General features: G+C 48.2%; 2 protein-coding genes across 2 annotated transcripts; both read right to left on the bottom strand.

Moving 5' to 3' along the window:
- Positions 1 to 6,548: 6,548 nt before the first annotated feature.
- LOC135898717 (uncharacterized) lies at positions 6,549 to 13,239 on the bottom strand. The gene is made up of 4 exons (XM_065427822.1): positions 12,441 to 13,239; positions 9,022 to 9,268; positions 7,689 to 7,849; positions 6,549 to 6,974 (listed from the first exon to the last, which is right to left on the bottom strand). Exons 1-4 carry the CDS (start codon positions 12,508 to 12,510, stop codon positions 6,694 to 6,696), a joined length of 759 nt encoding a protein of 252 aa, XP_065283894.1. The 5' UTR covers positions 12,511 to 13,239; the 3' UTR covers positions 6,549 to 6,693.
- Positions 13,240 to 14,467: 1,228 nt separating this feature from the next.
- On the bottom strand, positions 14,468 to 84,954 carry LOC135898791 (ras association domain-containing protein 10). Its single transcript, XM_065427955.1, has 2 exons — positions 83,930 to 84,954; positions 14,468 to 16,315 (listed from the first exon to the last, which is right to left on the bottom strand). The coding sequence occupies exon 2, from the start codon at positions 16,254 to 16,256 to the stop codon at positions 14,958 to 14,960; it is 1,299 nt and encodes a 432-aa protein (XP_065284027.1). The 5' UTR covers positions 16,257 to 16,315; positions 83,930 to 84,954; the 3' UTR covers positions 14,468 to 14,957.
- Positions 84,955 to 103,949: the final 18,995 nt, after the last annotated feature.

Below are 103,949 nucleotides of genomic sequence, written 5' to 3' on the forward strand. Positions count from 1 at the left end.
TGCATTGACGGCCACGAAATAGCCGCTCTGGTTGACACTGGCTCCCATTTTTCAATCCTAAGCTTACAGGTCGCTGACAAACTAAGGAAGGTGAAGGCACCATGGCACGGGTCCAACATAAGAACCGCCGGAGGTCAGTTGATGACACCTGTCGGGAAATGCACGGCCCGACTCTTAATCGCCGGTTCAACCTTCGTCGTCACCCTCGTCATCCTTGCTGAGTGTTGTAAAGAACTTATATTGGGCATGGATTTCCTACGGGAGTACGGCGCCGTGATTAACATCCGTGACAGAAGCGTCACATTTGCCACGAGTTCGGATAATGTCACCCATGAGAAGCCACAACAACCTCGCTTACGTATTGCCGCGGACGACGTCATACTTTTGGCGCGGAGTTGCTCTCTCGTACAGGTGCGCTGTGACAGCCTGCAAAATGGGACTGGAGTAGCTGAAGACATCAGTGCGCTAGCACTGAATTGCGGTGTCTCCATTGCCAGAGCACTTATCAATGTAATCGATGGAAGCGCCGAACTCTTGCTGACGAATTTTAGTAAGGAGCGCCGACACATCGTTAGAGGCACTGCTGTCGCCTATTTCGACGAATTGACAGAAATACAAGACTGCCACTTAGCGCAGGAGTCGACCTCTACAATCCACACAGCTGCGCCTATTGTAGACGTTAATCCGACGTTAACGGCCGTTGAGCGGAACCGTCTTCTTGAGCTCATCAATCAGTACCAGGGCTGTTTCTCCTCGGCGTCAAGAGTTGGTCAAACGCCACTTACGAAACACCGCATCATTACTGATGTCGACGCCAGACCCATCCGACAAAACCCTTATCGTGTGGCCCCAAAGGAACGCGAAGCAATACAAAAACAAGTGAAGACGATGCTGGAAGATGGCGTTATTCGACCATCTAATAGTCCTTGGGCATCACCTGTAGTTTTAGTGAAGAAGAAGGACGGTAGCCTGCACTTCTGCGTCGACTATCGGAAGCTCAATCAGGTCACAAAGAAGGACGTTTATCCACTGCCACGTATTGATGATTCCTTGGATAGGTTACGAAACGCGTGCTACTTTTCCTCAATGGACTTGAAAAGCTGTTATTGGCAGATCGAAGTGGATGAGCGAAACCGTGAGAAAACAGCCTTTGTGACGCATGACGGACTTTATGAATTTCAGGTACTTCCTTTCGGTTTGTGTTCGGCGCCAGCAACATTTCAGCGTCTAATGGACACTGTGCTCTCCGGACTCAAATGGCAAACATGCCTGGTGTACTTGGATGACGTGATTGTCTTTTCCGCAACGTTCGACGAACACTTACGAAGGCTGAAAACTGTTTTTGAAGCGATACGCTCTGCCAGTCTCACTTTGAAGCCTAAGAAGTGCCATTTTGGTTTTCATGAGCTCCAGTTCCTCGGTCACGTCGTCAGTAGCCAAGGAGTCCGACCTGATCCGGATAAAATTGCCGCCGTCGCTTATTTTCCGATTCCGTCAGACAAAAAAGCCGTGCGACGTTTTCTGGGACTCTGCATATTACCGGTGATTTATTGCGAATTTCTCGCGTATCGCATGGCCGTTAACACAGCTGACCCGAGAAGATGTGCCTTTTACTTGGGGCGAAGACCAGCAGCGGGCATTCCACGAGTGCCGGCAACGCATGCAATCGCCTCCCGTATTAGCACACTTCGATGAGGAAGCCCCGACGATATTGCATACAGACGCTAGTAATGTCGGTCTAGGGGCGGTGCTAGTACAATGTCAGGGCAACAGCGAAAAAGTGATTGCTTACGCCAGTAGGACACTATCCCGAGCCGAAGCTAACTACTCCACTACTGAAAAAGAATGCCTCGCAATGGTATGGGTAGTTCTGAAATTTCGTCCGTATTTGTATGGTCGGTCTTTCACCGTTGTTAGTGATCACCATTCCCTCTGCTGGCTCATTAATTTGAAAGGTCCTTCCGGCCGGCTTGCACGCTGGAGTCTTCGACTCCAATAGTTCGACTTTGTTGTTACATACAAGTCGGGAAAACGGCACGCAGACGCCGACTGCCTTTCTCGGTCTACTGTTGAACCGGCAGCACAAGACGATGACGACACGGCTTTTCTGGGACTCGTGGATGCTGCCGATCTTTCGTTCCAGCAACGGGATGACATTGAATTGCTGCCGCTTATTGATTACCTCGAAGGGCGAACCAACAGCGTGCCGAGGCTCTTTGCAACAGGGGTGGCATCATACTGCTTGCATCGCGACGTCCTCTACAAGAAGAACTTCTCACCTAGCGGCAGCAACTACTTACTTGTTGTTCCATCACCGCTTCGACGTGAAATCTTACACGCCTTCCACAACGAGCCGACTGCTGGGCACTTGGGCTACACTCGCACATTGGCACGGATTCGGCAGAATTACTACTGGCCGAGACTTACTGCGGTCGTTAAACGTTACGTTCAGACATGCCTGGATTGCCAACGTCGTAAACCGCCATCTGTCAAACCAGCCGGCTTACTGCACCCTGTTGACGTACCGGCCACACCATTTGCACAAGTAGGCATGGACTTTCTGGGCCCCTTCCCAACGTCTACTACTAGTAATAGGTGGATAATCGTCGCCACGGGTTATCTCACTAGATATGCTGAGACAAGTGCTCTGCAACGGGCAACAGCAGATGAAGCGGCACGATTTTTTTTTTGGAATCCATCGTTTTAAGGCATGGCGCTCCCGCAGTAGTCGTCACGGACAGAGGTACTGCGTTCATGGCCCAGTTTTTAGATATCGTTCTACGTCTAAGTGGTACCGCCCACCGGAAGACAACAGCGTATCACCCTCAAACAAACGGACTGACATAACGACTCAATAGGACATTGGCTGATATGATAAGCATGTACGTAGATGTAGAGCATAGGAACTGGGACGAGGTTTTACCTTATGTCACCTTCCGGTACGGCTCGTCAAGAGACCACTCGCATGACGCCCTTCAGTCTCGTATACGGCCGTGAGGTTACAACAACATTAGACGCAATGCTCCCTCATGAATTTGACGACAACGAGACGGGTGCTGAAGAGATAACACACCGAGCAGAGGCCGCTAGGCAGCTTGCGCGTCTGCGAACCCACGAACAACAGGACTGTGACGTCAGACGCTACAATCTTCGGCACAAAGCCGTAACATACAACATCGGCGACAAAGTATGGATCTGGACACCTATTCGACAGCGTGGGCTCTCTGAAAAGCTCCTACGCAAATACTTCGGGCCCTACATAGTTCTCCGACGCATCAGTGACGTCAACTACGAAGTCGTTCCAGGCAGCTCGCACTGTCCAAAGCGCCGACGGCATTTACCCGAGGTCGTTCACGTGCTTCGTATGAAGCCGTACTATGAGGACTGACAAGACTGCGCAGTTCCTTACCGCTGCTTTCCAAGCCTCTATCATCGGGACGATGATCTCTTCTAAAGGGGGAGCAAATGACACAACTGTATTTGGCAGAACCATAATGCAGCGGGTATGCGCCAGTGGGGACGACGCTGAAGTAGCGCGGGTTTTTAGGTGAAGCGGGAAAAACGAAGAAGACATTGTTGTTTTTCCCTTGGACGACTGATAAAGTGAGTTTCTTGGCGGTGCTGCTACGCATAGTCGTCGATCCCACGTCGTTACAATATATATATATATATATATATATATATATATATATATATATATATATATATATATATATATATATATACAATGATCAAAATGACATCATCATGCTGATAGGCCATCCAAAATCGCCGCCGTCACAATCTTGCGTCCAGAAATTGCAACTCACCATCAGCAAGCACAATAGAAGGATCGCCAACGCATGCACGCGCGTTCTGCTTTATAACATAGGCCATAGCCCTTTTGTTTGCCATGTAAGCCACAAGTCACAGTTTGTTCCTTGCGCGTGCGGTGTGGTTTACGACTACCCTTTCTCCTGCGGCTGTGTTTATGTCGGTCAGACCGGACGCTGTATTAATATCCGTTTAAAAGATCTTTTAACGCGATATTAATACAGCGTCCGAGTCTGACCCGACTTAGCAAAACATGCAGGCAGGAGAAAAGGAGTAGTCGTAAACCACACCGCACGCGCAAGGAAACAAACTGTCGACTTGTGGCTTACATGGCAAACAAAGGGGCTATCGAGCCTATGTTATAAAGCAGAAAGCGCAGTGCTATGCGTTGGCGATCCTTCCATTGTAGCTTGCATGATTGTGAGGTGCAATTTCTGGACGCAAGAGTGTGACGGCAACTATTTTGGATGGCCTATCATCATGATGACGTCATTTCGATCATTGCCTATATATGTCATCTTTCAACCAATAAAATTCAGTTGCGAGTATGCGTGTGTCCTGTCCATTTCTACTTCTGTTTTCCGTGTGCTTATGCAGTAACCCCCGTATTACAAGATTAATGCTGTGCTCTGACTTTTTTTACTCATGCGTGGTGGCCACTCACAAAATGAAATAATTTTTCTTTGAGTGCAACATAAGAGTAATTTTGCTTCCATGGCAGGTTGACATGGTCTCGCTTCATCGTGGCGCGAGCTGCATATATTGAGCCATACAGAGAGTTAAGTCTTCTAGGCACGATAGCAGTTTGCTATAAGACTCAGCGTCGTAATATCAAAACACACGTGTGTTCTGATCTGGCAACCCCGCCAGTGTAGGATAACTCTCCGCTGGCACTTGTAATGTAGGTGCCAAGTCGGGCACGATGAGCTCACCCCCATTCCACTTGATCAGTGTGCTGATGTATCGTACACGATTGCAAAGAACGCTCTCTGCGAAATAAGCAAGCTAGAGAAAGCTCGCTGTGGTCAAGAATGCCGCGATCCAATTGTGCATATGTAGTGCACAGACGAAGGCCACGAAAGGCCTCGGGGTAACACATTTTCTTCATCACTTGCACACCTTATTCAAACAAAGAGAGCGCTTGCAACTCATTTGGTGAGTGAAATAGCCTGCACTGTATTATGGCGATAGCACTTGCATACATATATATATCATTGTAGATGCAGTTGCACTCTTTGGGGTGTTTTATTTTTCATTGATTCTTTTTTTTTGTCACACAACAATAATAGTAATCTATCTTGCGTGCCTTTCATTTCTCCACCGTTGCGCGTCCGGTACTTCCCTGTCACGAACGGTACGTGCGTTACCAGTGTCGCATAGCGTTCTTGGCGAGAAAGCAACACACGCAGAGTTTTCAAGAAAAAGGGAACGAAAGGAAGACAGGTAACGAGTATTTTGCGACAAAAGCACGTTCCAAAGGGCGCAGACTTTTTTTTTTTGTGTATGCTTACACTGCTTAAACTCGAGGCGCGTTCGCACCGCTCCTGATCATATGGGTCTCGAGGGGAATGAGGCAGCCGATGCCGCCGCCCGCGCGCTCTCTCTTCGGGCTTCCTTTCACGACTGCCTAGATCAGGATCTAGAATTCAATTCCGCGTATTCTTTTAAGGACATTGTCCTGCATTATCAATCTGGCCATAGCCTTTACCCTCGCCCGAGTAAATGACTATCTAAGACGGAGGAGCGACTTCTACTCCGTCTCTATGCGAACACTCTGCTGTGCCCGGCAGCAATAAAGCGTTTTGATCCTTCCTTCACGGGCAGTTGTCCGCACTGTTCGAAGAGATCTTCGGACATCTACCACATGGTGTGGGTCTGCCCATTTGACCCAGCTATTGCCCCTCACCCCAACCCCAGTCGGGGGGACTGGGAGGCGACCCTGCTCGGCTGCTATGACCTGCAGGCCCAAATGGCCTTGGTCGAGCGCGCCCGGGCAGCGGCCGAAGCCACTGGGGTCCCGTACTAGGGATCCCACCTAGTATATTAAGGGCCGGGCCCTTAAGGACCGGCTCATGCATACCTCCATGTGCTTGTCTTCTGAGAGCAATAAAAGTTTTTTACCACCACCACCGTCAACGCCGCCGGGATGTCGCTTTTCGATGACGAATGCGCAGCCCATGCGTGGATGGTTAGAAGGCTTCCAGAGACGCGCAGTGCGCTTGGCTGAAAAAAAAAAAAAGGACGAAAACCAGTGGACGCATCGCCACACTCCGCCCGACCGACTCTGCGGTGGAGCCAGGGGGGCGTTCTGATTTGGTGTTAAGTTCTGCTGTTCTGCTGCTGACACGAGCATTGTGCGTGCACGTTCTGACCCAGCTGTGTGTATGCCACGTCGCGGTGCATACAGTGGTCTGAGCTGTGGGGGCATTCTGTAAGTGTTTACCTTGTGGACATGCTCATTTCGTCTGGGCTGGGTTACGCGTCAGAAGGAGGCAGGCACTCCAGCCAATCAGCGCTTCAGCAGCAGACGAACTGGACATGTGCACTAGGTGAACTCGTCAAGGCATCGAAAAAAATTGTCAAGGCATCGTAGTAAAGGTAACTTTTTTTTTTATTCACGCTGATTCGAAGCGGCTCTCGCCGCCTCTTGACGAACGTAGCAAAACAGATGCTTACGCCTTTTGAAGGCTCGTGTTTTTTTTTTTTCATCATCTCCAACTGCTTCTCTCTCGCTCTTTTCCTTCCTTCGATTTTTACTTTGGTTCACGCCAACAGCATGGCTAGCGTATGTCGGAGCCGTTTTAGAGACGGAGCTCCTCTTCGTGGACGTGCCATTGCAGGGCGGAAGCAAGAGAACAGGCGTGCTTCGAGGTTCGCCGTTCAAACGGCGTTGCCCTGAACACCGGATGATGAGGACGACGAACGAAGCGTTGGCTTGTCGTCGCCCACGGCGTCCGAGTTCTTGTCCTGGCTACCCGTGGAGCGGCCTATGCGCGGTGTGAACGGTGTCCTGCCAATCCTGGGAGTGAAGGCGCCTCGCCCGATGCGCGGCGTGAAAGAGCCGCGCTTGGGGTCGTCCATGAACGAGGCCACCTCGAGGCTGGTGTCCCAGCCAGAGTCGACTTCCTCGCCGTAACCGGAGCCTATGGACCTCCTCTTGCCTGCGTGGAAAGAAAGGCCGATAGCTCAGCGCAGCATGACGATGCTTCTTCTCCGATCGCACACAGCCTATAGAAAAGACGTTAGTGCCAGCTCCTTCGTCGCTGGAGCGTGCCAGCTCTTGCACGAAGGCCGTTGACCGTTGCTCCCATATACAGGAACTGGTAAACCAAAAGCGGTGGCTTTTGCAGTTTTGTGGTAGACTGTACAAGTGAGTCGTTTTGCCTCATTTTAATGGTGGAGATTAGCTTCACCTGTATCTGAAGAGCTAATTATCAGTCAATTTCGTAGGGGGTTGCACCGGGCAGAAAGACCATGCGTCTTTCTTCCCATGACTCTCTTTACAGCTAACTCTCAGATCAATTGCAGATCCCTCGAAGTCGTTCAAACAGCCGCACTATAGTCATACTGTTGTACGGCTTCGCGTTCCTTTTACCGACTCACAAAGCCTGTCTGATGCATTACCGGAATAGCAGAGCTTCAACAGCGGCCCTGCTATTTGGGTCGGATTCGCCAACCTTATTTATTTCTTTGCTTGTACACAGAGGTACAGGTGAGAACTTCTTAGTTATATATAGTACAACATTTGAAGCACTAATATCCATGGCAATGTTACGGTCCAGTACTCCTGGAAATCATTAAATCATTATTGTCACTTCGAGCACGAGAGCTGCTTTAGTAGGCAGGTTACTCGACGGCAGAGTTCCCTAACTTACCTAGCCTGGGCACGAATGTTCCCCTTCCATTGCGGATAACGGGTACCAGCTGCCGGGAGTAGGGTGAGTAGGACCAGTCGAGGTCGGCCCAGGCCGCCTGATGGGAACGCGATGATCCACTGTCCTCCTTGTGCACGCCGTCATCGGGCCGGCCAACCGACCTGCGAGGCCAGTCGAGCATGTTATCGACTCACGTTCAATTGGTACTGTTGTGGCGGAATTATCGAATTATTTTACCTCTTAAACATTTAAATCATATCGGTTCTTTTTTGTAATTTTGTTTCTGAACCGTCCACAGTGACAAAATTAACCTCATCAATTTAAATGTATACGTATACGTATTATACTATACGTATACCTATTATACTATACGTATACGTAGTATACGTATTATACTTGGTTCAGAACAACATTCATTTGGGCTAGATGGTGCATGCTTGAAGTAGGAACAGCGCCAACTAAAACGACCATGAGAGGGAGAACGACGCTTGTACTGTGTCTTTCTCCCTCTCGTGGTCGTCTTAGTTGGCGCTGTTCCTTCTTAATTCACGTATTATACTCTTATCGGAATGCTGCTGCCATGCTGATACCAACTTGTCACTGCCATGAATCTGGAAACTGTAACCTTTTGATAAGCAGCTGAACGGCATAGCCGCTGAATAACCAGAGCATACGATCTGAAATGATCGGTGGGTATTTTAATTCAAATCGTTAGGGGTTTATTTGCCTTGTGGTATAGAAGTGAGCAGCCAGACTGCAGAAACAACCGCACGTCTTTAGGGTTCGAATACTGCTTACGGGCATTTTTCCGCAAGCACTTGTTATGAATCTGGTGGGCACGTCTTCGCGTATATGTATGTAGAAGACGGGGATTAATCTCTCTCAACGCTACTCTAATCGCAGGAACAGCCACTGGTAGCAATGCGCTCATGTGATTTGGAAGCGCTCAGTGAACTGCTAAGCGTATCTGTCTGGACAAATCTGGAAACCATACGGCAGGTCCGCTTTCGGAAAGCTATTTTTGCCCCATCAGGAATAAATAGTAGAAGGAATTTATTTACACAAAGGCAGAGGGTTATGCCTAAGCTTTAGCTTCACCTGGCATGCTACTATTTACCGAAAAAAGGGGATGGTGAATAAAATAAGTGGTGAGCGATGGCGATGAAGATGAGATGCGTATATACGAGTCAACTGCGTTGTTTTGAGGCAACAACAGCAAATGCGTTGCGACATCTGTAAGGCAGTGTGTCTAATCCAGTGGCTTGAAAAAAAAATACTTGAGTAGGGTTTACAATCACGGCTGCGTGGTGTAATAGAGAAATTTCATCATTACCTGCGCTTACGGCCAATGCGAGGCGTGAAGGTGTTGCTGCGACGCTTGTAGGGCAACAGGAGGAAGGCCCAGTTACCAGACGTTGCGGAGTCCGTGTCCAGCGTGATCAGATCATCCGGATTGAGCTCGTGGGCCGCTGCCGACCTTCCGACCCTAGGGAAGGGTATGAGGCCTTGCCGCTTCTGCAGCTCACCCCAACGACCACCTGCCAGGGACCACGAGTCTTCGTCGTAGAAGGACTCGTGACCTGAGGACCAAGACCACGCACAGTCGAAGTACTGCTAAGAGCAAGCGAGAGATGCTGACTTAAATAAATAAATAAAAAGAAAGCTGGTACAAGCTTGAAGTGATGCGCAGAGTCTCGTCAATACCCGGAGCTATCAAGAACACTAGAAGTGCCGTGGTGTTGTGCAGCGCGCAGTCTTTACAGGCTTAAAATATCACGCCAGCTTGCAGAACGGGTGGCTCGATCGGCGTGTGAATTTCGCGCGATGTCTGTCAGGTCCAGGAATTTAGGACATTGCCCTCTTCGGCTATCTGTTGAACCGCAACGCTATGCACAAGAGTAACTCAACGGGCAGCACTAAAGATATTATATTTCAGAAGACCGCTGCAATCTCAATAACATCGAGTTAGCAACGTCGAGAACACACGCACTTTCATTAACACGCGTGCTTACGGCACGGAGTCGTAACGCTTTTGCTGCGTCATAGCAGAATTTTGGTCAGGATTCAAACACTGCTAAAATGCAGCAGGAAAGTTAGGAATATGTGCCGCAAATACGTACGTTGTTGGAAGAGTGTGCCCTCAAGACGTTGATAACATAAAATTGATCAAATTTGGACGCCGTTCTGAAATATTGTTTTTTAAAGAAGCAATTCATTGAGTTACGCTGATTCATTCCGGTGAAGTTTGACAGATGGTAGCCGGCGCAATGTCCAAATTGTCTGGGCTTGATTTTGTGCTACAACGGTCTTCCGTAAGCAAGCACTATACGACCTAGAAACCTAAAGGTATATTTTTCGCGACTGGAACGGTGAACTGAGCTGTGGCTACGAAGAAACCTCGAATGCGACTCGCCTTGCTAAGGGTTCTTTAGAGACTAGAATTTCTCTCCGAGCCTGACATACCCGATTGTGTAAAAAGCCGCAAGATCATTTTGTAAGCTTCAGCAACCGATGAACATGACTGGCCACCTTATATTGAGTCATGAAGCACTCGAAAACTGCATCTTCATACTGTGGTCTATGTGACCCCTGTCATTCCTTCCCTTCATCTGGTGTGTGGTAGCCTACAGTACGCAATCATGGGTGGTTCCTCGTGTCAACCTTCTTTCTGTCGCTGAACCTCCTGAAGCACACGCGATGTGAAAACCAAGATTTCTGTTTTGTCCCCTAGTAGCCTTCATCAAACCTTCGCCTTGGAGGCACTGTACGGACATTGGACCCTAAGTTACGCTAAAACGGATAGTGCCTCGTTCGTGAAACGCAGGTGTCGTTTCAAGTAGGTTTAGACGTTTTTTCACGCGCTTTGAGCACCTGGTACGCTAATACGAGTGTTAACCGAAGTCGTGGTTCATATGGCTAAGGTATATGAAACCCTGTTCATGAAGCGACTGAACTACGAGTTTTACCGTAAAGCAAACCTTCTTTCTACATTTTACTGAAACATTTCTCGATAATCGGCGAACACAGTAAAGAGCTAGGAAGCAACAAAAACTGAGTAATTGTTTGTCATACTTTACTGGCTTTGCTTCGTGTAAGCTGGAAACTGTTCACCAGGATATCTACAAATGCTTAAAAACAACAAACACGTTTTCCTGGAATTATGGTGAACGAAATGAGTTCAGACGATGGTTGTGTTGCAATAGGCGATCCTATAGCATGTCGTGCTTGTTCGGTAGTCGTTGCCCCTCAATCTTTCTGAAGAAGGTAACAGTAGGTTTCACTTAACGCTAGTCAAACTGGTGTCTAGTAAGAAGGCAATTAGTAAGCGTAGAACTTTTTTTTTCTGATTACTTCGGGCCCTCCAGAAAACGCTGTCTTCTAGGCTGCCAAGTAGATTCTTTCCTCGTCGGCAGGCATCCACTAGGCGAAGCAAGAGTTTTAAAAGAAAATATTGTCATCCACCAACTCCTGTGCGTGGCACCTTTTCCTCCCGTTACTTCATGCCCCTCACTATGAAGTCCATCCCGTTATGCCACCTCGCTTGAAACAGAGGTGCAATAGACATTAAGATGCGTTCGTTCATAGTCGTTCTTCATATGCTGCTAACAGTGTACAGATATCATAAAAATTTGGAGGACGCTTAAGCTTCGCCTTTAAGAGCGGAACGCGATAGCATTCAAAGACCCCTGACTGCTATTCATTCTTCACGGCAACTGCAGCTTATGTAACCGTAACATTTACCGGGAAACGCTGGTAGAGAACGCTTTGCACACAGGCAAGTTTTCTGGTAGAAACGCGGCCTCTTGCGTGGGTTGATCTCCTGTTATTGTTTCGCACTTTTAATATTTCAATCTGAGAGGAGCTAGCATAAAAGATATGCGCTGTCGGTGCTTTTTTTCATTACATTTGTTTGTAGGCTGCCGTACTCAATATTCTGAGGAACAACTTTGTAAAGAATGAAAGGCAAGGTACGAGCAACTTTGGTGGTAGAAGAGCCGTTGGGTATGCGTGGTTCACCAAACAAATTTACCGAAGCGACGTCGGATGCCGACGACGGATTTTTGCGACACGGGGCCCTTAACGCTATTGCGTTAAAACAGAGTCGTACCGCGCGGACAATGCATCGATGAACGTTGCTTTCAATGCAGGAAGTTGATCTCTGAGCGCTCGTGGCATACCAGCGCCGTCTGCAGAGGTAATTTTTAGCCTTCGCGATCGGGCGGAAGCCATGGTCGCAAGACAATTCTCTTGCTCAAGAGGAAAAGACCGTGCACCTTTGATTTCTCTTTGGGGGAAGGAAAGAAAAACTTTCGCTTTGAAGCTTTAAATTTGTCTGTTTTGCTTATATTCGTTTACTGACACAGTTACGACCTTTCGGAGCCGAAACAGCACTCACTTTTCACCATTTCGCAGGGTAGCCAATCAGACTCGATTAGTGCTGTGTAACCTCACCACCTTTTATGTACTTTGGAGCCTATTCAATGACTTCGAATTGAAACAAAATATGTACTCTTGAAGACTAGCGACGCTTACCTCTCTTGCCACGGATTTCCGTGCCACCAAATCTTTTAAACACAAAAAAGGTCCCATTACAACGACACCTACCCGTTTGTAATTCGCACTTTTGAGAATACCCTATATCTCAAGAGTAGGTGCATATGAGGTACCACTAACGACATCACATGACAGCAAGCAACGGTACACAGAATGCATCTCGCAAATGCAATGTCAGCTGTCAGCACGCTCGCTTACCGGCTGCAGCGAAGATGACATAGGCCAGTAGCAGCTGGACGCAGGATGCCCAGACTATCGTAAGCCGCATCTCTGCCGTTAGAACTGGTTGACGCAGTCAGTGATACAGCAGTGGTTACCCTTCGAGCTTCTGCCCTTTCACGCGCCCTGTCTGCACAGACCTCCGTGCTTCCGTCGACCTGCGACTGTCTTCGTATCCTACACCCACAGCGTTATGAAGACGTGACCACAGAGCGGGTACGACACAACGTTTCTGGGTGCGCTGTCGTGCTCAGCAGCGGACAGCGTACGAGGCCTTGCCACCACGACCATCGCGCCTTTATATACGCACCGAACAGCACCGGAGAAGTGGTACGCCAAAGACCGTTAGGCCGCCCCCTTGCCCCCGCTATACAGCAGCGACGGGCAACTTGTGTGATCCCATTTAGGCCTCGGCGCCTCTGCAGATCACGCAGCCGGGGCCTGATGCGTGGATGGCCCGCGGAGCCAAATGAAAATCAATTTTCGGGGTTGCGAGAGAGCCATGCGACATACGGGAGACCGGTCCGCGGATGGGATCTATGCTTCATTCCTGATATTGTGTCGCCGGCTTCACCGTCGGCGCGGGGACGACGGCCACTGCCAAGACGCTCGCAGCGTGTGGGAAGGGATTAGCCGGACCTGGCCAGCGATCATCGCCAAAGTGGATCAACGGCGGGCTTGCTTTTTGTCTACTCACTATACTACACCCCCTTCGCACTTCGCGAGGGGCGTGCTGCCCCTGCTGCTACTCCTAAGGTTTGTCTTTGTCGCTTGCTTGTTCGTTTTTCTCCGACTCGGCGCTGTTGCAGCGTCCTCTTTCGGAGCGTCTGTAACGTCTGCGACGAGAGGCAGGCGCCCTCCCATTGGGCTGTGCGGCACTGTGACGTCACTGAGAAGAGAGAGGAGTGCGTCCAATAGCGTCGTTATCTGAAGGAGCTTAGGAGTAAATCCTGCGTGGCCGCTTTTCTGATTCAGATGACCTTTTGGAAGCTAACGGCGGAGCGAGAAACGTTAGAGATGCGTGGGAGCCTGGGCCTGCGAGACGTAGACTGTTTCACGGAGCTGGTCACTATGACACCAGTAGAATGCAATGAACCCTACGCAGCTATTTTCTAAAAGGATTAACAGCTAAAGGATTGGAATTCTGTGCAATTGAATAAGGTGTACACTTGACACTCGGCACCTCACATAAGCTTTCTTTTTCTTTCTTGACGCTGAGTGCTCTCAGCAATATAAAAGCGTTCATATCCAAAGTGACAAAGATGGGAAAAACAGTAAGTGCGGTGTGCAACCATCACCGGTACGCGGCCTTAGTTTGCTTTCGCAGATTAGCTTCTATTCTATACATTTACACTTAAATAGTATTTCCATCTTATTCATTATGAAATTTGATGCTTTGCACAAGTCCTTTTGCGTCACGTCCTCATACATACCCGATCGCTGCGGCCATGGGTTGAACCGGTGACATTGTGCTCGGCATGCGGCAAAGCACCATCGTCACTGTCCTGCGCGTTGAAGAAAGGCTGGCTGCCTAATAGACGGAGTATTTGGCTAGATTGTTGCGCGGGCACAAAGCGACTGACGTACCAAACATGTATACGTTGAATTCCTCGTGGTTGCCGAAATCGAACGTACTTGCGAGGCCGGGCTGGCTGTTGGGAGGGAACGAAAGCAAAAGCATGCCGAGCCCTCATCCAATTGGCAGAGAGAAGAAACAGGACAACTTCTTATGGCGTGTCATTAAATATGTCAACATATCGCTTTATTTTAATGCAAATAAATGTTTAATAGAGTTACAGTCACTATTATTTTGTTCTTCTCATAGACATAAATACACTTTCCATAGGTACATGGTATTACACCAGGCTGTCGGGAACTTTGTTTCGTCGGGCACTTGAATCACTCTTCTCGCTCTTTGTCCGTAACTGTACACAAGCTTCCGTCGGTTTGTGAACGTGAGTGGACACTTTTGCAGCCGTAGTCACGAACATTTGATAAGAGTTGTCAGTGATAACTCAAACGACAGCGGTCACGTGTGAGCACAAAGTGACGCGAGAACAAATTTCATGTTATTCTATGGGTCCAACAGGTACAGGCATTGAGCATTGATTTGGTGAATAAACTAGACTTTTTCTTAGGAGACGACAGCCCTTACAAACATACATATTATGAGTATACAGGCCACTTCCTATGTTCCTGATCATTACCTATTAGCTAGCTTTACAGAAGTGGCCACGGATAAACTAAGCAAGGTAGTAAAAAGGACGCACAAAAATACCTCGAAATGAATCGCTTATATGCTGCTGCTGAACAGATTAGATTAATGACTAAGTGAAACAGTAGGTAGGGGCTAACAGCTTACGGGTTTCACTGAGAAGTCCGCTTTTAAAGACAAACTAACGACCCTAAAGAATAACATGAACGCCTTGTTTCCGTTGCAGTGCAGAAAAAAAAGAAAGGAAACTATAAGCACAGTTGTTGCACACTGCCTTCATGTCACACCAGTGTGTCCAAGACGTGGCTGACCTCCTCGAAACTGTACATGGAGCTGACGCCTGTGTCTGAGCTCGAGTCCTGCGCATCAAGACAGCAGCGAGCGGAGGACGTCACTGAAGACGACGCAGCGGCTGCGACAGGCACCGGCGCAGTCACCGACAGCATGACACCCGGCCTCGGCGGCGCCGGGGGCTCGACGGGTCGGCACCTTCTGACCAGTATCTCTCCCTCCTCCCGCTCCACGACCCTCAGCTGTTCTTCCAGCTGCACCGCCATATTTCTCTTGTCTTCCAGCACGTGATCCAAGTCCCTCAGCGCGCGCTCATTTCGTTCAAGCGCTTCCTCCTGCGATCGTGACAGCTCCTCCATCCTCTCCTGCTCTTCTCTGGCCGCATTCAGTTGCTCCTGGGACCGCCTCCTCTCCTCTTCCTGCTGCCAGGTGCACTGACGCAGCTCGGCGCTGAGCCTCTGTACCTTCTCCTCTTCGGCGGTGATGCGGCGGCACAGCTGGAGGACGCGGTCGTACGCCTCGAGCGTGGCCTGGTACGTCTGCAGGGACTCCTCTTCGCAGGCCTCCGGTCGGTAACCGTCCAGCATGTAGTCGGGCCCCATCTGTCTCACTCGCATCGCGTGCATCTTGGCCTCGTGGTGCTCGATCTCGGCGTCTCGGCTCGCCAGCAGCGCCGCCTGGCGCTCCAGGGTCTCGCTCTGGCAGATCACCCGCTTCACCAGCTCGGCAAGCTCTTCGCTCTGCAGGACGGCGTGCTCCTGTTGGCCCCCGCGCTGATTCTGGGACGAGGAGAGCAACCCGGCGCTGGCTGAAAGCTTCCGCGGGTGCACCGTGCGAAGCAGGCGCGGGGAGGCGCTCGACGACGTCGTGGTCGTCGAACTCGAGCCGCCGGATGCCTGACCTCTCCGATGGTGGCCGTGGTGGTGATGGCGGCGCCTGTGATGGTGCCGCGGCGGCTCGGCGACGCACGAGTCCGATGTGGGCGAAGACGTGGTCGAGGACCAGCAGCGGATGCGTCGTAGGCTCAGCCTGACGTCGTCCTCGCTGTTCCACAGCTTGAGAATGCGCGAGTCGCCCTCGAGTCGGCGCTCGATGCCCCTCGGGCAGACCTCGACCAGCGCGTACTGCAGCGGGTCACCGCCGTGGTAGACCGCCTGGATTCCGGACTTTCGGGACGATCGGCTCGAGGCGAGCAGAGCGCGCACCACTTCTTCGCACGTGGTCCTGCGGCCGACGCCGGTGACCCACTTCTGGACACCGCCCACCCAGACGGGGATCTCGGCTCCCATGACGGCGGCGCATAGGGCTACCCGCTCCTCCTGCTTCGTCGCACAGCCACCGGGGGGTCCTGGAAAGAGCATTGAAAGAGATCCATGAGCTTGCGCGTATTTCACGTGCTACAGCAGTAACGTGATAAAATTTCTGATGCATTCGCAAGCAATAGTCAAAACATTTTTTTGCAAAGTGGAGCGCAGAAGCGTTGCGAAAAAAGGAGACGTGGACAGGTAAGACGCTCACTTGCAACAAAACATATTTTCAGTGACAAACCACCTGGAAAGGTTATTGCGCATGCGCTGTCATCGATACTTGTCAAAAATGTTAACATCTTTACATATATATATATATATATATATATATATATATATATATATATATATATATATGTGTGTGTGTGTGTCAGGCCACGTGCAGGTGGCCTGACAGAAGTAATTAAAAAAAAACACCTTCGGGTGGAAAGCGACAGAGGAGGGGGCGTAAACTTCAGCCAAGGGCGAGGAACGTAAATTCTTTATCCATCAGATGCACTGACGGGGCACTAATACAAAGAAACGTGAATGCGACCAGCGTCGAGGATTTCCCTTTTGTATCTGCATTTAGACCTGCTTATAATCTAGGTTTTATCGAAAAGGAGTTTACAGCCATAATCCCTGCAGTGCGCAGGAAAGTGCGCGGAGCTGCTCAGGGCCTTCAAAGAAGAAGAGTGTTCTTTTAGCCTGTCATTTAGACAGCGCCCGGTCTGCCCAATGTAATCTTTCCCACAGTCGAGCGGTATCTCATATACCACTCGATAGCGCGATTCGACCAGACACCTCTGACAGAGAAACATTTTAGAATGCCGAAATCACAAACCATCGCAGCGGAGGGCGACGAGGGCACTGTTGCACTTTTTAAGGGCAACAGAATTGGACAAGCGGCTGTAGCCCGAACAGATGTTTATAGTGCTGCAAGTGCTACTGTGCCGTGTGGTGACGGTATACGGTGACAGTATTTGACTGTGATTGCGTGTCTATGCTTCTTTCTTTCTTTATCTTTATTTTTCTATCACTTTACGTCCCCCTCCCCTCTCTCCCCAGCGTAGGGCAGCAAACCGGATCTACCCATCTGGTTAACCTCCATGCCTTTCCCCTTTCTTTTGTCTCTCTCTCGGTGGCACAGGAGGCAAGGGGTTTTGTGTGTTTCTTTTCACAGGTCTTGTTCTTATGGCCATCTGTAAGGGCGCACAACCGAGAAAGCTTGAGAGGAGCTGTGAAAACGAGTTGAACGCCGTGCTTCTGCCCGATCCTTTTTTATGTTGAGTGAAATCGTGTGGACATATGGCATCACGACAAGCTTATTTGGCCTCTGGCGTGGCATAGCATTGGGTGGAGCCTGGAGCTTCTTTAAAGGAGTTGAACCCGCTGCGACTAGCACACTCGAAGGGAATCTCGAGGCTTTCAGACGAGACACTCGTAGGTCAAAATTATGACCAACCCGGTGCGCGCAAGACTCAGTCAGGGATGAATCGAGGCACGACAGAGCTATACCCCATTTTAGCAGTTTGGTGTGAGCGGAGTCAAAAGATAAAATGGCCTTCTAAGAACGCGGTAAATATTCCCAACAAAGGTGTTCGTCATAGTTAAAATAGACCGCTAAATCTAAAAACCGGAGTGTGCCATTGTCACGAAGTTCCATTGTGAAAGCTAACGACAGCGAGCATTGTTTGAAACAAAGCAACACTCGCTCAGCCACTGCAGTACTAATGTCATTATGTGGGACAGATAAAAAGACAAGAAAATCGTCCACATATCTATGAACTTAAAGAACAACGCCCTAGTTCAATTGTTGCTGAAGCAAACAGTCAAATTTGGCTAAGAAAATTTCACACAATATGGATGCCACACGCAATCCAGTGCATATACCCTTTTTCTGTGTGTGAATCTTACTGTCAAAGTTAACAATGGTAGAGGGGAGGTAGCAGTCCGAAAGCTCAAGAAAACCCTCTGCCGGGATAAGGCAGTCGTCCTGAAAAGCAAGACCACGTATGAATCAATTGCTTCCCGGACAGCTACAAAAAGTTCGTCATGCAGTACAGAATAAAATAACTGTTGATGTCCACAGACACTGCAAAGTTCACCCCCAGTGACTCCCATCCTCAAAGTCTGCACGAGGCTGTCCGAATTCTTGAGCACAAATGGGTCCTCTGGTGCGAGTGCTTTGAGGTGACGCAGAAGAAAAACACTGGCGTTGCGCTGCCAACTGTCTCTTTTTGTTACTATGGCTCGGAAGGGACATAGCGGTTTGTGGGTTTTTGCAGCAAAGAATACCCTGAGGCCATAGCCTTTGCAAGATTTTACCAGCTTGCATAGTGTGTCCAGTCTCGAGCCATTCAGACGAGTGATTGCCCTGGCCTTGACTTTCACAGATGTGGCGTCCACTTCTTTGAAGTTCTTTCTTACAGCAGCAGTAACCTTCTCCTTGAACATGGATGTCGGGAGAACAACGAAGGGTTATTTCTTGTCACTAAGCACTGTGTCGAGGTCAGATTTTCTGAAAAAATCTGCGGTGCCACGAAGGATGGAAAGCCCTACCGAAGCACATTTCCTGTCCACGTCTCCATTTACAGCAACGCTTCGGCGCTCCCCTTTGCAAAAATCCCGTCAAACCAACTAGCCTTACAGCTTACTATTCTATAGTCAAAATAATGTTTGCATTGTAAATCGTGCTCATAACACGCCCTTTCTGTGCATTGTGTATGCACAGTCGATGGGCTGTCTATAAGAGGCGCATGCAACAGGCAATTCCAGAAACATGGCCACTGTGACTTGTTTATGGCTCCTGTTCCAGTGCTTGAGGTCCGCGGAGGCTACGTTTACCTGCAACGGGCTCCGCACACCGGAAATTAAAAATGACGTGACGTCAGGTCCGCGCACCTGAAAAGGACGGCAGCCCTTTCTCTGGCGGAAGCAGGAGCAGACGTCCTGCCACCTCGTATTCGACTGACATTATAGTTTGTTCAACTTGCTCAAAAAACGAAAACAATAAAAATACTATTGCTGGCTGCCGAGCGACAGCCGATGCCAACACTAGATATCGAAAATTTTTCGTTGATCTGTACGCAATGATATGACGTTTCGGTGTTCCGTCGCAACGTAAAAATGGAGACGACGGGTGCAAGGAGCACGCAGCCTCAATTAAAAGAAACAAGTGCAGTAAAGACGACATTAAAGGATTGCAGAGAGCACCTACGACTACAGTGAAGCGGTCTCATTTGAGGAGTCAGATAGTGACTCTTGCGGCGCGTCGAACCACCAGAAAAAGTCAAGATCACCAGGAAGAAAGCCGAAGATCCACGACGTTCGCAGATGCGCTATCCCGTCCTCATTGGAGCACTGTTAAATCAATTTGAATGATATATACCGCATTTATATTAAATAAAGAAAGGTAAATTTGTCAAAAGTTGGGAGTAGATATTTCACTTTGTCCCTGAGTTTCCCTTTCGCGAAAATTGGCTAAGATTAGGAAATTTCAAAAAGTAAATGAAGCGCCAAGTTTACAATTTTTTTAAGCTACGTAATGGAAATAGCGTGCGTTTATGTATACCGCATCTACTAAAACTTGTATGAGATTGTCATATTTTGCGCTGCCCTCAAGTGTGCACGAATAATTTGTGAACAAGGCTTTTCTCAAAAGGAGTGTACGCGAAGTGACTACTTCTCGTAAGCGGTAAACCGAAACTTTAAACTTATTCCCTGTAAGCACTCTAGTAGAGGCCGTTTATATGAGTGCGATATTTGGTTTTGGCACGGTAACCACAAAATTGTACACAGTGTCACAGCTTATTTATTCACCTATTTCCAGAACCTTTTGCGATAACTTGAGGGTTTCAATAAAATGAATCCTGTACCGGCGCTCACCAAAATTTACCTAGCATTTCTGTTAAACATAATAATTATACTTCCAATCTGTTCAGCAGTTGCCTAATGAATGTGTTGTGGTATTTGGCTTATATTTGAACAGGAAAATCACAGTTGTTGGGTCCCAAAGCTGTCTCTCTAGAGCAGCAATCCTACGACGTATTTTCATACCATCAGGGCGCAGGGTAGCCAACCGGAACTACCTCTGGTTAACCTCCCTGCCTTTCTCTACATTATTTTTTCTCTCTCTCTCATACCATCAAGCTACAAAACAAAGAAAATAAAACGAGTACAGGGAAATAGTTTCTAATGTAATGAATTTACACTTCACGCTCGCGCCCACTTCCGCGTGTGATACAGGTCGTAATTTATATTTATTTGTTCCCGTGCAACTCGTGACACCGGCATGCCGAAGCCATAAACTTGAACGATAGCCACATAAAGAAGCCCGTTAAGCTGGCAGTCGAAAAAACGCGCCATTTGCTTCCTGATTCCTGGTAAACACTCGTTTAGAGTATACGAGGCTGTACGCTGGCTTCGGAACATCTCAGCAAAACCGACACGCCCGAAACTGGTTTAAAATCTTGCGGGACACGTGCGGAGAAGTTGTATCTACAGATGCGGTGTACCTAACGCGGAAGGTAAGATTGTTAAACTAAAATGCCGTAAATCTTACCCCGCGTAATCTTAACGTGGCACTCTCTCGCCTTTTCTTTTATACTTTTTTTTTAAACAGAAGGTGAGAATGTGAGAAATTTGGCAAGGATCTGACTGTGGGCTGGCATAGAAAATGCGAAACAGCGCGCTCGAAGACTTTCTTTTTTTTTTTTGCCACGTCCTGTTATACAGCAGACAAAATCTACCAGTGTGTTGAGGAAGCGACATACACCTGAAGGCCGTGTTAACGCACCAGTTTTTTTTTAATTATTATTCTTTCGCATTTCACCAATTAATGGTCCCAGTGGCGCATACCGTCTTCGTTAGCGCCGCGATTGGCCGGTCGTGAGCAAAGGATGCCAAGAAAGGGACAGAATCGGGTGAAAGAAACCCTTGCTTCGTACCGGCTTAAGATAATGCCTACTTAAAGAGACTTACAACCAGAGTGCAGATTTACGACGTTTAGGTGGCTGCAATGGGAATGGCTTGATTGTCAGTCGTAAATGCGCTCACCAGCCGTAAGACGACAAATGTTGTGGCTTTGATAAATGACATCCTGGGCAAACTCCGCACACCTGCTACTCCAGCACAAGTCAGAATCCCTTACAGGTTCCAAGAGGTCAGTTCGTTTTTTAAATGAGCGAAATGCCTTCTCCTCTTAAATGCTCTGCGTGGCCAGGCGAGATTTCGTAATATTCTTAAATTCTGACGCATATATGTACACGTAGTAAGCAGGATCAGCATTAACAAACCTTTTCATTCATAAGTTCATCCACAAATTTCATAGATAGATAGATAGATAGATAGATAGATAGATAGATAGATAGATAGATAGATAGATAGATAGATAGATAGATAGATAGATAGATAGATAGATAGATAGATAGATAGATAGATAGATAGATAGATAGATAGATAGATAGATAGATAGATAGATAGATAGATAGATAGATAGATAGATAGATAGATAGATAGATAGATAGATAGATAGATAGATAGATAGATAGATAGATAGATAGATAGATAGATAGATAGATAGATAGATAGATAGATAGATAGATAGATAGATAGATAGATAGATAGATAGATAGATAGATAGATAGATAGATAGATAGATAGATAGATAGATAGATAGATAGATAGATAGATAGATAGATAGATAGATAGATAGATAGATAGATAGATAGATAGATAGATAGATAGATAGATAGATAGATAGATAGATAGATAGATAGATAGATAGATAGATAGATAGATAGATAGATAGATAGATAGATAGATAGATAGATAGATAGATAGATAGATAGATAGATAGATAGATAGATAGATAGATAGATAGATAGATAGATAGATAGATAGATAGATAGATAGATAGATAGATAGATAGATCACAGCTACAAGTCATGCTGTAGTCTACGACTTCTTCCAGAAACATAAAAGGCACCTCTGGTGTCCACAGCAATGGTTTGCAAGTGAAATTCAGCGGACGCTTCCTTGCACAGATATAACACGCGGAGCAGCGACCAAAGCAGCTTTATCCTCGTTCGCTATACTGTAGTGAGGGACCCAAGAAACAGACTTGCGCTGTATTTTTCACCGAAGCGCGGGTTTGCGTCACAGCGTGTCACACATTTTCCACTGATGACGAAAAGCCATTTTCCGTGCTTTACTTCTTTGGGCCGATGTTTGCGCAGCGAACGTCTTTGCAGTTGTGGGATCCGCTACAAATGCTTTCGCCACCACGCATACATTGCTCGTGATTCACGTCGCGCCGTGAGTCCTTCGTCCGTCCCTCTAGCGTTGCGCGGTCTGCACCCTTCCGTTCGCTGATCTCTGTTGTCCGGCTTGCGTCGTGCGCGCACTGTTTCGGCAGCAGGCAGCCTTTGTTCTCGGCTTTTGTTCTTCGGTCTGCCGCGCTCATCGGGAAATGCACGCTGAGCGCCGCGCATCCGTTTAGCAGGCACTCTTTCTCTGGCATGCGCACCGGACCCTTTCGCAACTCGTAACGGCGCAGGCTTGATCGGAACGAGCGGCATCCTCACACGGCTGCTCTGTAGCTGAGACTCCGTACTTTGTTTCGCAATAATGTGGCACTGGAGCGGAGGGTGCGCACGCTGCCGTCCGCCAATCAACACAGCGATTACGCGAATGCACGTGACCTCCGTTGTGTGTCCCTCCGCGTCGTCGCGTCGTCTGCTCAGTCTCGAGAGCTTAGGGCAGTGTCGAGTACAAGAGTAGCCTTACACACTAGCGTCATTTTCGTAACTAGCACGAATTCTTCTTTAGCAGTCAGCATGGTTTCCTTCGTGGTCGTTCCAGTGAAACTCAACTGTTCGATGGGTAACTGATCTCCACGAAACCGTTCATGGTCCTCTAAAAATCGATGCTGTATTCATTGATTTTGCAAGAACATCTGACAAGGTGCAGCACATCTGCTTAACAATGAAGCTAACAAAGAAGAAGAAGAAGAAGAAGTGTATCTGTTCGGTCGCTGTTTTTGTGCGGTGCTCTGAGTTTTCTGGTTTTTGGACATTTACGGCTACCATTGACGGCGATTGACCAGCAAGACGTCGGGCGAAGGTTCAACGAGCCAGGCGCCTTACAGGTACGACATTTCTTTTTTGAGAACCTGGTTATTACCCTGCCGCTACGGTGGTCGGAAGCCGAGAACATCGTCACGAGCCTTATGCTCGTCCAAACGTAACAAGCCATATGAATGATGCTACGGGCCGTAATGAAAAGCCTGGGGCCTTGCAAGCGTCTCAAAGCTTCATAAAGCCGGCACGTTTGGTTCTCCACAACTCGGAATCAACTTCAGGGAATTCAGGAATAATGGCTGACGGTGAATTCGAGAGCAAGAAGCCTCGCCTAGAAGACAAGTACGATGACACAACATCGAATTATGAGTTAAGTGATGAAGAAGAAATGGGTGAAGACGCACCATTTACTTTGGTCACGTACAAGAAAAAGCGAGCCGAAGGCATTCCGGTTGTCTTTCGTCCAAGTGAAGGTACTACCTTTTGGCAAGTAAATCCAAACCGAGTGTCTGCCGAAATAGTTTCCGCTGCCAAAGAAAAAGTGCAGTCTTTCAGGACGAACAGAGATGGAAGTTTCAGCGTCAGCGTTGCTTCCTTAGCGTCGGCGAAACGCCTTTTGACGCTCTCAAGTGTAGGCGGCCTGGAAGTCAAGCCCTTCATCCCAGAGTCATACACGCGAAACGTTGGCAAAGTAAAGCATGTGCCTCTGCAGTATACAGACGAACAACTCCTAGACTTCTTGAAAGACGCAGGAGTTATATCGGCACGCAGACAGATAAGGTATTCCCGCCAAGAAGATGGAGCAGTACAGTCACATCCGCTTCACACGGTAATTCTTACTTTCAGAGACGATCGCCCTATTCCAGGAAGAATTTACTTGGGTTTCACCAGTCACCCTGTCGAAGAATACCTGGGACCAGCACTTCGCTGCTATAATTGCCAAAGATTTGGGCACATGGCGAAAACCTGCCGTAGCACACGTCGATGTAAAATCTGCTCAGAGGATCATGACCACAAGGAGTGCAAATCAGTTCTTCAACCTAAATGTGCAAACTGTGCGGGGAACCATGCCGCCTCCTTCTCAGGCTGTCCTCAGAAAAAAGCAGCGGCACAAATGCGTCGACATGAGCTCATCCATGGAAGACAACCGCGACGCAATGAACCCGCCCCAAACCTTGAGATTGTTCATCCAGTGCCAGATCACCCACCTCAGCGGGCACCGGAACCACCACATCCAAGAGCACCAACAAGCTATTCCTCCTCTAGAGAACAACCAACAGGGCAATCAAGAGACCAATCAAGAGGATCACAGTCAAGTTCCCAGTCTTATGCATCAGTGCTACGGAAACCCAGACGACAACAGGCAGAAAGTAATACACAAGAAAGCTCCAGTACTCGCACACATTCCTCTCAGCGACCTTACTCATCTACTGCAGAAGTAACACCAGCTAATAGCGAGCATACCACAGCATCGGTGACACAACTGATTTTGCCAATGCTTTTCGCAGCTCTTAAGGCAATCCTATCTGCTCTGCCGGAAGCAAACAACCTACCAGAAGTGAAAGCCTTGTTACCTCTAGAAGCACTATTGTGTCAACAATCCGGGCCCAAACTGCGGCAGGCACTACATGAATAACCACTACAAAAATGTCTCCATATTTCAGTGGAATGCCAACAGTCTTCGAAGGAAGTGTGCTGACTTTCGTAAACTACTTGTGCAATACAACTTCCCAATACTTTGTATTCAAGAGGCGGGAATCAATGACGACTTTCGCCTCTCAAATTATGTGATATACAAGACTTCTCGTCAAGGTGCTGTGAGCAGAGTGCTCCTGTGTGTCAGAAAGGACCTACCATCTTATCAAATTCAGTCCAGTGATTCAGACTTCCCGGAATTCATCGCATGTAAAGTATCCTTTGGCAAGCTCTGTATAACAGTGATTAATCTATATCTACAACCTTCAAACCGGATTTCAGTAGAAGCGCTAGTGGATATCTTCAAGATAGCTCATTCTAATGTATTTATATGTGGCGACTTCAATGCACACAACATCATCTGGGGCAGTGATCATTGTGATGCACGGGGTAACGTTATAGAGTGCGCCATAGATAAATGCAACTTGACTGTTTTAAACGATGGGTCGCCAACATTCCTTCGTGGATATAATTACTCAAGCTGCATAGATGTTACCCTGTGTTCACATGATCTAGTGAATGGTGTGGGATGGACAACAGATATGGAAACGCGCGGAAGTGATCATTTTCCCATCCTTGTTAACCACCCTAGCATGTACTGTGATATCAGGCATTACAGCAGACTAACCAACTGGCAAGCTTTTCGGTACCACCTAACGGATCAAATTAATCAACATGCAACAGTGGAAAAATTTACAGAATTTTTGCAGGACAATATGAACATATGCACAAGGAAGGTCCCAATTCCAAAAGATTATGCTGCAGTTGACGGAGAATATGAACACCTAAGAGCCATCCGACGCCGATCCGAAAGAGCTTACCGACGGAGCGGAAGTTTAGAAGCATACAGAAATGCTCAGAAAATACACAATGTAATGCGCAGACGAATGGAAAATCTAGGCAAACGGCGCTGGCGTGACTTCTGCGGCACGCTGTCTCCTCACACGGCTGTCCCACGAATTTTTCTAGTAATTCGTTCTTTAAGCGGACCTGTAACACAGAGCTTCCCATTTCGTGCTCTCGCTGTAGCACGGGACACGTGTGAAATAATAGTTGCAGATGAATTTTGTGAGCTTATTTCCAGACCTGCTTTCTCATCGCAATGTGCAGAGTTTGATATTTCAGTAGTGTTGGCTAAGCGCAAAATTACTGCTTGCTACTGGGCCCAACATCCTCAATTAGATCATATTTTCACATTAAGTGAGCTTCAATGTGCAATTGCATCATGTCGCCAAAAGTCCGCTGCTGGGCCGGACGGCATTACGTACAATATGCTAAGAAACCTCGGACCGACAGGTACAAATGCTCTCTTAGACATCTATAATAACTTATGGATAGAGGAAACTGTACCTGACTCTTGGAAAGTCGCTCGAATCATACCAATTTTAAAACCTGGTAAGACGCCCTTGTGCCTTGAATCCTTCCGCCCTGTTAGTTTGACAAGTTGTTTATGCAAAGTAATGGAGAAAATGATTGACGCGCGACTTCAATGGTGGTGTAATGAAACGAATGTTCTGTCCAACTACTTAGTAGGTTTTAGAAAACATAGATGCACAATGGATGCAATATTAGATATAGTAACCTGTGTGGAGCACGAGCGTGCACGTGGGAACATGACTATAGCGGTATTCCTAGACATCAAGAGGGCATTTGACACTGTTAGTCACGTTCATGTTTTGCGAAGCATGTTGGAACTTGGACTGTCTGGCAGGTCCTTGCGATGGATTTCTGAATTTCTATCAGGTCGCAAAATCTTTGTTCAGACGGGTGAAGGAAAGAGTGCTGAACATGTTGTCAAACAGGGAGTACCACAGGGAAGCGTACTCAGCCCCTTCCTTTTTAACTGCGTCATGGCTGATTTACCAAGAAAGCTGCCATCACAATTAAAATTTTCACTGTATGCAGATGATGTGTGTATTTGGACATCTGGCTCTAATGCTCAACTACTTCAAATGGCATTGCAAGACGGCATAAATATAATCAACAAATTTTTGAGAGAGAGAGGAATGGTACTATCACACGCAAAGACAGCTGTATTGCCCTTCACTCGAAGGCAGTTAAAAAATTTCACTCTTAATCTGGAAGGACACCCTCTAATGATTGTCAAACAGCATCGATTTCTAGGCATAATACTTGATAGGCAGCTATCCTGGGCACCCCATATAAAGAAACTCGAAAACGAGGTCAATGCCGTAGTGACTGTACTTCGCAGACTTGCAGGCACATCATGGGGCGGATCAGTATCGTCCATGCTGACTGTTTACAATGCATTAATACGACAAAAAGTTGCGTATTCCGCGCCCATCTTACACGGACTTTCCCACACTTCAGAAGAGCGACTTCAAAGACTTTTAGCTAGAGGACTACGACTATGTCTAGGAGTTCCACGAGCGACTTCTAGTTCTCTTGTAATAGCTGAGGCTCGCCAATCACCATTTCCAGTTATGCGAACTACAGAAACATGCCGGCATTATTTCCGTCTTCAAACCCAGCATAAAAACCACCCATTGGCTCTAGACATAATGAAACGAGATAGAAGTTATGTTCATATAGAAATTCAAGAAAATCTTCACATATTGCCAAGAAATGAATTTTGGAACTCAGACATCGAATATCCTCCATGGCTGCTTACAGTTCCAAAAATCGAATTGTCAGTAGATGGGATATTCAGCAAAAGAGACATGTTCATTCGAGCTGCTCAACAGCTAGCGCTGTACCAGATATATATGCGGTATTCAGGATACACACACGTCTATACAGATGGCTCCAGTACAGCAACCTCTTCAACTTCATCATTCATTATACCACACCTCAACAAACAAGAATCATTTAAGTTAACTCGTGCGACTTCGTCTACAACGGCTGAACTGTTCGCAATCCTAGGTGCGATAAAATTTATATTGTCAGTAAGAGATGCGCAAAAGTGGGTAATTTTCAGTGATTCACAGGCGGCTCTAACATCACTCTGCAACACAAAGGGGAAAACATTCAGTGACAGTATAATATATGAAACACTTAAAAACCTCACAAAGGCAAACGAAGCGAAACATGCAATAGCATTCCAGTGGATACCAGGGCATTGTGACATTCCTGGCAACACAGCAGCCGATGAAGCAGCACGACAAGCACACCTCAAAGATGATACATCTCCGCTCCCAATATCAAAGGATGAATTGCGCTGCATTATAAGGACAACGTCTCTCAAAATGTCTAGAAACACTTGGTTTGACCAGAATTCTAAGAGCTCGGACTTATACCATATTGATCCATTTATTGAATTCAAATTTTCATTGTCATTAGATAGAACTATGGAAACCCTTATTCATCGATTAAGGCTAGGCACTGCCTACACAAAGCATTTCTTACACAGAATTGGCCGTGCGGAAACCCCCGAATGTGATTGTGGATTTGTAGACGAAGATATATATCACCTCCTTCTAGATTGCCCACATCACGACACACCAAGAAGCCGACTTAAATCAGCGCTAATTAAATTAGACCGCAGACCTTTCAGTTTAAGGAAAATTTTGGGCCCTTGGCCAACAACGGCCTTGCAGAAGAGTGCTTTAAAAGCACTAAAGAGTTTTCTTGAAGACAGCGGCATTGCTGGAAGTTATTAGCGCTTTCATTGTTCTCTTCATTTCATTGTCACTGTGTATATCCATCTGTTTGTGAATTATGTTATGTTGACTGTTCTGTTGTGACTGTATGTGATAATGCATTTACATGATGTATGTACCACCCGCTGACTAGACAATGTGTTATTAGGCGGAAATATCTTTTGTACTTTTGAGACTTTCATCTACATAAGTGTGGAGACATATACATTGTATTTTGTATGTACCATGTGTTCCTTACGTCATAGTGTTCCTGTGGAAACGCTGCGTGATAAGTCATGGTGCTTGTGTGAAAAGACTATTTGATATGTAACCTTGAACCTTGTACGATGTGTGACGGAACCACTCAAGAGATGAGGAGTAGCCGGCGCCTTAAATTGTGCGCCAACATCTCCTTATATCATATCAATAAAAAAAAAAAAAAAAAAGCTAACAAATCTTAACATAAACAGTGGGATTATAAAATGGATAGCTAATTTTTTAACCAACCGAAGCCAATCAGTGTATGTGAACGGGCACTTATTCTCACTTTCGCGTGTAAAATCCGGCGTACTGCAGGGTCCGGTCTTGGGTCCAATCTTGTTTCTGATTTATATCAATGACATAGAAAACACCTTCTGCTATCAGGTTATTCGCAGACAACTGTATTATTTACACACTAATTATTAACACCGAAGGCAAGAACTCATTACAGTTATACCTCGATAAACTGTGTGTCGATAAACTGTGTCGCCAATAGCAAATGGAAATTAACATTTTTTTAAGCTAAGGTCATAAGGTTCACGAGAGCACATGACTCGGAACTGATCTACTATGCATTTCAGGAAATTTTTGTTGGAAAAGTACCCACATTATGTAATTAGGAGTTCATTTACCACCTTGTTTATCTACGAAAGAGCACATTAATACCATAACCATGTATAAGGCATCCAAAAAACTCGGCTTCATTAAATGTAACTTATACTTGGTGGACTCTGCTACTAAACTATTAGCATACACTACGCTAGTTCGTTCGAAGGTAGAATACGCACCCATTATTTGGAATCCGCATCATACGTACAGGATCGATCAACTTGAAGCAATACAGAATAAAGCAGTAAGATTTATCAAAAATAAATACTCGAGCAACCACTGCGTTACAGATATCAAGGAATCACTTTCATTGCCCTCTCTTCAAAAGCGTAGACTAAAAACATTGTTATCACATTTTCACGTACTTTATCATAGTAAATCTCTGTTTGGAGAATCACATCAATGCAGCTCATAGCATTTTTCAGCCTTTAGATGACCCATTTAAAGTGCAACCACTTTTTGTACGCGCTAACCTGTATCATCATTGACCACTATACTTTTGGCAATATATCATTGGAATAAACTACCGAGGGACATTGTATCTGTCATTTTGCACGATGTTTTTTTATATAAGGTAGTGGAAGATTTTGCTAAATGTGTGATTAATTATGTGTTCAGTGCTTACTCGATTATGTTTTTTTTTTCGCATATAAATATATAGCTGTATCTTACGAATGTTCTTTTTTGCATGTTTGTTATTGTAACTGACTTTTAATGTTTAATATTTTAAAATGTAATGTTTCCTTATTACTTTCAGATTGTTCACGCCTTGTTTCAGTCCTTCACAGCAGCTTCGGAAGCGGTCATCGGTAGTTTATTAATGTTGCGCGTCGCTGAATGATACGATAACTGCACACGTTTGGGCTTAGAGCTTACTAATAACAAATCACGAAATGCAAGGCCTAATGCGAAAGTTCACCGTTGACTACATTTTGTCAAAGCTTGTGCTTTGCCCGCTTCGTTAAAGGCTCATTTCTTAGATATGAAACCGACAGGTTGGCACGACTGACGTTAGGAACAAATTTGTCAATGTGTTAGTGAGCCAGTTGGGAATCGGAAAATTCGCTTAGTATAAAATAAATTTGCAAACGAACCCGTATCATTTTTGTGCAAAGCTCGATTGACAGCGTTTACGCCGATAGATTGAGGAAGTACGAACTTTGTCAGTTCCAATGGGAACTGCATACTGCGAACACGTGTAGAAAGGAACGTGTCGGCCAAGGGAGAGAGAACGACGAGCGGCACATCCATAAGTACTCTGACTTTCACGTATCGCCGAACAAAAGTGCAAAAAAAAAAGAAACAACAACCACAAAACGGCGCAAGTTTACGACCCCTTCTTCGCAATCGTAACGGGAGCCGTTATGAATTCATAACCAATTACGTCACTTCCAGCAAGCACCGCCAAATACGCGGAGCGTTCCCCTGGACGTTTCATCTACACCCCCTCTTTCTGATACTGCCGCATACCCTGCTTACGATCGCCCTCTAAAAAAAAAAATGCAAGCAGGACAATGGTGTCATTGCGATTCTTTTTACGACCCTGCAGCGACGGCCGCTAGCTCGCGGCGGCATTCGGAAGAGAGCAAGGGGACGGGCGGTTCGCTTCACGTGGGCCGTGGCGGTGCACCACCGTTGAGCCACGAAGTGGACGCCTCGTATGGGACTGCTTACGATGAGACCGGGTGTGTGTGCGTATGCGCGTATGCAGCGGAGGCATGAAGAGCGAAACAATGATAGCGCGGCCGAATAAAAGAACGAAACCAAGAAGGCGAAGGAGGAGAGGGAAGGGGCCATATCTCTCTAAAGAAAACCCACAATGACCCGAGGATCCCCGCGGAGCCTCGCTCGAGCCGCAAGAAACGCCCTGGAAACAAAGCACACTTTGGGGTGGCGGCGCGGACAATGAACGGGGTCGGTGGCACGAGGAAGTGTCTCGTGCCAGTGTTGCGCGCGGTCGCGGCGTGCATGCCTGCTTACCTGCTTGCGTGCGTGCGTGCGTGCGTGTGTGTGTGTTTGGTCCGGTATACGCAAACGGGACCCTGCGATGTACGCGACCTCCTCGAGGTCCCGTGTTTTTTGTTTTATTTTGTTTTTTTTTTTAGTCCGCGGTGCATATATGCATGTATGCGTAATCGCAACCACCTGTAGCGCCAGTGCAACTGTTGTCTTTATTGAAATGAGCCCAGCCGCTAAGAGCCTGCATGGAGCGAGTGATGCGAATTTCTGATACTTTGTTTCAAGGCGTGCTAAGGCGTAACAAGCACGTGGCCAGATTTCCCGCGTTTTCATTTCCCGCCTGTTCTCTCCCCCATCCCCCTTCCCCTTGTTTTTTTTCTCCTTCCTAGACAGTAGTGCAGTGATGTAAGGTTTTCATCGACGCTTACCTATGGGCAAGCGAAAGTGGTTAAAACCAGCAGCCGTAAATGAACAAACGCTCAATCGACGGATAGACCAATTAAAGATCTGGCCAACCACGATGGCATTGTGACTGTTATGTTTCCGATGCGTTCTGCTGCAGTGAGTAGTGTCGCGAGTTCCGGCCACAGTGGCATGCGGAAACGCTAGAGTTCTGAATTTTCTGATAAAAAAATTAAACCGTAGTCCTTCAAACCACATACCTACCGCACTATAGGAGTCACTTCGGTACATTCATCGTCCATTCATCGTACATTCATCATCGGTACATTCACACCCGCTTATAAAAAGCTTCGCACAAGTTGCTGCTTTGTAAGTTGTCGAGTGAGAGATAAAAAAGCTTCGTACCCGCTCGGTGTCAGCCCGTTGTAATTCTGCAACTTTGCAGCAACTTATCGTGACATACGCCAAGCTTTACACTCGGCTGTAAGCTTATTCAAAGTAAAAATTATGTTACAAGAGGTTAGAGGTGTTCTCAGTTGCGAAATTATGTCAGCCCTATGCCCACTCTTTCCCTTCTTTCTTTATGTTTTTGTTTTGTTGTTCTTGTTCAAGCGATAGTGCTCGCACAGAGCATCTATTGACGTTTACGTTTTGAGGGGCAAAAACATGGACGTTCATTTAGTACACCAACTAGTCTAGCAGGAAGCTCTTCAAAGATTTCTCAAATATTGTTGGAGTAAAAAGAGCGCATTGGCGCCCCTCGACCAGGTTTTCAAGTGGGCCATCCGTGTCATTCTCACATCTTCTCAAGCCGGCTCTTCCATACGCCCATCAGCATCGGCATGTTCCAGGCGTAATTAAAAACGATGGACTGTCGCACGACTTACGCGTGTTATCTAGGATACGGGATGATCATATTTATGATTTGCGGTTTTTTTTTTAATCGCCTGTGGCAGATAGCATAATTCTAGTCCTTGAGTTGGATTATTCAGAGAGGCGTACATAATTTGCACGAGAAATCGAGACACATATTTAATAGACAAGAAAATCCCTAATTTCTTTCTTAATTACTTACGCTACGGCAGATATTGCAATTTACGAATCGTAGCCGAAGAGCTCGCAAGGCGTGTCCACTTGAAGTGCAATTCCAGAACGACACCATTTTGGAGATATGCGCCATCAAGTTCGCCGTAAAAATGCGCTCTTGTTCCACGTATGCTTTTTTTTAACAAATCGCTGTTTCATGGATTGAAGCGCAAAAGTTACTGGAGCGTTTTTTCGTCGCAGAATTTGGGAATGCACATCTCGAGGCTGGTGTCATCAACAAGGTGGCTTGTTACGATTACAGCATTGCTTTTTGACATCTTATAACTATACATATATATAGGTCGCGGGTTTGACCCCGGCCGTGGCAGCCACAATTACATGGAGACGACATGCAAAAAACGCTCGTGGGCTTAGATTTTGGTGCACGTTAAAACACACACACACAAACACACACACACAAACACACACACACAAACACACACACACACAAACACACAAACACACACACACACACACACACACACACACACACTCAGGTGGTCCAAATTATTCCGTAGTTCTCCCACTACAGCGTGCCTCATAATCATATATTTTTATATTTCCTTTCCTTGGGGGGAGGGGGGCGTAAAATATCAGTATTTCATCTTTTTTTACACCTATATATGTGTACATTGCTGCATTTCCACCCTCATCCAAAACGGGGCGTTCGCAGGCTGCCGTGTTTATATAGCTACTCCGACCATGTATTTGTCACGAAGGTCCTTTCAGTGCGCCAGCCTCTGAATAAGAGGATGCTGCGAGTGCTCGGCGCGAAACGAGGTCTCTGCTTACCCTCCGCCGCTGTATCGTTCACCCGAGGCTCCTTCCGATTTGCTGCTTGAAATAAAGCGTAAATCCATACGACGCTAGTACGTACAATGCTATTTCCCGCATGCGTATATAGATCCCGACAGCTGCTTTTGGTCACGTTCCTTCCGTCTTGTTTCTTCACAGTACATTCTCTCGCGCTGTGGCACGGAGCAGCTATCGGGCTTGACACCAAGCCGCCGTACGACGCCCAGCCACTTTACCCTTTTAAATTAACTCGCTTGGTTGCGTGGAACTGCGGCCCACATATCGCTGCACGGTGGGCTCGTTGGTATACCATGATGGAGGCAAAAGGCGTAGTGGAATCTTACTTTTGCCGAATTATTTGACCACGACGGAGCCGAGTTTAGCCACGATGGAGCCGAGTTCTAGTCTCCACTAGAACTCGGCTAAAGCTGCAGGTAACATTTAGGCACCTGAGGCCTATAAACTGACAATCAGAAATGGTATAACGTATGACTATAGCAAGCTTTGACGTATCAAGGGCACTTCTCCCGCTATGCGGTTCAAGGAGACGGGCAAAAGAGCTTTAAAAAAAAAGAAGAAAAATCCAACAAGGCTGTTCCGCTACAGCGCCTCACCGATGGGTTGAGCGGCCAGTTTTAATGATGTGTAATCTTTCACGCTTCACGGGCTGTGCGTCACACATCGGCTGCGGCGCAAATAGAAGATGGCGCAAAGCGGAACGTTCTTCTTTCTTTTTTTTTTATCGCCCGTAAGACGAGGCGATGCGAAAGGAAAGAAGCAGCAAACGAAACACGACACCGACACAGAGCACTGCTGAAATTACCGTTCTCCTCAGCTCCGTATAGTACAGCCCCGCGCGCGCATATACCTTGTCACGCGTCCCCAAATGCGCTAATCACCTCCTTTCTGACAGCAGCGGCTCTAAATCTGGCGCTTAAACGTCCCGTTCCGGCTTTGTTCCGCGAGCGCAGTGCGCTGCCATACATGGACCGCGCAGCGGACAAAACGGTGCATCGTCGCAAACGCACGCGCACTCACTGACACACACACATGCACACACAGAGGACACGTATATACGCACGGACCACGCGCTTATGTAGCAAAAAACGCGGTTAACTGAACAGGAGAACACGGCAAGGATGCATCCACGGGACGGGCGCGCAACGTGCTGCACGGGAGCCGGCCGGGAGAGGGAAGCCGTGAAGCGACCAGTTTCTCAGAGACACTTCGGAAACAAAAGAGCGCTTTAGCAGCTCGCCGCGCAGGACAATGGGCTGCGAGTGTATAACTCAGGCACACAAACACAGGCAGGCGTGGGCAAAGGAACCAAGCCGGAGAGAAAGAACGCGTCGTTCTAATGGACCCTTTCGGGGACGCTCCAGAACGGCTTCTCCTCTCGCCGCGACTTCAAGAAGCCGGGGGGCCGGAAGCCAGAACGAGGCCAGGCCTCGTCGTCGTCGGCAGTGCGCGCGCACGTGCACGCCGGCGTATACGCATGTGCCGTATCGCACACTGTCGTGCTTCGTTTTTTTTTTTCCTCGGAGTTTTATTTTTCGACGTCGTTGTTGTTTCTCCTCGGCGTCACCAAAACGCCGGTCGCATTGCGCACGCCGGACCCGCGCCGGATAGCCGCAACGAGGTCATAGCGCCACCGTTGGGCCCGACGACGCCGGCGTTTAGCCTTCCGGCGCATGTGTTCATTGTCTTGGTGATCGGTTCGCGTTCGCCACGACGACGTGCGGGCGCTACCGATCACGGCACGCGCCTTGCACGACTTGTCGTGTTTGCGCGAAGACGTTGTGGTGGCGTCGTCCTCGAAGTCGATAGCGATCTGTACCCCCGTACCTCGTTTAAATATGGAACAGGAAAGGAACAAGAGAGAAGTAGGGAATGTTTCTTTAGAGATGCAGTCACTGCGTGGCACACATTCTGGCTTGCTATTCTCCTGACGCGTGCGATCCTTCGATTCCCGCTAAAAGCAGTTCCGACGGTGGAGACTGCGCGCGTGATACGCAACTTAGATACGAAAGTCCACGTGTCCGCCAGCAACCGGCCTTTACCTGCATGTGTCTCAATTCATTTTCGACTGTGAAACTAAAAGAACGATCGCTCCCGTGGCGGTAACGTTCGGGATGTGGTTACATGGTTAGAGTGTACGTTTTTCAAGAAAACGAGAAAGCGAGCTAACCGCTTTACCTTGGGGAAGGAAGTGCGAAGTCGCCGGACTGTCCTAAAAAAAAATATTTGCCACTGATGAAAGGTACACTAGTTGTCACAATAAGGCCGTTTTGTAACGGATAGATTTCCGTATAGAGTGCTTGGTATTTACCCGCCTTCTACTGAGAGGCAACTTTTGGGATAGGGTGCGTGAAGGCGACAGCGTGATTTGGTTCCGTTTAGGGACGGTGCGCACCCGCTCTAAGGAAATTGGCCAAGAGCCGACTGCAACGAAAACACGTTTATTTCTGCCTAGAAATCAACGGACACATTTGAGGAAGAACCAAATTAATAAAAGACAACAAGGTACTAAGAATATAGCGAGAACCTCGAAACAAGCAACAAGTTCCTCAATGACTGGGCAAGCATCCCTACATGCTTGCTCAGGCGGTGATAATCCTCACTTCAGTGGTGGACACTGCAGTGCATTAGTAAGGCTAAAGGCAGGTCAAGAAAAGGCTGCAGTAAATTGGTACAAAATTAAGAACTTGAGATACCACAGTCTTGACGCATTGTGCAGAGAGAGAGAGAGGAAGGGGAAAGGCAGGGAGGTTAACCAAAGAAAAAGATCCGGTTTGCTACCCTATGCTGGGGAGAGAGGGGAGCGGGAGGTAAAGCGGTAGCAAGTAGAGATAAGGAAAGATAAGGATTGTGATTGTGTGACGCATTGTGGAGAGTGCTTAATAACGCCCGACGTGGAAACATCCTATAGTATGTTTTCACGCAATACATGTAACGGTTGCAGGCACGACATGGCCACAATTAGTACATGACCGGGGTTGTTGGAGAAGTATGGGAGAAGCCTTTGCCCTGCAGTGGGCGTAACCAGGCTAATGATGATGATGATGATGACATGTAACGTTCCACACCTTAGCGCGAATAAATGGAAAGGAGAAATAGAGAAACCATATGCCCTTCCAGAGAAGTGGCGCTCGACGGCATATCTTTCTCCATCTACACGTGAGGACGCGAATGCATTGTTACGTGTCGCTCTCGGCGCTGCCTGAAACGCCACCTCTGTTCTTGCAGGCCCTTCACTTAACAATGAAAAATATCAGAGGTGCGCCGTTCGCTCCATCTTCGCCGAAAGCCTGGCGAAGTCCCGGAGATCCACGACCCGCTGGCCACGGTCTCGCACAAGGCGCGCGCGGGGCTTCTCCGACGCATTCGACACGCCGGCTGTTGCCTCCGCGCGCGAGCTCTCGTGCGTGTTCTGCACACGGCAGTCGTGCCATGCACGCAGCCTCGCGGAAGGCGAGGCGTTATCGCGTCTCACAAGAACAAGAAGAAGAAACCCGGGGCCCCGGCAGGTGCGCGCCCCCACGGCGTACGTGACTCAGCTGGTCCCGCTGGGCACTCGCCGTCCCCGCTTTGCAACCTCAACGCGCATCGCCGCGTTGCACTCCGCGTGTCGGTGGCGGCTGCCTCCACCGCCTCGCGGTAGCCAGCAGGCGGGCTGCCGGGCCGACGTTAAGTGGCGCGTCGCACGCCGCGTTCGGCCGGCCCTGTTTGTCCATTGCGGTCACGCACCGCTCCCGGCGACGGTAGCGCGGTAGCCGCCGCGCCATGTGCGGGCTTTATAGGCGCATTACCCGAGTCACTGATGCTGCGGCGGTGTCCGGCAGCGGGGAGGGGCCGCGACCAAGAAGAGCTCGCTCGTCGTCGTCAATAGGCGCACATACGTTGCTGCTGGGCTCGCGGACGGTGTAATGGAGACAACGAGCTTATCCGGTTGAGATAACGGCTATACGCCAGACGGATGGCTTTTGCTGCTGCTGCTGCTTCCGTGCGCATTCGTATACATAGGTGGCAGCTTCTGGGCCGGACACTTTCTCTCGGTTACTTTCTCTCTCTCTCTTCTGTAAAGATGACCAGAAGATCGGCTTTAAAAGCGCGCGCCTCGGGCACTTCCCACGGAGAGGAGCTATCGGCCGCGCCTTTTAACAGAGCGCGAGATGGACCCGCATCGCATAGGCGGATAAAGTACCTGCTGTTTACGGAGCACAGTGCAGTGGAAAAACGCTTTCGCTGTGTCTCGAGAACATTTTTTTGCGACGTTATTTTTTTTCTTACGACCACCTACGTAGTAAAGCGTTAATAGTTTAAATGCAATGCTCATCATTTCCGTGTCCACGCTATACGGTATTTTCGAACCGAAGTATAGTACCGCATCTCTTACTACATTCCGTTCCGCTCATTCAGTTTATTGTATGTTATTTAGATCATAATGAACTTTCTCTCCTTCCTATGTGGATACAGTTTATGTGAGATTAAAAAATAAAATAACACTAAAACCAGATCAAAGATAATCTATAGCCGTAAATAGATTTACTGATACGGCCTTGATATAAAAGACAGCGTAGTGCGGGTCTTTTAGCGCAAGCATGACAACCTTTGTTCAGTTAGGTGTGTGCATAGGTCGGCATGCTCACTCACGAGTACGCTGACTCACTCGGCTCCGCGCGCGTTGCACAGGCGTGAGATGGGGCGTTCAGTGTGAGTGGACGTGAATACGAACAGGAGTATTCGGGTGGGCGTGAGTACAGAGAGGCGTGAGTGCCTGTAACGCGAACACGAATGATAGTGATTTCGAGTGGACGGGAGTAGTATGATTACTGTCGGCGAGTGTGAGGGGACGCCTAATGTGCGTGAGTGAGTTCCGGTAAGCGGGAGAGGGTGCAAGCACGAGCGTGAGGGAGTGCCAGTGAGTGTGAATAAAAGTGTCTACGAATACGAGCGACTGAGTCCTGTTGAGCGTGAGCGGAAACGCGAGGGAGCGCCGACCAGTTTGAGTGAGTGCATAGCCTGCGAAGAGATTGGTGAGTGATTCTGAGTGAGCATCTGTTCAGATGCGCACGCACGCGGAAGTCCTTTGTTTTCTAGAGGTACAGTGGCAGCAACTAGCTACACTATACAGATTGCAGTCACCGGCTTGCTTGGCGGCATAAAAAATGTTCGTCTACTGTTCTGCTTTGTTATCTCTCTTTATTCCTTCATTTCTTTTTATTTATTTATTTATTTATTTTGTTCTTTTCTTTAAGTTCAAAGTATTGTAGTTTACCTCTAAGTAACAGTTAGCGCTGCTTCAGGGATAAATTCGTGAGTGGTAAAAAAAAAAAAGACCACCAGTATTCATGCTTCGCTTGATTACTGGATCTGTTTAGCTGGACCTGTGAACTCGTACGCTAGAATATCGATATGCATCAGTACTCCTGAACTGCGGGGTCTTGAATTCAATAAAGGGCAACTACAGTTATAATATGTCGCGAGGACAATCTATATATTTGGTGGCCTTTACACTGCATACTTGTCCCCACATGGTTTGTGGCGTAAGGGAGTGCCTACGAGTGGCCTTATAAGTCAATGCTTCTCTTCAAAATATCACAGAAGTGCTTCACTTTGGTGGCTCGACGTGACGCGAGAATGAGAAACATTACGAGAGCGAACGCCTCTTTCTTTCAACGCACTGAACAACATGCGAAGACGGCAAACGCTCAGACTTCCAGTCTGAATGTATTCTGCTTTTAGTAGCCCAGTAACTTCCGACACGAAAAATAGTTGCAGGACAATAAATGGTGCAGTTTGACTACTTACCCTCTAGAAATATTCGATCCCGACAAAATTCGGCTCATTCGTAAGGTGGTACGGCATTGCATTGCTCTTTACACGCTTACGCGCTTTCATTACACGCTTTCACCGAGTACACCGCGGATATATTCGGCAGGAAACGGCGCGAAGTCCGTGGTGACCGCCTCTCCGCATGTGGAGAGAGGGCACGCATGGGACGCGTATCTCATGGGAGCCTCTACGCGAAAAAAAAGAAAGAAAAAAAGATAAAAAACACCTAAAGACAAAACATGCGTCTCGCACGTCGAAGTGATCTGACACCGTATAAGGCGAAGTAATCCCCTCCCTCTCCAACCCAGATACGTGATCAGCCGAAACTATATAGACGGCGAGAGGGGGGAGGTAATGGGTGAACTGTCGCGCGCTTTCGTGAAAGGTACGCCCCCGTGAAAAAGGGAGCAGCACCGGTGTGCTCAGGAATTCCCAGAGCAGTTGAGAAGGCAGCAGTTTGCTACTGCCATGGGAGGCGCGGGCGCAGTGAGAGATGAAGCAGATGAGGGCGAACGGGGTGCAGTCCTGGGCGGCAGCTCGGCTACAGCGTGTGGTGACTCGTCAACCGTGCTTGCTAGGTGGCCGCGTGCATGGACACGAAGACGAGGCGTGATGTAGGGACCGTCTCCTGCATTCCGTCCGCCGCCGGCTCCCAATTCTAGGAATCGGGCCACCTCGCGGTGCCCTCCTTGTGCGGCCGAGCCGGGCTATCAAATTATCTCCTTCTCGAATCGATGGCCGGGTCACTGATAGCGAAGGCCCGGGAGGACTGCCGCCGGGGGGTATAGCTGACCTTCAAACTTTCCTAAGGGTCAGCCAGGCAAATATATGATAATCTCCATTCCTTTCCAAGGCTCGCGCGTGCGCGATAATAAAGGACGCTCGAACTCGTTTCACCCCTCGCTAGCTGTTCGTCTATTAGTAAGGCGTTTTCTTTTACGTTTTCTTTTTAAATTCCTGATGGACGCAATGATACTAGCATGGCTGCATGGTCTTCATTTTGCTTTTATGCAATAAAGAAAATGAATAATTAGGGGGTTTTACGTGCCGAAACCACGATCGATTAGGAGGCACGCCGGATTATTCCGGATTAATTTTGACCGCCTGGGGTTCTTTAACGTGAACCTAAATCTAAGTACACCGGGGTTTTCGCATTTCGCCCTCATCGAAATACGGTCGCCGTAGTCGGGATTCGATCTTGCGACCTCGTGCTTAGCAGCGCATACCAAAGCCACTAAGTAACCACGGCGGGTTGCAATGAAGTAGCAGAACAACAAGCAGCAGCTGTTGTTTAAGAAACCTTTCGCCGTCCTGAAGTTTCACCTTGAATATGCCTTTCTTTCATGAATAGGTTTACGGCAACGCAATTAAAAGACGGGACAAAGACAAACACACAGGCACACACACACCTTGTCCTGTCTTTTAAACGCGCTACCGTACACCTATTCAAGATGCGTTACCAACAAGTCCACATTGCAACCCTCATGAACTTTCTTTCACGGCATCGTACGCTGAATTTATCGTACGCTGTAACGGCGGCGTGGCGGCTCAGGGCATGCATTCGTCGGCCAGTCAATTCATCTTAAGTTGTGCATACAAGTTGCTGCGTGCACGTTTGCACGCAGGCCCCATTTGAATTTTCTCCGAGTTACTGTTTTTGCATAAAACGCGGCATCTTCACAATGACTGGGGTGGCGGCAGGGGATGGAAGTGGAGGGTGGTCATGACGACTAAATCAGCTACACCGTTCCCTCGTAAGGGGATCTCCTGTCCTTGTAAACATTCATCCGCAACATTAGAGTGGCAGCAAAGCAATCGCACATAGCCGACCCATCTCCACGTTCCAAGAAGCATTCCCAATCCTCTGTAATCAATCAATCAATCAATCAATCAATCAATCAGTCAGTCAATCAATCAATCAATCAATCAATCAATCAATCAATCAATCAATCAATCAATCAATCAATCAATCAATCCCATTTCTATGGCATTGACAGATAGTAGCTTCTATCTTCTAGAAAGTTGAATTTGGGACCGCTATAAAAGTTCTATAGTGGCAGAAAATCCTGCAGTGGCGCACCGGCGTAGTGCGGCGGCCGCGTCAGGCACCCTCATCCTCTCGCACAAAATTCTGTTCATGCAGGATCCGTGTGCACCTGCGTATCTGCATGCAACAGCGGGAAGCATACCGATGGGTCACCCGAAACAGGCACTGACAAATGTGGTCACTGCTACGCAACTAAGTTTCACAAAATGTGCGTTCACACGGAGACCGCGGAAATTTAGTCGTATACAGAGGCATGAAAGGAGCTTGCATCGCGACCATAAAGGGCGTGCGTGATGAAGTGAACAAATGCACCGAGGACACGCAGATCGCTTAGGATTGCGGCTGGGAGCAAATCGCGTTATTCGCGTTTAACACCTGAGAAGGCACGATGACGTCAGAAACAATGTTCTTTTCATATCAGAATCCGCATCATAAAGCCTCCATCCTGCATGGTTGTATCGGGCGTGCAAAATTGGCAGCGTCTCGCACGATCTTCTTTTCCTTTCAGCTGTCTCGTGAGCTCATATGGCTGCTCGGAACGATGATGATGATGATGATGATTGACGACGACAGCTAGTGATAATGCCAGCTGGCGCGTACCCACAATGGGGGATGGGACAAGAATTGGGTGGCTGTAGGAAATTCACGAGTAATAACTGCAGGAATGCATTCAATCGGTTTGCAGACATGTATACACTCGAAAGAGAGTAGTATGCTTCACACTTAAAAGAGAATGAAAAGAGAGAGTGAAAAGAGAATATATATATATATATATATATATATATATACATACATATATACATACACACATATATATATATATATATATATATATATATATATATATATATATATATATATATATATATATATATATATATATATATATATATATGCGCACACACACTTTCTTCTACTTTGACGCTCCTAACGCGAACCCATAAAAATATACAACAGAACTAAAGTTTATTGACCAATTTCTCCGGAAAATAATTAGGTAGAAATATAATACGGATACTAAACAAAATAGAAATTAGCACAGGAAACATTTTGTTCCTTGAATGAAATTACACACTGCAGGAAATTAAGGAAGCGGTTGTCCTTCCTTTCCTTTTCTTTCTTTCATGGTCACTTAATATATATATATATATATATATATATATATATATATATATATATATACCGGTACCGTCAACGTACCATAATGTCAAGTCACTGCGGGAACCATTGACTGCAGAAAAGCAGGATGCTAAGCTCATTGACGGTCGGCGACTCGGTTAAGTATCAGTCGAGGCAAACGCAACTTGGCCGCTTCCTGCACGCCACTGCTACGTGCCGACTCGCTACGCCAGCTCGCGCTGCACGCGCCGTTGCCAAGACAGTAAATCTACCTTCTTAACGGCCATCTCGAACGGGAAAACCAGCTGCGCGATCGGCGAGACCTTCGAGAGCTTCGCGAGAATTGAGCTGTCGGCATGCGCTCGACGGAAGACATAGTCGACGAGGCAATCTCGCTGGTGAATCTCCTGCCACCCCAGCGATCGAGGCAGTCGGGAATAGGAAATGCATGCAAGACGCATCTTTACTAAGACCCTAGTAAGACGCAAGGTAAACAAAAAAGGAACGAAAAAAGTGCGGTCGAAGATATACAGAGAAGAGTATAAACAAGCTTCGTCGTTGGCCGCTCAAGCAATTTAAATCCGCTAGGCGGTCCGCGGACAATCGATCACGCGCTCCAATTTCCAATGCACGCGGCGTCCGCGGTGTCGCACAGTCTCGCAACAAACTTTTCTGCGGACTTTATCGGTCTAACTGTTCTGCTACGTTGACAGCCGGGCCCCAGGTAACGTATACAGAACACCTCTGCGTCTTTTGCGCCTGGGCCAACTGAGGCAAGGTATAGTGTGGAAAGAAAGAAAGAAAGAAAGAAAGAAAGAAAGAAAGAAAGAAAGAAAGAAAGAAAGAAAGCGAACAGCGAAAGAGATATGGAAAGCGAGAAAATGGAAATAAATGTGCGGATCTAGTCCGCGTTGAAGAAAAACAAACAAATCCATATACCTGCCCGAGAGGCTTACGCTTTAGCCGGAAGCCCCCAGCATAACAAGGGCGATACTGCGGGCGCTCGCTGCGGAGAACGCGCATTTCAGTTGGAACCGCTAACGAGCGATATAGAGACTCCCTTTTGAATATTTAACGTCAGCGAGAGCGCGCGCGCACTCGTGCCCGTTTAAATCGGATCGGGACGATCAACGAGGGCCGAGATTAATTAACCAGCGCGTGTCTCCAAGAACGAAGCAGCTCCGCAGAGTACGGTTGCTGCTGCTACTGTATCCACAGCGATCGAAGCGGGCACTGAGTGTGTATATGTCCTTGCGACCTATTTTGGTTTTCTTTCACCCGCGCGACATTGTTTTATTCGTTTCTTCGGCTTCTTTTTTTTCTTTCGAATCGAGGTGTTCGGCAGAGAGTTCGTCAGTAGGTCGATTCCACGATATGGTGGACGCGCACATAATCTCTCCCGAAAAGAAAAATGAAAAATTCCAGCGTGTAACGTATAAGCTTTCTCCGGCGTGCCGAAATGCGCGCCGCACAAGGTTCGCGTCTCGTCGTCACCGTTGGGTATGTATGCATGTGGGTACGCGGAGCAAGGAACTATACAACATTTAACGGTGCGCGAAAGATGGCGACGTATTGTAAATTTTTTCTGACGCTTCCAATCCACTGTAAGCAAATCAATCAATCGAACGGAACTAGAGAAGTGTGAGCGTTACGCGCGGTGCTGATAAATCTAATTGGCTCGCTCAGCAAGGCAACCAGGCAGGCGATTTTCCGAGTCATATCACAATAAAGGAAACGCATGCTGTTAATCCACAGAATAAGGACGTTGTTGCATTTTATATGTGTGTCGAAACCGCACACGCACGTTTTGGACAGATTTCTCGACCAATGCGAATTTGGACCTCTCGTTGTTTGGGGACCCAGAAAAGCAGCAAGGGCGGCGGGTTGACCAGCGAATTTTGCCCTGTCGTAGTCTAATGCTGCGCGTTACTCTTGTTGCGTTTCGCATCTTCGAGTTGCTGTTCTGCGTTATATGTTGCAGGAGCTGATGCTCTGCGGACCGTGTTGGATACCATTAGAGACCTGACGGAGCTGACGTTGAGCCTTTTTCGCAGCTGTGTTTCATTACTGCAATTTTTATTGGTAATACATGGATGCAGAATGCGTAAACAGGTTTCTTAAAATTTTTGCCTTTAGGTTGAGTTCTGTGTTATGGATCATGTGATTATGCCGTCTTAAAAGTGATGGTGGATGGTGTCAGCGCGCGCGCTATAGTTACCTTTCTTCGGCGCTTATTAACAGTCCTTATAGGAACCAAATATAGTTCTGGTAAGCCATCGAACCTTACAGAGGTTTATTTCCGTAAAAACTAATGTATTTGCTACTGTATTCAAGCCACCAATACTCCAGCCATCTTTTGCTTGTCCCCGCCTTTCATTACCCTTTCTTTTAGCACGCTCTAATGTATAGTTTCCTCTATTAGTTACCCTGCCGGAAGCTTGAGACTTTCAGGAAGGTAACTCTCCCTCCCGCAGCGTTACTTGTTCCCGTCGCTCGTTTTCCTTCTCCGTTGGCGCTTTTTGTCTTTAATACCCACTAAGATTTACACGGTTTGACATCTTGTCTCTTGCCATATTAAGGAAAAGCCAGACTGTCAAACGCCAGCGCCTCCCCGCTCACACGTGTACATACTTGCACACTGTTACGAACTTCCAACCGGTGCCGCCAGTGTTACGTCTTCCAACCGGTGCCACCAGTGTTACGAACTTCAACCGCTGCACCACGATAACGGCTTTGTGGTCCCGTAGCGCTCGTCACCCGTTTCGTGACAGAGCGTTGGTAGCGAAGACTCCGAGCCTGGCGTCGATGAGAATAACAAAAGGGACTTTATACATTATACACAGGTTATCATACAGGACATGAACGGGTCGGCACTGGGGCCGAGTGCTCACAACAAACGCGACTGTTCTCGCACGACGACGTCCGGCGAAAACGCGTTTCACATCTCACCCCAGTCGGGAGCGATACTCTCTCCCGGTGGGGTCGGCAGATCCTGTTTTCGAGCGGCGTGTCGCTGCTTTTATAATCCCCGAGGCCCATTGTCACTCAAACGGCCCAATACAAAGTCAGCACACGACGGTCGTCCGAGGGGTCCAACCAGCGACCGCGCTGGCCACTCGGTTCAAAGTTCGCGCGCGCGGTGACCTCCAGGCAAGGGAGGTGCGGCGCCGGGCCGTCGGGCACACGCGGACACGTCAAAACACGCTGCTCCGCCAAGGCTTCTCCCGCACGAAGGCGCAGCATCTTGACTTGTGAAGGGAGAATTATGGCGCTCGCAGGATAGATTCTGCATCTTGCAGATTCGGGATCCGGGCTTGTGGTAATGGCACAACAGCATCCCCGCCCTCAGATAAGGCGCCGGGAAGACGAGCTGCCTCCACATGGCTCGGATGCCAGGCGCGCACGTTCGTCAGGCTCGTCCAAGTTCACGTCCAGTGTCGGGACGCCAGGTAACCTCACGTGCCCAGGTCCGACTCGCCAGGACAGGAGCTCTGCTCACCACGTCGTCGCCAAGGCACCTTGACCAGCTCCGCTCGGGTCGTTCCTAAGACCTTGCTTCTCGCCACTGGTCCCGCTTGGTCGTTCTGCAGCTTGCAAAATCGACCGGCAAAAGGCAACACCCAACACGAACAAGTGCCCTCTGTCTCCCGTCAAACACCAGACAAAGCCATAATTCAAATCAACCTAATTAATCGCTATCCCCTTTTGCTCCCGCTGCAACAAGAGGCAGGTGTACGATCTAGCACACAAGGCTCAAACAATCAGTTTTCAAATCAACAACACACCAAAATAGAAACAATTATTAATCAGCAATAATAATTACAAATAGAATGGTCCCCTTGAAATCGCTTTGGACCGAAAACATACTTCTGAGGAAGCAAATGAGGTCATTCATTTTTCCCGGCGATATTTTCGCGGAATCTGAAGCTGCTTATATTTGCGACCCAGCTTATCCGTGTAGCGGCGGTACAATAAGCCAGGTTCCTTGCCAAATGAAACCCCCTTTTTTTCCACTCCCCGTTTGACGCTCTTCCTCAGATCGGCTAATGAACAATCTTCCTGTTGCTCGCGAATCAGACTTTTTCTTTCAACTGCAGCCTGCTCCTGCCGGCTGGCGGAAACAGGAGCGAGTGCGGAGCCCGCGTCGCCTAATTGCGGCGTCGAGTCTATATCGCGGCTAGCACTGCACGCGTCACTCCCACTCACTTCCAGGACCCGCTCGTCTAGGCCAGCCTCCGAGCTCTGCCTCTCCCGTGACTGCTCGCCACTCAAGTTACCGTGATCGGTCCGTGTGCCGCACCGCTGTTCGCTCACCGACGCTAAGTCAAGTTCCCTCGACAGCGGGCGCGCTTTGGATCGCGTGGGGGCTATGTACGCCACGTCGGCAAAGAATGATTTGCCGTGATCCCTCAGCAACTGCTCCGAGCTATTTGAGAAGAGGTAGGAAAATTGCTCCGGGAGGGCGGCTGACACAGCGGCTTCGGTGTTAAGTTTCCCAAATTCTCCTTCAATGCTAACCGTTGCGATCGGTAAACAGACACTCTCCTTCTCGGCCACTTGCCGTATCCTAACGCACTCTCCCGTAAAATCACTCGAGGAGACGAAAGACGGGTGAACAACGTCCATAGTTGCTGCAGAGTCCCGCAGTGCTCGGCACTTCTTGCCGTTTACCTTAATTTCCTGCACATAGGGCTCCAATAGACGTATGTTTTTGTGAGTTTCCTGTATCGTTGCAAAAGCAATTCTCTCTGGGCAGCTTGCAGCGATGTGCCCTTGCTTTTTGCAATTGTAGCAGGTTAACGGTCTCCGTTTTTCAAAAGAACGCGTCATTTCGTTTCGCTGTTTCGGACCATCGTCATCATTCTGAGATGCATTCTGTCCATCCCTTACAGTTTCTTTGGGAAGGGACTCGTCGTCCCGAAACTCGCGACGCGTGATTTCCTTCCGTTCGTCGGGCTTCCCGTAAAACCCATCTCTTCTATCTGCTTTTTCTATGCGCACTGCCTTGCTGTGCAAGCTGCGGCGTGTGTAATACTCTTCCGCTAACTCTGCTGCCTTGTTTAGCTTAACCTCCTTTAGCCTATCTTGCAGCCAGAGCCGGACATCCTCATCAATGCAACGGTAGAACTGCTCCAACGCGATGCATTCGACGATTTTGTCGCGGTCGTCGTAAACCTCTTCGCCCTTCAGCCATTCCACCAGGTCGGCTTTTAGACGAAACGCGAAGTCAACATTCGACTCCTTACCCTTTTTTGCATACCGGAACCTCTGCCGGAAAGCTTCGGGCGACAATTTGTACTTCCGCAGTAGCGCTTCCTTCACATCACTGTAGCTCTCAAACGCCTCTTTCGATAAGCAAGTTATTACGTCTGATGCCTCCCCAGGAAGCAAGGCTAACAGATTCTGTGCCCAAAGGGATCGCTCAATGCTATTCCGTTCGCAGACGTGCTCAAATTTCACGAGGTATTTGGCCATATCCTCTCCGACGACAAAGGGTGGAAGTTGATCGCGTATTCTTGGAACGTTAGAAGTGAGACTAGGCGCCGGCGAGTTATTTCGGATCTCCAACTCTTTCATTTTAAGCTCGTGCTCACGTCGCTCCCTCTCTCTCCTTTCCTCCTTTTCCTCCTCGTGACGTTGCTGTTCTCTCCTTTCCTCCTTTTCCTCCTCGCGGCGTTCTTTTTCTCTCCTTTCCTCCCTTTCCCGACGTTCATTGATTTCCGCCAAGGCCTCTGCGGCTTCCTCAGTCGTTACGTCCCCAGTCCTCATGACCTCAAGGATCGCATTCTTTCTTTTGGTTGAGCCCAACTCAATGCCCAACTCCTCACAAATTTCGAGAAGTTCCTTCACCTTGTACTTCTCCATCGTTCACACTGTCCTCCTGCTGTTTACCCTTTTTGAATATACCTGCCGTACGCTACTATAACACTACTAGTAAGACATATGCAAGTATTTCACACACTGCCCTGTTTACCCCCTCAGCATCCCCTGGTTTCCAAAACACTCTTACTAGGCTTGAAACACACAAGGTTATCACAATGCAACACCAAATCCTTCCCTAAGCTACTATAACCTGTGTCAGAGAAAGTCTGGTGTTTGAGGTAAACTTCAGGCACTCACCGCGCCGAGGTAGCTGATGCCGGTCAATCCCGTAGCTGCCATCCAGTGTTACGAACTTCCAACCGGTGCCGCCAGTGTTACGTCTTCCAACCGGTGCCACCAGTGTTACGAACTTCAACCGCTGCACCACGATAACGGCTTTGTGGTCCCGTAGCGCTCGTCACCCGTTTCGTGACAGAGCGTTGGTAGCGAAGACTCCGAGCCTGGCGTCGATGAGAATAACAAAAGGGACTTTATACATTATACACAGGTTATCATACAGGACATGAACGGGTCGGCACTGGGGCCGAGTGCTCACAACAAACGCGACTGTTCTCGCACGACGACGTCCGGCGAAAACGCGTTTCACATCTCACCCCAGTCGGGAGCGATACTCTCTCCCGGTGGGGTCGGCAGATCCTGTTTTCGAGCGGCGTGTCGCTGCTTTTATAATCCCCGAGGCCCATTGTCACTCAAACGGCCCAATACAAAGTCAGCACACGACGGTCGTCCGAGGGGTCCAACCAGCGACCGCGCTGGCCACTCGGTTCAAAGTTCGCGCGCGCGGTGACCTCCAGGCAAGGGAGGTGCGGCGCCGGGCCGTCGGGCACACGCGGACACGTCAAAACACGCTGCTCCGCCGAGGCTTCTCCCGCACGAAGGCGCAGCATCTTGACTTGTGAAGGGAGAATTATGGCGCTCGCAGGATAGATTCTGCATCTTGCAGATTCGGGATCCGGGCTTGTGGTAATGGCACAACAACACTCGTTGGCTAACTGGTTCAGACTGGCGCGCGCACTCGCACACGGCGCATGCGCGGGCCCACAGCCGTGCGCTGTATATCGCTGCGAGACAAGCAAAATGGCGCCGTCGACGGTGTCTGGGGCAGGAAACTGTCACTCATAACAACGTACCACATAAAAGCGCGCGCGGCGAACACGGACAGGGTCTCTCCATTGTCCTCCGGAATCGAATATGGCATGAAGCACGTACGCGTAGCGGGGAAACACCCTTTACAAGCTCCTGGACGGCGTTCGAAGGCGGACTTCCGCGCACGAGGAAGTCGGCACGTCACAGGCATTTCCTGCCTCAGCTCTCTTCCCGATCAGTCGGTCGGCGCTTTGTGCATGCCTTCTACCGACGTCTCTCTTCGCATCGAACAATGGCTTCGTATCGAGTATTGTGCCCGTTGCGTAACGTATTGCCTCGCGCGCGGGGCAAGCTATGATGCATTGTTTTGGTATAGCGTCTTTCTTATAGCAGACTTAAAGAAAAGAAAAAAAGAAGAAACGGTGTCGCGGTCGAAGGTTGGGAAAGCCTGCACTTCCCGCCTCGAGCATCACCCCACGTTGCCGCCGTGCATCACGGTATACGTTCTGTGGATCTGAAGCGCATGCGCGGTGACGTGTACGTGGCAAGCGTGTAGTTTCACACCGACATTGCTATAGAGCAAGAAATGGCGCGGGGGTCCGTGCGTGCGCGCCATTTAAACGCTTCAGCCCATGCAGAAAAAATTACAGTGCGCGGATTTCGCCAAACTTCATCGTCGTTGCTTCGAATGTCCATGCCACTTCACGAGAAGCTTTCTCGAAGATTATTGGCGGAAGAAAACAGGCATTTCAGTGTGTCATTTTTGTATTACTTTGCACGTGGCCAGATATGATCAAAAATTCGAATTTCAATTGATTGCCAGCAGTTCACCTATAAGGTATAGTTAGGCACAGCAAGCGCAAAAAATGCAGTAAGATAAACGGAATGAGCGACTGAAATCGAGATGATCGGCTCACATGCGGTTCTGACACCAAAGGAACGCCGCCTCCATGCCGACCTGTTTAGCGTAATTGTGGAAGGAAAAAAAAAATGTTTTGCATCGTGGCAGCTGAGATACATGGTGCCATCCAAGTAAATATCCGGGTGTTAGGATGAACACACCACGACGGCCTTCTCCGTTCAGCTTCCTTCGTTACATCGAGCAACCCATTCTCGGAACGAATTCAGACATCAATCATTGCGTCATCTTTCGACACAAGAACCACGTTTATCTAACTGATGTGCGGTATTGGTACGGGTATTCCTGCAGGGACGAGCCTTCTTACGCGTTCCCGCCCTGAACTTCGCGTCGCAATACGGGCACGCCTGAGAAGGGTTCTCACGAAGTTTAGCGCACGGGACGGTTCGCACGGTTTTGTATTGTCAGCAGACGAGCGCGTCTCGTCGCGCGCGTGAGCATTGTGGCGACGAGCAGCGGCTCTGCGCAAAGAGAATGGCATACAGAGCTGCGGCAACAAAAGGTGCGAGATGCACTCGGCAGTCCTGAAAGCCAGACAGCCCCGCCAAGGCACGCAAGCGGCCGACTGCTGCTTCGCGCTCGTTCCCGTCGTCGCGTTAACACAACAGCGCGGAGCGGACCGCTGCCGACGTTTCGCTCGACTCCAAGGCGGCGGCCGCGGGGACGTCGAGACGCCCAGCGCGCTCTCACGGGCCGAGACGGGGTGACTGACTTCGTTTTGCCTCTCGCCGGTGGCTTCTTCTTGCTCCTGTTGCGTCGCATGCGACGCACGACCCGATAAGCGCGTCGCGCAACAAAAGAAACCCCGCGTGCTCTTGGTCGTCCGTAGCGAGGAGAGGAACGAAGAATGTAAAAGGAGCACGGAGAGGGAGAGACCGAGCTTAAAACGCGAGCGAGGGAAAGCACGCAAAGCGGCCTTTCTCTTTTCGAAGCGCGGGCCGTGCTCGCTTCGCTCACGAAAGGCCAGCGGAGCGCGCATACCTTGCGTGCCGGTCCAGGCGCATACACGCCTCTGCTTCGGGCGAGCCTGGAGCGGGCGGTGTGCAGTGTCGCTTCGCCTTTCTCTCACCAGACCGGGCGTGCCGTTGCTTTGTCTCCGCCGAAACATTCCATGCGCGCAGACTCCGAGCTTCTTTTTGTTGTTGTTGTTGTTGCTGCTCTCTTTCTCCCGAGCTGCCTGTGTATACGCACGCCCAGTCACGCAGATTGACGCCCTATACAGTTATTTTTCTTTTTCCTTTCACAACGCTAACAACCGTTGTCAACTCCTTTTCCCGACGCCTAGCCAGCTCTCTTCCAGCGAACGTCGTATGCGCAATCATCAGGAACAGGAACGGCAGCTATACGAGGCGCACTCTGGCGCTCGATAGAGCTTGATATTGATGAGCAGACAGCGCTTTAACGGAGCTACAAGTGACCCAAGGAAACGTTACAGTGTGGCCCACTATTGAAGGGAACCTGCAACTTTTCAAAGCAAAATTTTCCCTCTGGTAATGGCTAGCTTCACAGGAGATGACTTGAGGTTGGTGTCGTTCGCACTTTTCTACACAACTGGGCAGCGCACTGGCATAGCTTGGGTAAGCACTTGCAACCATAGAGCGCCAGCAATTTGAGAGCCGCCAATTACAGCGTCAACAGTGGAAGGCTCTGTACAGTGCCGCCCACTGCTGTGTAGAGCGCGCAAACAGCCGGATTTTCTCTGCGAGGCGATACCATGGTGGCTGTTGCTGGGTCCGAGATAGAGTGCCCACGAGCACGCGTGACCTAATGGAAGCGTGGCCTAACGGAACTCCACGGAAGTGGTTCAATCACATTCTTAGCGTCACTTTTAGAGAAAATTAGCACGAGTTCAATCTAGACCATTCTACATCCACAGACGACGCAAAATAACTGTAATGTGCGTTCCAAATACCGCAATTTAACCTGAAAATCCAGGCCGCAGCATCAACATGACAACCTAGCATGTGACGTTTCGCCGTTTTCTCTTCTCTGCGGTCCAGAAAACATTTGGCGTTTACCAAACGAACATGACGTAATGGTCCCTTTGTCGACGTACATGAAGATACTGCCTTCAACATCTAACCAGTGTATTTGAGCAAAAAACGAGTTTTTCATTTTTTTTTTTTTTAATTTGCCAGTATATGAGGTAAACGTGATTGAGGTTGGTGGCTCTAGCACGTTCGTAGGCACCTGGGTAGTGCGCTGACATAGGTTACGATCACTGCTCAGCTCCTGCCGCGAAACGCAGCACCGGCCGCAACAAGAACAGCGACAAACAGTCAAAATAAAGGAAAAGGAGAGGCAATAGTTGTTGGCATGTTCACAGAAAATCGCTCCCGGTGGTGAGGGAGCCAATGAGCCGGAAAGAGGTTTGTCAGGCCTGTCGGACGCGATTGTCAAGACGGCGATTACGTGGCCGAACAGAACTACGGGACAGGAGACCTATACCTGCATGCGAGCGGCCACATCGCCTTGAGGCGCATTCGAGCCGGTCGTTAACATTCTGTGTCACGTCTTGTAAAGGACGCGCGCTACGCTTCGACTTTCGATACAGCGAAAGCCCTGATGTGTGCGGAGCCATGACAGGCGAAGGTGGCGTAAGTCCAGCGTGTAGAGGAACTGAAGGAATGCGCTCAACGAATAAGCAAAAAAACATGGACGTTTTTGGACTTGCGCGGGTTCGCTGTCAAATGCGCAGCTGCAGCTAGACAGCTGCGAACAAGGTAAGCGAACCGTTAAACTCGTCAAATGTGACCGTGAGCGGTGGGACCGGAGCAGTGAAAGGTGCTGATCGAGTAGCCAGTGCTCGCATCGCGTCTCTTGAATTATTGAACTGTATTACTGAATGGTCAAAACCCGCTCATATTTTCAGCCACACATTATCCATTCCCTTTACCATGCACACATTCGCAGCCATATATCTTACTGCATATCAGCCTGGGGAAACACATACCTCGCTCACCTCAGCCATCTTCAACGCCTGCAGAATCAGGCGATTCGCCTCATGACTTTCAGCCATTACCTATCGAATGCAACGTCCCTTTATTGCAAATTAAACATTCATCCACTTCATCAGCTCTTTCAGTTAAAGTTAACAATCGGGATCTGTAAGTTATTTGGTAATATTGCACACATAGATGGCTTTGTTATTGAAACTTTTGTAAATACTGACATTACTAGGTTCTCTGAACTCGATAATCGTCTTATACCTAAAGTGCGCACAAACAATGGTAAGTTCACTACCACATTTGCGGGAATAAAACTATGGAACTCTATTCTACATACTATTAAATCATCTCCCATAGAGCATATATTCAAGAATCAAGTTAAGCAATACTTTATGCAGCCACTCTCTTCATCCTAACCACTGACTTTTGTGATTGTAATCACAATTGACTTAACTATTATACTACATGTTATATTAGTCCTATTTTGTTGTATTGTAAATTTCCATTGCTTGTTGTCTACAGAAGCTTTCTTCACAATTTTTTGTCTTACTAAACAGTTTTATATTTTCTTGTTTTTTCGCGCTGCTTCTTATTTTATCAAATTGTCTGTAAAGCCACCGTAACCAATGCTTGATCTGTATCTCGTTTTTTTTTTCATTTTGTTCATGTATGGGAGTTCCCCTGACAGTTTTTAACTTTGGTACTCCCTGTGTAGTGCTAATTTTGCCTACAATTCTTTGTAGAACTGACATCGTGAAGTGAAGTGAAGTGAAGTTTATTTTTCTTTTCAAGGAAAAGAGGGGACCGGGACAAAAGGTAGTAAGGCCTGACGAGGCCCCGGCACCCACACAGTTGGCAGTAACAATATAAATGCAAAAAAAAATGTACATAGAAGGCGCGACAAATATGTCAAGACAACGCTACAATGCGCACAGTGAAACTTAATTCGGCAAAAATACAAACATGTGCAAAGTAATATGAAAGCACACAAAGTTATACACGTACAAATACAATGCGTACATGGATGGTGAATTAAGACACGAAAACATGCAACTGCAGCAAACTATTGTTGCTTGTCCACAACAAAAATAGAAAGAAACGTATGTATAAAGAAACGGTAGATACATTTTCTTACATTTGAATTTCGCCTTCGATCAAACGTCGTTTCATGTTTTTCTTGAACACATTTTTAGATAAAAAGAAATCATCTCTAAAGGGAAATTTCGTTGAGGGCGTTGGGTACTTGAAAATTTAGCTTTTGTTTAACATAATTCGTGCGTGTTCGTGGTACACGTAGTTTTACCTCACGAAGGTTGTATGTTATAGTAATGTCAGCAATAGAGTACAAACTGTTTCTATGAATGTATTGCAACAGCCGTAGATAATACACTTGTTCAGCTTGTAGTATGCTATGTTCAACAAACAAGGGTTGTGTACGTAATTTATGTGGTGCGCCGCAATAGCCCTCAATAGCACGCAAGGCTCTTTTTTGTAGCAGTAGTAGTTTATTGTAATTTAAAGACGTAGTCGTACCCCATACAAGATTACAATATGACAGTTTTGAGAAAAACAGTGCGTTATACACGGACACCTTTAACCAAACAGGTAAGAGTTTAGAAATCCTAAAGAGCAGACCAACAATTTTGCTTAGCTCAGAAGCAAGTTTTGAGATATGAACAGACCAAGAGACATTTTCATTAAACCACACACCGAGGAATTTTTTAGAAGAAACCTGACTGATTTGTGTATTATCATAATTAATCTGTCTAGAATAACGTTCCACGGTGTTGATCAGCTTGAAAAGAATATATTTTATTTTATTTATATTTAAACTAAGCTTATTTACGTTTAACCAATCACGGAGCTTCAGTAAATAAGTGTTAACCATAATTTGGAGGGTGAGTAATGAGCGGGAGGAAAAGAAAAGATTTGTGTCGTCAGCGTACATTACCAGATCTGGAGAATTATATATATCGGCTAGGTCATTGATTTATGTAATGAATAATAAAGGCCCTAGTATTGATCCCTGCGGGACACCATGCATTATTGTCTGCGTATCGGAGGAGATGTTATTTGTTCGTACGTTATTGAAGTACTATAGCGCCAAACAGACGTCACAAGAAGAGACACGGACGAGCGCTCGTCTGTGTCTCTTCTTGTGACGTCTGGTTGGCGCTACAGTACTTCAGTAATATGCACCAATTAGCCCAACAAAAAGTTCTGTTGTTCGTACGTATTGGGACCTATTACTCAGGTAACTTTTCAACAGGTTCAGCGCAATACCACGAACCCCGTAGCCACAAAGCATCTTAAGGAGAGTATCATGATGTACGCAATCAAAGGCCTTGCGAAAATCTAAAAATAGACCAAGTGTATATTTTTTACCTTCAATGTTATCTATTATTTTGTCTTTAACAACTAATAGCGCTTCTTCCGTGGACCTATCTTTTATAAACCCATACTGTGAATCAGCAATGACATTGTGTTTATGGAGAAAATTGGCCATCCTTGAATTAATAACGCATTCAAAAATTTTTGATAAAACAGGTAATACCGAAATAGGTTGGTAATTAGGTAGTTTATTTATGTCACCATCTTTATATATTGGAACCACTCGGGCCAATTTTAATTTGTCCGGAAAAACACCTGTTGACAACATAAGGTTTATAATGTGTGACAAGACATCGCATATAACGTCGCATACATACTTCAGGGGAATTACTTTTCTCGTTTTTCTCGTTGATGAATAAATTTGAACTTGAACTATTCGTTTCCCTCCTGTCATGAAATGTTATCAACCTAACCTTCGCTGAATCCTAAACTATGCGACAAACGTGATTTCCTTTCGCCACGCCGAACAAACATATGAGTTCCTTTTGGTTAGGTATATAACTTGTATAGCCGAGTGTTAGCACTGCATTTCACTCTACGACAAAGCTCTCGTTGGAACTGTTAGAAAGACGTCGCACAATGACACAACGATCACGTGTTTCCGACGACGCCTGCACCTGATTCCTTACAATGCTTCCGATCAAAGAAGGTGCCGAATTAGTCTAGTTTGTGCAACTCGAACTCCAACGAAACGAAGAAGACAGCGAAGCGAACAATATGGGCACTGTGGCTCGTTAACTGTACTGTGTCGCACTGCTTGTCTAGTTCAAGTCATCGTTCAAATTTTGCAAATCTCCAGTTCAACGGATTTCTTCAAGAACTATAGTGAACGCACAATCTCCTCATTTTATGAACAATGAAATGAAGTATATATAGTGCTCACACAGCGTCGACCCACCTATGGTCGGTCCATGAATATTGCCCCATATCGTGAGAGTAGACGGGAAATATAAACGTAAGCCGTTTTACTTCTTGACAGCGAGCTACCATATATTCATACGCAACTTACGACCTCGCTTCCTCTTCACGTCTTTCATTTCCTAACCGCTTCCGGAGTCGCCCGCGTCTCGAAAAAAAACCTACGACACGTGTAAACCGAACTTTAACTTTCCGTGCATGCGCTGAAAAAAAAAGGAAGGAAAGCGGAGTTAAATGTTAGCGGGCGGAAGCTTCAATTTCTCTTCTATATTCCACAGAGATGGAGCGTTATTTCGTTCCCGTCTCCCCGCAACACCCGCACGTTCCACTTTCTTCCACAGCCCAATTCGCAATCTGCTGTTGCCGCCGCTGGCCTTAAGCCTAGTCGAGCTTTGCGTTCGCATGAGCGAAAGCGTCTGGCCGTGAAGCACAGCGGCGTCGGTTGTGCCGGTGTGCGTGCGGCATTCGCGGGCACCCACCTACAGCGCGCCGAAAGTCGTGCGTGAGCGTGCGCGAGTGTAAAGCGTGTATAGCGTTTCCACGCAGTCGGCGCGCGTGAATTCACTTTCCACACGCTCTCGTAGGCCGTCGGGAACACGGAGACCGCACTATGCGCGCGGTTTTGCTTGAGAAACCCTCCGCAGAGGCTGCAGGTTGCGGGCGAGTGGTCATCACCAGGGGGTCAGTGCAATGAGTCCGAGCGCGGACGGTGATCGTATGTATGCGCGTGCATTGTTGAACGACGGGGTTGGTTGGGGGCGTGCACCAATCGAGCGATGGAACGCCGATTGGTTCTTTCATTTCTTTCTTTCTTATGCGCGGGCTGGCGCTTGAGATCGTGATCTCCGAACAATGTTCTGGACGCCGGCTGAGAATCCGCGGTATAGTCGCGTTGCAATCGACTTGATCACATCGAGAATTAGTGAGAAATCTACGTGGCGCGGTCGTAGCACGAAATGGAAGAAAAAAAGAATAAGAAAGAGAAAATTCAGGCTGAAGGTATAAAGAACGGGAAAGGAAAGAAAAAAGAAAACAGGAACACGAAATGGAGGAACGTGAATGCGAAGGAAAACCCGAGAAAAGCATTTGTACGCGACCGCGGAACGGGAAACGCGTAGAAAGTCGTGCGTGGTGCAGCGAATGCGTGACCCGAGTTTCCACGGGAGGTGCATGATTTCACTTTCCGCGATTGAACGCGCTATTCTGCATAGAGCTCTGAAAGAAAAGTGCGGCTGGGGAAATCGGCAGCGTGAAAGAATACGTCGTGGCTCCGGAGGAAATGCGATCAAAGCGCCAACCGTGCCGGGGCTGTGTCGCGTCTCTGAACGAATGTCGGTGCACGAGGGGAGCTGCAGCGAAGTCGTGATCACATCTTTCCCTTTAAAGCTATAGCGTTCTCAATCGCGGATCGTCCAGGTTTCGTGGCGCCTGTCACAAGTATTAGTAAATCAATCATCATCAACATCATTACATTTCCTTAACAAAAGAAGGCCGCTAGAAAAGAAACTGTCATGAGAAGAAACGCCCATAACATCAAAAGAAAAAGTTCAGCCATGACAGTCTCAGTCAGTGCCTTTGCCATCCTCCTGCATACCAACGCTATCGTACCCAAGTGAAACCGGGAACGTATGCCCGCCCCTTTACTCTCATAGCCAAGATCATCGCTCTTAACTCGTAACACGCAGACGTTATTGACCACGGGGATGCTACCAAAGAAAGACAAAATAAGCTTAGTCGGACACCAACAAGGCGCAGAGGCACATCGTTGGCGACTTGAAACATCAAAGCTTTCTCTCGGCATATTCGAGAGCCACGAACGTCCTGAAAGTTTGGTTTGAAGCTGTATAATGAGAATGAACGGGCCTATAGTAGCGGTAATATTGTTATCGTAGCCATTGGAGCACGATCATGTTCACAGTAAATTTTAGTCAGTTTCTTACACGACATTTGGTAGCACTGCCGAAGCGATCTCAAATGACCAATGGAATATACCGTCTGCCTCTCACTGTACCATCTATACAACAAGTTTGAGTTTACCAAGCGGTGCCTCCCCCCGCGACGTTCCCGTTGACTACTCCTTGTCGAGGTATATGGAGCACATGACACCTTCTTTCAAGCCTCTGGCACATGCGTATGGACGAAATCAACCTCGGTGCGTTTTCAGCAGTTCCGAGTGACCCATCACGAATCTAAAGAAAGGCGCGCCTCGTCCAACCAACAGGATACACTCCTCGCATGGGATGGTCGGCAGGATACCGTCGCGTCCGTGGAGACTTTCACCAACGAAGTGGAACACGGGAACAAGGCAACATTTCTGTCACTCACGCAGCACGTACTTGTGTTTCGGTTGTCCTCGATATTCTATTTTTTTGTTTTGTTTCGTGAGCGCTGCACAAATAACAAGATGAACACGTAACAACTGGCTGAGTAAGAAAGTGTCCTCGTGAGACAGACGGGTGGATTAACTTCCTCATCGCATGAAAAACTATAAACGCGTTGAGAGCTGACAAATGGAAAAAATGCAGATAAATGACAGCTAAGGAGAAGCAGCAGCGATGCCTGGGAAGGAAATAAAATAAAAAGGAGGTAAAAATGAACCGAGAGACGCGCACTGATTGATGGTGACGACTGCGAATGTTTGAACATGACGTTGCTACAGCCTGCGACGCTGTTTATTGGGCGCGAGAACATACCGTTGCGCGGACGTCACGTGGGTGAGGACATCACGTGCCGTAGCGCCTGCTTCAGCGCCGTCCCATGCTTCGCGTTTCGCCGCACTGCCGAGCAATTTCGATTGGTCGTAGTGAATTTTGGCAAAAGCGCTCGTTCTCTGTTTCGACTTTAAGGTTTTAAACGCTGTACGAAAATATCCCGTGTTTCTCCGTGCCAATATACTCGTAGTCCTAGATGTTGCTCTACGTACTATAGCAGAAATAGAAAGCATTGCAACGGAAGCCCAACTATCGTTAAACCCCGGTGGCAAACTTTAAAGCGCGCCCATATACGCACGAATGAAATAAGTTCTATTCGCGAGAGTGAATAAGTCAAACACATCGAGCCAGATATGCACGACTAATGTGCCCAGTCAAGCGAATGCGCACAGCGACTTATCTCATAGATCTACGGCCTTTAGATGGTTTGAACACGTGAAGCGATCTTGTCGTAGATGCTGGGAATTTATCGGTACGTTCTATTTTATTTTATTTATTTTGTTTTTTGCCTTACTTCTACGTGGACAACGTGTGCCCGCACCTGTATCGCATCGTTCGGTTCAGTGAGATCGTAATCTGTGGGCCGTACACCATAAAATGCGGCTCCATTGTCTGCGTAACTCTATGCTGCAAGCATCTTCTCCACTTCTCTTATCAGCAATATCGTTGGTGGATAAATCTCTGTAACGGCTTTGTTAAGTGTTGTAGCTCACGTACAATGCAAGGCCATGCACTCGGATCAACGCGCGCGCCTTTATTGACCTGCATAAAAGCGCCTTCGTGCCGCGTCGTCGTGTTTTGTTTGCATGCGCAGCGTAAAACAACGCGGGCGATGGAACTTGCTGTAATTTTTCTCTTTTTAGCCTAGCAGACTCTCGAAGGGCGGAAGAAAGAAGAGAAGAAAGCGTGATACTACGAAGTGAGGTGTGTAGCGGTCATAATGTTTGTTTTGTAATGTAAAGCTTATGTAATTTTATTTCCTGTTTACAATGTGTAAACAGCCAAGGCCGTCTTTATTTGCGCCACTGATTAAAAGAAAGTAAATTATTATTCTTCTTTTTTCACTATGGCAAACGTTATTACCAATTGTAACCCAGCCTCGTCTTGAACGCTGACGATCTTTGATAAGTTAACTTACTGAGTACAAAGTTTCTAGTAATTTTTACCGATTCAGTCTGTCGAAAGATTATCGCAGCAGTTTACTTTCACATAGATGAAGTCCACATTAAACCAACAATCCGACAAAACGAGAACAAATTCCGACCTTGGCTGAATATATTCCAAGTATGTTCTACGATGAGCATATCAAAGAGCATCTAGACAGGACCGAGGAAACTTTTTTATATTCTAATAGAGCAGTCAGTACTATAAGACAAAGGGCAATGTTTATAAACAACCAAAATAAAATACAGCTCCTAAATCGCTGGGTGCAATCACCGCGCGCGTTCTCGCCGTGTCAAAGCGACGTGTCACGTGATCCAGCTTTCCACTCAAGAACGACTGCAGCGCCGGCGATTCCAGTGGTGGCCCTCACTCACAATATCTGAGAGCGCATTTTTCATTTCCGCTGTTTCAAGCCGGGAACAAGAGCGACAAGACACCGCACAGCTCGATCATATTCTCGCGTTGTCAGGATTGGGGGCTCAATCCCATCGTCCGTGGTCCTTTGCCAAGATTGGAGTACGGCATGAATTCGAAGGTAGCTGGCCCATGCCGTCGTCCAACTTATTTACGCTGAGATCGTTGATGAAGTGAAGAACTGCTTCTCATCGAGAACGAGGAAAAAGGGTTTATTTACAGAAATTAAATCAGTCTAACATGACTGCTTGAGAAAAAGAGTAACAGTCCAACATGACTGCATGAGAGAAGTGACTCAGTCTAACATGACTGCTCAAGAGAAGTGTCTCAGCATTCGCACAACCACAGTTTTTATACACTCGATCCGTCGGTCATACGACGCGGCGACTGTTCGTTTACTCATCACCAACTTGCCGCTGCACTGCAGATCAGTTTACGTACACAAAGGCAACCGCGCTCTGTACACAGAGGCAACCGCGCGGGGTGCCGTTCCGGGAACTATCGGAGCCGATCGAGGGTCGCTCGTTGTTCTGCGCCACTCCGAAGCGTGAGAAGCACAAAAATACGTAGTTCCCGCGGCAGCTTGTCCATGCGTGTCAAATCAGCTCCGCGTTGGGGAACTCCGGAATCATTGTTCACGCACCGAACTAGTTCCGTCACAATGTCGAAGGGGCTGGAGGAAGGCGGCGGATTCCAGCGCAAAGGCCGCTTCTTCGAACGCCTCCCAGCTGCAGCGACGGAGAGTTAGAGGTGCGCGTCGTGTCGCCCTGTCGTAACTGTGTGGCAATCTTGTTTCGCAGCTCGCCATTCTTAACAGCGTATAGTATACTTCGGCGATAAGTCCCGTGGATTGACCTCCCCAAGGCTCCAGCCCACTTCATAGTACTTCCAACTTTTCGGTTATCATTGACGTACTACGTAGGCGTTAGCGTTCGTCCGCTCGTCTTGTGTACGCTCTACGGTTGGCGATGTCTGAATTCTTGGGGTAGCTGACCGTTGGCTTTCGACTGACCTCTTTGGTTTGTAGGGGCTGCAAATGTATGCAAATGGTGCACTCTATCTTTCCTTTATTCACATGGTCTGGCACGTTTTGGCATGAAAAAACCTGGTGACGCATGTGCCTGCCTCTGAAATAATGTCGCGACGACGCACCGTGCAGATGCGTCGTTCGGACAGAGCCGTTGCGTTGTGACGCACAAAAAAAAAGAAAAGAAAAGGAAGCCGTCCGGACACACAGAGCCGTTGCTTTTATGAGGCTGAAAAGCTAGTGAGCTCACCAATGTGATATGAAACGAGGCTCAGAAAGACGCACACAGGCGAACTTTAACATAATACCGGAGGTGCTCCGCGACATGAGAAAAAAAAATGATAAGATGCCCAACGTTGAATTATGCATACAAAATTGCATGACTCAGACGTTCGCGCTCTGGCCCTGCCTAGCGGCCAGAGATTCTTGGGCGTTGTTTCAAAGAAATTTTATAGACCTGTGTATAGCGCCATTTTACGGTCGCCCCCGGCCGCATTGGTTGCTAAACATACAGCTTCTTCTCGCGCGATGACATAGCAAACCATCGACGCTTTCTCATCATTACGCAAGCATTCTCAGACAGGATATCCGGCCCGCAAGCATCGTCAAGGCGGAACGCCCCGACCGCTGCAGCCACCGTTGGCGACACTCGCGATATTCCTACGAGAAGCGATATTCCGTACGCGAGTCCTTCCCTGCAGTACTCGACGACAACGTAACGAAAACCACGTGCATGCAGGCATCGTTGTCTGGCTTTTCCTCAGTCTGATCTTTTCATTTCAACATGAGTGGCTTGTAGCGTGATGACATCGCTCTCGTAAGACGCCGTTAATAAGAAAAGAAGACTCCTGTATTTTTTTTCCTATCTTGTAAAGTCAGAGACAGAACGCGCGTGGGAATTTTCGCTGCACGCAACCACTTTTGCTTTGAACCGGATGACAAAGCACTCGATCGCCCGCGGAGCGCGCTCTGGGGCGTCGATTCGTTCAGCCGCTGCACCCGATGCGGCAGGTGCAGACAGGCAGGTACTTTGCGTTGCCGATGCCTACGATCCGCAACCGAAACATGCAAACAAAAATAGCGAGCCCGAAACTAAGGCGCAGACGCATTCCAGCAGATGTTTCTTTCTCGTCCGCTTCAGTCCGTCTTCCCGCGCTTATATATATATATATATGGTCTATCTACATGGAGCGCGTTTTAAGAGAGACGAGCACGCGGAACTCGAAAGCACAAACACTCGCGAAATATCTCGCGGGGCTCCCGCCTCAAGCAAAAGAAGCCAGCGATCAGGCGGAACGCAATAGAGCATTGCAGCGAGCAGCGCCGACGGTCTCCGGCTCCCCGAGTAAGAACGAAGCAGAGGATGACGAATTTGCTCTCCTCGCGTCACGCGCGAACAGACCTGGAACGCCCCGGCGCCCGCAATGCACACACACCGATAGAAATATGCGGCTCCGAGCACGCGCGCTTGCGGCATTCTTTTGTAGTACTCATCCGCTGGGCCTTCTCTCTCCCCCGACACACCGCCTCTATACTCTCCCGCTCTTCCCGCTCGACTCCTCTATACGGCCGCTCTCCGATATACCTGCTGTGTTCCCTTTAGTTTCGTCTGTTCCCTCACCTGTTCGTCTGTTCCCTCCTTCGAACGGGCGCTCAAGAGCAACAACAGGCCTTCTTCCTCTGTATTGTATGAGTGGATTACGGGCGCATCAAAGCAAAAATGAATACGGAAGAGCTGGAGAAGCACGCGCAACCACCACAAAAAAAACATATCGGAAAGAGAACTTGAGGTGCGTGGGCGCCGGTGCACCCCCGCACACGCGAGAGTTGAGGGGGGTTTATATGGAGCAGCTAACCACGGCTGTGAGGGAAAAAGAAAGAAAGAAACGAAGCGGGAAAAAGGCGCAAGAATCATTCCGCCCTCGCCCTTGCACGCGCCTTTGCCTCACCTCGCCCTTTCCAGCGCCCTCTCGAATCATCTTCACGCGCGCAGCTCGACGTCGTGACCGAGCCGTTTCCTGTCGAAATCGGTTCCCTATATATATCCGCCCCCCCCCCCCCCCCCCTGTCCCTTGCCCTTTTAAGGAGCAGGCCCCGCGTGCAGGTATATGCGTGTATATATGCTATACACGGCATTACAACTATGCCGCCGCCGCCGCCGCCGCAGCGCCGCTCACGCTCACATTCACGCACACACGCGCCCACTCTTTGATATTGGCCGCCCGCACGCGCGCGCTCACGCCGCCGCGATGAGAGTGGCGGGGCTTGCACTCGACTTCAATTGTCTTACGTAGTACATGCGGCCGTTCGCTTGTTTTTCGTGCGGGACGAAAGTCGGCCTTTCTTTAATGACGGCGAGGACGCGGGGAAGGTGAAAGATCGGCGGGAGAAAGAGCGAGGTAGAGGGGAAAAAATAATAATATGACAAGGAACAAGACTAGTCTGGTGCGGCGAGGCCGTTGAGAGGTTCAGTTAAGCAAGCACAGAATGCAAGCGAGATTCGAGCGGAGCTATAGCTTGTCTTATGCATGTAGTCGCGTATCCGTCCGTTCCTCCTAACCGTGAGCTCTCTCTCTCTCTCTCTTTCCAGATGCGTTCCGCCTTCTATCGGAGTCGCTGTTTTGCCGCCCGCCACTTCGCTTTCGAGCTGGGCACGACAAGCGCGCTGGCCGAGAACACGTCGAAGCTTCGGCGTGAGTCCGGAGAGGAGAGGAGCCGGAACACCCAGGGCGTTTTTGGTGGGAGGGAGGACGAAATCGTGCGGTGGCTTTGGCTATATATGCTGGGGCTGGAGCGATCGCCGCGAATGAAGCGAGGGTACGGGCGAGTTTGTGCGTGTGCTGAAAGGCCCACACGTGGAGCGCGAGCGAGAGATGTCAATAGCAGCCGTCGGGCTGCATGAAACGACGATGATGGCTCTATCACAGCTAGCGGAAAGAGAGCGAAACGAACACTCTGCGATAAAGAGAACAAGAAAGAAAAAGGAAAGAAAGAAAACGTGGTGGAGAACGAGAGTGAACGAGGAAACCGGACAGGCTACTGCAAAAAGAAGAAGAAAGAGCCTGTAATATTTCGTGCGCGAGTTTCCCGGAGCTTCTTTCCTCGGTCATTTTCCTCCATGCAGGAAAGGCCCCTGGCGAGGCACACAGTCAGAAACTTCGCTCTGTGCGCGAAGCGATAGGAACGGGCGGAAGATGGAATGGCTCCGCGATTTCTCCAGGGAAGAGAGCAGATGACTGAGATGCGAGGGAAAGCTATCAAAAGCAGACGATGCTCTGAATGCCGCTGGAATACGCGGCATGCTAGCCCAAAGCGATGAATATACGTGACATTAGAAGTTGCCCACCCACCTCGTTCTATTTTTCTTTCGCCTCCCTTGCCTTAAGTCTGTCACCCCATGTTTGCTGCACAGGGGCTAATGGGGGGATTGCTCGCGGGGAGAATGCATCTCAGGCCAGGGCCAATGTAACTGTCTCGCTCAAGCCGGACATACGAACTATTCCTCGGGAAAAGGGAAGCCGTCAGCACTCGACGATATGAGGTGGTAGCCCATTGAAACATTAACCGTATCCAAAGCTGATTATCTATTAGCTATAGCGATATCTTCGTAAGCTAATACGACAGCACTGCTGCTGCGCTGAAAGTTCGCGCTATAATTAGGTTCGCGTTTCGTGAAACGTATAGCCGCGGAAGCAGTTCTTTTTACCGGTTCTATCATACTCTGAAAAACTACATCGATCAACCAACCTCAACCTCAAAAAAAAAGAAAGAAAAAAAAACTTACGTCGACATTTAACCTCGCTGCACATTCTGAAAGTTATAAGCAAACGGCGCGGTCGTCAAACTCGGTCATCAAGCTCTCAATCTCTCTCTTTCCAGGCTCAGCCTGTCATGTTAATTTATTTCTTCTTTGCTCGAAAAACGAATTGCCACGTCCGCAGTAAATTGTTTCGTCAAACAGCTTTCGCGCAAGACGTGAGCGAGGAGTGCAGATTTCGACGCAACCACGGACGAGCCAACCTACGCGCGCGCGCACGCGCCTCGTTCGAACTGGATTCGTTCGCTCACTGACAGCTCCGTCCACGCCCTAGGTACATACACGTGAACAAAAATAAAGAGAAAACAACAACACGAAAGAAAGAAACACACTCGAGCAGTTCACTCCTGGCTACAACTGCAAACAGCCTCGCCAGCGCCTCTGTCTCGCGAAGAAGCCCCGCCCCGTTCCTCATCCGCTCCAGAGAACCCGCTCCGTCGTATATTCATGAGGCCCCGTGACCGCACCTTCCTCCGACTGCACACGCGTATACACGCGCGCTCCAAACTGCACGTGTTGTGATCGAAGGCCACCCCTATCTACCAGCACCACCGCGCGCCCTTTCAGAACCGTGGCACATCTGCAGACGAGTCGAGCACGAAAGCGGGCAACGACGGTTCTTCGTCACGTGTAGTGATGCAGCGGTCCAGTCCCGTCTCAGTTCTTTGTCTATGGGGCTGCACGAGTGCCGATAGGTTTCTCAACACTGCCCACAACTGGACTGCAGTGCTGGAGACGGAGGCCCGCGCGCGGCGCGTGCTTAAAATCGTGCAGTGTAGTGAAAGCCATGGCAGCGGGCGCCATATCTTATTAAGCAAGGCGAGTACCACAAAGCGCAGGCGGGCGCCCAGCTTTTGACTGTGGCGAGCGCGCCTTGGTTATCGCGATTGTCCGTTGTGCGAGCAGCTGCCAATCACTAATTAGCGCTCGAGCAACCTTATGAAATGGGATTCCATCTCGACGACCGTTGCTACAGCTTAGCCATCACTGCATGGTTTTGTGTAGGCAGACGCTCATCCAACCTAAACAGAACCGGTGGTTTCGCTGCCGCAATTTTTCGTCGCGCGTTGAGAGAGGGGAGGGAAGAGAGACGTTGCGGAGCCACCCGAGAGCCTGCTCCTCCTCCGCGAGGCTGGCTGACCGATCGTTTCATTCATCCCGGCTTACGCGGTAGGGAACGCCGCTATGCAAATGATAAAGTCGTGCCTTTATTTTGCCGCGCCGAACGTGCGCCCGCTCGTGCGCACGCACGCGCGTGCAATCAGGAGAGGCTGCGCCGCACCAGGGCGCCCCCTAACGGCCTCCGAAGGCCCCCCTCACCTGCTCAGCCCACCCACCCGCCGTCTCTCCTGCAGCCACATTCGTCCTAGACGCGCAGGTGATCCATGCTGTGCGCACTGGAGGGACGCTGCTGTGATGAGATTCGCGCGCGCGCGAGGGTGGACGTGTACGCGGCACTCTTAATCTTAGTTCTAATTTGCAGAGAACCCGAGACTTACGACCCGGCCAATTTAGATAGAAGTGTGCGCGTTGCGTCTGGCTCCACGAGGCGCTTCAATTGCATGCACACCATTTTGGCATCGCGTCACGACTTAATCCTCAACTGACAGCCTTTGGATGTCAGTTAAGGATTTTCTTGCTGGCCGCAGCCGCCTCTTATCGATGGCTTTTTTCGTACAGTTAGTCGGTGCGAGCTAGAGGTTCCAAATCCCGTGGAAGAACGCCTGACGAGAAATAAGGTCGCCGTGGCAGAGTGTTATCGGCTGCCTGCGTGTCCCTTTGTGAAGAAAACTGTGAATGATAAGCAAATTAGCGTCAATGACGAAATAATTTACACATACCTGCTCATCCGTATATGCAGGCACCGAGTTGCAATTAACTGTTCTCATGGAGTTCACCAGATGACCGAACTGCTGTGAGCCAGCTCAAGCACACGGTGTATATTATTGTGCTACGCAGTGAAGCAGGTGACTCAAGCAGTGAAGTAGAAGCAGGCGACTCGTAGTAGTGATAGTAAAAAAATAACAATAAAAGCCGAAAGTACCAATCCCGCCTGGCAAATGACATTTTAACTTATAGATTTGTCATATTATGCTTTTATGGCAATTAATCTTTTTTTTTAACGGATCAATCAATAATTCCAACGAGCCAAGCATGCGCACCTAAATTTCTGCGTGGAGTTGTTGGCGCATATGGATAGTGAGTTCAAGTAACCCCATGTGGAACAGTTGGTAAGGTTCTGATAGTAGTAGTAATAAACAATAAATAAAGGACCAGGCGAGAACCTTTGTCCCAGGCGGGCGGCGTCGAGTATTCCAGGCAGCTTGTGGTCAAGATTTATCTTTACTATACTATTAATTTCTCTGTGTTGTTTCCACATTTCCTTTTTCACTTCCCAGTAGTAATTGAATGATATGTGGTATAGTTGTAATGCAGAAAGCGTTTACTTAAAACGACAACTCCTAATCCAAATAATTAATGCAAGGTGTACGTGCTAGTTATATTGTTGTAGGGGTTGCACATAAAAATCGACACATAAGGATTAGTCGAAGACTGGCGATTAAAACCGTGAAAAGGTTTTAGCGATGCAGGTCCACATTGCATGAAATTTTTCTTCCCGTGTACAATGAAGGGAAAATTGGGGATAATAGAAAGGTTGAGGGAAGCATCATGTGGATTTGTGGCTCGAAACAGAAATCGAAAGTGAAACTTGTTCACATTTTTCAATGTGTGAGAAGTTCGGGTTACACCTACCCGGTACGCCTCACACAGGCCTGCATGCCATATGCCACAAGTGAGCGCGGAATTTTAGTGTATCGTCCTTCTTTATCTCTGGAGAGTTACGTAGTGAGAACAATCAAAGGTTACCGGTATAGTTATCTCTTCTCACCTGCGAGCACAAGTACAAGTATGACACGAAACTTCAAGTCACGTACATCGCTTGCAAAATCTTTAGCTGGGCCGCTCACAGGTGCCGAGTTTCCTGCCCTCCACGAATTTACGACGGAGAGAATTTGCGGCACAGTCGATGTTAACCGCGTGCTTTGTGAACGTGCGCTTACCAACCACTGTCTTACCTCCGTCGTACAAATCACAGATTGCCTCCGTCGTAAGGTGCTGCAGAACAGAAGACTCAGTGTTTCCATGGCTTAGCTAAAGATTTGGCAAGGCTGCACGTTTCCTTCACTCACTCTTGCGCATTTTAACCGTCCACGTTTACCAACTCTTGATGATAGTGATCTAAAGAAAGGAAGGACGCGTGATTCTGCAACCCGTGAGGGAGCACGGCGAAGCGTCGTCAACTCTTGTCGGCCTCTTACGGTGGGACCATCGATGACGACAGTTGAGAGGGCGGGGGAATCGTGAAAATGATTACAAATTTGCGACTGCGTGCGTCGGCAGGTTCTCCGAGAATGGCTCTAACGGAAGGCGACGCTTCGCGGTCGGCGCCTTCGCGAAACAGACGGCCTTTCAAGCGCGCCAGCGCTCGAGGCTCGCTGGGGCGCGGAAGATGGACGCGTAAAAAGGCGTCTCCCGACGAACGCACGCGCGGCTTGCCGCCCCCGACCGACAACGGCGCAGAGACCGGAGGGTGAAAGCACTGCCGGCGCGGGGGCCAAGGCGCACGCGGGCAATCCTCCGCTGGTTCGGCGCGGCCGCTCGTCGACGCGCTTGGGCGAACGCGGGCCACATCTGCTCCATCCGCCGCCCTCTCTCCCGCTTCCTTCCCCGCGCCACGCTCAAGACGCCGGAGTACGCGAGCCTTATTAAAGTCGGCCGACGCTGTAAAATAAGAGCGGCAGGCAGCCTTGCAAGAGCGGTCTCGCCTGCCTGCCGCTGTCCACTGTTGTACGATGCGTACGAGGAGGAGGAGGAGGAGGAGGAGGAGGCGAAGACTTCGGAGATAATGGGAGCACAGCGGCGTCACGGGCCGTTTCCGAGCAGACGAACGAGCGCAGCGTTGCGTTGTGCGCACGCCAAGGGGATGCCTGCAGCCGCCCGTAGCACTCTGCGAGGCGTATGCACTACGTGACGCAACACTCCGGTGTTGTACATGACCGTCCTCGCGGGCAGGTAGGCACGGTGCGCCTGCTGTCCGGCGCGTGCGAGCTTTCCGGTGCTGCGTGTACACTTTGATGGCAATGGAGCTCCCTTTCTCCGAGAGCACCCCCAGCGCGGCGTACCGCGAGAAGCAGGGTACAAACTGGACGAGCGCGCGCATCTTTGACTAACAAGCAGGCACGGCGCGTGGCGTAGCTGACGGCTTGCGCAACGCGAGAGGATTCGTGCAGGATGGCGTTGTTCGGCGCCGTCCTATAAGGCTTGCAGAACCAAGATTTACACAACATATAGCGCGCATAACTTTTCCCGCCAAGTAATGAACCGCTTTGAGAGTGAGTGATTGAGTGAGTGAGTGAGTGAGTGAGTGAGTGAGTGAGTGAGTGAGTGAGTGAGTGAGTGAGTGAGTGAGTGAGTGAGTGAGTGAGTGAGTGAGTGAGTGAGTGAGTGAGAGGGGACTTCACCATTTCCCCCATTTTTGAGTGGATCGCCGTGGAGCCTTGCCACTGCAGTCATGCCTCAGGGCATGAATGTTCGGAAGGATTGCGAAAATAATTACTCTGGCAGCTTCTGGGCGTCTTGGTATATGGCCCTATTCATTGTTTCTGTCATCTCTATTTCATCTGCTGCCTAGACGCACGCCAAACTGGGGCTTACCATCCCACGAGAAAAAAAAAAAGGACATGCGCAATTAAAGTAAAGCTGTGATACTGTTCGCACGAGGTGAGCTCGACATCTATTTAGATGCAGCGACATGTTCGTTAGATTACAGAAATCTTTAATAGTAATGACGATAGCTTGTCACTACTGTAGTTTCGGCTATATACTCTAATCTAATGTGCACACCACTTGTTGAGTAAGGTAACACGGAAAAAAAAGTACTCATTAGAATGGAGTAAGCACGGTGATGAGCAATCATCATTAATTGATTGGTTATATAATTCATGATTACCACACATTTAGTGACGTCCGGCCACCGCCACGGGTAATGCCCCGGCGAAAAACGGCGCAGCATTTAAATATTTTAGCTCTGTCCCATTTGGAGCACATGGTGTGCTACACATCACGATGTGCGGGACGCGCGCAACGACAAACACAACACAACACTAACGCGCCGTTGTATCTCATTAAGCGGGGCGCTAACTATACGGTGCGCGGCCTAATCGGTGCCCCTCTGATCTCCACCGAGAATCTAACGAGGCAGCTACGAAAGCGCGCCTAATCGCACCTGCACACACACACACACATACACCCATGTGAAGGGCAGGCAATGCACACGTACGCACTTCTGACAAGACCACGCGTCCTGCACGCCCGCCTAGCCATTCGCATGCCTTCATTTATTTCGCCTGACGCGCCCGGCAGGCACAAATTACCCTTCCGCGCAGCGGCCAATCCGCTGTGTACGTCACCCCACTTTTCAGCACTAAGTTCCGCGCCTGGCTCCACAGGCGAGGCAGGAGACAGGAGGAGCACTGCGCACTCGTAAACGCGCCCGCTGCGGAGACATCTATATGTTCGTGCGCACGATGCACGCGCCTCTTGCATGCTAACGAGCCAGCTCTATCTCGTACGTCTCGATAATACCGTGCAACGTGGTAAACGCCGCGGCCCTGCAGAGTCGGCTAATCGGAGGCCGAAATCAGAACAAGCTGTACGCACGCGACAAGTGCTCGTGACTGGCCGTCGTTCCGCCAGTCTGAGCACATTTATTGATAACATCTAAAGAAGCTAGTGCATAGATGTGTAATGCGAAATCTATGAACTATTAGGTTTATATCAAAGACCGCAGCTCCAGAGACTGTCTATAACTCTCTCTCTCTCTTGCTCTTTCTCTCTGTAGCAAACCATAATTCCCCTTAAAGGAACAGTAGTGTGTACATAACGGACAAACGCATATATTTGTCCGCTTGTCCTGCCGTGGAAGTTCTTCGTCTTTTTTTTCTTTCTTTCTTGTTGTTTCGTTCCCCCTTTTTGTCTACATGCAAAGCCGCAAATGGGCTTTTCCACACACCTCCATGGACCTCGGGCTGGAATCTTAATTAATGTGTCGGCATGCCAGCTGGGCACATTATCTCTACCGCTCTCCGTTCGCCTGCGCTGTCGAAGCTTACAGAGTGCATATCTCGGCTTTGACGCTGCTATTAGCACGAGCGCGGCTATCCTTGTTAGGCTGTATCGAATGCGCAAGAAAGCCTGCTTATGTAATTCTGCACATCGTATATTAGCCCGCACAAGCTAAACGTATTCAGCAGCATATGGTTGTACACTTTTAATTTTCTCTTATCTCAAGAATGAACACGCGTCGTGTAAATGTAAGAAGAAGAGTGAAAGATCTTGAGTTAGCGAAGTGTGTGTATACGTCTACAGGCAATCTATAATTACATTACATTTTATGAGATCCTTGTTTCGGCCTAGCAACCCTTTTTCCAACTTTTCTGACATAGCACCATATCCTTAAATAAATCAGATTCCTTTATTCGTAAGTAATGCACTTGTCGCTTTCCGGGCATGTGCGCAGTTCCCGAAGCAAAGCCAGACCTTAGTGAGCGACTGCAGATTCGACGTGCACCTCGGTACGAAGCGACATCTTCAACGTCCTCTCTATTTTCCCTCCTTTCATCCCCTAACCCCCTTCCCCTTGCGTAGGGTAGCAAACCAGAATTGCGTCTGGTTGAACTTCCTTGCCTTCTCTTCGCTTTTCTCCCCTCTCGTTCGCAAGTCGGACTTTATCTCTTCATCGCTGTTTGTCATTATTTTTCAGCCAATTGTGATTTTTTTTTTCGTGCGGTCAGCGTTGTGAGTTTCGAAGTCCTCAGTGGCCGAGTCCAACTCTCTAGCTTCCACAGTATTGCACTTTATTGCCGAGGCCCATCCCAGCTGGCGGGAGAAGGAGATTCGGCGCAGCGGGGCAGGGCGCGGTGGTTAAGTTAGCGGCGCACGCGATAGTCGTGTCTCCTCGAGGGGTTGCGTGCAAAGGTGACCTGACCGAGAAAGAAAATAACTTGACTCAGCACCTAAGTATTGCATGCACGCACTACACCGTACGCAGCGTGCGAAAAGCGTCGAGGAAACAAGTCATAACGTGCCGGGTTTAGCTCCTCTAGCACGAATGCGAGGTGGTGTTTTGAGCGACGTAGTGGAGGCGTTGGGACGTCGGCGCTATAATGTAGTCGTCGTTTCCACTCCCGCGAAACGCATACGCGATTGCGAGAAGTCGAACTCCTAAGTCGGCGCACGCGATGGAGCCAAGTCGAACGGAATGCCAGACAGAGAGAGAGAGAGAGAGAGAGAGAGAGAGAGAGATAAGAGGAAGGCAGAGATGTTAACCAGTCAAGAGTCCGGTTGGCTACCCTGCGCTGGGGGAAGGGAGAAGGCGAATGGAAAGAAGGAAGAGAAAGAGAGATATGGGGGTAGAGAGACGTGCACGGACAGAAGGTGTTACTTGTGCCTACATGTGATTATGCCTTTCGTGCGCAAATGTAACGATTGTCATAAAGTACGGCCGGTCTTCAGAATTAAATTGCGGGGTTTGACGTCCCAAAACTGCACAGTTGGGTCGCGAGGGACGCCACGGAGGAGGGCTCCCGATAATTGTTGAGAACTCGGGGTTCCTTACACTGCGCATCTAAATATAAATATACTCGGACGTTTTCTTGCATTTCGCCGCCATATAAACTGCGCCCGCCGCGGCAGGGAAGCCAACCCGCGACCTCGCGTGCTCGGCAAGCATGGCTGGTTTTTTGATAAGGTCTTTGTTGCGCGACTGACTGGCACCCGTTCTTGCGAACCTTGCCGGCGCACGCGCTGAGCTTTTTCAATGCTGGCCGTCATATCGAGAGTCTCGAAGCACGACTTGTTTCGAACCATTGACGCGGGCAGGTCGGTGCAAAAGTGCGCACACCATAGTCTTCATTCTGCACATGTCTATAATACCATCGAAGCTCGGTTGAGCGTCAAAGTGCACACCGTCGCTAGGTCACAATTTCACACTCCGTATTTTGTTTCTTTCCAGTTTCATGACGCATTTTATAGAGCGTACTCGGCCAAAACGTAAACGTCACGAGGACATTCAGAGGAGCCTATATTTCTCGGTACATAGCGCGAATTATCGGGCACTGAAATCTGTGATTAACGACCCAGAAACACAGCTAGAAATGTACAGATTATTAACTCAGCAAATTAAGAACGTGCGACGCAGACTCCCGTACCGACTAATGGGCACCGTATAGCTCGCGTCGTCGCACACCACCTGAATTCATTTACCTACTACCCATGAGGGACATTTCTTTTTCTATACTTCTCAAGTAAATGCGATAACACCGAGACCACGTACTTTCACATAGCATGCGTTCCGCACATCCGGAGGCAACGCCGCAGGCCCCAAGGTGGTCGTAATGAAGGACGTCAGAATCAACGGGAAACAAAGATCAAAATACATTCGCGCGGTCTTTCTCACGATTCGCCCACTACGTCGGCATGCAAATGCGGCGGCCGCAGCCAAGGATCACACTTGCGATCTTCCACTCATCGGCAGGCGGCACTGGGCGCTTGGAACGCAATTATATATGCCAGGCAAAATCTGTTTTATTCGATAACTTCTATCGCGCTACAGCTGGATTTTGGCGCGCATTATGGCGCAGTACGGTCATCGGCACAGTCTAAAATGGATGCACCTAGCCGCCGAAAGTTGGACGACGTGCCGTCGGAAATACGTTGCCCATGGTTGCTTTTTCAAAGCCCATCTGGGTGCTTCGGTTCGCATAACTGAAAGTGCCTCAGCGTTCAGAGATTCAGCTCCAAGCATAGCTCAATTTAATACACGCGTGGCCAACAACCGCTATGCAAAGGCGCGCTCTAATAACCTAAAAAAAAAAAAAACATTCTAGAGTACAGTAGCCTTGTCGGGCGGCATTAGTAGACGCGGGTGTAGGAGAACATGTACGCGGAAAAAAATATCCACAAAAATATTCTCCTTGAAAGAAATGCCCCTGGAAGAAGTGGCCTTGGAGAAAACGATCGATTTGTTGGAAAAACTGACCTCAAGTGAAAATGAAAAGATTTCTTGAGGAAGCCGTCGTGGTTTTGGTAGCTCACAGCTAGAACACAGAGCTCACACACACACACGGAACTTTCTTTTTGTATTGGTGAAGGTTAGATAAGGGATAACAGGAAAGAAAACTACAAGTGCGACCGTCGCCCAGTCACAGGAAAAGATACGATAAGCCGCAGCTGGCGTCGTCATCAACAGGAGTGCCGCTAGATAGCATATAGCTAGCGGATTTTCTCGCGAAGATGAGCGGCTCTGCCGTTCACGAAATGTTGTGTGAACACCTTTGTCCTTTTGGTACAGGCAAGCAAATTTAAGATAGGATTGTCTGTTTAACAATTGCAGCCACAATTTTTTTTGTCACCCCAGGAATGTATACTTTGCGCTCAGGTTCTGGCGACGGCCTTGTATGGCGACGAACGCCGAACCCCTTCGAAGGGGAGCAAGTCGGTCGTGGGCCATTTGTATGGTCACTGTCGCTTCTTCAAATCGCAAGGCGTCGATCGCCTTCCACACCGTCGGAAATGTGCATGTGACCACGCGCCACCACGTTTGCAAACCTCCTTTTCTAGGCTTCAGAAGGATTGTCTCTTCTGTGGGATTACTTATTAACCGCCGTGATTGCTCAGTGGCTATGGTGTTAAGCCGCTCAGCATGAGATCGCGGGATCGAATCCCGGACGCGGCGGCCGCATTTCGTTGGGGACGAAAACACTCGTGTACTTAGATTTACGTGCACGTTAAAGAACCCCAGGTGGTCAAAATTTCCGGAGTCTTCCACTACGGCGTGCCTCATAAACAGAAAGTGGTTTTGGCACGTAAACCCCGATGATTTCTTAATTATTTATTGCAACAGTCACATGCCATCCTCGAGCTTTAGGTGGTAGCAACGCGAGAGCGTGAAGCATCCCCATAAATGTTCAAAATCGATCGTCTTGTTCCGTAGGAGAGTACCTTTCGTGCTGAACCAATATCTTTTGTGTGACGTTGCGCTGTATTGTGTTATTTTCGCGTGACGTTTGATTACAGCAGTTTTCACTGCTGTCAGCTGGCCTTCGGGTTGTTGTGTTTCTTGCTTGTGTATGTTGTGCTTTTCTCAAGTGTTTCACCATTAATAGTGACAGTGTCCGTTCGCGTTATATCAATACCTTTGTTCGCACACTGTTGCTTCGAGAGCAATTTTGTAATGTCTTGTTCTCTTCTCTATGTGTCCACATTTATTGCAACAAACTCATTACCCGCCGTGGTGACATATAATGCCTTTGGCGTTGCTTTGCTAATCCCGCCGGCCCGGGCTCAAATTCCGGCAGCAGCGGACGCATTTCGACGGGGGGCGAAATGCAAAAACGCCCGTGTAGGGTGCATTGAGTGCACGTTAAGGAAATCCAAGTGGTCAAAATTAATCAGGAATCGCCCACTACGGCGTGCTCATAATCAAATCGCGGGTTTGGTACGTAAGACCTCAGAATTGATTTAAAATAAACTCCCGTTTCTATACACATACAACACGCATAAATGTGTGGTAGTGAATGTGTACAACACTTCCTGTTCAATGAAGTAGCGGGAGCCGAATTCACTCTCGGACATGTGCTTTCTTATCATACAAATTACAAATGAATGAATGAATGAATGAATGAATGAATGAATAGTAGAACGCAAAAGAAAACATGTTGCGGAAAAGGATGCGTGGAGAATGAGAAAACGCAGTCACCATTCGGAGCGGCCAAATTGGGTGGCAATTCTATCCATGCAACGTATTTTCCACATACTTTCGTTCATCGTGCAGCGGTGCGTCAGCGCGTCCATTTTACACTGTGCGATGCAATTTCGCCTCAAATGTGCTTCCCGTCAATGAGTGTAGAACGCGTTTCGGCCGCCATTACGGCACGGTAGACGCACCGCGTGAAATGGACGTGCCGACGCCGCAACCAACATACGTACCATGAGGTCGAGCTGCGGTCGAAATTGCGCACGTCACAGTCAGGATTCAGGAAGTGAGGTTGACGTGCTCTGCTCGCGTAATGAAAAAGCATGGAAACGCATAAAGCGAGGCATTTTACGAAAAAAAAAAAGAGAGAGTGCCTCCAGGAAAACTGCGATGATGACCATAGCGGTCCAGGAAGCTCGGCAGTGGATGGTGACAGAGCAATGACAGTGATAGGGCAAGTAAAAAAGAAGACAGAGAGAGCGAGACTCATCAAAATATGGGAACTCAATAATTTGACAACGCTGTCAAAAAATTCTGCGGTTGAAATCATCTGCAGTTAATGGTGATGTCGAACGCCATAGTTGTAGTAAAAAAAACGAAAGCACCGTAAAATAGATAGATAGATAGATAGATAGATAGATAGATAGATAGATAGATAGATAGATAGATAGATAGATAGATAGATAGATAGATAGATAGATAGATAGATAGATAGATAGATAGATAGATAGATAGATAGATAGATAGATAGATAGATAGATAGATAGATAGATAGATAGATAGATAGATAGATAGATAGATAGATAGATAGATAGATAGATAGATAGATAGATAGATAGATAGATAGATAGATAGATAGATAGATAGATAGATAGATAGATAGATAGATAGATAGATAGATAGATAGATAGATAGATAGATAGATAGATAGATAGATAGATAGATAGATAGATAGATAGATAGATAGATAGATAGATAGATAGATAGATAGATAGATAGATAGATAGATAGATAGATAGATAGATAGATAGATAGATAGATAGATAGATAGATAGATAGATAGATAGATAGATAGATAGATAGATAGATAGATAGATAGATAGATAGATAGATAGATAGATAGATAGATAGATAGATAGATAGATAGATAGATAGATAGATAGATAGATAGATAGATAGATAGATAGATAGATAGATAGATAGATAGATAGATAGATAGATAGATAGATAGATAGATAGATAGATAGATAGATAGATAGATAGATAGATAGATAGATAGATAGATAGATAGATAGATAGATAGATAGATAGATAGATAGATAGATAGATATCACATGGGTCTTTTTTAATCTGCGCTCACAGCTCTGTAAGCGAGTGTACTTCGATTACGGTCCCACCGAAACGCAGCCTTCGCGCTCGGCTCCCGAACACCGTAGCCATGTGAGCCAACGCGGCGAGCCGTGCAACGCGACTTGCATACATGCTGGTTCGTAGAGGACGCGCCCGGGAAATGAAGCTTCTTCGCTTCCGCGTGCGCTCGCTTCTCTTCCGGTCTTCTCACGCGGGTGTGAATTCACCGCTGCGCTCTCACGGGCTTCTTGAGTGAGCGGGCGGACAGGGAACGGGTAGTACATGCTTAGGTCGAAATTATCTCGTACAGGTTGGATATGGCAGACCGCTTCCGCTAGCTTTTCTTGTTATAACTACGCACCCCATCTTTCCCCTGGCACGCGTGCAGTCACAAATCACACACGCTCTCTCTCTTCCCTCTCTCTCTTTCCGAAGCATTGTAGTTATCCGGAGCCGGCTGTTCGGTGTTACCACCGTTGAGTGCGCTGCATACGCATTATTAATAAAGGGAAAATGAGACATCCACCCAATCGTAGTAATTGCTACAAGGAATTTTTCTTCAACTTCGAGGCATTTCTTTCGAGCAACCCGTATGGGTTTTCGGCGGGTTTCCAGCGGGTTTCCGCAGAACTATTACGTCATACGTATTACTGTGTGTGCATGCATGTGTGTGCATGCGCTTGAAAGACGCACTCATATGCGTCCGTGTGCAACACGAGAAGCTTGCCGCAGCAGAACGCAACTGCCACGCACAAGAAACGAGCTATGCCTTTCCTCCCACTGCCTCTCACTCTCACTCTAGTACAGCTATTAGTACCAGCGAAGACGGCGCACGTAATCGAATATAGACGCAGGATCGAGAGGCGCAGTTGAAACACACGCACACGCACACGCACACAATCAAGCCCCAGAACGAGGGTGCTCGTACCTAATATCCCTCCAACAGACATGTGCAATCGGAAAGGACATACAGCTCGAGGTAAGCCCACACTGCTACGCTCGCGCAATTTCGCTCTCGTTACTTAAGCCATTGCGTAGAGAGATAAAAAAAAGGAAGGAGGGGGAAGGGGAATAAGACAGAAAATGTATGAAATTACTGGAAGGCAATTTGCGTCAGGTGCGCCCACACAACGCACACACCGCTCGCGATGCTCGCAAGCGCTGCAGCTCATTCCGCGCCAGCCGACTGTGCGCCGGGAACGAGCCTTCCTTCCTCTCCGAAGGCGGGCGAACACGCTTATCCGACGCCAGGCGTATACCTGCGTATCCTTACGCACACACAACACTCGCAGACCTGCCGCCGACGCATGCGATCGCCGGCAGGCACGGCGCGAGCTCACTTGCCGACAAGCGTAATTAGGCTTCCCTCGAGGCGTGTCGGTCCTCGCACGCCACGGCTGCGCGCTGTCAGACTCCATTCGCGCAAGCCGTTGCCTCCTCCGCGCGGACTCACTTGCACGCGCGCAAATGCACGCGCGGCGAATGCATACGGGTCGTTTCCTCTCTGTTTCGCGGCCGTTTCTCGTATACTTCTTTCATTTTTTTGTTTTTAATTTTTTTATATATACGCAGGTAGTTTTCGTGGTGCACGATGCGGAGAGGTGTCGCTGAGAGAGGCCGTCCGGCAATTTCCGGCCGTTAAGCGGTTCCTTTCGTTCCGCCCGAAGAACGTCTTCTCTTTCGCGTCGGAAGAGCCGTGCTTCTGAGACCTCGCGAGCAGCGCGGGAGCTTTTTGAATCGACCAAGGACGGGCGCTGCTGTTGCTCGATGATGCGCGGATCGTCGATGCGAAGGGTTAACGTCATTTGTGCGTCAGCTGTTTACGGCCGAAAGGCAAGCGGCAAGATTGGCTACGCGGGGGTTGGCTAATAATTGTTGCAGCGTGCCATGGTTTCGGGGCCCGTAGGCAAACGTTGCAGCGGCGTGCTTTGCGCTCATCGTACCACATCGAGCTTCTCGACATGCAGAAGCGTACGCTTGCACGATAGTTGCACTACAGAGCATCCTACGAATGTAGCTAAAGAATGCCGATACGATCGTTCTGATACGATGATAATGATCGGGGATAAATGCTATAATCGTCGTGCAAGTGTGGGCTTCAGATGTTCTGGCGGCGTAATTTATTGCGTTTTATCTGCGTAGTTTCCAAGCACTCGCTCTTCCTTTTCTAAACACATACATATATGGAATAGGTATATGGGCACATGCATAATTATTGAAAATTGCATGTGAATTGCAATTGCAATTGAATATTTCGTTGAACATGATCAACTTGCAAAGTCACAAAGCCGTTTGAAGCCAGAAAGACGAAGATTAGGCAGATCCTTAGACAAATTAGGCAAAATGTTTCAGCACCAGGGCAGCCGCCTTGGATAGCGAACCCCCCCTCCCCCCATCGCTTTCGTTCCCTGAGGTCGCAGATGTAGCATGTAAACATGCCGTTTCATTTTCTGCACCAAATAACACAAATGCTACACTGATAACTTGTCATAAGCTCATTTGCACATCTGCTGTCAGGTGTGCTTGGCAGCCAATACAGACGCGACATCGTGTAAAATTTAGATCACATGTAACAAAAATATTTTAATAAAGTTTTCATTAGCGATTTTAGAGGCAATGTTGCATTTGCAAAATTGAAGCCCAACAGTCACATGTTGCCCAACAGCAACTCCCCAAAAATCGTTGTAGGTACTACGGCGTGCAGTGTTTTGGCTGTGAGCTGCAGCCCTAAACCCAAACAAAAATTAAATAGCTTGTGAGTGACGCTGATATCTCGCCACCCTATTGGAAAACGACACCTGCTTCCCTGTTGCGCGGGCGCCAATGCTGTGACAATTACGAGTTCTTTTCATTCTGATCCATAAAGCCTTTCTCTATTTGCTGCTATTGGCAAACGTCATTATCCGAGCTGCGGCATCGCCACAATGTTGGGAACGGAATAGAGCACGCTTCGCGTCGATACCTGGCGTCACCATGCAAAAAAAAAAAAAAAAAGAAGAGAAGGCCGCGACGGAGCCCGTGCCAGCTAAAGCTTGCGCTACTGTTGCTCTTCACTCGCAATGGAGAGAATAGAGAGATCGACGTCACCGGTGCACTACTTCATATTACTTTCGGTACTGCCGTACTGGGCTGCCCGCAGTGCCAAAGTACTGCAGCCTCTAGCATAGTGGACGACTTTGTGTAGAGAAGTTTTTGTTGAGTTAATAATAAAACCTTCGGTACCTCAATTCACCGAATTAGAATGTTTCCGCTACAATTGCCAATTAAGCAGTTATTTAAGATATGCCATTTTAAGGTAGCGCGGACTTGATGTAAGAGGGACCCAAGAGCCACATCGCCATATATACTGTATGTCTGGCGATGCCCGCTCCGAGCACGAGTACGCCTCACGAGCACACCGCACATGAAACGTTCCTTTAATGCGAGTAGTTTAGCGACCACTTAGCGAATTAAATTTGTTAGCCCGCACATTCGTGCAATTATTACGTAGGATGTCGATGAAGCTGCAGCCGACAATTCTGCGGCACTAGACATCTGGTACATCGGGTACATGAGCTCGGGATGCTGTTTACCGGAGCTTTATTTACCATTTATGTCCAGTCAACCCGGCAGTAAGAGGGGGGTCTTCAGACATATATGACCCCCCCCCCCCCCCCCCGTCTGGCACCCAGGGCACAACCTCCCCATCTTCCCCATTACTACGCCACTGGCCAGCACTAATCATACAGAACAACTTAAAATTTTTTGTTAATTAGTCTATTCGACTTGCGGATAAAGGAACGCGCACGCAGAGAAGCTCCACGACTGATGAGCATTTTCAGCATGCACCTAGGCAAATCGAGTGCAGCCATGTAAAAACACTCGTACGACGCTTCGTGTGCCTGCAAGTGGTGGGGTATACGCTCCGTAACATATTATGGCAGAGAAGTATTCGGAGAGCTATAGCAAGAATTCGCTTCAGCATTAAGAACAATGCGCGCGGGTACAAGATCGGGTGACAAGTGAATCAACGGGCAGCATACAAAGGCGAAAAAACAAATACAGAAGAAGAACGACAGTGAAATTTTGGCTTTGTTGTGCCGCGACAACTGCGTACTGATCGGTGCACTTCTGAAAAACAACTTTTGGTGGATGTGCTAGCCATTACTATTTCAGGTATTCCGTTGCAGATCTTGACAGGAAGCTGTCCGAAGATGAACATATAATCGTCTTATGGTGGTAATGTAAAACCATTTGGTGTCACTCTGCGATTTTGATTCCAGTTTGAAAAGGTGTAGGATGGCGTGATTAGAAGACATAGCAAAAGAAGACACACAGGGACAGAATTGATAGGACTGTGTGTCTTCTTTTGTCCTGTCCTTTAATCGCGCCACCGTACACCTATTCAAGGTGCGTTACCAACAAACCTACATTGCAACCCTCGTGAAGTTGATTCCAAGTTCCCACTCCTGGAAGTCGGCACGGCACGTTCGGCATCTCAGCAACGGCACTGATATTTTCGTGCCTTCAATTTTAGGCGATTCCATGTCCAACACTGCTGTGGACAGTATTTGATGCATCTTGAAGGATATATATATATATATATATATATATATATATATATATATATATATATATATATATATATATATATATATATATATATATACACATGCTACTTTATATGGATGTTCAGGAGAGGAATGTTTATCGACAGCGTAGCTACTGGCAACTGCACCGTGCAGGCCTCCATCAAACCGACAACCTGACGTCTGGCAACACGTACGACCATTTCCGTACATTGTAGGCTCTTGCTTGCGCAGAAAGAGATTGAAGCTAACTTCTAATCAAACTAACGCTATAAAAGCGTCGTCGGTACATAACTTAATTCCTTCACAGCGAAGCACCAGCGCTCTACCAAAAAAACGGTAGCCAGACAACATCGAGTTATTCACCTGCCCTGAGTGCGGCGAGACCGTGAGACCCATCGCGAAGAATCTCATTTGGGACTGCTAGCCACACGCAAGCAAAATTTCACAAGCAAAGGACACCTTCGGGAAGAAGAGATCGGCGGTGCATGGAATGCATATGACCGGTGGGCGGCCTGTGACACTCGGTTTTCGCCAGGGAGTCAGGACTAACTGCTCCGGTTGTAGATACCGATCCTGGTAGAAAGCTCTCTTCTCAGCGAAGTACCCCCTTTCTGTCACCCTCTTCAACGTGCAGGCCGAAGTGCCGTATCCTTACTGAATAAACGTTTTGTCGTCATCATCTTCAGACGGGCGACGAAGAAGTCTATAAGTTGGAGCGCAAGCATGAAGCATAAGGATCAGAGATCGTTTTCATTTGCGCTTGAAGAGACCTTCTGCCATTGCTTCGCGGCATCGACAGAAATGGACAGAAATGTACAGGATTACGCGATTTACGAGCACGAACTGTTTATTAGTTTTCTTTGTATGATAAGAGAGCGCATGCATTTTCACCATGATGACGTAGCTTTTGCAGGCACTCATAGAAACCGTGAGAACAAAGTGTGGCGCACGCGCAATTCGGAACGATAAGTCTTTCGGAGTCAGGTCTTGAACGAAAAAAGAAGAAAGAAGAAAAGAAAGGAACATGAAATCAAGAATAGTCGACTTCTGGGCAATCATTCGGCATCATGACACGGCTTCCACAGAGTGGTTGCACGAGCTACGACTGAATCCATCGTGTGACTGTCCGCGCGCACTAAAGGGAGGCGAAGATGTACAGCGTGCGCACTCACCTTGGAAAGGACGTGCCGTCTTCGTACGGAAACGGTTCTTTCAGGTGAAACTTTCAGGTGTCAACGGCGTTGTCGAAGAACGTAGTCAAGAGCTCCGGCGCACTCATTTTTTCCAGCACAGGAAAATATCACGGAACGGGGGAAAAAAAAAAGAAAGCAACAAAGCTGACGTCGCGCTGCAGCAACCGATGAAGCAGAAGACGTCAACGGCAGCGAACACACACACACGGTCGTCGTCTGCTAGCGACGACGCGGTGGCAGTATCCTCCAAAGAACCGGCGCATCACAGCAGAAGGGCCCCAACACTCAAAAGGGTGGCAAGGGGGAGAGGTGCGATACGCGAGCAGCCCACCAGCACACCACCAGCGAAGCCAGCACGAGCAAGTCCCGCACGACAGAGCGGCGCGCGGACCGGCCGCCGATCTGGTTGTTCGGAGCGCAACTGTGCCGAAAGTGCTTGTCCGCGGCAGTCGGCCCTCCCGCCGCGATTCTGAAACAGGCGGAGGCCGCCGAACGGAAATCTTGTCCGACGTGAATAAGCTGTTCCGAGAGTCCCCGGGCGACCCACGAGCGAGGGGAACGGCGAGAGGAGGGAAGGGAAGCCAGGTTGCGTCGTCGACGTCGAGGGCGGTCTCCCATTGGAAGCCCCCTCAGAGGCAACAGCGAGAGCGGTGTTGCTCGCCTCGTGGGGGCTCACGCACCAGCACTTCGCAGCGAGCGAGTGAACCTGCCGCACGGCTAGTCAGCAGCGAAGCGCGGCCATCGCCAGCTTGTAGACGTTTCTTATGACGCGAGACCGCACGGCGACGGGATTTCCCTCCGCCACCCGACCAACTTCCCCTCGTCCACCTTTCGTTGAAGACGCAGAGACGAGCATCCGGTGGGGGATTTTAATAAGTGTCGGAAAGAAGGTCCCCCTATCGCTCTTATACTCCCCCTCTCTAAGGAAAAAGGTGCAGTGTTGCGTTTCCGAGTCGACGAAGATGTCTGAACGTGACGTTAGAACTATACCTGATTAAGGGAGGGCACACAGGATATTAGCCAACGCACGATCTCGCGACCAGTGACAACACATAAATTGTTACGTCTGCAAACGACCTTCTTTTGATTCAAATATTCAGCGCCTGCGATTAGCTAATGCCAGCCAAAGGTGGGACGTCACTGCACGGATTTCTTAAGACAGGGTACCGGGGAAGGGGGGTGGCGGTGAGGGGACTGGCGCGCGCTCTCATTATCGCCGCCGCCCTAGCGTCGTCTTCCTCCTTTCCCAGCATGCGTCCCTCTCATTGATACGCGGCCGCATCGGAATCCAACCGTGACGCAACAATGGTGCGTGCAGGGAGTACTGCACACGCTCGCCCGTGACGCAGCGTTTTTCGAGCGGCATTCGGTGGACACCCAGCGCGACTGCTCCGAAATCTTCGACGGTCCTCCGGTCAAATGGAGCGAGAAATGAGGGAGGAGCGAACAGACGATATAGGTGCATCGTTCTCTCGCATAGTTCCTGATGCGGGCGTAGTATTATTACAGGCACCATAGCCCGGAATGAGGGCACCCCTGTCAATTCGTATCATTGCGTTTCCACAGTTCTCAACGTTGTCAAAGCTGCACTGGCGATAACGGAGGAACTTGAAAAAGGGGTACCAGCGAAACACAAAGGACGCGCACACAAGGAAAAGCCGTTAGACACGGACGGACGCTGGCCTTTCAACTGTACTTTATTGGAATTCACAATGCCGCACATAACCTCCCACGCATGCGCATCTTCAACCCCTCCCAAGACATGTACATAGATAACACCTTGAAAGTACAGGTGCAGATAACACCTCGAAAGTACTGTAACGCCTTTTCCATGTGTGAGCGTCCTTTGTGTTTCGCTGGTACCCCTTTTTCCAGTTCATCATGCACCAACTGGCCCAAGAGCTTGCGCTAATGCAGATAACGGAGGAACACTCGGTCACAGGCCCACTGGTCAATAACATCTGAACTGTCCCTCCACCCGCCCTGATGTAGCCACTTCCTGGGGGCGGAAATCTTTATTGTTATCTTATAAACGTTATAACAGCAACAACAACAAGCTTTTGTAGTGAGACAAACAAAAAAAGAAAGAAAATAAAGGAGGAGATCGTGCAAATGTCATTGCGAATCCATTATTTTAACAGGGGGCGAGCAGACGCAAACTCTCCTGATAAAAATCATTCAGGACAAGCTACGCCTACAAAAACACACTGCATCTGCCCCTCATTTTGTCTCTGGATAGACAAGTGATGAGGAAAAGGCAGAGAGATTAACCAGGCTGGCTACCCTGCACGGGGAAAGGGTGAAAGATGAGAAGTTGGGAAGAAGTAAATTTCACAGTATGTACGCTCACACACACACATACACACACACACACACACACACACACACACACACACACACACACACACACACACACACACACACACACACACACACACACACACGCGCGCGCACGCACGCACGCACGCACGCACGCACGCACACACACACACACACACACACACACACACACGCACACACACGCACACACACACAATGAAGCGTCCGTCGCAAGGGGTCATGTAGGCCGATCAATCTCAACACAACAGCGTTTCTGAGGCTTCGCAGACTCGCGGGACCACGGTCCCAGAATCTTCTCTTCTGCAGAGGGTCTGTGATCATAGTTGGCCCTAATACTGTCCGAAGGGCAATAGACTCTCATCTTCGTATGATTGGTGGTCCGTCACACAGCGCGTCATTCCAATTACGAATGAATAGGGTTTGTAAAAGAAACGTGGTCCAAATAATAGTTACCCCGACAGACGACGACATCGAAAGAAATTCACATTGAAAGAGAACATTTGCCACTGCATTATTATGTTGCCACCTACTACGCTGTGCACAAAGGGTAGACACGAGCGTGTCACGCGCATTGCTGAGTGACTGTGAGACCTTTGTCGGCCTTTGTCTGACGTCGGAGTGACGCTCTCCATCTAATCAAAGTTCCTAAGCCAGTATTACCGCAATTTATGCAAGAAAATCGTGCAGATCCGACGTACTATGGTAATCAATGTACTGCGAAGCATTTTGCAGGTACCGGGCTATGTAACATTGCTTGGGGTTCCGCAAGGCGATACCAGACGGTTAATAAAGATATTGCGGCGCAATGTAAAATAACTTACGGAAGAAAAATAAAGGAGACGACAGAAAGAGACGGCATTTCTTCCGTACGTTATTTTACATTGCGCCACGATATAGCTTCGTTAGCTATGCACCAACTTGCCCGACATAGTACCCTGCTAGATACCAGATGGACTAACGTGCTTGCGTAAATTGAGTATGGTGCTGCGAGCTCAGAGCGCGAGCTGTCGCAAGGAAATAGGACGAGGATATTCCACTGGGAGCACGCGGCCCGCCGGCTGGCTTAGGATCGTGGCCTAACGGTTCGAGCACCGAGCCGCTGAGCTCGACGGCCGCAGTTCCATTCCACCATCGGTCGCACAATATTTTCATTGCGGAAGCATCATATGCCCCACGAAGCGGAAAATCCGGCGTTGTCATCCGATGGCACCAACACCCAGGTGACCAAGTCATGACGTCACGCTCCCGGCGCTGGACCTGCCGCGACTCGGACTGCGAAGCGCCACGGTGAACAGCCCCGGCGTCGGATGGACGCCGTGGCCCACACAAGAAAACCGACCTGCCCCACTCCCAAAGTCGGATTAAGGTGGATTAAAGTTGGTAGAAATTAGAGCAAGGTGGGCTAAAGTCTTTGTTTGTTGGCTTTCCGGGGCAGGTTGCTTTCCCCGGAAAGGCGTTGGTCCGGGGTTGGAGTCCCGGACTAGGACGAATGTTTCTTCAACTGTGAGGCTTTTCTTTCGAGGAAGCCGTATGGGTTTCTTTTGTAGCAATTGCTACGAACGGCTGAATGTCTCATTTTCCCTTTATTAATTACTTCTCTCCACCTTGTGGGTTTCAGCAGAACTATTACGTCACACTCCCATGGTTAGGTCTAGTTAACACATAAATACTCAAGAAAACGGATGGGGAAACAGCACCGCGGTAGCTCAATTTGTTAGAGCACCGCACGCGTAATTCAAAGATGTGGGAACGTTCCCCCCCTGCGGCAAGTTCTCCTTTCATCGACTTTCACTGCCATTTATTTATCATTTGTTTAATTCAATTATTAAGTGCAAGTAGTTTCCCCTATGTTTCCCTTGGTGTCTTTGTGTGTTGGCTTCGCATTACATGATTAATAAAAATCGGGCCCCTTGGTTAAGCCCCTTTCTTCTCGTTCTTGCACTTTTCTGCTCACACTAAACGCGTTGCTATGCGGGGTATGCGCTCTCTTGGCTCTGTTTGCAAACTATCTAGGGAATTCAAGTCTGCTACACTGTTCCGCAAGTTGTACCCAAGTATCTGTCTTCCTCAACTTGAATATGCGTCGGTCGTGTGGAATGGCTTTTCCAGATCCAACAGCGAGATTATAGATCGCGTCCAAAAATGTTTCTGAGCATATATCATCACCACTTTGCAAACACTGACATTGGACCTTGTTTTAACCCTGCTGGATTATTGTCAGTGCCCTTTGCTCCCGACGTAATCGCGCTGACCTTCTGCTCCTCTTCGAATTCCTTCACGGTATCCTCATCTATCTCGAACTCATAAGTTGTATCATGCTTCGTATTCCGCGCAAGATCACCAGAGGACATAAACTTTTCCATGTCCCGGCCTGTCATTAACAACGCGCAACCGTCCACAGAATACAGTGTCTTTATAACGCTTATTTTCCAGATCTTGATTTGTTTCATAACTTGCTCTCATCGTTCCTCTCCGACCTCTGCCGTATTCTGTCATAGTTTCATGCATTGTTAAACTGCCCTTCTCCTCCTTTTCCTTATACATTAATAATGCGCTTTGTGGTATGTACTCTCTTCCTTTCCCAATTGTTCTTTTCATTCATAGCTTTTTTTAATTATATTCCCATACAGTGTTCTTTTTTTGGATTTGGATTTCTAATGTATGCGTGCGCCAGCACTCAGACCTTAGGGTTGTTCGTGGGCATATCAAATAAACATGAATGATTGGATTATTATTATTATTATTATTATTATTATTATTATTATTATTTGAAGCAGCTGTTACACTGTTATCAAACGGCTTTTGCTAATTTGCTAATTGCTTTTGCTAACGGCTAATTTTATAGATGAAATTATGAAATCAGCCGCGCCCTGTTTATTTTGCAACAGGCGTACGAGGTACAGGATCTTTGTTCTATTCCCCTTACCCCGCTTACATGCATTTCTGAGGGCTAGGTCCTCACTTCTGCGGATGTCATGATGACGAAGAGGTAGAAACAGCAGTAACTGGACATGTTTGGTTCCTTGTTACGGATCAAGAGAGAAGGACAAGGCATCGTCACGTCCATACGAGTCGTCGACGCAAAAACTCCTCGAACGCGAATGGATGTCTACGCCTCGAGATGAAGCTTAAGCTCAGTTGCAAACCATGATTGCTCTATTAACTAAATAAGAAGCGAAAAAGAAAATAAAAGCCTTCATTAGGCAACCGCAAAACCGATTTGAATGAAACTTCTATGTGAGACTGAGCCCCAGATTATATATATATATATATATATATATATATATATATATATATATATATATATATATATATATATATGCCTTCATTGTTTACAGTAGAAAAAAATTGATTGGTTGATTGATTGACTGACTGATTGATTGATTGATTGATTGATTGATTGATTGATTGATTGATTGATTGATTGATTGATTGATTGATTGATTGAAGCACCGACTCCGTGCCAGAACAGATATAGGAATTCCGTAAACTACGTCTCTTAGACTGTCGAAAGCAGTCGAACGAAGTATATTCGTTAAGAGCTCAAATTAAATATGAAATTGTTAATGCGTTTACGTGCACAAGATTTGCAAGAGACCTGTTCCCAAATTATTAGTACAAGTTCTATATTGCAAAAATAGTGTACATTCCACTCCCATCCATCTCGTTCGTTAAATTTAGACGTCCTGGTATTTGCGATTAAGAAAATTGTCATATCTGATACTATATCGTGCACCGTTTCGAACACAATGCTTTGATCGTCCAATTCTCGGCAACTTTAGTAAAGTGAATAATTCAGTGCGTAAGCAAAACGTTTTAGGCATATCTTCAAAAATGAGAGAACGTGAAATCCTTATGCAATTAGTGCACTTTTTTAGGAAACACTCGGGGTATGTCCGCACAGCATTTTGGGTTCCGAAAGTACAAATCTGCGCAGCCAGCCTTGATTGCATAGTATAAAAGGGAGCCTCGTTGAATATACGGAAAACAAACTATACACGTTGGGAATATTTCTAGGCATAAAAAAAGGCCTTTGATTCAGTGACACATTCAGTATTGTTAAAGAAGATAAAGTGCTATGGTATCATAAGACATGCACTAAATGTAGTTACTAGCTTCGTGAGAATGCGTGAGCAATATGTTGTAGTAGGGGAGGTCTTTTCTGATCAAAGGGCAACAGCTATGGATGTTCCACAGGGCTCTATAATGAGACCATTGCTACTTTTGTTGTGTATGAATTATATATGTAAAATACCACATATTGGTGATATTGTGCTCTACGCGCGGCCGATATGAATATATTTTTTCAGTAATTCCAGCTAAGCCAATATAGTTTCTAAGGCTAATGCTTGGATGGAGCAGCTTTACCTGTGGCTAGAAACAAAACAGCTCGAACTGAATATTACGAAAACAAGATACATAATATTTATAGCTCGAAACGTTCTTACCACGAGTAATAATAGCATTAAATTTTGAGACGGTATCGTACGTCCTGTTAGCAGCATAAAATATTTGGGTGTACATTTTCATAAGCGCTTATCTTGAAACGTACATGTTAATTATTGGGAGCTTAAGCTCTCAAAGGTTGTATGCTTTCTATTGAAAATGCGTCTTCAAAATCCAGCTAAGTTCAAAATTACACTTTATTATTCAATGATCCAGTCCTATTAAGAATATTGTTTGCTAGTCTGGGGTACGACCACTCTTACAAATATCAGACAATTATTCATTCTACAAAATAAATCAATTAATGCTCTCGAGAACTTGAGCTTTAGTGAAGGCACAAAAAATGTATTTCTTATTATAACCTATAAGGCACTAAGAAACTGTACCCGCATAAGATAGGAAGCTACATCTGTATAGTCGAATGGAGAGAGCCTACGATACATTTGAAGAATCTTATCACTACAGGAACAAAAGCTTCAGTTTTAGAAAAGTACTTTACCGACTACCAAGACGACGAACGAATTACGGTTTGTAAAGTTTAAAACATCAGATTACATATATTCTAAATCAGAATGATAGCTTATTAAAAGAGGTGACGCAGACGGTGTCCCTAAAAGGTTTCAATAGGTGCCTACTTATAGGTTACTATTACACCCTCTAAGAAAGGTTTGCACCCTTTGGGTCTATATCTGCCACACAATGATAATCGTCATCTGCCTTGATACGTTTCCTTTCTTTAACGCTGCGAGCCCGGTACTTTCCAGTACCGAACGGCATGCGCGTTATCAGCATGACATAGCATTCCCGACAGGAAAGTAGCAGGCACGGCGTTTTCAAGGAAGGAAACGCATCAAGGCAGATGACGATTATCGTTGTGGGGCAGATATACACCCCAAAGGGTGCAAACTTTTTTTTAGAGTGCAAACACAGAAGGGTTTGGGCTACACTCTAAAAACTGTTTGCACCCTTTGGGGTGTATATTTGTCCCACAACAATAATCGTCATCTGCCTTGCTTGCGTTTCCTTTCTTGAAAACTCGGCGCTCGCTACTTTCCTGTCGAGAATGCTGCGTCACACTGATAACGCGCATGCCGTTCGTGACTGGGAAGTACCGGGCTCGCAGCGTTAAAGAAAGGAAACGCTGGCAAGACAGATGATGATTATCGTTGTGGGACAAATATACACCCCAAAGGGTGCAACTGTTTTTAGAGTGTAGTTGGTTACAATTCGTGATCAATGTTATTTGCGCACCAATTGGAACGACGAGCGAGGAACGATAGGCACAAGCGCAAACTTGTATCTCTCGTTCCCCAGTCCTCGTTTCAATTGGTGCGCAAATAACATTGACAACAAGTACATGTTTTATCTTACTGTATGTAAGTGCAACAGTACTATTCGCTTTTCGAGAGATTATGCACCGGTCGAAAGGGGAGGGGGACGTCCTTTTTCCTTCTACCATCCCCACCCCTTTTTTTTTGCCTAACATTTATGCACATGTTTTGTATCTTGCTCAACATTTGAAAGCTTTTTATTATCCTTATTGACATGTATAGCTACCTCACTTATGATTTATTTCGTAACTTTCAGCATTGTGTATGTATAATGAATGTCAGCATGTCGGTGATGTGGTTTAGAGTACATATTGCATTGCGTTAAGATCCTCTGTCAGGTGCAGGTGTACGCCTTTACACTTTAGCCCTTAGCTTTCTTTTCAGATTTTGTGTAGAAAATTCTAAATAGGAATAAAGTGAAAGTGAAAAGTGCTCCTAATAGTCACTGTTATTAGAAACTGTTTTTTTTTTAAGACGTAGCAAGCTTTGGTAAAATGGCGTGGTTTCCACACAGTTCCCCCCTTTTCAAGCACAAGTGAAAGGTAAACGTTCGAACGCTTACCTTTTACTTGTGTCTGAAAAAGGGGGAACCGTGGTAAAGCTTCTTAATCGCGACACACTTTGACGGGCAGGTCGTCGCGCATCTCCGGAAACTTACCGCAATGTGCACGTGTTCGAAGCGTTCGAGGCCGCAATGTGTATAAGCGCAAAGCTGCATTAATGGTCACGAACGAAGCCGATTATCAGATAGGTCTCACAGACATTGCGGATCTGACAGTGCTGTTGCCCTGAGCACTGCACCGGTAAATGCCAATACGGCCAACTAAACAGAGGTACATAGGAAGATGGAGTCGTGAAAGACCAACAGGGATCTAACAAGAAATGCAACAAAGCAAGAACCAAGTCCTCTTGTTGAAACGTTGGCTTTTAGAGACATCTCCTGTATAACCACTTTTGATCAATAAATGCCACGTAATTTTATCTTCTGGTGACGTCATTAATAGTAACTGTTGGAGAATCGTCAGTTTTGAAGTGCGTTGACTGCAGAAACGTACAGGAACGCCCTCTTTCACGTGTACACTTCCTTACCGTAGGGCATCGAAACAATTAAGCAAGCTGAGTTAAGTAAGACCTGCGTTTTGCAGCTGTCAGTGGTCATTGACTTCGTGACTAACTATGCGACGCTTAATGCACTCCTTTATCGCGATGTTCCCATTCGAAGCGCCCTATTACGACCAACGACGATGCCATAAAGACACCGGGTCGCTATCGTAGATTGGACATTTATGGGCACGTTATATGGCTGGACACGTTCCGGGCGATCTATGGACGGAGATTGCCCACAGAGGAAAGAGGTGTTCCGAGAGAACTGATATCGAAAAATAGAGTGCCGGTTGCCAGTACGCGAATAAAAATAAACTGCCCCCGTCGAGGCTTCTCTGCATTCGCGATAAACAGCCGGAAGCCAGAGAGCCCGAGCCACAACGTATGCTAGTTGTTCAGTGGTCGTTTGTCGCATTGCTAGACAGACCGAAAAGAAAAGTCACTGAGGATTTGCAGTAAAACACGTTGTGGGGCTAGTTGGTGCATAGTTTCAAAAAAAGCGTTTACCGCCATGTCCTGTGCCGTTACCGTTGGCGCTTCATTTTTTCACTGAGGATGTAGCTAGGAGAGAAAAAAAAAACAGCTCCCGTGCAAGCCCGGGTGCCATCCTTGCCTCTGCAATGCTAGCTTCCTTCTTGCCCGTACGACCGAGCGACATCTGAGCGTTCCAATGCGGCTGAATTCTGATTCGTTCCATTTGCCATCACGTTAACACGTGATTCCGAACCGGTAGCTAGGCTAAACTCTCCAAATGCCATCAGACAGTCTCTGCCTCTCTCTCATGGAGGGATGACGTAACAAATGGAGAGCTGCACGCCATAACATTAAATTACATGCGAAGAAGCCTGCATTGTGCTTGGTGGCTATACGAAAAGAAACGAAGGGTGCGAATTCCCACATTTAGCTGATTGATCTGTCATTGGTGAGAGATGATGTCACTCCCAATAAATTTCAGCAGGCGCGTCCGTATGTTTATTTCCGTATCTCGCTGGAATACTCCGTTTTCTTGTCAGATCACCGAAGCTAAGTATCGTTGAGCTCGGTCAGTCCTTGAACAGGTGACCATTGTAGAATGCGGAGGTGGCGAGTGTGCGTTGAGCGAAATAGTTGCTATGTCCACGAATGGGTTATGCCAGCCCTACTCGCACCTTTATTTCCGGCCCTTTAAAGGCCAGAGGTAATGAAAAACGGGACAGGCGATGGTCCGCTGTTCTCATTTCGTCTGCGCAGCCGATTCGACGTATGCAACTAGGACGTGAGCACGCCGTTAACAAACAGCAAGAACTGGCACGCATGTAGCCCACACTACACTGCAATGGTTCAACGTACGCATTCGATTGCAGGCTTTGCATGGATGCAGCGACGTTGCCGTCCACGAAGCGCAGTTGCAGTTCACTGACACCGTCCGCTTCGGAGACAGGCCGCATGCGTCCAGATTTCGTGCGGCAGCTTGGCCGTCCCCGAGCTGTCCTGCATGCATGGACGAGGATACATCTCCCACGGACCGAATCAACTGTGCGCGCGTTATCCGCGCACACATGGTGGACTCTCCACATGGTGCGCGGCGGGCACATACACTGTATTGAGCGTGACTGTACAAAGAAGGGGCGCGTGCGCGCGCACAAATTAATCCCTGCGCCTTGCCTCAACCTCCCCCGTTCCTCCCTGCAACAGACGCAGCTGGTGCACGGACCAGATTCGGAGGGCTAATGACTCGGTCGCGAAGGCCCAGGGTGCGCCGCGCGGTCTGCAGTCTGGTCCCCGCCGCTCTCGCCTATATACCAGCGCGCATGCCTAGGCCAGTTAGTACTATAGCACGGGGTGGTGGGGTTGGGTGGGGGGGACTCGCTTCGGCGAAACGGCCGCGCCACATTGCCTCCACAGAAACGCACGCAGGGCAACGTGCAGCGCGTACACACGCATACGGGCGCACAGCCGTAGCCGGCCGCGGTCAAGCCCTCGGCATTATCCTCGTGACCTCGGCGGGATAGAATGACCCCTGAACGGCGCTCGCGCGACCCTCCCAGCCATTCTCCTCGCCGGCTTCTTATTTAGCGGCGGGGCCAGAGACGACGACAAGTGTCCGACGCCACGCTTGAGCGGGCGCACGGCGTCGTGTATACGCACATGCGTTGTACGGTTTTCTCTCTGACGAGGCGCGTTGCGTAGCGCTTGTATATATATATAGTATATACTCATTTCATTCACAACGCCATGTGATGTAGCAGGCCACGCGCCCCAGCGGCCGCTCCAGACTCCACGTACTCTGTAGGCGTGCGGAGTTGCTGCCTGGCTCTGCATGTGGCAGTAGTTGCCTCGAGCCATTCAAGCCGTTCTGCACGGTCGATGTGTCGAGAACTACGCGCTGCGAAGCTGCCCTTTTGAAACTGCGTGGGAGTCACAATACGGAGCGGCTGTAGGCTGTGTCACGTTCGTTATCGCTACTACGGGATGCGGGCAGCCGGGCACTGTTAATTAGGTTCCACGAGCACGCACTGACATCGTTCGGGTGTGCTTCGTAGCCTGCCGTAGTACTGTGTCACGGACTCGTGGAATACAAGAAGAGAAAAAAAAATGAATGAGAAGAAAGGAAACGAAAAATGTTAATATCTGATATCAACAAAGGTTGTATTATCGCACGCAAGAGAGGCCAGACATCTTCCGGGACGTTGGTCCCTTGACCGGAACGATATAGTTTGACCCTTTGACTGCGATGATCTTTGCATCCGTATTTTTGTTCGCACGTTTCGCCTTTGTAACGCTATCGCTGAGCTCCAATTTAGTGGGACACGTTCCACTTCTGGTGGCGTGGTCCTTCAGTATCGATAGCACCATGTTCGGTCCCGGTTTCATACACTCGACCTCACGGGAGCCGGCAAGGCTGTAGCATACTGCCGAGTTGTTAGTGCGGATGCCCAATCCCGATCGAAACACGCACAGCGACGCTAAAGTGCTGCGGACAAGAAGGCGGTGCCATAAATCGCACCGGGAAGATAAGTATCCACCAAAGTTCCGATGCTCTGGCTGCAGAAACGAGATAACACCGAGTCAACCCTTTCTTTAACTACCACGGTGGAAAATTTAGAAGCAGGACTCTCCAGATCACCGTTAGTAACGCAGTCATAAACCATGTGCGCCATTTAATGTTAGCTAAGCTGCTAAAAAAATAAAGAGAGAGAGAGACTCAGAATAAACGGTGCAAGGATGGGATTGTAAGACCGACGGTGTCCGGTCGTCAGACCTTTGATGACCGAACACTAAATCTGAGAATCTGCACCATGTTTTCTTACCAAGTTTTGTTTCTGTTCACGGCTTGGCTAACGTTAGCTGGGAAACCGTACACATAATCCTGCGTAACGTCGGGTGCGTCGGAACTATAGATGCCATGCGAACGCGCCCAAAGAAATTACTTTCCGTGCATTCGCGGAATTGCGAACTCTTCAAAAACCCCGCCCCCATTCCTGTCTCAAACACCGACGCTGCGAGGCAGCTTCGCATTCTAGCACGCATGCTCTCCTTAGCAGAGTGGAATACGGCACATACGAGGCGCACCAGACTGCACAGACTAAACCATTCGCTGCAACTCAAACTTCCGGAAGGACTGCACCGACGCGAAGCGTTTCTTCTGTGTCGGTTGTGGCTGGGAGTTGCCTTCACGAAAGCTTATTCAGCATTAATTGGGGTGGCTGACAGTGCTGCATGTGATGTTTGCAGATGCGAGGAGAACATTGAGCCCTTACTGTGCCACTGTTCTTAATTTGAAGCACGAACACAATCTACGTCCAACTCATTCAGGAAAATAGATGATCGTCCTCTGAGTGAACAAACAGTATTAAAACACCGTCCCCACCAATCATCGGCTCAGAAGGCAGTGAAGGCACTTTCGGGCTTTATACGAACGTCTGGTTTGTACGAACGGCTTTTACTATAGTACTGTCCATGCAGTTCTCTGTATCCCCCCTCTCTCCTTTTTCTCTCTTCCCCTTCTTTCTTCCCCTAGCGTATAATAGCCAAACCGTAATCTTGATTAGTTAACATCCCTGCCTTCCTTATATCCCGATTCTCCCTCTCTCTCTCTCTCGCTCTCTCTCTCAGAAACCCTAATCAAGCCTGGGAACATTGTCCGTAAGCACCTCCTGTGCTTATCCTTAAACCCGAAATGTAATTTTATCCTCATCACTGCAGACCATTTGAATGAGTAAATTATGGAATGAATTAAATTTTGTTTTGTTTGAAGGGTGGGTCTTGAAACGGCATTCGCGCATGGGCCAGCTAGAATTCACAGTATTCTTTATAAATAAATAAATAAATAAATAAATAGGATGGAGAGTTGACCTTCGTTGTAAGGGAGGGACAGACGGTGGTATTGGACATACATCATGCGAATCAACGACCAATATCTGATCAGCAGACTCAACAAATTACAGACCAACGTGCATGTAGGCAGTTAACGACTTTAATCATGAGTCTTCCCACGTTAATGTGACTCTAAAAGTGACTACTAGAGAAATAAACAGGAAACAACCTCGGGGCAGTGATGGAACGTCAGAGTAGTCAGCGATTGTGCTTAAGGGACATTGGCTGTGCAAGAATAAGTACAAAAAGTCCGCACTGAACAATTCTCAATAAGGACTGGCGCAATGAGTCTGAAGCCTTCTGAAAGCAAACCGAAACAAGGTGACATTATTTGGGGGATAAAAGAGAGAAATAAAGTGCAATGATATCTGAAGGCGTTATAGTCTAGCGGCAAGCCTGATCACTTGGCAGGCCGTGGATAGTGCACCATATATCATCATGAATGCACGTGCGGGACGCCGCTGTTCGCGCTGCACTGACGCATGGGTTCCGTGACACCCAGTCCACGAGTGTCGCAGAAGAGACTTTCTGATCCTGACAGCACTGACAACCGGCATGTTTGAATTCTTCGAACGCACCCATAAATTATAAAATAGGGCAAAATCAACGTGAACGTGTCTAATGCCTTCCTACTGCTTCAGAGAGAGAGAGAGAGAGAGAGACGGACTGTTTAATAGATTGAGGTGATGTTTACGTGGCCACACTGTGTGCGCCTAGCATGCAATACTCCATATAATGAAGGTTTCATATGAAATGACGCATTCATACATATATGTACCCACGCACACATCTGCTAGAACACAAGCACACACAGTGAAGAGCAACTAAAGTGTCTGATCAAAGCCAGTGTCTCCGAGAAAGGCTGAGAGTGCCTTAGTTGTGTGCAAAGCATTACCAACGCTGCTCCAAAGGTCAAGTACTACATACATGGTACAACTCTATAAGGAGCGTCCGCGTGTACCTAAGGAAGATTTTGGAGCAGCCCTTGAGGGCCACATGGCTCGTGCAAACACATAAATCACGACGTAAGTGATCGCAATCACTGCATACATCGCAATGCGCCGAACACGTCAGTGCCGAACTGTGGCGAGTGTTCTCCACGCTGCCCAATATGCCCCAGGGGTGCTCATGTGTCGACACGTGCGAATAGCGATGGCAAGACGTGTGCGCGAGACGTCCACGGGGCGTTGCCCTACAAAACCTGCTTAGAGTTACTGTAATTATGTATGCATACAGTCTAAAACCGATGAAGCACTGGACGGAGTGCATTAGTAGCGCCAACTTTACGCTGGTTACAGGAGGCGCTGGCATTAATTTGTTTGTCGACTACTGCGCTCTGGAGAGTCTTCATTATAGCGTTTCGAACTAATATATTTTGTGTTAAGTTTTACCAGCACGACACCCTGTATATACCTAAGCTTTACGCTCGCCATTGTGGCCCTTCTCGAAAGCTGAGCGCACGCACACGCTTTTGCTGGGCTGTGCTCAAGTACACGCTAAGTCAGTGTACCTGTACTATTTACTCGATTACATTGCCAGCCACTGTCTTTCTATCAGTAATAATCTGAACAAGCTCTTCCGCACACAAAAGAAAGTAAGTAAAAAAAAGCCAGACATAGGCAATATTCTTCCCGGCGCCGCTTTGAGTTCTTAGGAAGCGGATCATGTGCTGTTACTTGTGACCCGTGACCCGTCAAAGAGACGCCGATCAGTCATAAGCAACAAGCATTCACGACCAGGCCAGGGCCTGGACAGCGGGCATACTTCCTGAAATGTAGGTAACGACCGGCTGGGCCTTTTGAACATGATGAAAGAGCGATGCGCAGAGCCGATACATCGCGCACACGAGACCGCGATTTAAGAGGAAGCGATTAGTTCCCAAACGAGGGTTGCGCGAACTCCTCGGCTGACGGATATGCAAGAAACGAATAGGACGATGACCCACAGCCGTCTTTATTGAAAGAAGAGACGATAAAAGAGGTCAGTGTGAAATTCATCGGAGAATTCTTGCAGCGACTCTGGCGATATGTATCCGCGCCGAAGCCGCATTGGCCTGTCAACGTACACACTTCCCGAAATAGAGCATGCACGAATAACGGGAAGACCACGGAGTTCAAAAGGTACATTCAAGTCTTCGCCAGGCTCTGTATCCCGTGGCTCATTGCAACTGCTCTTCCGTATTTTTGCCTACCAACTCGTATATATGCTTTAGGCATGCTTGGTTGGGACCCTGTAACTTCGACAGGTCGCATTTGGCTGCCGTGTCGGCTCACGAAAAGGCATTGAAAACAACAACGACGGAAGCAAATACCGGTGGCCTAGACTCTAAAAACGACGGAGTGCTGGGAATGTTTTTTACGCGGGCGTAACTGCACGTCCTTTTTTGTTAGCTGCCCGTTCCACAGTTATCCTAATCTTCGATGGAGTGCGCTTGCTCAGCTCGTGCTAAGAAAGAGAGAGAGGCAGATAAAGGAAAAGCAGGGAAGTTAACCAACACACAGCCTGATTGACTACCATGTAGAGTGGAGGGAGTGAGGGGAGAGAATTAAAGAGCGGATAGTTCGGCTACGCTGGGAACAGAGTCCAAATGAGACGATCATTGCTGCCTTACAGACAGTTACTCACTCATTCGGGTAGACGTAAATAGAAGAGCAGAATTCTCGTGGACACGAGAAATCTCGAGAAAGGAATGAAACAAGGCACAAACGGATACCTGCACAAAAAAAAAGGGGGACTTGCTAGCGCTAGCTTTGTTTCTCGACTCTCGAATATTTTTGGCCTATTGACGTATGCAGTGATATTAAAGTAAATAAAAATGTGCCTAAAGACGGTTGAAAGGGGACGCTCGTTACATACTAAGTAAATTTCACTGCGCACATTTCGCAGGGTATGCTTGAAGTCAAGTACAGCTCCTACTAAGGCAGCTTTGGTGGGACGAAGTATTTTCCATATTGTTTACGCAGCTGCACCGCTGATGCATGAAGCTTTTCATGCTCTAAGCATTCTTTGGTAATTTCAACCACTTTGCGGGATGTCTTTGTGTATGTGCGCGCCTAAACTCTTTCCCGCCAACTTGGTTCACTGGCTAGTCCACGGTCGAATGGGTAGAGCGCCAGGCAGTGTGCTGTGGCAAACGGGTTCGAAACCAACCGCGGGTCAAACTTGGGTTACTGGGTGTGTAACTCTGGGTATGCATGCCGCTCTTCAATCACCCTCTTTCACGCAAACTTGGGGACACTGGCTACGTGCCACAGGGTATGTGCTGCCCTTCAATAAACCTTTTTAATGAGAACTTGTGTCACGGCGTATGTGTCAATGGGCATGTTCTGCCGCTCATAACATTCATTATATAAAACGTTTCATTAACATTTACCCACCAAACCTAAGATGGATTGCTAATAGCATTAAAGTCGCTAATCACCTCTAAAGGATGGGTGCACCGCCAATATTTTGTTTATTTGCTTCCAGTTTCCACTAAAAGCAGCGCTTCGGTATACAGTAAACCTGAAACGAGTACAAGTGGGGTAAAAAGGCTCAAACCCTATCCGCAACGCTCATCCGTTGTGGCCGCCGGTTTATTCGTTTTTAACTGAACCGCCAACACGGGGCGTCAATGTGACAGAACTGACCACCACGGTGCCTTCAGTACTGAGCGGAATGTGGCGCCCCGTTCTGCCATTTTTGTCGCTGTGGATTTGCGCTGTCGTCAAAACAGCGCAATGCCATCGAGTCGAGTCCTCAACTCCTGCGAAACGAGCGGTTTAGGCCCACCGCGCCTGACTGAGATCCCCCGAGACAAATAAACGTTCTTCTTTTGTGATGCCACCAAAATACCTCGCCGTTATATGCCGCCACAGAGCACCCGCCTTCTGCAGGGAAGTAATGGGTGCAGACACACCTTTTGTTTTCGACGTTCAGCGCTGCTTCTGCAGCAGCCACGAGGGGCGTAGACGCCCCATTTTTCTTCCTGGCTTTTCTTTAGTGCGCACGGCTCCTGTAACGGCAGCTGCGCCCTAGACGGCCCTCCTCTATTTACTGTTTATTCTCGAGGAGATCACGGAGACACTCGAAGCAGAGCGTCCGTAAATAGCTCGACGCGGCTTTTGTCGGCCCACGCTGCCTACTCCTGAAAAACCTTCGCAGGTCTGGGACTCACTGAACGCTGCTTCTTGAATGTCTGCTTGCTTTTGCTGTATAAATAGCTCGGGAACAGTAAGCAGACAACAAAGCGATACCGATGAGGCAAAGGATGCAAAGCCGAGCGCGAACGTGAATTGCTACAGCTGGTAGAAATCGGGCCCAGTACAGAAAGAAAGAAAGGCCTCGTAATATGTTATACTCACGCACTACCAGGCCCTGTCCGAGCTAATTCCTTTTAATTTTTCTGGATATACCGTGCAAGACCCTTCGCTATTCTGATCCGCGGTAAAACAAACTGATACGAGCCGCCGCAGTTTTGTTACCGGCGTGATAAGTGACGCACCAAGTGACGTCAGCAGGGGCTCTACAAAAAGCGAGCACCTGCATTAGTGCAGCCAGACAGCATTCTAGCTGCCGCCTAATAAAGTACTACGCAGCCTTCTTCTTGCTTTCTGGAACCCGCAAACATCACACAAACTGTGTCAAATGTTAAGTGGGCTCATGTGTGGCATCGAAGTACATGATGTTGCCACCACGTCTACATCTGCGTGCGTCCATTTCACAAAAGAAAGGCAACATGTTCTCACTCGGACACGTCAGCTAAAACAATCAGGGCGGAAAAATTTATGCCTTCCCGTCAGTATGTACCACCTTTCATGGAATTTCCCAGATGAAAGGCACAGCCGGGAGCCCTTGCTGAGAGGGTCCGGCCTCCGCAGTAACTGGAATGATGACTTCTGCCACGTAGGTTCAAGAGGACACTCTTCCTACAAAGCCCTGTTGAAGTTACAGTATGATTTAGGGGTGCATCCTTTTTTATAGTGTCTTTGTTTATATATATATGTAATTATACGCCTCAAGCCAGCCCACCTTGAATAATAGATTCATGCCATCAGTTATAGTTACACGTGGTCACGAGTTTGTCGGACTACCGAGCACGTTTATACTGCATTAAGGAAAACAGATTTCCGTGGTGGTGGAACAACTGCAGTGTCAAAATCAATCAATCAATCAATCAATCAATCAATCAATCAATCAATCAATCAATCAATCAATCAGCTATAGCTTCGTTGCACGACGCCGAAAAAGAAATACGGAGATATTTGCACCAATAACCTTTTCATATTTCATCTGGTTATATTTATTTATTTATTATATTATATTATATTTATTATATTATTATATTATATTTATTTATTTATTTATTATATTTCATCAAGAAGACGACGAAGTGTCTTCTTGGCAGAACGCTTGTTTCTGTGCTCTGTGAATTTTTGGGTGAAATCTTCGCTATTCGAGGTGCCTCGCCTCCCCGTCTTGCGGCCATGGACGCGGAGCATGCCAGAGACCCGCCTGGCCAGAAGTCATCACGGCCGTCAACCGCAAGGAAGCGAGTTGGCTCCCCCAGTGACACCGAAGACACCGAGCTGTACTCTATGTCGGAAGACGACTCATCCGACGACGGCTTCATACCCGTCCGGAGTAAGAGGGCGAGGAGAAAAATCGCCAACACAGCGCCGTCAACTCCTGCGAGCACAACGACTGTGAAGACAAGGCCTGCGCGCTGGCCACACGTCATCATCTTTATGCCGACAGAACCGTCAAGCAACCTACGATTGCTGAACAGGCAAGCCCTATCCATTTTTCTGGAGTGTGCGGTGCCGGATCAAATTAAAGACATAAGAATAAATCCACGCAAGAATATACTCGCCATAGACGAGTACAACGCGAGTGCGCTTGGAAAACTCCGAGAAATCACAGAGCTAGACGGAATCAAAATGCGCCCCTTTATCCCGATCGACGACACATCCATAGCCGGTGTGATTTACGACATTGACATTGCCATTCCCAATGATGACTTACCTAGCCTCATCAAGCCGGCATACGAAGGCACGATCATTACGCAAGTGCGCCGTCTTGGGAATACGCGCTGCGTAAAAGTAATATTCAAGGGGGATTGTATCCCATCCCACGTTAAAGTCGGACATTTCCGCCATCCGGTTCGACCATTCATCCAGAAGCCGCTTCAATGCCATCAGTGTTTCAGGCTAGGCCACGTCAAAGGCGTGTGTCCCAACTCGCTACTGTGTCCCCGTTGCGCTGAACCTCATGCAGAACAGACCTGCGGTGCCACGGTCCTAAAGTGCGTCAACTGTAGCGGCCCTCACGCGGCCTCCTCGAAGGACTGTCCCCGCATCAAGAGGGAGCGCGCGGTTCTTAAGCAAATGGCCAGAGACAATTCTGCCCACAGGGAGGCAGCCGAAGTAGTCCGGCGTCGGCGA

This window comes from Dermacentor albipictus, chromosome 3 (assembly GCF_038994185.2).
Source record: "Dermacentor albipictus isolate Rhodes 1998 colony chromosome 3, USDA_Dalb.pri_finalv2, whole genome shotgun sequence".
Taxonomy (NCBI): Eukaryota; Metazoa; Arthropoda; class Arachnida; order Ixodida; family Ixodidae; genus Dermacentor; species Dermacentor albipictus.

Bases quoted from the DNA above. Each gene is read 5' to 3' on its own strand.
- LOC135898717 (XM_065427822.1), bottom strand. From the start codon at position 12,510: ATGCGGCTTACGATAGTCTGGGCATCCTGCGTCCAGCTGCTACTGGCC. The intron at 9,269-12,440 runs GTAAGCGAGCGT...CTTGGTCCTCAG, and splicing joins TGTCATCTTCGCTGCAGCCG to GTCACGAGTCCTTCTACGAC. The intron at 6,975-7,688 runs GTAAGTTAGGGA...CTTTCCACGCAG, and splicing joins AACATTCGTGCCCAGGCTAG to GCAAGAGGAGGTCCATAGGC.
- LOC135898791 (XM_065427955.1), bottom strand. From the start codon at position 16,256: ATGGGAGCCGAGATCCCCGTCTGGGTGGGCGGTGTCCAGAAGTGGGTC.